The sequence below is a fragment of the Myotis myotis genome, unplaced genomic scaffold, assembly GCF_014108235.1.
Source record: "Myotis myotis isolate mMyoMyo1 unplaced genomic scaffold, mMyoMyo1.p scaffold_m19_p_16, whole genome shotgun sequence".
NCBI classification, from domain to species: domain Eukaryota; kingdom Metazoa; phylum Chordata; class Mammalia; order Chiroptera; family Vespertilionidae; genus Myotis; species Myotis myotis.
The window spans coordinates 38,942,994-39,087,172 of NW_023416320.1; the positions used below are offsets into that span (position 1 = coordinate 38,942,994).

Below are 144,179 nucleotides of genomic sequence, written 5' to 3' on the forward strand. Positions count from 1 at the left end.
GCAGCATATTATAACTTTGTTCTGCACCTTGAGTGGGTACTGAGGGTCACTCCATTGCAGTCTATGGAGAGCTGCTCAATCCATTCTCTTTTACAGCTGCCTAGGGAACCATTGTGAATGTGCTATAGTCAGTGGCACTGAAGGACATGCGGGCAGTTTCCAATCTTTTCTTCTTACTGGCAGTGCTAGAATGACTAGCCTGTGTTCCAGTCACTTTGTGTTTTCACCATTTTAACTTTCAGGTAGATTCCTTGAAGTGATTTGCTGATTGAAGGTATGTGCACATTTGCTGGGCATCACCAAATTTCCTTCCACAGAGGTGGTACTTCTTGGCTGTTCCAAGTGCAGACTGTGTTATGTTGGAGAAGCAGGGTGGGCATTGAGGATACTTCAAGTCTGTGCTTCCTTACTCTGTGGAAATAGAAGACAGGGTCATCGGTGACTAGAGAAGGAGGTAGATGTAGTTGGTGTCTTGAGGGGAGCAGGGAAGTTTTTGAACAGTTGAAGAGGGAGCTGAGCAACCAGATAGGACAGGACTGAGCAGTATTGAGGGCTCAGCCTAGACTCTGGTCTTCAACTTTCTCTGAGCATCAGTCAGGCAAATTTCTTCAGCAATAGCCCAAGTATAGGGCATTACAGAGACAAATGGTTGTATGAATCTGTGACAGAGTAAGGGTGGCAAATAGACAGGGGGCAGGGTCAATGGATTTGAACATATTGGCAAAAGAATGGACTCTAGGCTGGGTGGGGATCGAAATAAAGCTAAAAAGGATCTAAACAGGAGGGAAGGGACAGAGACCACGAGGAAGCATCAAAAATAGTTGTGGGAGTAGAGTCATGGGAAAGCTAGATGGAGGCAAAGCTATGATAGAGTGGGGTTTCAGAGTTTGGGATTTCAGGTGGAGCAGTGCCAGGTGATAACAAGATCCTGGCCAAGCCATGGGAGTTGACAGATGAATTGGAAGAGAATTGAAGTTAGGAAGATTGGGAAGCTGAGAGGCAAAGGCATTTAGAAGGGATAATGAAGTCCTCTGGGACAGGGCTGGAGTTGACCAAATTACTTGATTAATGGAGGAAATGGATGCTATTATTTCAGTTTGATAGAGCCTATTGCCTAACATATTGCTGAAGTTGATGAAATAATTGTTAAAAGAACAAATACATGAATAATACAATTGCTGTAGAAAAATCTTATCAATGTTTAGAAGATAATATGTTTTGGGGATACTAGTGATATCTATTGTTAGTATTTGGGATAATACTATTGACTTGTTCTGCGATGTTTGTCTCTGGTGGCTGACTAATAAGGGAAATTGGTGCATTTATTTTCCTGTATCTTATTGTTATTCATCTGTGAAGAAATATGTAGTAGAAAGAAATATAAAGGATAAATTAGGGAGTCAGAGTTTTGCAAAGTCCCAGTGTGTTCATTGTGTGTGACCTTGATCATCGCTCCTCCGTCTTCATCTTCAGAGATGAGGATGGTTCTGGACAATCTCTTCATTTACTTCTAGCTCTAAAATTCAGGTTTCTGTGACTATGGAATTTCAAGTAACTCAGAAAATAAAAATTCTCAATATATTCACCCATCTAGCCTGAAATGATTTTAGTTTCAAATTGTTTTGAAGGCAAATAATGAAACTCTTGAGTTGCCCTTTTGAAACTGCTTATGGAAATCATGCCAGTTTCTTGCCACAGAATGAGATTCAGAATGATAGCAACACCTCTCAAAGATTCCATGACCCTAAAACAAAGGTCATCTCTAAAAGGTAATCCTCCCCCTGGAAGCGAGGCATCTAAGAAGCCAGATCCTCTGCTCTTGATCAGGTAAATAACATGTAAGTTTCTCTTTCTACCTATTCTCTGTTTAGGAATGAAAGATATATTTTTTATTTAAGAAAAATCTTAATTTTATATAGTGCTTGGATGCATGAGACACAGCCCTTTTCTCTTCAGGAGAGTACGCATTAATAGGGACAATAAAACCATTTTGAAATGTAAGCAACCATTCTAAATCAGGCCAAATCCCATATGAGTAGTATTAGTAAAAATAGATCTCTAGGTTATTTTTAAAAGGCGTTGAGAAGTAGAGAGTAGTTGAAATAGTTCCACTTCTCATTTCTTATTTTATACCATTTTTTCCATTTTTAGCTTTCTCTGTTTTTATCTAAATAATTTGCTTGTGAATATAGAAGTTAGCTAGATTGCCAATTATTTTTATTCAATATTGATGTGCTTACAGATAAGTACAGTAGTATTACTAAAAGGCACCAATACACTGCAATTTTAAGTGTGTATAGATAGTTTTAGACTCTGCAATTCAATTATCCAAAGTGGATTTTCCACTTTCTGTGTATTAACATCTCCCCATTTTTCCTCTGCACCTTGAAATGATCTTGGATACTTCACAGTTCTTTAGCAATTAGACAAGAGAAAGAAACAAAGATAAAAATTCAATTAGCATAACTGGGTGCCTCTAACTAAGTAGCTTTGGTATTTAAAAGGGCGAGGGACTTCTTTATTGGTGCTCCCATAGTACTTTATGTGAATTTATACTTGAAACTTTATCACATTATATTGTAACTAGAGGCCCAGTGCACAGGTAGGGTCCCTCGGGCTGGCCAGCAATTGAGGCCTATCAGGGGGCCAGCCAGCCAGGGGGAGGGGCCGCTGGAGGTTGGCTGTGGGAGCGCAATGACCACCAGGGGGCACCTCCTGTGTTAAGCATCTTCCCCCTGGTGGTCAGTCGCTCCAGTCAATCCAATTGTTTGGTCATAAAGGTCGCTTAGGCTTCTATATATACAGATCCTTTGCTAGAATGTCTCCCCTTCCCTCTTTCTCCCTGCCTCCTGCTCCTCTCCTTCCTCCCTCCTTCTCTCTCACTGGAATGCAGCATCTAGGGGAGAGGAACCTTGTCCTATTCACCTTTAATTCCTTGTACTGTGTAAACACCAAATGGATAGATGTATGGAAGGAAAGAAGGAAGGAAGGAAGGGAGAGAGGGAGGGAGGAAGGAAAGAAGGAAAGAAGGAAGGAAAAAAGGGAGGGAGGGAAGGAGGGAGGGAGGGAGGGAGGGAGGGAGGAAGGAAGGAAGGAAGGAAGGAAGGAAGGAAGGAAGGAAGGAAGGAAGGGAGGGAGGATTAATGGGAGGCAGCTATAACTGAATTCTTTCACAAGATCTGGAGAATCACTCATGATTGTCTTTTAACCATGAAACACCTGCCAAGTATAGACCTCGCTTTCAATGGGTTTCTGACTCCAGTTCTGACTAATGGTTTACTTAAATGGCCTAAGAACCAGTCTCTCCAAAAGTTTTTCAAAAACTCTTACAAATTAAACTTGGCCTCTGAAAATGAAGATAATTAAATACTTGTAAAGCTCACTGCAGGCTGATGAAATGCATTCTTAGGTTGAATTCACAGGGCCTTAGTGAAGAGTCTCTCCTCTCCTTTTTCTCCCTCAAGGCCATCCACCTAAAAAGTTCACAATTAACAGGATCCTGCAGTTCTCTCTTTCACTTTAGCCATTCAGATGGAATTTAAGGAAAGATACTTAGAAACGTAATTGCAGAAAATAAAAGTATAACTCTGGACGTTAGGGAAATATTTGTGTGCTGAAATTATGAGTGGTCTAGAAAGTTAAGTGAATTTTAATGATATGAGGAATTTTTATAAAAAGATTTTCAGCAAAAAAAGGGGGGTGACACCTGCACAAAGTAGAGGGGCCGCTCAGAGGAGTCCTCTGCTATAGGTATTTGCCACTGATTACCAAGAGCACAGGTGTTGCATGCCACTGACTGTCCACCAGGAAGTGGATTATTTCAACTGCTCTGTGTGTGAGGCAGGCTGGCTTCTAGCAAAAGGGCCTTCAATCAGATGACTAAGTCTGTTTCAACAGCCCCTCCTTAACCCTAAACCCAAGAACTTTAGGAAGACTGATTATTCAGCTCAATGCAGACTCATGCACAATACTGTGCTCACCGAAAGCCACCAGGCCATCAGGAATTAATATATAATATTTGAGATGCAAATCAAGGGTGAATGTGGCCCAGCCAGTTTGGCTAAATGGTTGAGCTTTGACCTATGAACCAGGAGGTAATGGTTCCATTCTGATGCCCAGGTTGTAGGCTCCATTCCCAGTGTGGGGAGTGCAGGAGGCAGCCAATCAGTGATATCTCTCATTATTTTTTTTTTTTATTGATTTCAAAGAAGAATGGAGAGAGAGAGATAGAAACATCAATGATGAGAGAGAGTCAATGACTGGCTGCCTCCTACACCCCCCCTACTGGGGATCGAGACTGCAACCCAGGCATGTGCCCTTGACTGGAATTGAACCCAGGACCCTTCAGTCCGCAGGCCGATGCTCTATCCACTGAGCCAAACCAACTAGGGCTATCTCTCATTATTGATGTTTCTATCTCTCCCTCTCCTTTCCTCTCTGAAATCAATTTTTTTTAAAATTTTTTAAAGGGTGACCATGAAGGAGTGTGGGATCCTTCAGGGCCACTGCCCTTAATGGGGATGATCCCAGGCCAAATACACAGGATTCACTCTGAGCAAGACCTTTGACTCCATCAGCAAAAGCAAACCACTATTCAATTTTTTCTCTTCTTCCCTGGGATGCTTTTATTAAGTTGTGAGGAAACCCTGGAGCTGCCATTTGCATTTTCATTTAAATGCCTTAGACTTCAAGTCTGCATATAAGTAAAACTGACACTGTATTTAAAGAAGCTTTAGGGGAGGAAAGAAAAGCTTCAAAGCAGAACGGAACCTGGCATTGTGCCTTTTGCTCATTCTTTTCCACTAAAATGCATTCATTTTTGATGCCTTAATTTCTTGAGCCTTTTACAGTTTTTAATCTAAGCCTCCTATTTTAAGAAGCCAATGAATCTTTTGCTTTTTGTTCCCCTATAGATCTTATGACTCCCGCTAGTATCTAAAACAGTTCCAGGCAGGGGTTAGGATCATCTTCCTTAGTCCTGGGATTACATCAAATTTAAACAAGATAATTCAGAGAATTGTTTGTTTCTGTTTCCTGACAACCAAAATATCTGTAGAATTTAAATTGTATGGTGAAAGAAAGCGGCTTCAGGGCTTTTATGCAAAAATCATTTCCTCTCTCAGAGTAGAAGTTGGTTTGCAAATTAACCAGGTAGAAGCAAAATAGAGAATTGCATTGTAAGAGAGTGACTCACTGTTTTGACTTTTTAAAATATATCTTTCCTGACAGCAAAGACTGCCTTGTCATTTGATTGCTTTCTAATTAATGTTAAGCTTTCCATGATAAATATCACACTTTTGCCCACAAGAGCTATCAGTTGTGACCTCGTATTACCTGTCCTTGAAGGACATACTGGGCAATTATGACTACAGTTGCCTATGATTACAAAGACACATCTCCTTGTATTCTAACCCTAGATACAATCAGTACCACCATAAGAATACTTCCTTTCCTAAGAGAAGCAAATCAATGTTTGCTTGCTTGGAAGTAAGAATAGGTACTTGCTGATAAGTATGTGTTCCTTCCTACTTTTATTTTCAAAGAATGAACCAACCATGAAGTACCCTCAATAACTAAACCAACCTGCAATTTTCATAAACTATTTGAAATCATATGTATTGTAAGAGAGCACTGTACTCTACAAAGTAGAAGATGGACTGAGCAGATGACGTAAGTCCAAGGCACGTGGCAGGCCCAACAGAAGTACCTGCCTGAAGAAGGCATCGTGCAAACTTACAAGCATCTGACCTGAAGGAATCCAGGGGCCCATTTAGATTCTCTGAACACAAAAATGTTTGCAAGTAGCAATCAAAATTGTGTTTAAAGGACTCCAAAGTCAGATACACCAAAGGTAGGGCCTGAAAGCATCAGGAACACTCGCTGCTGACATGCCCCCAGATTTGGTCATTTGGATTCAGGGGTAGCCCAAGGTGGCCTACCCACTGTCTGTGAATCCAACAGACACATTTTATTTTTTTAACACCTTTTATATTTTTTAAATATATTTTTATTGATTTCAGAGAGGAAGGGAAAGGGAGAGAGAGATAGAAACATCAACAATGAGAGAGAATCATTGGATGGCTGCCTCCTGCACGCCCCACACTGAGGGTCGAGCCCGCAACCCGGGCATGTGCCCTGACGGGGATTTGAACCATGAACTCCTGGTTCATAGGTCAACGCTCAACCACTGGGCCACGGTGGCCAGGCCCAACAGACACATTTTAAAGTTTCATCTTGGTGTCCCCTGGATGTTATGTGGTAAGGTCTACATTTGGAATTAATCATTTCTTGATTTAACTTCCAATTAATTTTTTTCTTCCTGGTTGAATTGAGGTAGAGAAGCAATTATTCGGCAGCCTCCTAAGACCCTGGTACTTGTACACCTGTCTAGACTCTAGAGGAGCTGTCATCCTCTATGCCAGTGGTTCCCAACCTTGGCTGCACATTAGAATCACCTGGGAATCTTTTTAAAATCCTGATTTCTGGGCCTCATCCTCCAGAAATTCTGTTTCCTTGTTACTAATGTTGTGGCCCCACCCTAAACAAAGAAACAGAATTTCCGGAGGATGAGGCCCAGAAATTAGGAGTTTAAAAAGATTCCCAGGTGATTCTAATGTGCAGCCAAGGTTGAGAACCACTGCTCCATGTGAACAAAGACTGTCCATCTCTTCTTCTGGCACATTCTGGAATCTCCCAGCACAACTTGGTTATAGGCTTCTCTATAAACTGACTTTTTCTTAGGTGTTTTTTCCCACCACTCCTGATTAATTCAGCAGATATTGATCGAGTGCCTCTTCTATGCCAGGCACTGAGGAGAGCTCTCAATAGTGAAGGGTGGTACCCCTTCTTAACTCCTCCTTATCCTTCATGTGAACCGCCTCTTCCTCAGAGACGCATCCCTGACCCCCAGTCTGGGTATTTTCTTCATTGTATAGAACCTCAGCCTTTCCTTCATAGAAGGTATTTGTTCGTAAACAAACTCATTTATTATATCATTAATGCCCATATTTTCTCAGCTTAAGAACAGGAATTATGCTTGACTTTGCTCACCAATTTATAGTGCCTGGCACACAGGAAGGCTCTTTTAATTGGTGGATTGATTGGAGGGTGATGCATGGATGGATTGATGAATGACACATAGTTTCTTCCCTCCAGGAGCTCATAGCTTATTATAGGGAAATGATCAGAGGTGGGCATGGAAAACTAGTTTTGGGGTAAAGTTATCAATAGCCTTGCTCAGGTGTTGCAACATTATCGTGTAGGCAACAGGAAACCAACCAAAATACTGAAACAACAATGATCAGGCTAGTGTTTTAGGAAGCTCCCCGGGGTAGCAGGATGGAGGGCAGCCTAGGAAAGGGGAGCCCGTAGGCAGGAAGAGCAGGGAGGTGCTTCAGTGGCCCCCGTCATGGGCATGATGAGGCTTGTATAAAGGCAGCAGCTGCAGCACAGCAGGAGCGAGGGGCTGAGTCACAGTGGCTCCGCCATCCCTGTGCTTTCTGAGAAGACCCTTCACGAGGGATGCCCTCCTGAGGACGATCCCCCTCCTATAGAGAGAGCGGAGCCTGACTTGTAAAACTCTCTGACCCAGGAACATACACAGTGTGAGCCAAGGGCTGATGCAAATGGACTTGACACGTCTGACAATACGAGCGGATGACAGCTGACTATATGTCTTCCTGGCCATTTCTCAGACAGTGCCTGCAAGGTTGACACTCCAGGTTCAGTCAGACAGTTAGCCAGCTCTGGCCATATACCAGGAATGGGGACAGAAGGATTGGGAAGATGGGCGTGGCCATGGCACTGTCCAGGTAAAGCTTAGGGCAGTGATGGCGAACCTTTTGAGCTCGGCGTGTCAGCATTTTGAAAAACCCTAACTTAACTCTGGTGCCATGTCACATACAGAAATTTTTTGATATTTGCAACCATAGTAAAACAAAGACTTATATTTCTGATATTTATTTTATATATTTAAATGCCATTTAACAAAGAAAAATCAACCAAAAAAATGAGTCACGTGTCACCTCTGACATGCGTGTCATAGGTTCGCCATCACTGGCTTAGGGACTAATACGCAATCAGCAAGCAGCACATGAGCAGGGGCCCTCAGTGTGCTCCGTATCTTGCTACGAAAGACACAGAAAGCTGTGGGCACACAGCTGGTCCCAAGGGACACATGGTCCCAAAAGCAGTGACCTACGCTTCAAACCAAATAAAGAAAGGTGTTGGGGGGCGGGGGGAGTAGAAGAATGTTCCAGGCAAAGAGACCAGCATTTGCACAGACTCCTAGACAAGAGAGAGCAGGGCTCTGAGAGCCAGGAGAGGGATTCTAGAGTGGGGGGTGGGGGAGCTGAGTGGAGGCAGGAGGTGAGCAAGGGCCTGGACAGTAGACAGGATCAAGATCACAGTGCCTTGAAAGCCACGTCAGGAATGGAGCTTTACAGTGAGGGTCAGGGGAGGCTGGGCTGTGCATAGAATGCTGACTGGTTACAGTGTGGACAGAGAACACTCAGAGGAGCAGGGCAGGGGAGGAAAGATGGTTCCAAGGCTGAGGCATTAATCTGGACAAGAAATGATGGTAGCCCACACTCAGGAAATGGAAAAAGGGGTGAAAATAGTGAATAGATATGAGAGGTAACTAAGAAGTCAATTTGACAGGCTTAGGGGACTGATTGCATGAGAAGGGCGAAGACAAGAGGTATGGAGGGTGCTGGCATCACTGTGGGACAGATGGTGAATTCGGTCTGAGGGATCTTTGGGTGAAAAGTACCCATGCATGGGACAGATCTGGAACTAAGGACAGAGATTCCTGTCACCTTTGTTACTCTCTTGTTGGTCACCATTCACATGTAGCATGTCCATGACAATACAGGCTTTTGAGCCAGGGAAGACCTGGGCGCAAGTCACTTATGGGCTGTGTGAGCTTGGACATTATGATGCCAAACCTATTTCTTCATCAGAAACTGGGATAATAATATTACCTACTGCATAGGATTTGGGGAGACCTGAATGAAGTCACGCTGTAAAGCACTCAGCCTCAGTAAGTCATTAGTAATGGTGGCAGCAGTATAGGGTCATCTGCCCTGGAAATATAGATTTGAGGACCACCAGTATAGAGGTATTTGGAACCACTAGGAGGAACTGGAATGGAATGGAATGGAATGGAATGGAATGGAATATTATAATGAAATGGAATGGAGTGGAATATTAGGATAGAATGGAATATTGACTAGAATAGAATAAAATATTATAATAGAATGGAATAGGATATTAGAATGGAATAGAATGGAATAGGGTAGAATATAGAATCGAATGGAATAGAATAGAATATTAGAATGGAATGGAATGGAATATTAGAATAGAATAGAATGCATTATAAAATCCCAATATCGAACAGATACTAAAGAACACACACAGTGGCGATTGAGAAATACCCAGGAGGTAAGAGGACAAGGAAGAGATGCCGTGACATTGTGGAAACCCAGGGAAGAGAAGGTTTCAAGAAGAGACGCCATCAGTGAGTAAAATCCTGCCAATGGGTAAAGAAAGGTAAGGGCTGCAAGTGACATTGAATTCTGGGACAGGTAGGATCAGCGACCCCTGAGAAAACAGTTTAGTCGAAAGGCAGGGGCCTGGATGGCATGGCTCAGTGGTTGAGTATCGACCTATGAACCAGGAGGTCCTGGTTCGATTCCCAGTAAGGGCATGTGCCCAGGTCGCAGGCTCGATCCCCAGTGTGGGACTTGCAGGGGGCAGCTGATCAACGGTTCTCTCTCATCATTGATGCTTCTGTCTCTCTCTCTCCCTCTCCCTTCCTCTCTGAAATCAATACAGTTATATTAAAAGGAAGGGAAGGAGGGAGGGAGGGAGGGAGGGAGGGAGGGAGGGAGGGAGGGAGAGAGGGAGAGAGAGAGAGAGAGAGAGAGAGAGAGAGAGAGAGAGAGAGAGGGAGGGAGGGAGGGAGGGAGGGAGGAAGGAAGGAAGGAAGGGAGGGAGGAAGGAAGGAAGGAAGGAAGGAAGGAAGGAAGGAAGGAAGAAAAGGCAAAAGATATAGCCGGTCACTATTCAGTATGCAAACACTTTTTATTAAAACAGGGGAGGGCAGAAGAGGAAGTTAAAAGTGTTTTCTGACTATGGAAATTAGGTTTTGCCTCAGTGCTGTGGTTCGGTGTATAACAAAAGGACCTTCAGGGCCTCGGTGAGTGCCCCATTCTAGTTTTCTAGTGGGCATTGTCGGGCACTGGCAAAGGAAGGGGAAATGATCATCTGAAAGTCATTTCCTACCGAGGAGACGTCTTGAATACACCATGCAAGCATAATGTGTTTATTCTGTTTTCAAGGCTGTTTTGAAAAGGAATTAAATTCTGTGTAGTATCAGTGGCAATTTTCTGCATTGCATGCATATTCCTGTGGGAAATTCACTTTCCCATTTAGAGCATTAGAAGGTCTCTATTGAGCAGAAACTCTGACAACAGACTACATCTCTAGGCCCCATTTCAGGGTCTTGTCGATGACTTTTGTGGATTTGAAACCAGGCTTGCCTTCCCAGTGACACTAACATAGAGAGCACAGATTTGGGATTGACACTCAGATTTACTTATGCTTGTGTGGACACTCTGTGTGATCTGGGCTAGGGCCTCCCCTCAAATCTAACAAGCTTTATTCCCTTCACACACACACACACACACACACACACACACACACACACACACACACATTCTTACACAGGCACACACCATTCAAAGCCTTTCGCCTGGAAATAACATTTGACAGACAAGGGAACTGAGGCACCAAATGATTCTTTTTTAGACAAGAATGTGCAGACGACTCACTCATCAAACCTCACGCCAGAGCCAGATCCCTTCTCATTAGCCAACACTGCCTTTTTATTGTGCAAATCTTTTTTAATTATTATTTTTTAAAATTTCTTGTTTTTTAATTACAGTTGACATAACAGTAATACTATATTACTTTCAGGTATACAACACAGTGATCAGACATTTGTATAGCTTGCAAAGTAGTCACCCCAGTAAGTCTGGTGCCCATCTGACACCTTACATAGTAAATATTATTGCCTACACCCTGTGCTGTCTGTGCATCCCCGAGCCAGCACTGCATTTTAGCCAGGGCTTCCCAGCAGTCACAGTCGTCTCAGATATTCAGCATCTTCTCAATGGGATGACTTGCAGTAAAAGTGGTTCTTATTGCACAACCTCAAGTTTGACAGCGGCTGCACTAATTCCTTCTTTAACAGAGCTGTGTCTGGAGCCAGACTGGCTGGGCTCAAATTCTGGCTCTGCCACTTGCCAGCTGTGGGCAACTTGATCTCTCTGTGCCTCAGTTCCCCACTTTGTATAATGAGGACATAATCAGCTGATAGTGTAATGAGGAGGAGGGACAGCATGAATGAACATATGTCAAATATTTATCACTGTGCATGGCCCTCAACCAGGGTGTCTTTCTCCTTCCCCCCGGACAGTTAGGATGATAATTGTACCTGCATTAAAATGTGTTTGAGATGCAAGTAGGAGCTGATGCAGGTCAGTGCTTGGTTGTTACTATTAAACATCTCCCTCCACTTAGCTTATGCCCTCATCAAAGCTTGCTTGGAAAATCAATATAGCTGCTGGGTTATTTCATCAGAATTTTTGTGCATATTTTTATGAACTTCATGGTGGGTCATTTTCCCATTGATTTTCTTCCCATTTATCTCACTTTCTCCATTTTTTCAAGTGTGTTTATAACATCTCAAAGCATGAAACCCAACTCTACATGGAAAGGGGCTTGCTGGCTTGTGGTGGGTGGAAGCTGGCTGGTGGTTCTCGCTTTATGAAAACACGTGGGGCGGTGGGAAAACCTCCACAATAGTTATGGTTTCATTACTCCAACTTCCATAGCCTTTGAGAGACAAGTCCCAAAGAAAGTGCACATATGCCCTATAGTAACCTTATCAACTCAGTTCAGCCATGCCAAAGTGGGAGCTAGCTTTTATTTGTCATATTTATGAATATGTATCATGTATATCCTGTCTATATCAAAGATATTTACGTTACCTATCACATGCCATGCAGTGTTCCAATCACTCTAGGTATAAGATATTTAGTCTTGATAGTGACTTTATCATGTAGTACTAGTATTCTCATCACCCCTTTTATACATGGAGAAACTAAAGCACAAAATGAGTAAGTAGCTCATAGGAGACCAATCCAGTCATAAGAAGCAGAGCCAGGATTTAGACCAGTGATGGCGAACCTTTTGAGCTCGGCATGTCAACATTTGAAAAACCCTAACTTAACTCTGGTGCCGTGTCACATATAGAAATTTTTTTATATTTGCAACCATAGCAAAACAAAGATTTATATTTTTGATATTTATTTTATATATTTAAATGCCATCTAACAAAGAAAAATCAACCAAAAAAAATAAGTTCGCGTGCCATCACTGATTTAGACCCAGAGAGCCTGAAGCTAGAGTACTGACTTAATACGCACTCTCGTCTCCCAGAAATTAACACCTGAGACATCTCCAAAGGACACTCCAATTAGGGCCTTATTTTGCAGGTAGGGAAGAGATGTCTAGAAGAAAGAGTCTGACCTTTTGAGCAGCCTCACAAACCTAGAGACTTAGATATTGCCACTTTGCTCAGAAATGCACCACTAAAATTCAAGTGAGATGAAGCCTAGTAAAGAAAGCTGATTTCAGTGCCAATGAGTGAAAAGGGGGATTATCTTGAAAATTCCTGCCAACATTTTGAGCAATCAGTGCTGCAAAGCAAATCCAAATTCAGAGTGAGAGTGAATACAAATAAAAGAAGTCATTCTATATCTTCTCTTTAAAGTATATAATTTCTAAAAGAAAGGTGCCTTTTATGTAACATCTCTACTTCCAGGAGAAACCCTAGGTGAGTCTGGGGAGAGTATGATGGAACAGAGACACCTACTGGTGAGAGTGAGCCTCACTTCATAGATTTCCATCACTGAAGACAGTGGTTCTCACTATTATTTATATGTATTGGATATGAACGGTACGGTAGTAAGATACAGCATCTTCCCTCATAATGTTACATTTTAAAAGGAAAAAAGTGAGATGTATCGAACTATATAACAGCCCGAGCACAGGATCTCTCCTCTCCCTTATAGGAACACCAAGCTCCTTTTTAGGGTCCTACACTGGGCTTGAGTGAGGCAAATACCAGGCCAGGTGCAAGGTGCTTGGGGCCCTTCATTACTCTCATTTCAGGTCAGCAGATTTTGATTGAGCACTTACTGTCCAAGGATAGGTCGGGGAGAGGCCTCTCCCACAGGCATTCCCAGCTCAGAAGCCAGGAGCCAAGATGCCCATCCTTCTAGTCTCAGGGTGACCCTGGGCCGAGCCTTCCCATCCAGTCAGGAGGCTCCCAGTACTCAGACCCTGTCTGATCAGATTACATGAATTTGTTTCTTCTGGGGCACTCAGATGTGACTTTGTTTCCCTAGAGGTGACATTCTTCCATCAACAATTTCATGAATGCGCACTCATTTGGATTCTCTCCTACAACCATGTCAATTGATGGAGGGTGGAACTGTATTTTGAAAATTGTCCTTGTCAAGTGTTGTCTAGGAGAGAGAGTTCAGAAAGGATAAATGGTGGAAACAGATTAAGGAAAATCAAGTGAAGAAGAGGAGAAAACTTTGTAAGGAGATGGTAACATCACCCTTCTGCTTTAGCACCACTTTGGATTCTGTTCAAACCTACTAAACTTCCTCCCATAACCATGTGTAATCGAGAAGTCTCAGTGGCTTTAGAAGAAGCAGTTCTCAGTTGGCTTGTTGGGATGCAATCATCTATTTTGTTTGGTTTTGCTTCCATGTGGAATCTGGAGTTAAAGTAGGAAAATGTGCCTACCTGGAAGTGCAGGTGGATGATACAAAAGTGACTAGAGCATCCAGGGATCCACGGGGGTGAGAGAATTTAAATCATGAGAGATGTGCGCATGGGCACTGAGAATGTAGATGCAATAACTGAGATGCACCACTAAATGCACAAAAATAAATCCATGAATACTGCTGATGAAATTTTATTCATTAAACACACATTGCGTTTTGAGCTCTAAAGAAAACAGATCTCAGTCAGATCTATACTGATTGTTGGCAAGTTGTAGTCTAGCAGGAGAGATGAGACAATAAGAGGAAGCCACTGGGGGAGTGAAACAGATAAAAGCAGCTAAAACATCCTCAACTCCTTAAATTCCCTCTTCCCACACATTTTTTTCATCCCCAGAAAGAAAATGGGCAAGACAGGAGGTAGCTGAACAATTAGAAGTTTGATGCCATTGTTTAGGAATGAAAAGTTACTGGGCTAAAATTAATGGTGTGGGGAGGAGATGGGTTGGAAAAAGGAATCTTAAAAGATGAATGACTAGAACTAGGAGCTTGGATGTGGAGCTTAAGGAAGAAGAATTATATATAAGCATAGATATAGACATAGAATATTAGAACATTAGAATATTAGAGATGAAAAAACCTTTAATTCCTAGGTGAAAAAAATGAAATAAATAGAAATAGAACTAATACTAATAAAAATAGAATAGTCAAGAGGGATTTGTCTGGGTGGGGCAGAGGCTGGGTAGAGGGGAGCAAAAGGAGGAAAAGGGGGTCACCAATAATACTGTCAACAATAAATAAATTAAAAAGAGGGATTTGTTGCAGGAATGTACGGCAGGGGGTGATGTCATGAGCCTCCTTTTTCAACTCTCTATAAGGGTGGAGGGACCAAAGGATATGTAGGTGGAAATACCACCTAGGAGGCTGGAAATGCAGAACTGGTCTCAGGAAACTCTTTCTAAATCCGGAGATGTAGAATCCATGAGATCTTGTGAACCCCTGAAGCCTTGTGCAAAGAAATGCTATTAACTTGTTGATATTAGGGGTTAATTTGAAATCACTTTCACTCCCAGGTGCTTTTGTAGAAGGGTAGTTTAAGATAAAGATTTTTGTGTTATAATAGAAGTTTCTAGACATGAAAAATAAGAAAGCTAAGAAGGAAAGCATTTTCTTGTGAGTCTTTTTTGATGAGTGCTAAAGTTGAGAAATTATTTAACTGTTTAGAGAATGAAATAAACCTATCTATGGCTAAGAGAAACCAAGAACCAAAAGTTTGAATTTAGCACCAAATATACTTTCAGTGAAATGAGAGAAAGTAAATACTATAATCAGTGAGCTAAAAGCAATCATTAATATGTAAGTTCTTGCCCTTATTATAATGTTCAGATAAAAAAGACAGCCAAAAAACAGACAATATAAATAAGAGGGAATTTATTTATACTATTCTTAATGAGCATATGGCATCTTATTGAAAATAAAGAATAAATTCCAAAGTTAAAAGCCTGAGACCTCATCAATAAGTCAAGTCTATTTAAAACGTCCTTAATTGACAACCATATGCCACATGAAGAAGGCCAAGTATTAAGGTTTCAGTTCAAGTAGAATTTGTATTCTGCCAATGGTGTTGACATGAGGAGAAAAATATATTTTGTGCCATATATTTAAGTGATAAACTTTTGACAGAATGATGGTTTCTTGTACCAAAACATATTTTTCCAGTAATATCAGCACAATTAATTGAGCATAAAAGGTGAATGTGTTGTGGTATAATTTAAAACGGTCTAGAAATCAAAGATCTTTCCATTGCCTGAAAGTCTCTTGATAAGGATACATTCACATGAGTCAAGATATGACCCTCACGGTAGAATCAGGTGGGTAGACCAGGAGGCTAATGGATAGATATTTCAATGGAGAATGAGAGGGACCAGGAAGGGCGGGGCAGCAGCAGCATGTGTTATGCTGGGGAACCTTGAGCAGCCCCAAAGAGGCTGAACTTGACCTTGATAGGCAAGGAGCATAGAAGGTGCAGAGAGCAGAAGAAGTAGCTGACGAGTACGCAGGATAAATAAAACCTGCCCGGACCTGTATCCCAGGCTGGCCTGGGATGCCAATATGCAATTGGGCAATTGTGTTCTCCCTCATCATGGTTTTGCAGAGAGAAAATTAGTTATTTTCAGCCTATCTCTGTTGTGAATTTTGGTGTCCTTTGTTTCTCTGCCAAATACATGGTACTTGACAATCCCCCAACCATATCATTAGTATATGAACTTTGAAACAAAAGGATTAAGCAGCATCAAAGTTGTGTCTTTTGCAACAGAGCTAAGCCATCATCTGTTGGTGCTTTATTCTCCTGTCTGGTCACACTTTCAGAATCAAACACCTTCTGTTTACCAAATGAGAGGATGGGGCTGTGGAATGACATGGTGGGTTTTTTTATAATTATTATTATTATGTTAACTCTTTTATTTATGTAGAAGGCTTAGAATTTGTTCTCATCAGCTTACTGTCTTAGGAAATCAGTTTGAGAAACTCTAAGGGCCACAGATGGCATCTGTTGGGTTTGTATTTGCATACATAAAAATTTGATGAGAATAATATACATATTCAATGGGACTTCTTTGGGTTGAGTGCTTAGACCTAGACAAAGCCCTAGAAAATGCTTTTTGAGGAATTCTAAACCAGTGTGCAATTAATGTGGCAAAATGAATTTTGTATATTTGATGATGTTTATGGTAAATGATCCAAAACCATAACAGCGTACTCTGATACTATGAGGAAACTGATGCTTCTGTCTCTCCTGGTGCCCAAACCTTCAGCCTCCTAGAGGCCATTTAATGTGGTACAGCTGGCCAGTGGCTCATTGGATTTCTGTTTTATATGCTATCTGAATGTAATGTGTTTACTCATGCCTTCTGCCTGTTTGGGGAGGTCAAATTTTAGCATCTTGGCATATACAAAACTGGCCTGGCACTTAGAAGGCCTAGAAGTCTAAAAGACAAAACTGTGCTCACTAACTAACTCTGCAAACAACAGCTGTGGCCACCAATAAAATAGCCATTTATTAGCACAGAGAGAGCTTTGGTCACATGTAGGTCTTTTCCACCAGATTCTCAAACACAGCTAGCAATACTTATCAGCATTATCACCTCCAGAGGAGGGATGCAGATGCTTATGTGTATAAATGCCTGTGTTTGTATGTGTACATCCGTTCCACCGTAGAAGCAAGGTACTCCTATGAAAAACGTTCTCCTCTTCACATATGAATGCCTCTTCAGCACTGCATGGAAGGACAGCTCCGCCCTGTCCACTGTCTTCTTTCAGCAATAGCCACCTAGGCCATTTCCACAGAACCCAGGGCTCCAGAAAACCAAAGAAGGAAGTGATTCTATTATAGAGATCAAGAGAGATTTTTATTTTTATTTTTTTAAATATATTTTTTATTGATTTCAGAGAGGAAGGGAGAGGGAGAGGGAGAGAGATAGAAACATCAATGATGAGGGGGAATCATTGATCGGCTGCCTCCTGCACACACCCAACCAGGGATGGAGCTCACAATCCTGGGCATGTGCCCTTACTGGAAGTCAAACCGTGAACTCCTGGTTCATAGATGGACACTCAACCACTGAGACACGCCGGCTGGGTGAGAGATTTTTTTTTTTAGAAGATGATTCAAAATAGTGTATAGCATCTAGAACATAGACATGGGAGCAGACATTCCTTCCTGCCATTGAAAGGAAAGGGTGTGTAGCAGCTTTCATACCTCACCTCCCACCGTTCTCATAGCAGGTGAATATTTTACCGAGGACAGGAAATGAGCCACAGCCAAAGTCTGTGACGGGGTGACCACATGTAATTCAACCACTGATAGACTTCTACCTAAAATATAAGAATTCAAACATAATATTCAGGCTGTATATCAAAGTTATCTGAACATGGGCCATAATATCATCATTGTATTTAGATATGTAGACTGACTATGCTGCTGGTTGAATTTTGCCTTGCTGACCAGGAACCATTGTAGAAACTGTGAAAACTACTTGTTGAATATATACAATAGGATTAGCCATCATTAAATAAGCACCTATTAGGTGCTATATATATATTTAAGCTCTAAGCTTGATCTTATCAGCTCTACTGCCTGAAAAATGGATGCCTCATGGCTGGGTGAGTGACAGAACTGGGCTTGGAATCCAAACCATGGCCTACAAACTAAGGTTGTGGTTTTAAACTATGGAATTGACTATTTTAATATTAACTACTTGTCATATATGACTCTTTTTTTAAAATATATTTTATTGATTTTTTACAGAGAGGAAGGGAGAGGGATAGAGAGTTAGAAACATCGATGAGAGAGAAACATCGATCAGCTGCCTCCTGCACACCCCCCACTGGGGATGTGCCTGCAACCAGGGTACATGCCCTTGACTAGAATCGAACCCAGGACCCTTGAGTCCGCAGGCTGACGCTCTATCCACTGAGCCAAACCAGTCAGGGCATCATATATGACTCTTATGTGATAAATCAACATTTACCTAATTAAACAATTGAGTCTTCTATTTTGAGACAAATCATATAATTGAAAAGCCCACATGAGTACAGGCTGATGATTGTTTGTCAGAGGGGAGTGGGGTGGGGGGCTGGGGGAAAACATGAAGGGATTGAGAAGTACTCATTGGTAATTACTAAATAGTCATGAGGATGTAAAATACAGCATAGGGAATATCATCAATAATGTAATAGCGACATGGTGTTGGGTGGATACTGGAAATATTGGGGGGAACATTTTTATAAAGTACATATTGTCTAACCACTAAGCTGTACACCTGAAACTAATGCAGAATAATATTGAATGCCAACTGTAATTGAAAAATTAAATTAAAAAAAGAAAAATGTTGTTTCTAAGGAGCTCTTCATTGGTAGCTGTCACCAAGTTTAGGTAGGACCTGCTACCAGGGGCTGGAGTAACAGAGAGACGGGTATGCACAGTACACTCACTGGTACTTTGTATGTAATACTTGATTTATCTAGACAACAGCTTAAGAATTCCCCAGCACTTTTAAAATTTGGGTGTGTTTTTTTTAATTTGCCAACATCAGAAAACGTTCTTGTTGCTAACTTGACCATTTTAATCTGATATTTTATAGTATTTCCTTATTTATCTTTCTCCTACTCCCTGCTAGTATAAGTGATTATTTACAGCTCATGGATCCACATATTCTAACAGGTACTGGGCTGCTATTTAGAATGCAGGTATTAATTACCTACTTAACAAATCATAGCTACTTGCTTCCAACAGTAAATACAGCTATTTCTCCCAACTTAAACTGTTTTTCATGCTGACTGGGCCTATAGAACTTCCTTCTCCTTTTCAAATCATATTAGATTCACTTTGGAAGAGCATGGATGCTTTGGCTCTGAGTGTTGTTAGCTCCACCCATCATGAAAGACTGGACCCTGTATTGAATAATAGAACCTGCCCGGCCGGCTTGGCACTGTGGTTGAGAGTCGACCTATGAACCAAAAGGTCATGGTTTGATTCCCGGTCAGGGCACATGCCTGGATTGTGGCCCGATCCCCAGTAGCAGGCATGCAGGAGGCAGCCGATCAATGATTCTCTCTCATCATTGATGTTTCCATCTCTCTATCCCTCTCCCTTCCTCTCTTTCTAAAATCAATAAAAACATATTTTTAAAAAAGAATAAAGTTCTTCAACCTCTAAAATTATATACCAGTTAATAATTCTGCCCCCAAACTCTATAACTCATATGAAAATATTGGCATTTGTATAGAATTGTATAACTTCCACAACATTTTCCCGTGCATTAATAACATCATCACTACATCCTAGTCATGTAAACAAAATCGTCATGATAAGCCCGTCGTACATGGAGAAACTGGAGCTCCATGACTTGAGTCAGGTCAGGCAGTTGATCTAGTAATCAGGAAGAAGGTCAAGTCTCCTGACTCCTAATCCAGCAATCTTTGTCCCGCCAAGTTGAATCCTTTTACGGGCACATGTTTAAAGCAATGGCTGTCAACCCCAGGCTGGGAGAGGAGGTCTGTGTGGGATCAGAGACCCCTTCAGCATCACCTGTGAGGTCCTTTGTAGCTAACTACACCCACCCACCCAGACCTCTGAACAGTGTTGAAAAGCCCCACGAGGCGTAACAACAAACTCGCCCCGTCCCCCCGCCCCCACCCCATTTCCAGAGCTGAGATCCACTGGTAAAAAATCTGTGGAAGAGCCCCAGCTGGTTGGGCTCAGTGGATAGAGCGTCAGCCTGCGGACTGAAGGGTCCTGGGTTCGATTCCGGTCAAGGGCACATGCCAGGGTTGCTGGCTAGATCCCCAGTGGGAGGCACGCAGGAGGCAGCCAAACAATGATTCTCATCATTGATGTTTCTATCTTTCCCTCTCCTTCTCCCTTCCTCTCTGAAATCAATAAAAATAAAATGTTTTTTAAATCTGTGGGACAGCATCCAAAGCTGATTTTTTTGAATGGTGTGCATTTGTGTCTGAGGGCGGAGCTTATCCGTGCATGTGAATCCCTCCCAGATCTTTCGAAACCAGACTGATTCAGTGGGGCTGGGGGTGGGGTGGGGGGGACATACACACCTGAGATGCCACATTTCCAATAATCTCCCAGGTGCTGTTGGATGGAGGCCCACACTCGGATTGACAAGGCCTTAACTAAGGCGCCTTCATGACAGGCAGGAGGAACTCCAGACAGAGAATGGAGTGTGTCTGCCTGACTGTAGAGAACGTCACCTCGGACAGCCGTGACAAGCAGCACCCCCCGGTCTAGTAAACACCTCCTCAGTCCCTCATAAGCACAGAAGCTTGCTGTCAAAATGAGCCAAACTGGACTCCATTAAAGGCCCTTGTTTGTGATGCTTGGCTCTCTGCCATGAAGAATGCCTGTCATCCATGCGACAGAAGCCATCCGTGAGCTGTGGCTGGGCTGCTCACTGGCCCTGGGACAGCACTCAGCCCACCCCTGAGAGCATTTATAGAGTGAATCACCGTTTTCTTCCATCGCCGCTGGGTTTGGTTTCCATCAACGGTTCCCTCAACAGAGCGGCCGCATTTCGGCGTGTCTTCTGTTTTCTGGCATTTCTATAATGTGGTCTTAATGACGTGAACCCCACAAATACTTTTCAGAAGAGGTTTACTGCAGAGATTCATTAGAAGGAAAATAACGATTGCATTAGGGCTCTTGTTTTTTATTTTCTTTGAAGCTGCTGAGACTAGGTATGGGGATAATGGTGGGAATGAATTCTTGCAATTCTCTGTTAATGGTGATTGATGCGCTGATGAGACTGCCTAAGTGTCTGAGGAGCAAAGCCGGTTTTTAATGGCACTTTAATTTGGGAAATTTAGAAGACTTCCTTGCAGAAATTGGAAGTTGGAGTGGGTTGGAAAAATAATTCAACAAATGAGCATGCTTTCAGGCAACAGCTCATCTAAATGGCCTGTGTGATTTCAGAATGTACATTTCAGGTACAATTTTATAAAAGAGGATAGTTCTAGCAAATAATAGAGTGTGTGTGTCTCATAATGTTTTCATGTCTAATAAACTGTTGTTTAGCTCCAAGAGAGAAATATCTCCATTTCTATTTCAAAACCTGATGTTTTTATTAGAATGTCTATAATGAGGAAATATTACTTTCAGAGATGAATGATGATGCAAGGCTTACTTTGAGTTTTCTGTCTAAATGGGTAGTAATGGAGCTTTGAGAGAGCTACTCAGCCTTCCTGGTAAACTTGGCCACAAACATCAGAGACTTCTGGACACGCCATCTCCACAGCAAGTAAGGTTGAAATTCCACCTTACAAATATTTTATAACCTAAATATTCCCTCGCTCCCCTTTTTACTGCCACTGCAGTAGAAACGGCTCTCGTCTTCCATTGCACCCCTACCCCAATCAGTCCCACCATTGCAATTGGTGATCTTTCCAGAACGCAAATCTGAGCAGGCCATTCCCTTGCTTAAAATCCATCAGTGCCTTTTACTCCTTACAGCTTTCTCTTTTTTTGCTTTTTATTGATATTTTATGAGAGAAAGGAAGAAAGAGGGATAGAGCAATAGAAACTTCAATAGGAGGCATGCCCCCTACTGGGGATCGAGCCCGCAACCTGAGCATGTTCCCTGACCAGAAATTCAACCAGTGACCTCTTAGTTAATGGGTTGACACTCAACCAGTGAGCCACAGCAGCCAGGTTCCTTACAACTTTTACTCCTCAAGCTTTAGTAAGCATCGGAATCCCCTGGAGGACTTGTTAAAATACAGATTGCTGGGCCCCTCCTCGGAGTTGCTGACTCAGTAGATCAGAGTGGGGCCTGGGAATTTGCATTTCTAACAAGTTGCCACATAATACCAATGCTGCTAGTCTGGGGACCACGCTTTGAGGAACACTGGTCTTCAGAACAAAGCCCACCAAACTCTTCTTCATCAATGCATTGAGCATCCTTTAGAATTTGTCCATTGCTTACTTTCCCAGAAGTGCCCCATCCCCACTCCTCTTTGTGCCTCCACCTGCATCCAATCATATCATACTACACGACTGCTACCCATTCTTTAAGGCCTCCCTCTCAAAAAGATTTCTGCTTAGAATTCTCCTTAGAGCAAAGGAAACATTTTTCCAAGAGGAAAAGGAAGACTGTTATAGCCTCTGGGTAGAGCTGTAAATACTCTAGTGTTCAAAACATGTGAAGTGTTCAAAATCTGTGTTTTCTCCCTCAGGTTTTCATAAGTTCTCTTTTTTAAAATATATTTTTATTGATTTCAGAGAGAAAGAAAGAGGGAGAGAGAGATAGAAACATCAATGATGAGAGAGAATCACTGATCTGCTGCCTCCTGCACACCCCCCACGGGGAATGGAACCCCCACCCGGGCATGTACCCTGACCTAGAATCGAACCGTGACCTCCTGGTTCATAGATCGACACTCACCCACTGAGCCACACTAGCCAGGCTGAATTACCTTTCTCTTTTCAAGAAAAAAAAGGAATTTATTGCTTGATATAAATTATCTTTTTTAAGAACTAGAAAATTTATACGAAGAAGAAAAGGGAGGGAAGCTTATTTTGACCTAGGTCTGCACAAATCTAAGGTGTGAATTTATATGGACAAGGTGTTTTAGCAAATTATGCTTATAAATAAGCATTAAACGGAATATGCAACATTCTTAAGTTTATACTTTAATGGAGTTTTCTATTTTTTTCTGTGATGCTTTCCTTTTAACTACATGGAACAATGATGTGTGTGAATTTGAATGTATCCTTGCGTATGTTTGTGTGCACATGCATGCAAGTAATTTTTAATGGATAGTCTGCATTATTCATTCTCTTCAGGGGCTTCACATTTTATCGCACAAACCTGATACTACCCAGATCTACACATGGAATGATCATTTCCTTCACTGGTTAGATTCACTGCAGGTTCAATCACACTTAGAAAAAAAAAAAAAGTGATCTAGAATGAATACAGCACTTTTCTTTAAGAAAGTGGATCCTTCTGTGAAGGTGAAGCCCAAGCTATTACGCAGTCAAAAGCAGGCTTCTCAAAGAATAAGGTAAAAAGAGGGGAAAAAGCAATCTGCTAGTGTAATGTAAAAAAAGAAAGAATTAAGGAAAAAATTACAGACCTTAAACCTTGGAAAAGATGATGTCACTGGACTTGAAAAAATTTTGTCATCTGTCTGTTATCAAAAAATGGGCAATTTGTAATATGAATTTCTATTGTTTAAAAATCTGTTGGTGGTTAAAACTTTCAGGCTGACTTTGGGCAGCAGAAAATGACTACAAAACCTGTCCTCTTCTTTTTGGGAGATTAAAAAATATTTGGATTCTTCAATGTCCAATTTACATTGAACATCATTCTCATTTTCTCCAGTTCCTTGCACTTCTCCCTTCTTTTTTGGTTGTTCATTTATTTGAGACAGATTCGTGCGGCGCCTGCTCTGTGTGAGAATATAGTCATTGTCTCCCATAATTATAGAATTCTGTTTGAGAGGTGAAACTGTCTCCTATGAAATTATCAAATTATTATTTAAGAAGGTTGTAAGGTTTTATGGGAGGAACGGAACCTGATCAAAACTCTGGCCAACGGAAGCTGAAAGGAGGGAAGGGAGAGACAACGGCTTGGAAGGTGCTGTTAGGCGAAGCTGAGACGCCCTGCAATGCCAGTTTGTCCTCCCTCCTTCTGGACTGCGCCACTGTTAACGTGACCCCATCCCAGCAACTCCGAATCTCCAGGTTCAAACTGCAGCTCTCTGGGAGGAGGAGGCTCTGGGCCACGGAGACAAGGCTGCCAGGTCAAATGCAGACTGCCTAGTGGATTTCATATGCACAGCAAATACTTTCTTAGTATAGGTTTGTCCCATAAAAGAAATTGATTTAAATATAACTGGGCATCTAAGTCTGGCAATCCTGCAGGTGGGCAGCAGCGTACAGGCAAGAGTGCAAAGGGAGACCATGTGAATTGAGCACCTGCAAGAAGTGTCAGTGACACCTTCCATCCGTTTGGTCAACCCAGGGAATAAAGGCTTCGAGCATCCAGAGGAGGCGGGCCCCACGGGATCTGGAGCCCCAGGGAGGGCTGCAGGGGACGTGGCAGAATGTGGGCCCATGAGGACAGTGGGGTTGGGGATAGTGACTGGTGGGATGAAGGGGAATGCAGAGGGGGAAATTCAAGCCAATTCAACCACCAAGAGTGAGTGACAAGGAATAGAAGGATGAAAACTCGCTGAAAAACACATGGACGTAAAACAGTCTTTACAAGGGTCTCAAAGTGAGAATCAAGCAAACTTCACTGGGGATGGATCCAAATAGCATATAATTAACATAACCACTTATATCTGTGGTTTTGGAAAGTAACATGTGTTCATCTATATTTTCCTTTTGCTCGCCATCCTGGGTTCACTTCAGCTCAGCTCAGTGGAAGAGGCAGCATCTTAGAAGGTTGGCAGCTGTTCAGAAAAGTCCAACTTCGGGAATTCTCAGTTGGTTTGCACCATCTGCCCTCATGGCTCCTAATGACGCCATGCACGTGAATGTGCTCTTTGTAGGATGTTGAGACCAACCCCGCTAGGCACAGGGGTCACACAGAGAATAAGGAACTGCATTCTTCTTATGGCCCAACAGGAATAGATGTATGATTGGGAAGTTCTCAAATAAGTTAATTAACAATGTTAGCACTTTACAGCTTGCAAACTGCTATCATATATTTTCTCTTATTCTTGTATTAGAGATATCTAGAGAAACAGAATCAATAAAATATGTATACATATATACACATGTATACTTACATAAAATAGATAAATAGAATGACACGTGTGTGTGTGTGTGTGTGTGTGTGTGTGTGTGTGTGTGTGTGTGTACAGAGAGAGAGACAGACATTAAGGAATTGGCTATGCAATTCCTTAAGGACTGACAGGTCTGAAACCCACAGGGCAACACAGCAGGCTGGAAGTTCAGGTAAGCGTTGTTGTAATCTTTAGTCCGAAGTCCACAGAGAGGCCAGGCAGACTGCAAACTCAGGGAGGGTTTCTGTGTTGCAGTCTTGAGGCAGAAATGCTTCTTCTTTGGAAAACCTGTCTTCACTCGTAAGACCTTGAGCTATTCTGTGAAGCTCACTCGTTTTATGGAGGAAAATCTATCTGCTTTACTCAAAATCCACTGATTTAAATGTTAATCACATCTAAAAAGTACTTTCACAACTTCTGGACTGGTGTTTGATCAAGCAACTGGGCACCACAGCCTGGACAAGCTGACACAGTCCTCAATACAATGCTGCCTATCTAGTATTTATTTCCACATTATCTAGATAGGACTGCTGACTCCCAGAAAAGCTAAGTCCCATATTACAGCCACCTCCCCTCACCAGGCGCTTAGTAGACTTTCTGAATCTTTATTTCTTTATAAAGTGAGAAATGGAGTATTTCAAAGACACCGCCTGACTTGAGTGCTCTATGAATTTTTTACAGTCTTGGTATCAAGTTAAATGAAATTCTGTTCAAAAGATGCACTCCACTCATGTCCTTCCCCCCCACCCACCCCCCAGATCTCTCATTCACGCACTAAACAGGGGCGTCTAAGCTCTTAGTTGTGCTTTCTTGGGAAGAGGGGCCAAGCAGACTCCAGCGAGGAGAGCCACAGTCCCTGCCCCTCAGGAGCTGGCAGACAGGGAGCTCGTGTTCCTCCAAGCTGACCCAGCCTCTATTTCTTTGCTCTCTGGCTGCTGGAGACTCTGCAAGAACAAATTACCTAGAAAGAGGTTGCCTGATCATTAGAGTGGGTGTAAGACGAGAGGTCTCTCCATCTCTCTGTTGTTCCTTTCTTGGCAGAGTTGCTACGAATATTAAAGTTCCCTTCACCAGCCTTCTGCCAAATGGTTTGCTTCCTAAAATCGAATCCTTTCAAACACAGAAATACATCATGGGGACAGGAACAAAGTTTATTTCAGGAGATACTGAGAAAATATCAAAACACTATCTTTAGTCAGAAGAGAACCAGAACGTCTCCTCTCAAAAAAATTGTTTTTGTATGTGAGAAAGAAAAAACCAAAAGAAGAATTTGGTAAATATGTACACCTGGTTGCTTCTCTCACCTCCCTGCCTCCTCCGCCTGGCCCCCAACCAAAATGAAAGGCATTATGCAAGCTTAGGACTGACATCAACATGCGTGTGGATGACTAAGTCTTTGCAAAGTCCTCATTCAACAGCCCACAGATGTGGAAGGAGAGAATTGAACTTCTGGGTTCCTGGTACACAAAGGGCCAGAATAAGTAAAAGTCAACGGAACTTTTTAGTGACTCCTTCTTTGCATGTGTGCTGTTATGCAAATCAGCGGAGACTTCTTGAGCAGGAATCTCTTCTGTCCTGGGAGGGCCGAGGGAACATCTGAGGGCAGAAAGGACTATTGGCAAACCAGGGCCACCTGCCTTAGAGGAGGGCCCATGTGTTCAAAGAGCCCGGATGCTAGAACTTTAGTCAGAGACTGTTCTTCCTCTGGTGCAAATCACAGCATATACTTTCTGCTTTTCTGCACCCAGAAGTCTTCCGGGAAATAGCTGGAAATAGAAGATGGGTGGGTGAAACGCATGAGATCCTTACCAACTCCCCACTTCTTCCTTCAACCAATAGTTCGGCCTTTGGTGTGTAGGCTCAGAATGCCACTGTGCTTTGTCCTTTTCCTGAAAGTAGACAATTCGCCATGTTTCTAATGCTGCTTACCACAGGCCTTTTCCTTCCTGTCAACTTAAACAAGTTCTTTTCTCCTGGAAATTCCTGTCATTGTGTTTCCCCATGTTGTTTTCTATTGCTGATCAAGTTTTTTAAAATTATATTATATCCCAAGAAGATAAACCAGGAATTGCTGTATAGTGAAGAGCTTATAACTCACTCATTTTCATCTCTCAGCATGTATTTGTGAAGGGAGGGAGAGGGAAGGGAGGGAGGGAGGGAAGGAGGGATGGAGGGAGGGAGGGAAGGTTAGTGAAGAGGGATGAGAGAAAGTACCTGTGCTAACTTCAGTGCAAGGCACAGAAGTTTCCGTGTGTTTCTGTGGAGTGCTGAATGTCAGTGACTATAAAGCAGATTATCACATAGGAGGCCCAAGCTAGAACATTTTCTACATATTTTAAGGCACAAGGCAGATCAAGTTCACCCAATGCAACATCAGTCCAAATCCTTTTTAATTGAGATATAACTGATGTATAACATTGTATAAGTTTTAGGTGTCCAACAAATGATTTCATATACATATGTATTGTGAAATAATCGCCACAATAAGGTTAGTTAGCATCCATCACCTCACATAGTTACAATTTTTTCTTGTGATGAGAACTTTTAAGGTCTACTCTCTCAGCAATTTTCAAATATATAACACAGTGTTGTTAAGTCTAGTCACCATGCTGTACATCACATCCAAGGACTTGTTTATTTTATAACTGGAGGCTTGTACCCTCTGACCCCCTTCACTCATAACACACACACACACACACACACACACACACACACACGACCTCAGTCCAACTCTTAAATACTGTTGGCAAGCTAGATGGTTCTGAACTAAGGCAAATAAACTATAGTCAAATGGATTTGGCATGGAAACCACTGCTTGGGTGAGAGGATGTGTTGGAAAGTGTTGAACATATGAGCATTAAAGAGGTCTGCAATTGTATTTCAATGGGGGAGAAATACTTTGTGTTTTTTATTTCCTCCCCGTTCTGGCCAAAGGCTATTCCACGCACATCCCCAGCCATTCATACACTCACCCCAACTTCCATATAATAGGAGGCCTCGTGTGCCGGATCTGGTTGGATCCCTAACAACCTCGAAGACAGGGAGGCAAGTGGGAGGCACCTCATTTTGAGGATGTGGTAACTGAGGCCGAAGTAGGAACTGGCTGGTCCCAGCAGCCAGCGGGTGTAGAGCCATGGGTTTTACTTCCTTGTCCTGCATTCTCGCCACCAACAAACTCCCATTATCTTTCAAGGACATAGAATCAACAAGTTGGCAAATTGAGGCAAGTCTCCAACTGCTTGACTTCCTATCACACAGAGAAATCAATGCAACCAGCCTTTGGTACCTCTTAATGCAAGTGCTAGGGGCCCTGTTCTTAACTCTGTGTGATCCAGGAATGTCTGTATCTAAGCGAAGAACTAAAACCATTATCCAGGCGATTCAAAAGGGATGAAGTTTCATCCAGAAATAACGTCTGTTCCCACTAACTCAGTGCTTGGAACATGCACAGCGTGATATTTTTCAAAGCCTTCCCATCTGAGTTTCCTACGCAACAAAACTGGATGTTAGCAATTCAACCTAAGTGAAAGGACCAGGTGTGACATGTCCTGGGTTTGGTTTGCAGACATGACTGGAATTAGCAAAATGTTTTCATTTAGAAAGAGAATCACCGAGGGTTGGAGGTGAAAGGAACCTTAGAGTTGACCTAATCCAGATCGCCCAGGCGGTTGACCAGTACTATCCCACAGGTAACGGTTTGTAATTGGCACCTCCTTTGCCCTGTGCAAACACGGGTCTGTTTGCTGGAGCCCTGGAGGCCAGCTGTTGGAGGTGACAGAATTGAAAGCCCTACTCCAGCATAGTTATGATAAATGAAGCAATAGCTAAATGCCATTAAGGGTTTGCTGTACTAAAGTAAATCTCCATGTTGGGAAGTGTATCCCGTAGCTTCGAGCAAAAATCCGCATTTGTTATATTTATCGTGTTAAAAGAAACTCTGCAATAAGACAATAAACTTACATTTGGCTTATTGCATCACACATCATCCTTGGTGTATATTGAAAAATCTGCCTAGGGGGTTGTCTTTCTGGAAGAACTCCAAGTTTCACACGATATTTAAAAATAAGCCATTTCTTTACAGTTGGCAGATTGAATTTGAACACGAGTAATGCACGTCAATACCTTATGATTTCTTTAACATGAGTATAGGGGCCCTAAGGGCCTAAGGGTTTGAATGTGTGTTTGTTTGTTTGTTTGGGTACAGGGAACTTCACTGATGGTGCATGACAAGGTTGGGCTCCCTAAGCCCCTTCCCTTTTTCAGATGGAAACCATGGTCAGGAGATTCTCAGTGTGTTGGAGGGTCGATTTGGGGCAAGGACTCCCCAGAAGCTAAGGGCCTCTCTTCCTCTTTCTGGGGCTGGTAGTCCAGGGGGCTCTTATTCCTTGGAGGCCATGTGGACCATGAGGTCCACCACCCTGTTGTCACAGGAGACAACCTGGTCTTTAGTGTAGCCCAGGATGCCCTTGAGGGAGCCCTCTGATGCCTGCTTCACTACCTTCTTGGTATCATCGTATTTGGCAGCTTTCTCTAGTTAGCGGGTTAAACCACAACCAACACATTGGGGGTGGGGACACGGAAGGCCATGCCAGTGAGCGTCCCATTCAGCTCAGGGATGACCTTGCCCACAGCCTTGGCAGCACCAGTAGAAGCAGGGAAGTTGTTCTGGGAAGCCCCTCAGCCATCACACCACAACTTCCCAGAGGGGCCATCCACAGTCTTCTGGGTGATGGTGATGGCATGGATTATGGTCATGAGTCCCTCCATGATGCCAGAGTTGTCATGGATAACCTTGGCCAGGGGGGCCAAGCAGTTGGTGGTGCAGGAGGCATTGCTGACAATCTTGAGGGAGTTGTCATGCTTGTCATGGTTCATACCCATCACAAACATGGGGGCATCCACAGAAGGGGCAGAAATGATGACCCTCTTGGCTCCGCCCTTCAAGTGAGCCCCAGCCTTCTCCATGGTAGTGAAGACACCGGTGGACCCCACAACATACTCAGCACCAGCATCTCTCCATCTGATGTTGGCGGGATCTCGCTCCTGGAAGATGGAGATGGACTTCCATTGATGACAAGCTTCCTGTTTTCAGCCTTAACTGTGCCTTTGAACTTGCCAGGGGGTCCATACTGGAACATGTAGACCATGTAGTTGAGGTCAATGAAGGGGTCATTGATGGCGACAGTATCCACTTTGCCAGAGTTAAAATCAGCCCCGGTGACCAGGCGCCCAATGTGGCCAAATCCGTTCACTCTGACCTTCACCATCCTGTCTCAGGGTTGTGGCTGGCACTGTGCAGGAGCAGAGGCTGTCTGACGAACAGGGGGAGCAGAGAACCTGTTGTGTGTTTTTTCTTTAGTAATTATTTTCTTCAAGAATGTACTCCAAATCAGCCTGTGCACATGCTCAATTTTCAAGTATTGAAGGTAGCCATATTTGTTAAATTGCCATCAACTAGACCACAGACTGCATTAGTAATACAATGTTTTAGTATTTCCCCAAATCATCTACCAAAGTAAAATGACCTCCATTCTCACTCTGATTGTGGAGTCAAGGAATTCTGATGGTCCTCTTTGGACCTTCCATTTTGTTCTTTGTCCAAAAGGTTGGAAGATAACAGAATGCTTTCATGTATATTTTTACTTTTCTCCTTGCTCTTTGAAGTGATAAACATCAGTAAAATACATCTAAAATGGACAGGTGAACAGATAAGATATGGAAAATATAGACTATGGATGGTCAGTACAAGAATGCTGGCGGCCATCCCAGTATTAAGATATATTAGCAACAGTGTGACTTCCTAGAAAATACAGAGGGACTAGTTCCTTATGGTAAGAGCCTAAGAGTGGATGGCATCTGACCAATGCTTCCTAAGGAGTATTTTAGTGACTAACTATAGTAAATGTCACTTTGCCCTTGGCCTCTGAGGGTAGACATTCGAGGTGAGCATTCCCAACTTGCCTTTAATAAACCCCCTGAGTCCATTCTCTATGGGTTTGCCTAAACCTTCTTGAGGGAATTTCTAACTTGAGCCTCCAGACTCTCCTAGAGTAGGTGAGGAGAACCTTTATTGTAACTTCATTGATCCACATTTTTAAAGGAAAATCTGAAGTGTACTCAAGTAAAAAGGACTTAGTTTTGTTTGAGAAAAAAATATAAAAGAATTAATAATTAAATACTGTTCTTTAAACTAAGGAACCATAAATCTTTAATTAGCATCTGCAACACATTCTGAAATATATTATACCATAGTTTTACTTATAGCAAAAAGAAAGTTAGGAGCTGGAAGGGAAAACAATGAAAGGTACAAAGGAGGCATAAGAGGGAGAAAGGGGAAAGCTAAGAAGAATGACCTAGAAGTAGAGAACCTGGAAGGATAAAGAGAAGGGGGAGAAAGAAGAACAAGAGGAAAGAAGTTTGGAAGTCCTGATGTCAATTAGAGATAAACTAGTTTTTTCACAGTCTGATGTTGACTGAGCTGTATGGCCTCAAGATGTTCAATCATTGTCTTTTGAAATGTATACTAGATGCTGAATCTCTAAGCAGTCACTGTCAGAAGTACAAATAATAACTGAGACCAGTGACACCTCCCAAGGTCATTGACAAAGGTGGATGAAACCAGGCCAGACCTAACTAGGTAAGGAGGGTTTCCGGTTTCTTCCTCCTCCAAGAATTGAGTGCTTTAGATACACAATCTTTACTAAGCAACTAAGTGCCTCCTTCCACTGCCCTCAAACTTTGATCTCCATGCTTTGCCTTATCAACTTGGAACACTGGGTTCAGGTTAGGAAAGCCAGTTGGGCTGCCTATATCTTACATGGTTTTACAGATCCCCCACATACCTGTTCTTGGCCTTCATCTTTCAAAACCAAAGTCCTGTTCATTTCAGCCTCTAATAATAGGAGGAGCTTTCATTTATTTAGCGATGTCTGTGTGCCATGTAAACTTCACAACAACCATGAAATGACTGTGCTTGTTAGCGACAGCTTTGTAAACTGAAACACAGAGAGGTTAAATAACTTGCCCAGAGAGGTTAAATAACACAGGAAGTGATAAAGACCATGTCCAAGCCCAGGATGTCTGACTCTAAAATCCACTCAGTTGACCCTCGTCTTCCACATTATTGAGCCCTCCCTCTTCCTTCCGAATCTGACTTCGGGCTGCTGCTCCTCTGCCTATGTCTGCCCTGCACCCAGATCATCATGGACCAGACTTCAAGCTCCTCTTCGTGAAACCTTCCTGGACTGAATGAAATTGGCTCATCATCTTCCTTCCCCACATGAGGCTGCCCAGAGCTCCACACATCCCAGGATGAAGGCTTGCCTGACAAAATTCTGTCACCAGTGCTAACCACATAAGTAGGATTCATCGTAAGAGAAGCACGTGCTCAGTGCCATATTATCTGCAAGTGTAGGTCTGCATTTGTGGTTTTAGTTGTAGAATAAAACTTCTAGAAATCATGAAACCCTGCTAGCTTATAGCAATTCACTTAAGAAAACATAAACCGGGGAATTAAGAGAAAAAAATTACCAGTAACTAAGAGAGGAGAGATGATTACTCCCACAAAACTATTCCAAGGGGTGGTTATTCCCACAAATGTGCCTAAAAACAATAGGCAATGAAGGGAAGAATGGATGTTTTTAAAATCACTTAGGCCCTAGAATTTAAATGTATATGCTACATTAGTATATATAAGTGCAATGAACTCATACAAAGTGACTGTATCTGCATTAGTTAGGGAATTTCAGGTTGCAAAGATACCTTCTTGGAATATCTATGAGCAATCTGTATCCTTTAAAGAATGGTGAACCCATGTCTCCAAGAGGATTCGCTCACGTGGGCTCTCTTCTCTTTTCCAGATCTTGGCCATTGTGTCCATCCTGTTCATCGTACTCTCCACCATTGCTCTGTCTCTCAACACCCTCCCAGAGCTTCAGGAGACAGATGAATTCGGACAGGCCAGCGACAACCCCCAGTTGGCACACGTGGAGGCGGTGTGCATTGCTTGGTTTACCATGGAGTACCTCTTGCGCTTCCTCTCCTCGCCAAACAAGTGGAAGTTCTTTAAAGGCCCACTCAACGTCATTGACTTGCTGGCCATCTTGCCCTATTATGTCACCATCTTCCTCACGGAGTCCAACAAGAGCGTGCTGCAGTTCCAGAACGTGCGGCGTGTGGTCCAGATCTTCCGCATCATGCGGATCCTCAGGATCCTGAAGCTCGCCAGACACTCCACAGGCCTGCAGTCTCTGGGTTTCACCCTCAGACGGAGTTACAACGAATTGGGCTTGTTGATATTGTTTCTGGCCATGGGGATCATGATCTTCTCCAGCCTGGTGTTTTTTGCGGAGAAGGATGAAGACGCAACCAAGTTCACCAGTATCCCGGCATCCTTCTGGTGGGCCACCATCACCATGACCACTGTAGGCTATGGTGACATCTACCCAAAAACATTGCTGGGGAAGATCGTGGGCGGCCTCTGCTGCATTGCCGGGGTTCTGGTGATCGCCCTCCCCATCCCAATCATTGTGAACAATTTTTCTGAGTTTTACAAGGAGCAGAAACGCCAGGAGAAGGCAGTGAAAAGGAGAGAGGCTCTTGAGCGGGCCAAAAGGAATGGAAGCATCGTCTCTATGAACTTAAAAGACGCCTTCGCTCGAAGTATGGAGCTGATCGACGTGGCTGTGGAGAAGACAGGAGAGCCAGCCAAGACGAAGGACCCCACCGACGACAATCACCTGTCTCCCAGCCGGTGGAAGTGGGCCAGGAAAGCTCTGTCGGAAACCAGCTCCAACAAGTCTTACGAGAACAAGTACCAGGAGGTGAGCCAAAAAGACTCCCACGAGCAGCTGAACAACACGTCCGCCTCCAGCCCACAGCATCTGAGTGCGCAGAAGCTGGAGATGCTGTACAACGAGATCACCAAGACCCAGCCTCACTGTCACCCCAACGCCGACGGCCAGGAGCAGCCGGAGCGGCCCTCAGCCTACGAAGAGGAGATCGAGATGGAGGAGGTGGTGTGCCCGCAGGAGCAGCTGGCCGTGGCGCAGACCGAGGTCATCATGGACATGAAGAGCACCTCCAGCATCGACAGCTTCACCAGCTGCGCCACCGACTTCACCGAGACCGACAGGTCGCCCCTGCCACCGCCTTCCGCTTCTCACCTGCAGATGAAGTTCCCGCCCGACTTCCCGGGCACCGAGGAGCCCCAAAGAGCCAGGGCCCCCCCTTTCCTAACACTCGCCAGAGAGAAAGGCCCTGCGGCCCGGGATGCCTCCCTCGAATATGTCCCGGTCAATATAACTGGGCACCTCGAGGCCAGCGGTTCCCAAAGCGGGCTCCATGGCCCCGGGCCATCTGACAGTGCCCCCGAGAGCCCTAGGAGCTCGCTGAGGGGCAGCCACCCCCTGAAATCCAGGTCGTTCAAGGTGAATTTCAAGGAGAACAGAGGCAGTGCCCCGCAGACCCCACCCAGCACAGCCAGGCCTCTGCCGGTCACGGTGGCTGACTTTCCCATCACCACCCCGCAGCTCATCAGCACCATCCTCTTAGAAGAAACCCCCCCACAGGGAGACAGGCCCCTGCTGGGGACTGAGGTTTCCGCACATTGTCAGGGACCCGCCCGAGGGCCCAGCCCCCGGGTTCCCAAGCAGAAACTCTTTCCTTTCCCACCAAGAGAGAGGAGGAGCTTCACAGAGGTGGACACTGGGGAAGACGATGACTTCCTAGAGCTGCAAGGGCCCCGGCAGGACGCGCAGGCCGGCTCCAGCCCTAACTGCTTTGCCGATAAGCCGAGTGATGGGAGAGACCCTTTAAGGGAAGAGGCCTGTGCGGGCTCTTCCTCCCCCCAGGACACAAGTCACAACTGTAGGCAAGACATTTACCACGCTGTGGCCGACGTTAAAAAGGACAATAGTCAAGAAGGGTGCAAAATGGAAAACCACTTGTTCGCCCCAGAAACACATTCCAACCCAGGAGACACAGGTTACTGTCCCACACGTGAAACCAGCATGTGACTAGTTACAAAAGCAATAAAAAAGAGAAAACACTTGTTTCTTAAAATTCCGGTTAAAAATGCCTGTGAACTAACACATGGGACGCTCGCCTCCTCCCCCCAAAAAGTGCATAAAAATGTTATTTTTGCATGGCATGAGCAGTTTAGTTTAAGTACTGTTTAACTAAAGAGTCAAGACTGCTTTTTGTAACAAACAAACAAAAATGACTGAGGATCCGTGACCAAATAAAGAGAGCTCTGCTAGGAACCAGTGTTCTGCAATGTCTGACATTTTTGATCCTTTCATTTCAAATTGTAGATGGATTCTCAACTTGCAGCTTTTCTGTTACAATGAATTTTAGAATTTGCACATGAAAGGATGAAATGTCATTGCATGTGTTCATAAGGACGAGGAGCAAGGTGTGCTCTGAGCTTGCAAAATGCCTAACTTTGTGAATAGTGGGGCCAGGGATGCAAAAGTGTCCAGAACCTCTGGGAACAAGTGTCTGAGGCACAGGTCCTTCCTTCGCAGCTACTGAAGGGTGCAGACTTCTTGTCGCAACATTGCAACCTCTTCTTAAACCATCTCCCATATCTCGCTTTGGGTTACAAAACTCTTCTGAGTACATCTGTTTAGAGGAATACAGTATTTTTATTTCCTTGTGATATCATTCCTAGGGTGCATTTTTTCCTTTTTTTGCCCCTGCTTCATTATGGCATTTGTGGTTTTCTTTATCTATTATGAACATAGGCAAGATTTAATGACCAGATATCAAAACACTTGGACTTTAAGCTTGAAATGTTGCCCTCAATTATATGTCATGCCACAGCAAAATTACAGAAATGCATTTTTTTAAACACCTGGAAATAAGGAAAAGGTTATATCATATAGCTAAACATTTTTTTAATGGAACTCCACTTTTGGAAATCAGTTTTGTGTGTGTTGTTGGTTGTTGTTTTTTAATTGTATGTTGGCCCTCTTGAGATGCCTGTATTTTCTACTTGTACTCAAGATCTAAAGATAGAATGCAGATATGCCAAATGGGAATTCCAAAAGGTGACTGTTAACAAACAACAGAGCTATTTAAGTGGGACTGCCATCCCCCCTCATAGAGTTGGATTCAAAAAAAAGTTACCAGAGCCCTAGCCAGTTTACTCAGTGGATAGAGCATCGGCCTGCAGACTGAAGGGTCCCGGGTTCAATTCCAGCCAAGGGCACATGCCCAGGTTGCAGGCTTCATCCCCAGTGTGGGGCATGCAGGAGGCAGCCAATCAATGATTCTCTCTCATCATTGATGTTTCTATCCCTCTCTCCCTCTCCCTTCCTCTCTGAAATCAATAAAGAAATATATTTTTTTAAAAAGAAAAAGTTACCAGAAAAAGCATCCTGAGTTGATAATGGGTCACTAGTATTTCCCAGTAGGGGCGGGGGGAGGGGCACACTGCCACTTTGGGAGGGCCGCAGGTGCCAGCAGCACCCTCCAGTAACTGCAGGAAGTGGAAACACCCACCCCCATGTTTCCAATGTCTCCAAGGGATAGTCAAGCTTACCCTGGTGGAAACCACTTCCAGAATTTTCTACTGAGAACAGTGAAGTCCAGAGGAATTAAACGCTTGCTTTGGTTGCCCTGCTGGTAAAGTCCATGCTGGAACCCAGGTCGTTCGAATCCAGTTTGCTTCACAGGAAACCAAGGCTCTGGCCCAGATGTGCGGCTACCGGAAGTGTGATTCTGGATGGGCCTCAAAAACCTCCTCTTGGCCTCAGTTTTGCCCCAGTAAAAACCTAGACAAAATTATTCCTTAAACCTTCAAATTAAGATGATTCATTGGTCTCTCAGGAATGTCCAAGCTTTGCCTCCGCATAATGCGTTTGTCAGTCTGTGTGTGTGTGCACACAGGGAAATAGGAAAATTCTGGGCCAAATTTAAAGCACAACTTTTTGTTTAAAGAAAGGAAACATTCTAAATTGTTTTCTATTTTTAAAATGTAAAAAGCACTGGAAAAAGACAACCCAAATATTTAGAGTCTAACTTAAGGAATAACTTTTCGTTATTAACAGAATCTGGTCATTATATCTCAGATAATAAAACAAGTCCATCCTAGTTGAAATCCAAGCAGCCCTACTGCTAAAAAGAATTGTAAACATTTCTTTTTCACTGTGCTTAGAATTTCTTAATGGTTTTCATATTTGTTTCAAAGCATAACCTCTAAGAGTTTATGGTCCTTATTCATCGATATTTCCATTCCTCATACTTATTTTAGTGTCTAAAACTAAACGTTGGTCAGTTTTTGTAAATCTAGAGCAGTGGTTCTTAACCTTCCGGCCCTTTCAATACAGTTCCTCATGTGGTGACCCAACCATAACATGATTTTCGTGGCTACTTCAGAACTGTCATGTTGCTACTGTGATGAATCGTCATGTAAATATCTGATATGCAGGATGGTCTTAGGCGACCCCTGTGAGAGGGTCGTTCGTCCGCCAAAGGGGTCGCGACCCACAGGTTGAGAACCGCTGCTCTAGAGCGTTTGAATTCCCTACCTATAGTTTTTCAAGTCGAGCAGGTATGTCTGCTGTTAGATGAATAGCAAGTAAGTTATGCAAAGGGTTGTCTTTACATCAAACCTCATGAAGCAGTCACCTTCTAATGCCGTATTGTTGAATCTCAATTTTTAAAATGTATCTGTCTGCACAAGTGGCCTTGTCTTATCTCCCTGACAACTCGCTGAGGTCCGCCTTTCATCTGCCCGTTAGGCCTTCTCCTGAGAACCCGGCCCAGAATGCTTCATGCTAGAAATCTTGCCTGCATTAGGAATCCTAGCCAATCCCCTCTGGGAGCATTTCTTCCTAAAAACTTTGCCCCTTTAATATTTCTTTTAAGTTTTCAAGAGTTTTCCAGAACATCCTATTGAAAGCTTAACCTTCGATGCCAGGCACTTCCCAGCCAAAGGTCTCAGCTATGAAAAAAATAAAATGCTCCTCTAAAAACACTTCGACTTTGGTGTTTTACAGGGAGGCAATGCGGGAACTGAGGGCTCCCAGGATGCACTTGGGCAGCGCTTCCTCAACCTTGTCAGTGAACTGCAGCTGACACAGACGATGCCCATGAATGTCCTGAACAGTCCGGGAATGTACCGAGCACAGAGTTTTTTTAAAGTCTTATGTTTTACATTAAAAATTCGTGGAAATGCTGCATTTTGCCCCATAGCTTACGTTTCGATATAAAAGGAATGATGTTTTACACTATTTATCAACTAGGAAAATTGGTACTCATAACTTCAAATACCTCTTTTGTATCCCTTGGAAAAGGTGTCATCTCCCCAGTGTGAGAAGCACTGCCTGAATGGGGGAAGCATGGATTGGTTCCCTGAGAGGCTGAAGGGGCCTGCTGCTGGGAAAGTGTACTCCTCCGTCCCTGGATCAGTGACCAGGACAAATGTCCATGAGTAAAGACCATTTGAATGCATCGGAATGGTGCCTTTGGTTCTTGGGGCTGTTTTAACAACCAGTGCAAATTGCCACTTTATTTTAGATCAAAGACTGAGATCAACCATAAAAGGATAGAAATGGGTGCACAGATAAATGTCTTCGGTTGGATCACAACTAAAAAAGTGACCTATGGAGTGAGTCCCTGGAGTTCATCTCATAAGTCTCTAAACATTTTCACTAGAAATTTCTCCACTGGGGCACAAGCATTTAGATCAAGCATTATCCTGATGGGACTAGGTTTAGTAACAAGCAGAATATGGGCCAAGTGTCTATTCCCATTAATTTCTTGTCAAAACCATCTCACATGGAGACACAGGCTGAGGAAAGTCAACAACTCAGCTATTATCTCTTGGAGATAATTTGAATAGCAAACAAAAAGCCTTATGTGTGTAAAGTACTAGTACTTTACAGTTTCTTGTTGTTCTTACTCCTTATAACAGCCTCCTGAAATATTTATTTATTGATCAGTGAAGGACCGGAGAGGTTATTATGAATTTTGCTCAAGTTCACATAGGTCACTGGGCCGAACCACATCATCTGTCCAACATTCCAACATACCACAGTTTGATTAGGGCTTTTTTTTCTATTAATAGCTGAAATTATGTAAATAAAACTAGAGGTGCATTTCTAGTCAAGCAGTTCCTTTAAAGCAACAGTGGATCAGACCAGATGGTGATGACTGAGGATCAATGCATCTTTAGCACATATGTTTGCCACTTTAGAATTCTGCTCACAAGGTACACATCCCTGTTAGAGGAGAGAATTCATAGCTCATGATGGAACATGACATGCGCACGAGGCAGAGGGCTGAAGGAAGCACTGGATTATCTGAAACAAAAACAGGTACACTTTAGAACTGCTTCTAGTCTAATTTCAAAGGTAATCAAATTTGTGATTGCCCTGTCCATTCATCCCACAGATATTAGGTGGGCATCCCTATATTATTAACACGAGGTGAGTGCCCATATCTATAGAAGGCACTATGCTTGGTGCCAGGGTATGACCCCAGCCTCATGGAGCTTCCTGCCTGGCCCACTTAAAACCGGCCTAAGTATCACTTTGGTCACTGAAAAATGTCTCTTCTGGGTATAGAAAAATCACTCAGTTATCAAACCAGGAAAACATACGACAGGAATACGTGAAATGCTTTTCCAACGAGAAAAGCATTTCCTAAGAAATGATGGGTGGTATGAATGGAAGTCTGATCCATAATTATTTTTTCTATTTCTTAAATTTTAATTTAATGTAATTTTTTCATCACCTTCTATCCCTCTATGCCCTCTACCACCTCCACCCACCCCTCTGCTCCCCCGCCAAAATCACCACACTGTTATCCATGTCCATGAGTTCTCTAACCCACAATTATTTTTGAATCACAATTTAGATTTACACTTGAGAAAAAAAAACTTGTTAGTCTGGTTCAATGAGGTTATATGTCATCTTTCCTTATTATCTGATAAGTTGAAAAATAATTTTTGAGTTCAATATGGTGTTTGTCAAATTGCTAGTAATAGTCTATAACTAATAGCTAAAGCAAAATGTAATGCCAGTGAAAATCCATAGCAAACTTTATATTTTAATAGTGTGGTGATGGTTATGTGGTTAAAAACAAAGCAGTTGAGGGGTTTTTCTTACTTCCTATCGACATTAGGCAACATTTTAGCAATGTGCCACTATTTTCTATTTAATCCTCTAAATTTTAAATTTTAAAATTCAGTAACCAAAAATAATTTAGCTTGACTCACAGGATTTATTCTCTAGGTCCATGTGATTTTGAAAATATATTGGGTTGTTTTCCGCTGCTACTGTCCTCATTAAGGGAGGAAGGAAGAAAGGCTACAAAACCCAAGTTTAAAAACTGGAAACATGCTTATCCCCAACAAGAAAGAGGAAAGGAAGAAAAAAGAAGAAAGAGGGAAGGTTCCAACTCCAGAATCTTGGTAAACATTCTATATGGTTTAACTTAGTGCTTAGTGTAGTATAATGCTATCCTTTCGTGGGTTTAGTAACTGTTTTTCCACTTGCCTTTTGAAAACAGTCTGCCTTAATTGCATAAATCTTTATTTACCATTGCCAAAAATGCATAATCTCTTCCTTGCTAAAATGTAAAAAAGTTTAACCTATAAATATACTTACAAATAAAGGAAGAATGCAGAGGGTGGATCTCTTTAATAATAAGACAGGGTTACCAAAACATATAAAAGAAAGGAAGAAAGACTAAAAAATATGTAAGTAAATTTAACATATTGTTAAGCAGAGACATTTTTATTAGGCATATGAATATGCTTGTGTGAAATTTAGACTAGATATTTATTATTGACCTGAAATTTTACAATTGAGTCTATGATTCCAATTTTAATTTCTATCCTGAAGAAATTATTTTCTATCATCTAACAGATGCTTCCAGATTGCTGTGATAAAATATTTCCTTCAGCAAACATTTATTGTCTACCAAGTTCCAGAGATTAATTTATGTACAACTCATTCTCTCAATTTTACAGTCTAGCAGAGGTTTCATGTTTAAAGAGATTATATTCCAAAGTGAAATCCAGTTCCATAGGGTGAACTGGAAATCGTATGACAATATGTTTGAGTTTGTTGTCTGAGAATTTCTATAATCCATTTTTACCCCCATCAGACTCAAGTGATTTTATTTTAATTCCTTAACCGAGAATTTGAATGTCCACTACATAAGCTTTCTAAATATCCAGGCTTAACAGTATGGTAGCTGTCTGAAATCTAGTGACAATTTATATCAGTGTAGATTTATTTCCTTCGGCCCATTTCAGCCAAAGGAAATAAGATTCTAACAAAAATGATGTTGAAAATAATTGTTTTAATACTCCCATACCTGCCTTGTTTTGATTTTTTTTTTTTAATCCTAGCCTGTGTGCTGTGATAAAAGCCATCATAGTCTGCTGTTGATGAAAGCTTAATGCCAACCTGAGCCAAACAGTTTTTCTCACATCCACTGTGGGCAATGTTGGCAAACGATATGGCTGACTAGTGTTTCTTTTAGTTATAGTTTTGCTCTGTCTCAAACCAAAAAGGATTTGAGATAGCATACAAGACAATAAAAATACACGTTCAAAACCAAGACTCAGGGAAACAGACACGGAATAGTGGCAACGGAAAAGATTCAGCAAGAATGTCATGATCCCGCCATCCCGCTTATGATCCATGTTGAGTGCCCTCTAGTGGTCAGTCCGAGGGATGGTGGAATTCCCTATTCGCCGAGAAAGGATGCAGTAACAAGATCTTGAAAGTTCTCTACCACATTCCACCTTCCATTACGTCTGTGATGCGGCCAAAATCACATGTACACCCTAGATTTTTTTCTCAGTGATCATTTCCCAGTTCCTTATTCCAAAATATCCGATAAAACTGTTGCTACCTTCCACACAGCACTTTCAGAATATTCCTATCTGCTGCCTCCATCAAAACAAAATCACAAGTTTAGCTAAATATTGAACAGTGCCCTATTCTGTACTCTAAATATGCAATAGATGCTATTCTGACCCTTCTACCATTATTGGGGACCTAAAAGAGAACTCAAAATAGTGATTTTTTTTTTAAAAAAAAAAAGAATCATGAACCTATTGATACAAAGCTACTGGCTGATTAAGTACAAAGCCCACAGTCTCCATTCTACTTGAAGACACAAGGAGAGCCTGGAATGGCCCTGAATTGACCCTGAGAAGAAACAGATGCTCCCAGTCTCCAAGGGACACCTGAGGGTGCTGGCCAGAAATTCTATTTCAGCCGGATTCCTGCCATCTTTAAACCAAGGTGCTTCTAACATTCTTATTTGCAGTATCTGGATTAGGCTAGGATTTTAACCTGCAGATTATAACCACATCAATGTTTAATTGAAAGTAGGAGGATTTTTGTAAAGAAAACAGATACCCAGAACATAATATGGACTAATATTACCTGAATTACTTATCCAACAAAATGCTATGGCCAGAATTAACGAATATGTCTACTCTGAAAATCTCACTAAAGAACTGGCAAGATCTTCGTATTTAGTTCCAAGCCAAAGAGAGGGGGAAACCTGCAACTTATAAAACACTCGGTTTGTCAAATAAAAGCCAAGTTTCAAACTTATGCAATTTTAAAGAGGTTTGATATTAAACCATTAAAAATTCAACACTGAATGTATAAGAAAGGTTTATTGAGCAAATACAAGGTCCCATTAGCACACTGACGCATTTTTAATAAACCTGCATTTAGCTGCGTAATGACTGTGCCTGCTCCTCGCACCTTGCTTTCAAGCCGGAGGCTTTTCTGTTTTATATCATCGCTGTGTGTCTGCTTGCTTGCTTTGTTTTGTTTGAAGAAGTGAGGATAAGTGGGTGAATGTGTTTAGAGAGCACAGTTATTGGACAACTTATTATCACCACCTATTGTGCCCTGGGGCACCATGGAAACCATACGTGGAAGTGACCTGCTCTTCTCTCTTCCTTCCACCTTCTTTTCACGTGTCACCGTCCTGGTCGGGAAACAGATTCTTTATGATCAAACCTCGGATCTCGCTCATGCAGTACCCACCAGCCATCCTCACTCAGGTCTGTCTGATGATAGTGCTTCAGGTGTCAAGTCAAGGGTAGGACCAAATGAGCCATTATCAACGGTTCAATGGAAACAAACATCTCAGTCAGAGGAGGCAAATATTACGTGGTAGTTTTTTATATGGTTCATGGCCAAAACTGTCCTATCAGTTTAAACAAAACTGGAGCAAAAGATAGTAGGGATGGACAGAAGGTCATATTGAAAAACTGTACTTTGCTGTACATCCAATTGGAAATAATTCGTATTTGGATTAGAATACTTTTTAAGTTCTTTCACATAAAAAAAATATCTTTAGGTGGTCACTTAAAATTAATATTTATAATTCGCTAGAAATATAAGCTTTTTGAAGACTATTCTAAATTAAGTGAGATGGTATATAGTAAAGCACATAGCATAATACCTGAAAAATAGGAGGTATTTTTTTCTTTTTAAAAGTATTCCAAAAGAAATCATTCAACTCACATTTGTGTGCTAATTACTTAGTCTTCTATAATTTTTCTGTGTCTTCCTGAGCAGTGAAAATTTTAAACTTGTGTGTGGTTATATAAATGTAAGTTTTCACTCACTGTTACCTTACAATAGAAAGCATTTTATTTCTAAATTACATATGAATATATTTTCACCTCATGTGGCTTTAAAGAGCGTTTAACATTATTTAGACAACATGCTATGAAAATTAGGTAATGCAGGGTTGTTTTTTTACCTAACTGCCTTATATTTGTAATGTTTAACAGACAATTGTCCATTTCTTCTAGAGAAAAATCAGCTTCCTAGACTTACTAAGAATTTAGATATATTATCGACTGGAAGAGTCTTTTACACCATCTTTACTACCACAAAATTAAACATACTCAGTCATTGTGTGACTATTCCCCATACTGTCCCATCTTTATGTTTTAAATATCTGTAAACCTAAGGATATATCTCATAAAGTAATTCATAACCAAAATTGATTCCAGAGTTTCCATAATTGGCTATTTGCCAGAATAATCTATAAAATGAGGATAAAAGCTTTCAGTGTTAAAAAAAAAAACAAAACACTCTTCATCAGATGTTGTTTTTATATCATCTAAAGTGTAGATTAGCATCAGGCTTCAGCAGAGATTTTCGTTTTACTTGTTTGTAATGTTAAAATCTTGTTGACCAAGAATAGGAGGAGGCTCATTTTCTTTTCTTTTTTTTCTTTCTTTTTAAATATATTTTATTGATTTTTACAGAGAGGAAAGGAGAGGGATAGAGAGTCAGAAACATCAACGAGAGAAAAACGTCGATCAGCTGCCTCCTGCACACTCCCCACTGGGGATGTGCCCGTAACCAAGGTACATGCCCTTGACCGGAATCAAACCTGGGACCCTTGAGTCCGCAGGCCAACGCTCTATCCGCTGAGCCAAACCGGTTAGGGCTGGAGGCTCTACTTTAATTTGTGTAAAATGCCAGGTCACACACATTTAGATAGAGCCCTTATTTCCTGGGGAAGCATCCGGGCTGGGTGAAGACCCAGGACAGTCTGTAATGCAGCACAGGTAGGTTCCTTATGCTGACTAAGGGCAACTGCCCCAGCCAATCAGGGCTCACTGTGGAGCCAGGGGACGCAATGAACTCTGATATTAAGGACAGACTGGCTTTGGGAAGATTTTCCATTTCATCTGCAAAGGAGTTCCCTAGATATGCTAACCTTCCCCTTCAGAATATCCAGGGTCCATCATTGGTAAATTGAAAATGAGACTTTGATTTTAAAAAGAGTTTGGGAGGTTTTGGATGTTGTTGTTGTTGTTTTTGCTTAGGAATTTTATGAAAGCTTTCCTACCCTTTCATACAACATCTGGGGTTCCAATCAGTTTCTATGCTTTAAAAAACAATCCATGTTCTAAAACACATGCATGACAGTTTAGATCTTATTGCCATGTAGTTATAGCCTAACAAATACTGTATTCCTCCCTGATTTCTTGAAAGATCAAGTTCCTAGCTTAGTAAAAATATTCCAATGAAGCATTATGCTGCCCACCCAGCTCACTACATGTATTTATTACCTGTTTCTACGTAGTTGCGTGGAAACTCAATGTTGACTGTCCTTGTCTGCTGCATTGAAAAGCTGCCGGCGTGACTGTCTCATCTCATTACGTCAACATAGTATGTCACGTACACACAATGGTACTCAAGTGACTGCAAACTGCTTACATCCAGCCCCACAGAGGCCTGAGGCAGCACGGTCAGGCCTTTAGTTCCAATGGCTCATTGTTTGCATCATTCCGTCTGTGCATTCTTTACCCTAAGACCCTAAGTACTGACGCAGTGTTTTTAACTGTTTTTTCAGGCTTGTAATACAAAGCTCTACATCGCATCTACAGTCTAAATATGTCAAGTAATTCAGTTTAAAAAGCGTTGCCTCATAGCAAAGTGCATGGAAGTAGTGACTGGTTTTCCCAGGTAATGGCTGCGATGATTCCCCATTGCCAGTGTAGCCTGGCCTTACGAGGTTCCGTTCACCATGGTTCTGTGTTTCATACAAGGAGGGCATCGTGGTGAATGCTTACCTGCCTGGCATGAGCTTTTCTCACCAAAGGATTTACGTCGCTCAGAAGTGACCCATCTGGTGATGTCCAGTTGTCAAGAGTTATTTTCATTCTGGTCTCTGAAAACTGAACTTGGTTATAAAATTAACATATATAGACTTTTAAAGGCCAGGACAGGGAGGAGTATGGAGGTGGGGGAGGGGGGTTTAGGGTGATAAAGGGAGAATAGGAAAGAAAGAAAAAAGAAAAGCTCATAGAGAAAAGCAAATATCCAAGTTAGTTAAATGTGGAACCTGAGGTTTATAAAGTATTTTTTAAGTTGACTGGCATTGGGAAGAGCGTGTTAATGAGTGTGAATGCAGACGTGAGTGTGTTTAGGATTAAGAGGAGAAGCCTGAACCATCTGCTTTTTTGGTTAGCTAGAGTCATATATTATTAAAAACAAATACGCCTAACTCCCAAAACTCTTTAATTCAATGTTTAATGTTAGAATTATCATCTTATTGTTAAACTCAGGACAACTCTGTGAAGATGCACAAAGTAATCTTACAGTGAAGCTATACAACTATGAGTAATTACTGCACATAAAAAGCCTCGCGGAGAATAATCATGGGTGATTTCTCTATAGAACAGGTTGATCTACAACCTATTTTTATTTCTCAAGTTGTAGAGATTTCAATAGTTTCTAAGTCCCTCACATCTTCCAGATTAAAAACATGTAAGCCTGTTTTTAAAACCTAGGGAATATAGAGCCTCAGAAATTAAAAGTTAAATTAATAGTTCTTAAAATTGCTACCGATGGTAAGTAACGCAATTTCATATTTCTAAGTTACACATGGTATTAGATGTATAGGTACAGTTGCACAAAGCATTCTTCCCTTTTGTTCATGTTTGAGAGGGTGTTCCTACTACTCTATGAATGCTCTGAATGCTGCAGGGAAAAGAAGCACAATAAGTATTTTACTTTTTAAGATTTCTCAGTTGCGTTGTCCTGTCCTGACTACCCTCACAACAGCATTAGTGCTTCATCTTACACTGTGTTGAAACCCTTTCAATACAAAGCCTCAAGAGAAGCTACAGCTTATTCATAAGTACTAAGTCTTGTCTAGTCTCACTCATCTGCCTGAACATGCTTTATTTATCTCATCGTATCTGCAAACGAAGTGTTTTGATTTCAGTTCTGTAAAGAGGATACGATTTAGCCTACTCATGTTTGTTCAGCCGTCCATCCTGCACCATTAATACAATGCCCTTCCCTCCCATTTAATGGTGTCTGTATCAATGTCCCCATAGCTGCTGCATTTGAACTCCATAAAAAGAAAATGTGGTTTTTGTATTCGTAGTTTTGCTGATCAACTCAATATTTCTGCACCAGTCAGCACACTTAAATGCATGTGGTAGTCTGTACCATTGTTCAACATCAAAATACTTGTTTACTTTATGTCAAAGTGTCTATAAAATTGCTGGCATTGTTCTCCATCCCAGTCTGGTAGAATAAGCGAGATGGAAAATAAACGTGTAAATGAATCACGCGTGTCATTTCGGTTCTCTGCATGAAGCCTCTTGACGTGAAGCATGGCACACGGGCCCGCCACCCCACAGTCACGGTTGCTTGACACCGCATTACTGGTTGTTGAGCAGGGAGCTTGTGGAGGAAACGTAAGATAAAACTTCGAAGTTGGGAAAAACTGAAAATTGGATTCATTGCCATTCAAAGTACTCTGCTTTTCAAATTAACCTTTTATTTATTTAATTTTTTTTTTTTTAAAAATGTATTTTATTGATTTTTTACAGAGAGGAAGGGAGAAGGACAAAGAGTTAGAAACATCCATGAGAGAGAAACATGGATCAGCTGCCTCCTGCACATCTCCTACTGGGGATGTGCCCGCAACCCAGGTACATGCCCCTGACCAGAATCGAACCTGGGACCCTTCAGTCCACAGGCCGACGCTCTATCCACTGAGCCAAACCAGTTTCAGCTCAAATTAACCTTTTAGCCAGTTTGCAGATGTATGTCACTTGGTGTATTTTTTTTTTTAAGTTCAAAAAGGAGACTGCCAATTGAGTCTGGCTCTCCAAGGCAGGAGGTAAGCAATTAATGAGGAGAGAAGCTTATTTATTTAGCAAACTCTTACTTAGCACTTACCATGTGCCAAGTCCTACACCCCTATTTGCTCATTTAATCTTCATAATACCAGTATTATCATCACCCCCATTCTACAGAAGAGGAAATCAAGGCACAGAGAAGTTAAGTAGCGTGCCCAAGGTCACACAGCTAGTAACGCCAGGATTTGAACCTAGGCAACCTGGCTACAAGGTTTGGACACCTAACCATTTAGGTCAATGCTGTCTCTTGCTTTGCTGTGCTGCCTTTCCATCAAAGAAATGTTTTTCTCGGTTGGTATTATTAATAAAGTGCTGGGGATGCGCATTACAGTTTTTATCTTAAAGACTTTGCTTAATCGTTCAAAAGTTTCAAGGATGATATCTTTGGAGAAATTGCAACTCTCATCAGCATGCCCCTTCCCCTCAGGCCGAGGACACTTGCCTGAGTTATACTGATAAGAGATGGCTATAAATATTAAGTAAAATATCAGTGTATTTCAGCCCAATACAACTATGATTACAGAGTGCCTGGTCTCTCTATACCCAACACCTGCACTGATGACAAGGGAGGGGGGAATGTGACAGGGACAATGGGCTGACCTTGGCCTGGGTGACACTCTCCTCCATTCGCTAATCTCTGCCTTCTTAGCTCAGAGAGCACCAGGCATCTTCCCAAAGCAAGAGGGCCCCATCCCCACTTAAAAGAGGAAGAAGCACATAAAAGATGCATTTTTATGGACATAAGCAACCTGCTCACTACCCATTTAGTCACAAGACCCTTCTGCTCAAGGCTAATGCTCAAGGTCGAAAGCCATAGATAGATGGAGGATCGCCTCAAGCCTGCTGCGCCCATGCCCTCCAGACTAACTGCAGCACCCAGGAGCAGCCATTCCTGGGTCCACAGGATTCTCCCATCATCCCGGAGGGTCGGAGGGTCGGCAGCCCCTGGGATAAGCGTGATCTAGCCACAAAAGGGAACATAAATCTCCCACACAAGCTTCTCCCGTCCATCCACCACACTCCATTTCCCAAACCCTCCTTTTCTATCATTTGGAGAAGTCGCCCATTCCTAGAACTCCATCTAATCCAAGAAAAATGGAATAAAAGCAGCCTTCATCTCCTTCCCCTTGTTGACCGGGTTAAATATATTTTCATTGATTTCAGAGAAGAAGGGAGAGGGAGAGAGAGAAACATCAATGATAAGAGAGAATCATTGATTGGCTGCCTCCTGCATGCACCACACTGGGGATCGAGCTTGCAACCTGGAGGTGTGCCCGCCAGACCGGGAATGGAACTGTGACCTCTTGGTTCATGGGTTCACGCTCAACCACTGAGCCACACTGGCCCGGTGACATGGTTGAATTCAAAATTCTCACCCCTTTGGTATGGTCCCCTTTATCTCCAGCCCACCCTACTCACCCTCCACCCTTAGATCCTATGGGAGGGACTAATAGCATGGCATCTTCTCTTAACTAAAAAATATTTTTCTCCTCCCTTTCCCCTTTTCCCATATCCAACCACATGTCAACAGAGGGGTTAACAGTGTGACTCGGGCCGCTACAGAGTAGCAGAGACAGTTTTGGAGCTAAAACTGAGCACATCCTATCCCAGCCCCAGAGTCTTCATTTCTCAACCCTCATGACTCCTCCGACAGTCTTCTTAGAGCTAAAGATTATCAAGTCCCTGTGGCAAGAACTTTCGAGCTCAATTTGCAAAGTGGTCCTGATGGGGCAAAGTTTTGTACAGAAGGCTTTGCTTCCACTGGCTGGGACACCTCGACCCTCCCATGACTTTGAACTCTATCATTGCTCACATACATCCAAAGCCAGCGTGATGGCAGGAAATACCAGCATCCGGCATGAAATATCAGAACCCATCACAGTGCTCAAGGTTACAACAAGACACTGGGTTTAATTCTGGCCTCTGTAAGTCACAAACAGCCTCGATGAACTTCAAGCATCTTCAGAAAACGAGTCACAGTGACCTCTCTGGCCAAATAAAAGACAGTGGGACAGATGCAAAAGAGAGGGCTGGCCTGAGAAACAGCAATATGTTCATGGACAAATTTTTAAAAATGATAATGCCATATTGGAAGACAGGAATAGCATTCCTGCGATAACATAAATATTTTACTGAGTGATTTTTTCAAGAGTCAACAGTCAAACTTAAGTATTTGATACATATTTTCTCTGTGCTGGGCACTGTGCTAAGTATGAGGGACCCAAGACTAATAAGATGGGGGTCTCTACCCCCAAAGAGCTTGCAGTTATCACCACTGGGATAGTGAACAGCTAGGGCAAGTGTGACTGCTCCTCCCATGCCCGTCCTCACCCATGGCAACCGTCAACCATTCATCCCTTCACTGAGCACAGAAGCAGCCTCAGAACACACCACCCCAATCTGCCACCACCAGGCAGTGAGCGCTGCGAATCCCCAGATTACTGGCTGTTCCTTTATCACCAGGCAGACAAAGACCATGATGTCTGTCTGGGGATGTCTGTCGGGTGCAGTGTAATCATGACAATAATGACCGTGTCAGCTATCGGATTGGAGAGCCTGTTTTGTGCCAGACCCTGTTCTAGGACTTGATACCCACCGGTTCCTTCAATCCTGTTCTCTGAAGTGGTTCGTTAACAGAAATTTGATGTGGTCATCACTGAACACTCATTGAAAGCAAATGGGAAAAACTCCAGGCTGAGGAAATGAGGTGTCCTTCAGACGAATTTTCCAGAAGTGATGGACGCCTCACATTAGCAATAACGAGAGAGCTGGGGAGAGGCATCCTTCCAGGAAGTCTTCAGAATTGGCCGAGGGTCACGCCCCGAGGTAACGAGAGTGCAAACCTGTCCAAACGAAGGACACACCAGATGACCTCCTGGTGTCCTTTTCATTTCCGAGGTCCTATCCTTTGTGGAGCTCCAGAATCAAATGTATTCTTTTGCTAAACTCTGTGGTGAATTGTGTTCATTAAACTTTGTCTCCAAATCCACTTAGCGCCGATGACAAATTAACAACAGGCCAATTTGTAAAAACACATTTTTAAGCTTCTATTAATCACATAGCTACGTTTTGTACTGAAACACAAATATTGTTTAGAGATTTACTCTCAGAAATACCTGAAAGCAAGAGTTAGACATGAGGCAAAGGTAAAGTCCTGGAAACTCCCACAAACAAATCACTGTAACTTGTGTGAATAAATTAATTTGTGCCGAAATGCTTGATTTAGGATGGGAGTAATTTCATGAACATTGATTTATTGTAGAAATGAACTGATTCTGAAATACCAGTGATTTTACAAAAGAAAAACAATGAGTCTGGCTGCAGTGGCTCAGTGGCTGAGCGTCAACCCAAGAACCAGGAGGTCAGGGTTCCATTCCTGGTCGGGGCACATGCTCGGGTTGTGTGCTTGATCCCCAGTAGGGGGCGTGTAGGAGGCAGCCAATCAATGATTCTCTCTCATCGCTGATGTTTCTCTCTCTCTCCGTCTCCCTTCCTCTCTGAAATCAATTTAAAAAAATTTTTTTTTAAAAAAAAACAATGACTAACATGACATTTTTTCTATTTTAAAAATTCAATTTTTTCTAACTATAATTCAGGAAAATATCATTTATGTTACACCCCATTTTAGCAAGAAATTGCCTGGTAATGCTTACTATCAAGTCGTTTCCTGAAGAAGCTAGAGGTTTAAATAGGAAAATCCCATTCTATCTCTCATCTTTAAGTAATGGCATCCCAATATCAACAGGCTAACTTACTTAATTTATAAAGAGTTCTTCCAAATCAGTAAGAAAAAGAACAACCCAAGAGAAAAGTGGAAAAAGGCCTTGAAAAAAATGGTTAGCAACAACAAGAATTCCAAAAGCCTGGAAAGTACTTACCCTCATTCAAAAAGAATGCAAATTAAGACAAAAATTAAATATCATTGTTTTCTCCTATCGGGAGCAAAGATTTGTTTTAAACAACAATACAGGCAGAGTAGCCCTAACCGGTTTGGCTCAGTGGATAGAGTATTGGCCTGTGGACTTAAGGGTTTTAGGTTCGATTCCGGTCAAGGGCATGTACCTTGGTTGCAGGCACATCCCCGGTGGGAGGTGTGCAGGAGGCAGCTGATCGATGTTTCTAACTCTCCATCCCTCCCCCTTCCTCTCTGTAAAAAGTCAATAAAATATATATTTTTAAAAATACAGACAGAGTATTTGGCCATTGTATAGGAAACTGGCATTCTCCTACATGTGGAAGTGCACATTGATATAACTTTTTTGGAGGAAAATTTTTCAATGTAATGCACCTTTTAGGGATTTATCCTAAAGAAATGTCCCCATATGAGCCAAAGGATATGTGTACAAGGCTGTTCACCACAGCCTAGTGTGGACGATAAAGGGGTTTCAGGGAAAGTGGCCTCGCAGATAACCTGATATAAATTCCTACCTGGGCAGGTCATGGTGGGGAGTCATACCCCGGGTGGATAAGTTCCTTTTTTTAAATGTTTTTATTGACTTTAGAGAGAGGAAGGGAGAAGGAGAGACAGAAACATTGATGTGAGAAACACTGATCAGCTGCCTCCTGCGCGCCCCCTACTGGGGACCGAGCCGCAACTCAGGAATGTGCCCTGACTGGGATGGAACCAGTGACCTTTCTGTGCATAGGACGATGCTCAACCAACTGAGCCACACCTGCCAGGGCATAACTTCTTTAATGAAAGGTTTCTAAGCAAGCCCGGTCCGTTGTTCCTAGGCATCCAGGCTAACACGCCTTTGAAATGCCAGAAGTAATACCCCTCAAAGTCATAACCACCCCACGAGGGCACGTAATCTTTTGAACTGTCCTGTGATCCAGTCCCTGCCTTGCTGTCTCCCACCTCCGTGTAACCTTCCTGACCTTCCCTCCCTAATCCCAAATGCATAAAAGAAGCTGCAGAACTGCGCTCCTCGGAGCATCTGAGATCCCGCTTCCTGGCCATTGTCGTCAGTTTGGGCTCAGATAAACTTTATGAAAATTCCCTGCAGGTTTGGACATTTCTTACGTTGACATAACTGAGCAAAGTAAATGGTATCTGTAGCTGCCCCTGGGAAAGAGGAAGGGGCTGAGGGCTGGATTGGGGAGGAGAAGATTTTTTGCTGTACATTTTTTGCACCGTTTGGATTTTTTCTGCACAGTGGAGAGGCCGCAGCTGGGGCGCAGGGTGTTCAGGGGTAATCGAATCCGAGAAATGCACAGAGCGAAGGTGGGAGGGCAGCAGCTGGGCTCATCCGCACTTCCTTTTCTTTAATGTGATCACAGTCCCCCCTGCTACTATGGCTGTTCAGGCATGGAGAACACGGCTCAGGGGAAATATTCACAAAATAAGAAGGGAAATGAGCAGGGGAGTTAAGGGGGCCGATTCGTGCCATGCTGACCCTGAGCGGCTGGCTGTGCAGAATCCTGGCCGCTTCCTCCTCCCTGCTGGCTGCCTGCTGAGAGCTTTCTGCTCCAGATGAGCCGCTACAGGCACCTCCTGTTAGCACTTGGGGGCCTTGGAATTTCTCTTAAGCTGATTTGAAGAGACCCTGGGAAGTGCCCAGACATTGAGGCCTGGAAACACATTTTGTAAACAGCCTAAAAATTCCTTGTGGAAATGGAAGACTTGGCTCTGACTGAACAAGCCATCAACCATTATTCTCCAAAGAGCCATTTCCTCTCTGTGAGCACCGCAGCCCATTTTGGAGACTTCGTGAATGTGGCCGTGTTATAAATGGGCCACCATCAGAAGGGCCACACGGCCATTGAAGACGGAAGCAGCAGACCAGGAAATGAGGGTGTCTGGCGAAGAGGAAAGTTCATTTCGCTCCGAGAAATTGTCTTCACTGCCTTTGAGGCTGCGATATTTTTAAATGGGCCGAGCAATTTCCAAACCCAAAGCGTGATTAGTAGCTTAATCATGAACAAAGATTGAGCTGATTTAACATTTGTCATTTTATTTTTTTAAAGAAAGATATTTTTATTGCCCTAACCAGTTTGGCTCAGTGGATAGAGCATCGGCCTGCAGACTAAAAGGTCCCAGGTTCGATTCCGGCCAAGGGCATGTACCTTGGTTGCGGGCACATCCCCAGTAGGAGGGGTGCGGGAGGCAGCTGATCGATGTTTCTCTCTTATGGATGCTTCTAACTCTCTATCCTTCTCCCTTCTTCTCTGTTAAATATCAATAAAATATATTTTTTAAAAAGATATTTTTATTGATTTCAGAGAGGAAGGGAGAGGTAGAGAGAGAAAGAAATATCAGTGATGAGAGAATCATTGATCAGCTCCTCCTGCACACCCCACACTGGGGACCAAGCCCACAATCCGGGCATGTGCCCTGATGGGGAATCAAACTGTGACCTCCTGGTTCAGGAGGTTGATGCTTAACCACTGAGCCACACTGGCTGGGCTCAGCTGCCAATTTTGCAAAACATGAAAGCAATATAGGATTATAATTATAGAAAATGATCAGCAGCAATTCTCTATTTGTATTAAAGGTGGGTGGCAGTGGGGTTATTTTTTTTATGTTTTTTGAGTCAGATGTATCTTTTAGACGCTGGTGAAAATGTACGTGGGGCGTTAGAAGGGGCAAACCCAATCCTTTCTCTCTTTCCCTACCAGACACCTACCAAAGAGCACCATACTCATCAGTTCTCAAGGAACCTTAATAAACTTTGAACATGCAAATTTAAATGTTAAGCCTAATTAAACAGATATCACCACCACTTTTCATTTTGTGCGTTAATGGGGACACATACAAGCAATGAGTCTCATGAGCGGAAAAACAGAATTAGCATTTATGGTTTCTAATTAAGTTTTGGCTTCCAAATAGGATGTTTTTACTTTTCACGCAAAGTAGTGAACTTTTAAACTAGAGAAGGGAATAATAAAATTCCCAAATCATTAAAAGGAAATTAATGGGAGTGGCGCCATTTTGCCTTTCACAGCTTCTGATTATATATATATATATATATATATATATATACTTATAATTGATTTTAGAAAGGAAGGGAGAGAAAGAGAGAGATAGAAACATCAATGATGAGAGAGAATCATTGATCAGCTGCCTCCTGCACACGCCACACTGGGGATCAAGCCCACAACCAGGGCATGTGCCCTGACTGGGAACCAAACTGGGAATCAAACCATGACCTCCTGGTTCATAGGCCAATGTTCAACCACTGAGCCACTGCGGCCAGCACTTCTGATTCTTCCCAGCCTATCTAGAGTTCCGTGACCCACAGGAAACGCAAATCCATTTGTGATACAAGAATAAATAACGAATGGGAATGTGCTTTGAAAAAAGGAAATATTTCTCTCAAATATCAGTTGTTTATTATTATTGTTGTTGTTGCTGTTGTCATAATAATACCAGGCCCTTGGGATTGAAAAGAGAGTCTTCATGGACCACGGAATATTAAATGCATAAAGTTAAAAGCATTTATCATCTTCAGTTCTGCCAGGGTCAGGAATATCAGAAGTCAAAGTCTTTAAAAATTGAAGCCAAAAATGTTTCCATGTGGAATGGATGGTTTATGAAATAAAAGGCAAAAGGCACTTGGAGCAGTCGAGTTGCACCTGGCGCGTATATAGCACACCAGACAAAAATAAACCTTTATTTTCCTGCAAATCGCCTGCAACTGCTTAGTTACTACCAAGGGAAGATGTCTCCTATTTTGGTGGCCCTACAGCTTTCTCTCCTTAATTAGAGCCTCCATATTGTCTGGCCATCTGCTCTGGGTTCTACCCAGGTGGTGAGGGAAGGGGTATTTTATGATCTCATCCTTTTAGTGGGAGGATAAATTCCACATTAGTCTCATCACAGCAAAATGTCTTTTGGGAAGACACGTGGACCCTTCATGGTGCTTCCTGTGTCACAGCTAACCACTTCCACTGGCCGCAGAGGTTGTGGGGTTTTCTGTTTGACCATCTCCCGGCCAGCTAGCATGAAATCGTCATATGCAGAACAGATTCTACCTACTCTCTCAACCAATGTCCATGTGTTGTCTCCTATTGATTTGCTGCTGCATAGAAACTTTGAATTTCTCCCTATATAGCTGCCTTCTCTTATGTGGAATCAGTTTAGCTATTAGGTGCAACCTATTTGCATAGCCACCAGCCCAGACTAACCCTTTGACCCCAGCTTCTCATTTTCCACATTCAGTCCAGCACTCTGGTGCACTGTTCACAGAGATCGCCCTCAACAGTTCTCCATCCCTGCACACACATTTCTCCTCCCGTGAAGAGGTGAAGTCTACTTGTCCATCATTGAATCTGGAATGGCCTTATGGCTTGCTTTGACATTGTGCTGTTCTGGGCCTGAGCCTTCTAAGTCCTGTGAGTGTCGGCTTTTGCTCTTTTGGAGCCTACCTGCATGGAGAGAAGTCCAACATATCCCACACCAGAGAGAGGCTGTGAAGACAGGCCGTGGAGGAGACACCACATGGAAAAAGAGGCCACATGAAGAAAACCAATGGCTCAGATATGTGCGTAAGTCAGCTGACACCAAGAGAAAAGAGAGGCCCAGCCAGCCCACCAGACTCCAGTCTTTTGAGCCAGTGCTCAGGAGGTACCAGACATGAGACAGAGACTCTGTTGGGTCCTCCAGGCCAGGCTGGCTGCCCGTGTCTGCACCACGTAGAGCAGAGAAAAGCTACCCCATCAAGATGTGCCTGAGTTCCTGGCCTACAGATTTGTGAGTAATAAAGTGGTTATTGTTGTAAGCCCCTTACAACAACTTTGGGGCTGATACAGAAAAATACTGTGATGATGACTATAATAATGGCCCTGAAAAAACCATGCTACCCTGTGTCTGTGACCCCTTGCAATGTGATATAGCCCTCTCCTGTTTATGTTCCATGTGGTGGAAAGAGAGACAGAGAGAGAAAGCAAGCTTTGTCCTTTTAAGTTCAAATTGCAGATTCATGAGATAAACAAAGGATTTATTTTTTAATTCACTAAATTTGGAGATGGTTTGTTACACAGCAATAGAAAAACATCATCTTACCAACATTCCAGTTGCCATCATTATTTTATTTAGTATATCAATGCCGATGAAAGTTTCTTGGTAAAATTTTTGATATGTTGTAGTATAAAATTTCTGAGTAGAAATAAAAGCCAGTATCTACATTTCTTCCAATAATGTGCCCCTGGAGCAATTTTCTACTGAAAAAAAAAATTTCCTAGTAACCATTATAGTTATATAATGTATGTATTGATTCTTTTTGTTTTTATTGACGAGAGAGGAAAGAGAGAGAGAGAGAGAGAGAGAGAGAGAGAGAGAGAGAGAGAGAGACTGGTTTGTTGTTCCACTTATTTATGCATTTATTGGTTAATTCTTGTATGTGTTTTGACCAAGGATTGAACCCACAACCTTGGTGTATTGGGACAACTCTCTAACCAACCGAACTACCCAGCCAGGGCTATGTATTCTTTAAAAATAAAATTCTTACTCTGATGAATGCATTCAAACTTACATTTATTTCAGGAGTCTTATGAAAGGTCAATAATTGTGCTTTTTTGTGTTCTTGCTAGACAATCTTAGAATTCCAGTTTTTAGGCACTGTTATTGTTACTGGCTTAACAAAGCGGAGTCCCCAGACAGGCAGCCTCGGCATCACCTGGGAACTTGTTAGGTTTGTCCGTTAAAGGACCTCATTCCTGCCCCACAGAACTGACGCAGGGTGGAGCCAGGCAGCATGTGTTTGACAAGCCCCAGCTGATGCTGGTGCACATGAAGGTTGGAGAATCACGGCTGTAAATCGGTTGTAACAGTTTGGCTGCGTGATCACATAGTAATTGTGTTAGTGAATACTAGGTGTTACGCTTGAATAATGGAGTCGAGTTCTAATCCTATATCTTCTTACGCTTGAATTATGGAGTCGAGTCCTAGACCACCTATGTCTTTTTTAAGTCTCTCTCTCCCCGCCCACTCTGGAGTCAGCCGGTTTACCAACAAAGCCCTGCGCTGCAGTGACGGAGAATTAAACATCCCGAGGCGAGAGGTCTGCGCCAATCAGAAGTCAGCCTCGAGCCGCTCGCCCATTCCGGCGGTGTGATTGGTGGATTCCCGGCGGAAGAGCCCGTCCGTAGCTCCGCCCCCACCCGCCAGCGCCAACCAATCGTCGCCCGGCGCTCGAAGGAGCAAAACCGCGCCAGCGATTGAACATGGCGGGCCACGGAGCCGGCGGGTCCCGCGACTCCCGGGGGCGTGCGGACGGGGCGGATGCGGGACCGTCGGAGGCGGGGCTGTGGGAAACGGCGAGAGACTATGAGGAGCAGGTGGAGAGCCAGGAGCTGTTCGAGGACCAGGCGGAGGTGGGGACCCCCGCGAAAGAGAAGGACGCGGGCCTGGTGGCGGAGGCCGAGGCCGTAGCTGCTGGCTGGATGCTGGACTTCCTCTGCCTCTCTCTGTGCCGGGCCTTCCGCGACGGCCGCTCCGAGGACTTCCACCGGGCCCGGGACAGCGCCGAGGGTGAGTGTCGGGCGCGGCCGGCGGCGGCGGCCGAGGCCTGGTCTGCAGCGCTGTCCCCGGCCCCCCTGGGGGGCGGGCGAGGGCGGGGGAGCGGAGAGACCCAGGCTCTGAGCCGTTGGCGGGCATCTCGCATCCGCCTACTATCAGCTTCCCCCGTTTTTCTCTGATTCTGAATTTTTCTGAGAAAAGTGGGGGGAAAATACCTTTAAATTTGATACAGAATTAAATGTGTTAAAATTGTCAACGTGAGAAACATTCAAACCTGTAGAGCAGCGGTTCTCAACCTGTGGGTCGCGACCCCTTTGGCGGTCGAACGACCCTTTCACAGGGGTCGCCTAAGACCATCCTGCATATCAGATATTTACATGACGATTCATAACAGTAGCAACATTACAGTTCTGAAGTAGCAACGAAAATAATGTTATGGTTGGGTCACAACATGAGGAATTGTATTGAAAGGGCCAGAAGGTTGAGAACCACTGCTGTAGAGGATTTTTATGACTTTGTTTGAGCCGAACTGACCATTGCTGGGAAGCAAAATCCAAAGGGATTGGGAAAAAATGCTCTGGAAAATGGCAGGCAGTTCTGCACCTTATGTTGTACATTAGAAGCAAAGGGAAAGAAGTAATTGGTTTACGTGAAATCCATTCGTGAGCGATTAGGGAGGCGGGAGAAAGCGAGGCGGGGAAATTGCTGGGATTGGCCGAAAAGTGAAATGATAGGCACGTGCTTCTTTAATCTGCCCGGCGGGCGAGGATTGTGGTCCGCCCCGGTGCCCAGGGTGCGCCCTGAGGGTCCGGAAAAAAAGGAAAGACACCCTGACCTCCCAAAGGCACGTGGTCTTCGGTGGGAGAAGACAGTGGGCTCGATTAAAGCCAAGGTTGGCTTTTGTCAGGGACGATTGTAGCCTAGGACAAGCCTGCTTTTCGTTAGAAAGTTTCCATTTCAGACCATCCTTCGTGGTTACTTAGGTCCCTTGAGTGTGTGAGGCCGCCACACAGGCCTCCCTGGGCTTGTCATTCGCGAAATGCACAAAATCGCTCCCAGCCCGGTGTCCAGTATCTTTTGTCTTTGTTGGTGCTTTTGTTTGTTTTTCTTTCCGCTCGGGGATTCCTGTGAGGCCGAGCGCCCAGGTGACCTGGGCCTGGGTGTTTTCTGCTAACTTGGGAGCTGTCTACGCCTCATGGGCTTCGGAGTAAAAGTGAGGGCCCCTGAAAGGTGCTGCCTAGACGTGCACGCACAGCCTTTAACTGCTGAACAAAGACCCAGATCCACTGAGAAGACCAGCCTGGCTTTCTTGAACGCCAACAGAAAGATGTGTTACCCGACTGAAGGGGTCCCTTTGCCTGCGCTCACCAAAGCCCCGTGAGACAGGAACAGGAGCCCAAAGAAAGCAAGGGGTTCGTTCTAGAACAGCGGTTCTCAACCTTCCTAAGGCCGCGACCCTTTAATACAGTTCCTCATGTTGGTGTGACCCCCAACCATAAAATTATTTTTGTTGCTACTTCATAACTGTAATGTTGCTACTGTTATGAATCGTAATGTAAATATCTGATATGCAGGATGTATTTTCATTGAACATAATTAAAGCGTAGTGATTAATCACAAAAAGGATATGTAATTATATATGTGTTTTCCGATGGTCTTAGGCAACCCCTGTGAAAGGGTCGTTCGACCCCCAAAGAGGTCGTGACCCACAGGTTGAGAACCGCTGTTCTAGAAGGTGGCGCAAGCCCAGAGACGAGTGAGCTAATTTAATGCTCAGAGACCTGGCTTCTGATGGTTTCCAGGGGATGGGTTCCTTAGGGGGAAACCATTACGCATGGTGACTAAGGGAGCTAGGGTCCTGGCCTGTTTGACTGGCTGACACTAGGGTAGGGGTGGCTGACCAGCCATGGCTTGGATTGGTATGGTTTCACTGCTTTCATGGGCCTGGAGCTGAGCCACAGCTGAGGCCCACCTGTTATCTCCAGTTTGATTGAAACTCTCTGTGGTCAGTGCTTTGTTCCTAAGATTATTTGATACAGACCAGAACCTTATTGTCTTGTGGGTTCGATTCCCAGTCAAGGGCACCCACCTGGGTTGCAGGTTGGATCCCCACCCATCATTGGCCCTGTGGGAGGCAACCAATCAGTGTCTGTCTGTCTGTCTGTCTGTCTGTCTGTCTCTCTCTCTCTCTCTCTCTCTCTCTCTCTCTCTCTCTCTCCCTCTCTCCCCCCTCCCCTCCCTCCTCCCTCTTCTTCTCTCTCTCCCTTCTTCCCACTCCTTCTCCTTCTCTCTCTTCCTCTCTCTCCCTCCCTCCCTCCCTTCCCCCCCCTTCCACTCTCTCTAAAAAATCAATGGAAAAAATATCCTCCCTCCTTGGGTAAAGATTTTAAAAAAAAAAAAAAGAGCCCAGCAAGCATGGCTCAGTGGTTGAGTGTCACATGAACTGGGAGGTCACAGTTCAATTTCCGGTCAGGGCATTTATTTGATATCTGAATGCCCACCCAGGTGTTATGCTAGACAGTGAGTATATACAGTGGTGAGTAAACCATAATCCTGGACCTCAGTGAGTTCATTACCATATAGCAATGAAAAACAAATCACTGAACAACTAAAGTAAAAATGTGGAGGAAACCAAAAAAGATGAGTGTAGAATGCTATGGAAGCATATAACAAAGAAGCATTGCCCTAACCGCTTTGGCTCAATGGATAGAGCGTCGGCCTGCGGACTGAAAGTTTCGGTCCCAGGTTCGATTCCAGTCAAGGGCATGTACCTTGGTTGCAGGCACATCCCCAGTAGGAGGTGTGCAGGAAGCAGCTGAATCGATGTTTCTAACTCTCTATCCCTCTCTCTTCCTCTCTGTAAAAAGTCAATAAAAATATATTTTTTTAAAAAAGAAGCATTAAGACCTAACAGGGCCATTATACTTCACCTGGTGCTTACCTGGTATATATAAAACTCAAAAAGCAGTCCTGCAGCCACTAAGCAGATAAGACAAATACATTTCCTCAATTCTAAAATGCCTTAATATTACACTAAAATTTAAACCAAATTCATTCAATATTTACTGGACATGTACTTCTAGCCAGTATTAGGGACTAATGACTGAATGAGGAGATAGCCAACTGGTCCTTGCCCCTCAGATGGTTTTAGGCACAAATTAAAAAGTTATGCAAGTGACTAATTAAAATTTTAATGAGTCCCACAGTGGATAAGTAAAGCATAGGAGCAAAGTAACAGAAAAACCTAATCTGTCGAGAAGAAAATCAGATCCCTTCTGTATTCGCTTCCCTCCATATTCAGTTTAGTCAACTGTGGTCACTGCAGATATCCTGCATACCATTGCCCTTCTGAACAAGGAAAACCTACTATGATTGAACTTGGCTACCTGCTCTTTTCATACCTGTAACCAACACTTAACTGAAACCTTGACAGAAGTAATATAAAATATTTCCTATAACATTAGGAGTTTTAAAATATAAAATGTTTCCAGATAATGACTAGACACATTTTATAATTTGGGTCTAAATCTCCCTATTCATTAGAGTGCTACATGTGAAAGTAGTTTTAAATATTTATTATTCTACATGTGAAATACTAGCTTTATTTTACAAGTGTTTATTGTTGTAATTTTGTTTTGATACAGTGGGGCCTTGACTTACGAGTTTAATTCGTTCCGTGACGGAGCTCGTAACTCAAATTACTCGTATGTCAAATCAAAAGGTGAACGAATGAGACACGTGATGCTGGGATGATGTGGCGTTCACTGTGACGTTCGCTGCGCCAACTAGCGGTGGGGTATCTGAAGCTGGCTCGTAACCTGAATTTTAGCTCGCAACTCAAAGCAAAAAATCGGCCGAGAGACGGCTCGTATCTCGAAAAACTCATTAGTCAGGACACTCGTAAGTCAAGGCCCCACTATATTTTAAAAATTGCCTACAAATAGCCCTGGCTGTTTTGGCTCAGTGGATAGAGCATCGGCCTGCGAACTGAAGTGTCCCAGGTTCAATTCTGTCAAGGGCACATGCCTGGCTTGCGTGCTTGATCTCTAGTGAGGGACATGCAGAAGGCAGCCAGTCAATGATTCTCTCTCATCATTGATGTTTCTATCTCTCTCCCTCTCCCTTCCTCTCTGAAATAAAAATATATGTAGTTTTAAAAAATTGCCTATAAGTAAAAGTATATAGCTCTAACTTTATGGTAATTTTTGTGTGATGTTTATAACCTTTTTTCTCAATAGACCATATAGGCACTGCTGGGTCAGGGTTGTTTTTTTAGTTTTAATAAAATTCACTTTTTTTCCTTTTTCAGCTATTATTCATGGGTTATCCAGTCTAACATCTCATCAATTGAGAACTATATACATATGCCAGTTTTTGACACGAATTGCATCAGGAAAAGCCCTCGGTAAATATGTATTTTTATCTTATATTGGAAATATTTCAATCTATGTCTAAAGGTAAGACAATGAGAAACAGATGGTGAGCCATCATTTGTTTTTGAGAGTTTGCCCACATGTATTTGTCATATACATATACACACAAGCATATCTAAAGCAAGTAAAAGAGATACAGTCCCCATCTTAGAGTAGTAGCTCTCAAACTTGATACTGCTTCAGAAATATGAGAGAACTTGTTTTAAAAAAAGAAAGAAAGAATGCTGAATCCCCTTCCTCTCCATGAGTTTCTGATTCAGTGGGATGGGTGAGGGGCCCTGGAGTTATGTTTCCTGTAAGTTCCCAGGTGATTCTGATGCTGCTACTGTGGTCCCACACTTCACAGACTCTTCCTTGGAGATTTAATTTAAGTTTGTATGGTAACTTTTGAGGTGACTTTTCCTGTCATGCACACTGTTTTGTTTTTACCAGCACTATGATATTTGAAGCCTCTTACTTGAACTTGATTTCAGCAATTATCTATGTAAGCCGATTTCTAACTATAATATCTCTTGCTTGTCCCCAGAGTTCATTTTAGATTGGAATGGGCATGCCTGATTCAGATTATCAGTAACGGTTGATATTACAACACGGTCATTTAAAGGGCCTTTTGATTATAGTGAAGGTTCTGAGTGTCACATTGAGATGTTTGTATGTAATTTGCTAAGTAGTTACCAGCCACTGTGAGTCTTTGATCAGAAAAACCTGATCAAACTTCTGTTTTAAGAAAGTTTAACAGTAATAAAAATACTATCTCATTAAATATTCACATAAATCCTATGAGATAGTATTTAATGTTCCATTTGTAGGTGAGAAAAAAAGAGGCTTAAAAAGGTGAAATAATGTTTTCAGCACTATACAGGTAATAACAGCGTCTGGAATAAACTCCAAAGTCAAGTTTTTTAACCACTATACAGTGTTTTGCAACAGATTGGATATGGTAATGAGAAAAAGGAATAAAATGGTGACTCCTTAGATCAGCCGTGGGCAAACTACGGCCTGCAGGCCGGATCCGGCCGTTTGAAATGAATAAAACTAAAAAAAAAAAAAAAAGACCGTACCTTTTTCTGTAATGATGTTTACTTTGAATTTATATTAGTTCACACAAACACTCCATCCATGCTTTTGTTCCGGCCCTCTGGTCCAGTTTAAGAACCCATTGTGGCCCTCGAGTCAAAAAGTTTGCCCACCCCTGCCTTAGATTTTAAGTCTTGGTGATTGGAAGAATGTTGGTAGAGAAATAACTTTGTGAAAGATCCTATTTCAAACATCCACAAAATATATAACAAGGATTTCAAGTAGTATATGGTAAAATTAAATATAAAATAAACTAATTTCATGCTCTAGTCTAGAGGTTTGTTATAATACATAATGATTCTTTTGAATTATTTAAGAATTCTGTTACTGCCCTAGCTGGTTTGGCTCAGCGGATAGAGCATCGGCCTGGGGACTGAAGGGTCCCAGGTTCGATTCCGGTCAAGGGCATGTACTTGGGTTTCGGGCACATCCCCAGTGGGGGGCGTGCAAGAGGCAGCTGAATCGATGTTTCTAACTCTCTATCCCTCTCCCTCCCTCTCTGTAAAAAATCAATAAAATATATATTTTTTTAAAAAGAATTCTGTTACTGTGATACCTTATGTAATGTATAGTTTATTTTAGCTCTTAAAATCAGTATTTTAGTAAAGAAAAGCTTTAAATGGTAAACTAATCTAGCTTTTTCCCTTGTTAAAGTTGATTTTTAATAAGGAAATCAACTTGAAAAGTGAGATCACTTCCCTAAACTGGTATATATAAAAGCAATGCCTAAGAGATCATATACACTTGATAAATATTTAAATAAATGAATTTTAAAAATTGACGCAGTGAGGTTCTATTTAGCTTTCTAACTTATTTTTGTTATGGTTTTAAAAGATGCACAGTTTGAAACTGATGAACGAATTACACCCTTGGAATCAGCCCTGATGATTTGGGATTCAATTGAAAAGGAACATGACAAACTTCATGAAGAAATACAGAATTTAATTAAAATTCAGGTATGAGTGTTACTTTCTGTCTATAATTATTATTCTGCTAGAAAATAAAAATATATCTAAAGAAATTAAGAGTCACTCTAATAGAAGTTGGGCAGTAAACCCAGAGGAAAATTTAATGTAATCATTTTCTTTAGAAATTTGACCTTTGGTTTATAGTCTGGACATGAGCTCTGCGAGCTGGGACTTAGAGTCTGCTACATGAGTGTTTATTGCCACACTTTGGAAAATGTGCCACATCTATTTATAGTCCATCAAGCAAATTTGAAAAACTTGTGGTTTGTGCCCTCTCATTCACATATATGTATATGTATATTTTAGAAAGTGTCATTGGATAGTTCAAGGAACAATTTTTAAAAAAAAATATTTTTTTATTGATTTCAGAGAGGAAGGGACAGGGAAAGAGAGATAGAAGCATCAGTGATGAGAGAGAATCACTGATCAGCTGCCTCCTGCATTCCCCACACTGGTGATCAAGCCCACAGCCCAGGCATATGCCCCGAACGGTAATTGAACCATGACCTCCTGGTTCATAGGTCGACACTCAACCACTGAGCCGTGCTGGCCAGTGCCCTCTCAATTTTTATTCAAAGATTATAAATGTGAATAAATTAGAATATTTCATTTTTTAAAAATCAATGGATTTTTGTTATGAAGAGAACATAAAGTTTCAACTCTGTAAAATTTTAGGAGTAACCTATTAAAGAGTGATAAGCCAAAAAAGCCACTCAAAGATATAAGAGCAGGAAAAATGTGTTTTGCTAAGAGGAATTTTGTTAGATGAATAAACTTTTCTACATTTAAAATGTTTTACTGTTGAGTAGGAGAGAAAATCCCACCTTCCCAGGAATTAATTTTGATAGTATAGTGACTGTCAAGTAGAATTAAGACTTGACAAGAATGGGCAAAAAAGACTGCTTCTTTTAAGAATTTCAACCTAGGGCAAAGAGATTTGTCATGCTTTCCAAATTTTGGGAGTGCTCTAGAAGAAACAGGCCTTTGTTAATATACTAGTAAAGTTGAGTGGGTTACCATAAAATATATAGCAAACCTGTAATATATTGCTTACTATTTGCCAGGTGTACTATTCTGAGTACTTTCATATATAACTCTGTAACCTTACAACAATTCTGTGAAATAGATACTATTTTTTCTACCCTTTTACATATAAGGAAAATGAAGCAGCGCCAAGAGGTTAAATAATTTGCCCAAGTTTACAAAGCTACTTAGATAGTAATGGTGGTCCCATATCTTATCACATATGGTATCAAAAAAGGCCAGTTTATAAAATGATTATTAAAAGCATCTAGTTTCCTAGGTTTCTATTAGAGATTTTTCAGGCATCCTCTCTAGCAGATTTTATATTAACTAATGATCATAAATGCCACTGTTTCCCCACATTTTTTGTTCAAAATATTTAAGTGGATTGTAAATGTACATAACATAGCTTCTAAGTTATTAATACCTGCCTTTAATTTGGCCTGAATTCAAAAATGATAGAATGTTGCATGTTTATTAGCATACTAAAAAGCCCAGTGCACAAATTTGTGCACCAGTGGGGTCCCTCGGCCTGGCCTGCAGGGATCGGGCTGAAGCCGGCTCTCCAACATCCCCTGAGGGATCCTGGATTGCAAGAGGGCGCAGCCAGGCTAAGGGACCCCACCGGTGCACGATCGGGACTGGGGAAGGATGCGAGAGGTTGACCAGTGGGGGAGGGACTATGGGAGGGCTCCAGGGCGTGCCTGGCCCATCTCACTCAGTCTTGATCAGCTGGACCCCAACAGCAAGCTAACCTACCGTTCGGAGCGTCTGTCCTCTGGTGGTCAGTGCACATCATAGCGACTGGTCTTCCAGTCAACTATCTGCCTCCCTGGTGGTCAGTGCATGTCATAGTGAGAGGTTGAGCAGCCTTAGCATATCATTAGCATGTTACACTTTTATTGGTTGAATGGCTGACCTGTTGACCGGTGACTTAGCATATTAGGCTTTTAGTATATAGTATATGAAGTTTTTTCATGTCTTTTCAAACCACAGTTATTTTATCTTTGAAAAAGTATTTTATATAATTTATCAAATCAAAATTATTAAACTCCAAAAAATAATATTGTTAAACTACATAAAAATATTTTAAATGAAGTAGCTCAGACTTCTCTGAGTTATTTCAATATTAAACAACAATTATTTTACAAAGCAGTCTTAAGTATGTATTTGTCTTTTTTTAGGCTATAGCTGTTTGTATGGAAAGTGGCAATTTTAAGGAAGCAGAAGAAGTCTTTGAAAGAATATTTGGTGACTCAGATTCTGATACGGTAATTGTTTAAATTAGAATCAGAATTGTAGAACTGTTTATATGGCATGAGGGAAATGGGGGGAGTACATGGAAGGAGAAAGGAATGATGAACAGTATAGAACAGTGCTGTCCAGTAGAAATACAGTTCAAGTCCAATATGTGATTTTTACATTTTCTGGTAGCCACATAAAAAAGGTTAAAAGAAACAAGTGAAACTAATTTTAATAAAATTTTATTTAACCCAATATGTTAAAAAAAATACATTGTTTTTAACATCTAATCAGTATAAGAATGTATTGATGAAATATTTTGCTTTCCTTTTTTGTGCTAAGCCTTCGAAACCTGGCGTATATTTTATACTTTTGTCATACATTTTAATATATATATACACATTATTGATTTTAGAGAGAGGAAGGAAGAGGGAGAGAGATAGAAACATCAGTGATGAGAGAGACTAATTGATTGGATGCCTCCGCACTCCCCCTACTGGGGATGGAGCCCGCAACCCGGGCACATACCCTGACTTGAAATCAAACCTCAACCTCCTGATTCATAGGTCACTCAACCAGTGTCACACTGGCTGAGTTGGAGTCATACATTTTAAGGGCTTAGTAGCCATGAGCGGCTAGTGGCTACTATATTGGGCATTGCAGGATGGAAGAAGGCATTATAACTTGCCTATTTTTCTGTAAGTTTCTTATATGTTCATTAGTTGTTAAGGTCAAAGATTAAAAGCAAAGTGCTATTGGAGTAAATTAAGCTTATTCAAAGAAAAAATAGTTTTATATGTTTTCTGTAAACTTTTTATTAATAACATACCTCTAGCATAGTGCATGTAGCATAAATGTGTAAGTAGGTGTGTTTTCACAAAAGAAGCACATTTGTGTGATGAACCCCTAGACCCGTGGTCGGCAAACCGCGGCTCGAGAGCCACATGTGGCTCTTCGGCCCCTTGAGTGTGGCTCTTCCACAAAATACCACGTGGGGGCGCGCACATACAGTGCGATTGAAACTTCGTGGCCCATGCGCAGAAGTCGGTATTTTGTGGAAGAGCCACACTCAAGGGGCCAAAGAGCCACATGTGGCTCGCGAGCCACGGTTTGCCAAGCTGCAGTTTGCCGACCACTGCGCCTAGACCATGAATCAGAAGATTACCAGCACTCCCACCCTCCAGTCACTGTCCTTCCCACCTTCTCAAGGGTAACCACTGGTCTGACTTGTAACATCCAAGATCAATTTTACTTGTTTCTGAACTTGCTATACAAGTTTATATATATATATTAATATTGATCCATGGTGTTGCTTATAACAATAGTTCATTCTTGTTGCTTCATTGTAGGAATATACTATAACATTCTACTGTTGATGGGCATTTGAAGTCATTTTCAGTTTGGGGCTATTACATTCCTTTATACTCGTCTTTTGTAGGACATATACCAGGTGTCCCAAAGAAATATTTACACACTTTAATAGCTGATAACTCACCGTAATTTTCAATCTTTTTCAGGTTTAACTGATTTGAAATAATAGGTGAAGCCAGACTAAGCTTTGAACAAAGAAAATTTATCCTAAAGTGCCAGTAGACTTTTTTTATGGGGATACATAAAAGATAAAACCGGCAACAGTCAACTAATTGGAGGCACACAAATGCCAAAAGAAATAATTCTTTTTTGTTGTTTTTGTTAATCCTCATCTGAGGATTTTTTTTTTTTCCTATTGATTTTTAGAGGGGAAGGGAGGGGGAGAGACAGATAGAGAGAAACAACGATGTGAGAGAGACATATCTATTGGTTGCCTCCTGCATACCGGGCATTGAGCCTGTAACCGTAGAGGTTTGTGCCCTCGATCGCAATCAAACCTGAGACCCTTGAGTCCACAGGCCAATGCTCTAACCACTGAGCAACTGGCTAAGGTGAAATGATTCTTGATGTTTGCGATTCCACTGCTTCGCATTATCAGCAGTGCCTGAACTAGAATGGTCATCAGTTTGGAAACAGGCACAAAACAGTGTTCATTTTACAGATTCTTTTAAATTTTGTATGTTAAAAAACACTGACTTTATAATCATTCAAAGCGTATATACATTTTTTGGGACACCTTGTATGTGTTTTTATTGGTATGTACTTAGGAATAGAATTGATGGGTTACAGGATATGAACATATTCATTCAGTTTTGGTAGATGCTGCCAAATAGTTTTCCATAATAGTTATATTAATATTATGTCAGTTTCTCTAGTGCTGTGAGAGAGTGAGAGAGTGGAAGGGAGGGGGAGATACAGAGAGAAACATTGATGTAAGAGAGACACATTGATTGGTTGCCTCCCACACACACACCGACCAGGGCCAGGGATCGAGCCTGCAACCAAGGTACATGCCCTTGACTGGAATCAAACCCAGGACCCTTCAGTCCGTGGGCCAACGCTCTATTCACTGAGCAAAACTGGCTAGGGGCACATTGTGTTTTAATTTGTTTTCCTGATGACTAATGCAGGTGAGCATCTTTTCATTTACTGGCACAAATATAGAGTTGTGGGGTGATGACTTTAATCCACTGAGGGACTAAGCCAAGTTGAGAGTCAGTTATAGTTTTAGTATGGCTCCATCTGTGCCTAATTTCCTCCTGTTCCTGGGGTATAACACTCCAGATTGCAGCAGAAAGCCTGATACATTTATTGGGTTCCCTGCCCTTACTTATAAACAAGGGCTGTGACTACAGATGATGTCTTAGTTCTTAAATTTGGTAATGGACATTCAGGTTTGTAATCTTTTTAAAGTTCTTTTGTGTGTGTGTGAAATATAAGGTGTTTCTTTAAGTCAGGAAAAATAAATTGGTGGGCGATTTAAAACATGAGAATCTTAAAAATCTCTTAATTGTAGGTCTTTGAGTTTATATTTACAAAATGATCTTTTTAATTTATGACAAAATTTCTATTTATCTTATTTGATTTATGGGTTAATGTTTCTTCTCTTTTCTCTAGTCTTTACAAAGAAAATTGCTTATGGTAATCTCTCAGAAAGATACATTTCATTCTTTTTTCCAACACTTCAGCTACAGCCATATGATGGAGAAAATTAAGAGTTTTGTGAATTATGTACTTGATGAAAAATCATCAACATTTCTAATGAAGGTATGCATGTATTCAGAAAGACTGGTAGACTTAGGAGAAATTGATATAATAAAGAAGAATACTTGAAATAGAAATCCTTTAAAAGCAAATCAGAATTTTGTTTCGTGATTTTTTGTAAAAGAATGTGGCAAAATGTTACAATTAGTGAATGTAAAGGGTTTCTTGGTGGTATTTATAGTATTTTTATAACTTTTCAAAATAAGAGTTGAAATTTTTCAAAATAAAAAGTTAGAGGGAAAACTTAGAATGAGTTAAGAAATAAGCAAAAATATTTAGTTTCAATTTAAATTTTACTGAAAGTTTTTGCATATTTTTGGGAAAAGTAAAGTAACTTTTTTATCTTCAAATTTCCAAGAGAACTTTGGAGGTGTAACATATGTTCACAAGGAAAGACCTGCATAATGCTTACAAACCAAGCAGATAGCTGAAGTAGCTGCTCATGATGTCACAGCTACAGCATAGTGCCCTTGATTGGCCTGTGCATAGATATTTTGGTTATGACTATCAAAGAATTAGAAGCTTTAATTTAATGCTTTTTGTTTAAAATGGCTTAATGCATTCCTTTCTTTCTCCAACAACTTTTTTTAAGGCAGCAGCAAAAGTAGTAGAAAGTAAAAGAGCAAGAACAACAGTTTCTCAAGATAATGATGTTGACATGGAAACTCAAGCTAATTTGGAAGTACGCAAAAGGTTTGTAAATCTGTTTACATATTTTTTGTCTTCTGATGCAGTCTTTTTATGTAAAAGTGGTACTAGTGAGCCATTATTAATAAAAATATTATTGAGCCGTGGGTATATTGTCTTGCTGATGATTAACATTGGTTGATTTGGCGTATGTAGACTTATTTCACGGTTTATGCAAATCTGTTATATATGCCAAACAAAAATAGAGAATGAGAAAATACACAGTTTAAATAATGTAGTGTCATTTACCATTCTCAGAGGACATGTGCTCTGGAACAGTGTTGAGGTTAGAAACCTGAATCATCTGTGCCCCTTAGTTCTCAGATCCCACTTGCCCTATTATTTGACTGTTTGACACTACTGAGGGTTATTCTACTATTTAAGACATTGCTGCCGTAGTCGGTTTGGCTCAGTGGATGGAGCGTCGGCCTTCGGACTGAAAGGTCCCGGGTTCGATTCCGATCAGGGGCATGTGCCTTGGTTGCGGGCACATCTCCAGTGGGGAGTGTGCGGGAGGCACTGATCGATGTTTCTCTCTCATCGATGTTTCTGGCTCTCTGTCTCTCCCTTCCTCTCTGTAAAAAATCAATAAAATATATTTTTTTAAAAAAAAGACATTGCTCATACATCTTCTCTAAGGGTAAGCTAGCCCGCTTCATCTGCTGCTCCACTGAAGAAACAGTGATTTGCTCCAGTGCTGAGGGAAACCACTGTTTAGTCGTACATATTGAGAGACAAGAGTTCAGTCTCCAGAGTTATTTCTTTAGGGGTTTGCAAGGGTGACTTACACAATTGATTTTACCTTTGCTTTGGTTTTAGAAGCTAACCCTGTCAATAATATAAACCCTTCTATTATTAAAACCTTCTTTTCTATTGAATCGATGGTCCATTCCCTCTGTTCTTTCACCCTTAATTTAAGGCCAGAAGATAGTCATTCTGTGGTCTCCTTAACTACTTATTTAGAGGTGAGGATTGGTATCCAACAAGTTGGATGGACATAGCTTTGGTCACACATTAGGGCTGAGCTCAGTCATCTTATAACTAGGTAATCTCTCCTGTCCCTACTATCAGAACAGGATCTGGCTCATCTCCGCAAAGACTGTTAAAGTCTTAGTTCTTACTGACTTTTTTTTTTTTTTTTTGAAGACTCATTCTGAGAAGTATAGATTTTATTTTAAAAAAATTTAATTTGCCATTTTATTTGTTTTGTTTTTTTGTTAATCCTCACTGGAGGATATTCTTTCCATTGGTGTCGGGGTGGGGGAAAGAAAGAGAAAGAGAAACATCAAAGTAAGAGACACATCAATTGCTTGCCTCTTACATGTACCGCCACCAGGGCCAGGGATTGAACCTGCAACCCAGGTATGTGCCCTTGACAGGAAATCGAACCCAAGAACCTTCAGTGCATAGGCTGATCCTATCCAGGGGGCCACACTGGCCAGGGCCAGGTTTTATTTTTATTGACTCAATTATTGTATTTTATTTAGGAAATTAAAATTTAGTAATACTAATACCTAATACATTCTCGTGGCCCAGCCTTCCTGTCCAGTGTAATACTGCTTTAAAATAAAGATTTACCACGATTCTGGCAGATAATGAACACCTATCCTATGTGCCTTCCTTATATAATATCACCTACTTGTTTCAAATGTCTAGACACAAAGTAAATCAGTGTGTAAAACAGAATTGTTGATTTCTCATCTGCTCTCTGTAACCTGACTCCCTCACCTCACACATCCAGTTACCTCCCCAAGCGTTATGAATCCCATCTCAGAAATGTCTCTCTAACTCATCCTTTCTTATAATTTACTAGAGCATCTGCCCCCTGGTGGTCAGTGCACGTCATAGCTACCGGTCAGATGGTCACTTAGGCTTTTATATAAATATATATATATATATATATATATTTCCTAAATTATTACTTAGCCTTGTACCACACAAATCCATCCTTGACATGACTTCCAGAGTTAGCTTCCCATGAAAGCAGGTCTGTCTAAATCATTTCACAATAACCTCTGTTGGCTTTCTCTTCTTACTAGACGAGTTATAATTTATTGGCATGGCTTATAGGGCTTTACATAGCCCCTTTCTGGTTTTGCTTTTGTCTTTTTTTTTTCTTTATTCATAATATTATCCCCTCCCTGTCCACATACATGGTACTTTCTAGCAGCCAGAACTTCTCCCTCATCTTGAAATATTACAAGCTGTTTCATGCCTTGACCCTTGCTTCAGTTTTTGTGTTTTGTTTTGTTTTGTTTTAATCCTCACCCGAGGATATTTTTCCATTGATTTTTCCATTGAGTGGAAGAGAGAGGGAAAGACAGAACTAACGATGTGAGAGAAACACATTGATTGATTGCCTTCTGCAGGAGCCCCGACCACGGCCTGGGAGGAGGAGGAGCCTAGAAATGAGGTCGGGGCCCTTTACTGGAATTGAACCCGGGACCAGTCCACAGGCTGACGCTCTATCCACTGAGTCAAACTGGCTAGGGCAGCAAGGAATGTTTTTTTGTTTGTTTGTTTTTTAATTGATTTCAGAGAGAAGACAGGAGAGGGAGAGAGAGATTGAAACATCAATGATGAGAGAGAATCATTGATTGGCTGCCTCCTGCTTGCCCCCTACTGGGGTCGAGGCCGAAACCCAGGTATGTACCCTTGACCAGAATCAAACCTGGGACCCTTCCGTCCACAGGCTGACGCTCTATCCATTGAGCCAAACCAGGTAGGGCCAGTTTTTGTGTTTTTTAAAAATTTTTAAAGTATGTTTTTATTGATTTTAGGGAGAGAGAGAAACATCAATCGGCTGCCTCCTGCACACCCCTACTGGTGATCGAGCCCACAACCCACGCATGTGCCCTGCCCAGAAATTGAACCAGCAACCTCTCCATGCATGGGACGATACTCCAACTGAGCCACACCAGCCAGGGCTCTTCAGTTTTTAATTTCCTTCTTTCTAGTCTCTTCAAGGCAATCTCTTACTTGCCACTCAAGGTCTAGCTCGAAGATGACCTACAAGAAGTCTCGTTGTGCTCTCTGATAAGAGTTGTCACTTCTGTGCTCCCATAGCACTGAGTCACACCTGTGTGAAGGGACTTACCTTGTACAGTAACATATTTGTTTACCCGCCTGTATCTCTCACTAGATTAAGAATTCTTTAGAGGTTCTTAATAAGCTTTGTATCCAAGGTACCTAGTTCATTACCAGGTATACATTAGAACTTGCAGTGCACTAGACATAGGGAGCAAAACCAAAACTAGACACGAAGTAGAGATCAAGCGTCAAGCAACTAACAAAGCTATCCTGGAAGCAGATAGAATCAGAGTTGTGACTGCAAGGTCATACAAATGCTAGGAAAAAATGAAGCCCTTGTGTTACCAGTGCTGGATGAAATATTGTGCTCTGATAAAGCTTATAAACTGTTGGAGGCCATCAGAATTATAGACGTGAAACACACAGACATTACCTAACTTGTTAGTGTGCAGATGGACTTACACGCTGAAAGACTTTACATGGACAGCTTCAGGGACGGGTGAGCACTGAGCAGGGCCTTGGAGGGTGGTTTGGATTTTTACAGGTGAATGAAAGAGGAAGTATCATTTCAGGAGAGAATAGTTGCCATGAAGCCGTGGTGATGTAATGGTGGTGCTGTGTTGTGGGAGCTGATTTTAACTATCACAAAGGGGAAGGATTCATAAAAAAATCAGTCCTGGCCAGTGTTTCACAGTGGTTAGAGTATTGGCCCACACACCAAAGGGTGGTGAGTTCGATTGCTGATCAAGGACCTGGGTTGCCGGGTTGATCCCCACCTTGGTCAAGGCACATGCGGGTGGCAAACAAGCGATGTGTGTCCCTCACATCAATGTATTTCTTCCCCCCCCCTCCTCCTTCCCTTCTACTCTCTATAAAAGTCAATGGAAAAACATATCCCAGAAAATAAAATAAAGTTCAGTTAGAGAATGGTGGCAAAAATTAGTCATGTTGTAATGAAATATATAGCCCAATGTTACCAGGATTTCTTTTGCAAAGATGGTTTTTATGCACTGAAATTTTTAATAAATTGACTGCGTGAAAACTACTATTCTGTTTTGGTTTGGTTTTTCTTTTTTTTTTTTTTTTAGAGACAGAAAGAAATACTAATTTGTTATTCCATTTATTTAAGCATTCATTCGTTGATTCTTATATGTGCTCTCACTGGGGATGGATCCCACAGCCTTGGCATATCGAGACAATGCTCTAACCAACTGAGCTACCTGGCCAGGGTAGAAAGGACTGTTCTTATGAAATGTTTACTTTTATTGCATTCTTATAATTATTTTCTTCCTTTCAGTGTTAATAACAAACCATCTGCAGTAACTGAATCCTCACGGGATACAGTATCTTTAATGAGGTAAGGTAAATAGACATTATTTCTTCTTCATTTTTAAAATCTTTTTAGGAATTCATGCAGAACCTAGACAGGTCATAACAACTGCCTAGTTATTAAAAAATGGTATTATTTAAAAAATATTGCCTGTTCCTACTTACCTCAGCAGATATTCAAGACCCTGACATGTCCTGAAATTCCAAACTATAGAGACCTGCCTCTGGGACCCAGGTTGTTTCACATTGTTTCTATAGGGCCATTATTGGAATACACACATAGGGAGTACTTGAACTGAAAGCAGGTGTTTAGCAAACTCTTCCTCTGCCATAGAAATAAGAATATGATGTTGCAGCAGGAGAAGGATGGAAGTTACATTTCTGATGAGTATCCCAAATTCTGATTTTTTTAAAGCATGTTTTTATTGGTTTGGGGGGGGGGGGCGGGGGAGACAGAGAAACATCGATTAGTTGCCTCTTGTATGCACCCAGACTGGGATCAAACTGGCAATCTTTTGGTGCATGGGATAACACTCAACCGAGTCACATCAGCCAGGGCTCAAATTCCAGTTTTATGAAATTACTTGAAAAACTGTAACCTATTAGAAATGCTGTGATAGACAATGTCACATGTTCAGTGAGCAGAAAGTCTGCATGAATAATTTCAGAGATAAAAAGTCGGGATGCTGACTGAAATTGTGTTTGGAGTGGCTGACCTGGTGGGGAGGAGCTCATTGGGAATGAGAAATTGAGAGGCCAGGATGCTATATGCGTTACCTACAAGAACACTGAAATAATTAATGATAACAGCAGCAGTTAGGGATAGAGAGAGAGATCTGATGATGGGAAGTGCTTGGAAGGATAGCGGTTGACTGAAGAATAGTAGGTGGTGGGTGGTGGTGCATCTCAGTGGCACAAGTCCTCACCGGCTAAGGTCTCTGTGGAAGCAGGATCCTGAAAGTGGCATTCATTAGGAAATGAAAAGTAGAGAGATCCACCTCTGGGACCCGAGGTTCATGGAAGGCAGAAAATTAAGTCTCTACTTGAGAAGTCCACAAAGGAGAGAAAAATTGTCCCTAAGGGGGGCTACATGTTAAAGAAGGCAAAGAGGTGGGGTAACTGGTGAAGAGGCTGGAATGGCATTCCAGAGAGCACAGGAGGGAGGGAAAGGATTAGCAGGTTATATAGAGCACTTACAGGGGAGAAAGTAGAGGTTTTAGGTGGTGATATAATAGCTGTGTAAGCTTGGGTGAACTTTTTTCATTATAGTTTGCATCTTTATAAAATTGGAGTAATACTAATTTTACAGAGTTGTCAAATTCTTCCACATCCTATATTTTCAAACAGCTTACCTTTCAGAAAAATCCTTTTTGGAAGCTATAAAGACAGTCAAATGATACCTGCCATCATGTGTAAAGGAATTTTGGAATTTCTCTTTGGGGAAATGAACTTATAAGCCATAGCAAAGAATGAAAGTTAATGCTTTATGGTCTGAGGATTTTTTTTCTTGATCTATCTAATTGAAGGCCAAAAGAATCTCCATTCTGAATAGATGAGATGGAGAAAATAAGTGATGGGAGAAAGGGGAGTCTGATAATAAAAAACCTTAAGAGGCCATAGGTTAAAGTGGGACACTAAGCAAGGAGAGCATCAAAGGGAACTGGCCAAACTAGAAAAATGACCGAGAAAAAATAATACTCTTTGTGGAACCAGTCACAAGCTTTGATGTTTCATTTAGGTCTCACAAGAATCTCTTCTTATCTAAATCACAATATGGACGCCAATCACAAGATTTTAATGAGAAAGAAAAAGCAGAAACTCTTATAAGTGAGTACTCTTACTACAGTTTTAGAAGTGGAAAATTGATGTGTTCTCGAAAGCAAGCCAACCCTTTACTTCATCACCATAGTGCGCGCACACACACTTCAGACGATTGAAACACAAAGAGATTAAATGTCATGACTTCACAGAGTCGATTAGAAGTGGTGGCTAAGTTAGAAAATAGCTACTCTGACTACAGAGTTCACATACTTTTGCTAATGTGTACACTGCTTTTCTACTGTAACTTTATTTAGCAACTTTGGAATAGTTACTTATCTGAAACATACAGTCGATTCTTGTTATTCACAGTTATGTTCTTTAACTGTCTCCATGAACGTCTCCATGAACACTGAATTAGTGAATACTGAAACTATAGGAGAAGGTAGGATAGGTTCCTTGAAGCCTCTGGTCACATTTTTACCAACTAATCAGTACATAAGTTTGTTTTATGTGTTTCTGTTTAAAGACATCTTATTTAATGTATATTGTATATTCATTAACATTGAACTCATGGCCAACAGCACTAAATAGACTATCATAAAGGACAGTTACTAGTATTTATAGAATTGAGAGCTAAAATAAGTCATAGCTTTACCTTTAACTTCAGCTGGGACTGTGCACCTCAGATTTTTTGCCACTTTGCACATGTCAACCAATGACCATGAAAGCACTATGAGTGCTGACTTATTGAGTTATAAGTTGACTTATTGACTTATTGAGTTAAATTTTAATAAGTTGGCAGATTTTCAAATACAGAATCCATGAATCTGAAAATTGACTATATAGAATCTTGCTATCCTCATTGCATTCAGAATTTATTATCCTTATTAAAGACATGGCTGGATTGATTTAAGAAACAAGTAACAATAACCAAAAAATAAATCTTAAAAACAGTCCATAGTTATTTTTAATTATAATTTGATTGTATGTTCATTCTTAGTATGTAGGCATTTAACCAGTGTTTATTGAACTGACACTTCTAGACCAGCGGTTCTCAACCTGTGGGTCATGACCCCTTTGGGGGTCAAACGACTCTTTCACAGGGGTCGCCTAAGACCATCGGAAAACACATATAATTACATATTGTTTTTGTGATTAATCACTATGATTTAATTATGTTCAATTTGTAACAGTGAAATTGGGGGTCACCACAACATGAGGAACTGTATTAAAGGGTCGCAGCATTAGGAAGGTTGAGAACCACTGTTCTAGACACTGCACTAATGCAAAGATTTAAAACCTTATTGGCTGTGGTTGGTTTTCTCAGTGGTTACAGCATTGGCCCATGATTGAAGGGTCCCAGGTTTGATTCCTAGTCAAGGGCATGTACCTCAGTTGCAGGTTCATCCCTGTGCCCTGACTGGGGCATGTGCTGGAGGCAAGCAATTGATGTGTTTCTCTCATGTCGATGTCACCCTCTCTCTCCCTCCCTCTTCCCACTCCTTCTCCCCCTCTTATCCCCCTCCCTCCAACACTCTCTAAAAGTCAATGGGAAAAAAATTCCCGGCGGTGAGGATTTTTTTAAAAATACTTATTGATCCAAACCTAAATACACTAATCAATATAAAAATAACTAGAGGCCTGGTGCATGAAATTCATAATTCATGCACTTGGGGGCGGGGGGTCCCTCACCCCAGCCTGCACCCTCTCATAGTCCAGGAGCCCTCGGGGGATGTCCAACTGACAGTTTAGGCCTGCTCCCCATGGCAGTCAGACATCCCTAGCACTGCCATGGAGGCAGGAGAGGCTCCCACCACCACTGCTGAGCTGGGCTTCTGGCTGAGCGGTGCTCCCCCTGTGGGAGTGCACTGACCACTAGGGGGCAGCTCCTGCATTGAGCATCTGCCCCCTGGTGGTCAGTGCACATCATAGTGACCAGTCGTTCCGCCATTCGGTCGATTTGCATATTACCCTTTTATTATATAAAAACTAGAGGCCTGGTGCATGAAATTCGTGCGGGGGGGTGCGGGGCGGTTTCCCCTCAGCCCAGCCTGCACCTTCTCCAATCCGGGATCCCTCTCACAATCTGGGACTACTGGCTCCTAACTACTCACCTGCCTGCCTGCCTCATTGCCCCTAACTGCGCCCCCCGCTGGCCTGCTCACCCCCATCTGCCCCCCCTGCCAGCCTAGTCGCCCCCCACCGGCCTGGTCGCCCCCAACTGCCCCCCCCCCCCCCCCCGTGGGCCTGTTTGCCCCACACAGACCGCTGCTCAGTTGTTTGGTCACCCCTCACTAACCCCCCTGTCGGCCTGGTCACCCCACACATCCCGCTACTCCGTCATTTGGGCACCCCTCACTAACCCCCCTGCCGGCCTAGTCGCCCCACCCAGCCTATTTGGTCATCCATTCGGTTGCGATGGTTGCTTAGGCTTTTATATATATATACTAGAGGCCCGGTGCACAAAAATTTGTGCACTGGTGGGGGGGTATCCCTCAGCCCCACTTGTGCCCTCTCACAGTTTGGGACCCCTCGGGAGATAATGACCTGCTGGCTTAGGCCCGCTCTCGGGTGGCAGAGGGCAGGCCCAATCCCTAGGTGCCTGCCCCGCAGCCCCTGGTCGAGCTCAGAGCAGGGCCGATTGGGGAGTTGGGGCGCTGCCCCAGTCATGCACAGAGCAGGGCGGATCAGGGTTGCAATGCCACCCCCAGTCACGCTCAGGGTAGGGCCGATTGGGGGGTTGGGGTGCCGCCCCCTGTCACACTCAAGGCAGGGTCGATGGGGAGGTTGCAGCACCACCCCCTGTCACGCACAGAGCAGGGTAGATCGGGGGGTGGCGCCACCCCTGTCACATACAGAGCCGGCCAATCGGGGTTGGGGCGCTGCCCCCTGATACGCACAGAGCAGGGCCCATCAGGGGGGTTGAGGCTCCGTACCCTGTCACACACAGAGCAGGGCCGATCAGGGGGTTGGGGAGATCCCCCCTGCCATGCACAGAGCAAGGCGGATCAGGAAGTTGCAATGCCACCCTAAGTCACGCTCAGGGTAGGGCCGATTGGGGGGTTGGGGCGCCACCCCCGTCACACTCAAGGCAGGGCCGATGGGGAGGTTGCGGCTCCACCCCATCACACACAGAGCAGGGCCCATGGGGGGGTTGGGGCGCCGCACCCTGTCACACACACAGCAGGGCCGATTGGGGTTGGGGAGCTCCCTCTTATCAGGCACAGAGCAGGGCCGATCAGGGGATTGGGGCGCCTTCCCCTGTCACGAACAGAGCAGGGCGGATAGGGAGGTTGTGACCCCGCCCTCTGTCACACACAGAGCTGCAGGGCGATCAGGGGGTTTGGGCGCTGCCCCATCACGCTGCTCCAGGGGCCAGGAGGCCTCACGGCTCCGCTGATCCCAGTGCTGGGAGGCCTCGCGGCTCCGCTTGACACCGGGGCAATGAGGCCTCGCTGCTCAGCTGATTCTGGTGCTGGGAGGCCTCGCGGCTCCGCTTGCCACCAGGGCAATGAGGCCTCGCTGCTCCGCTGATCCCGGTGGTAGGAAGCCTTGTGGCTCCACTGATCCCGGGTTCAGGAGGCCCTGTGGCTCTGCTGATCCCAGGCTGGGAGGCCTCGCAGCTCCGCTGATCCCAGTGCCGGGAGGCCTCGTGGCTCCGCTGATCCTGGTGCTGGGAGGCATATTACCCTTTTACTATATAGGATAGAGGCCTGGTGCATGGGTGGGGGCCTGCTAGTTTGCCCTGAAGGGTGTCCCGGATCAGGGTGGGGGTCCCCACGGGGGTGCCTGGCCAGCCTGGGTGAGGGGATGATGGCTGTTTGCAGCCGGTCACACCCCCTTCAGGGTGGGGGTCCCCACTGGGGTGCCTGGCCAGTCTGGGTGAGGGGCTGAGGGCCGTTTTCCGGCTGGCGGGTGACTGAAGCTCCCAACCTCTCTTTTATTTCTTTTTTCTTTTTTATTCTGGGATTTATTTACCTTCTATGGCTGTCACTGGAGCTGAGAGCCGTCTTTAGCTCTGAAACCTCGGCTGCTGAAAGCAGGTTTCTGGGCTTTGTTTACCTTCTGTATTTGAAACTTTGTTGCGACTCCAGCTCAGAGATCCCGCAGGTGAAAGCAGGTTTCTGGGTTTTGTTTAGCTTCTATATTTGCAACATTGTTTCTTAGAGAGCAGCTGAGAGGCCGGCAGTGGCAGGTGGGGAACCTGGCTTCCTCGTCACTGGAGCGAGCAAGCCTCTCTGTTCGCTTCAGCTGCCTGGCTGCCGGCCGCCATCTTGGTTGCCAGTTAATTTGCATATCTCGCTGATTAGCCAATGGGAAGCGTGTGTGTGTGTGTGTATACACATCCTATCTAATAAAAGACAAAGGGTAATTGACTGTACCTTTGCTGCGCTTCCCATTGGCTAATCAGGGCGATATGCAAATTAACCGCCAACCAAGATGGCGGCCGGCAGCCATGCAGCTGAAGCGAGCAGGAGGCTTGCTTGCTCCAGTGATGGAGGAAGCCAGGGTTCCCCGCCTGCCACGGCCCGGCTCTGAGCTCCAAAAGCAACAGCTCCAAAAGCAACAAAGTTTCAATTATAGAAGCTAAACAAACCTCAGATACCTGCTTTCAGCAGGCCATAGTCTCAGAGCTGAAGCGAGCAGGACAGCAACAAAGTTTCAATTATAGAAGGTAAATAAATCCCAGAATAAAAAGAAAAAAAGGAGAGGCTGGGAGCTTCAGTCGCCGGCCAGCCTGAAAACGGCCCTCAGCCCCTCACTTAGACCAGTCAGGCACCCCAGTGGGGACCCCCACCCTGAAAGGGGTGTGGCCAGCTGAAACAGCCATCATCCCCTCACCCAGGCTGGCCAGGCACCTCAGCGGGGCCCCCACCCATGCACCAGGCCTCTATCCTATATAATCAAAGGGTAATATGCAAACTGACCCTAACAGCAGAAAGACTGGGAATGACTGGTCACTATGACACACACTGACCACAGAGGCCAAACGCTCAATGCAGGAGCTGCCCTCTGGTGGCCAATGTGCTCCCACATGGGGGAGCTCTGCTCGGCCACAAGCCAGGCTGATGGCTGCCAGTACATCGGTGGTGGTGGGAGCCTCTCCTGCCTCCTCAGCAGCGCTAAGGATGTCTGACTGCAGCTTAGGTCTGCTCCCCCTGGCAAGTGGACATCCCTCGAGGGCTGCCGGACTGCCAGAGGGATGTCTGATTGCCAGCTTAGGCCCAATCCCCCGGGGAGCAGACCTAAGCCAGCAGATGGTCATCCCCTGAGGGGTCCCAGACTGCAAGAGGGCACAGGCTGGGCTGAGGGACACACACACCCCCACCCCCCACCCCCACCCCCAGTGCACAAATTTTTGTGCACCGGGCCTCTAATATATATATGGTACCAATTTGATGGCAGGCACATAGTAGGCCTACAGTAAATATTAATTGAATAAATTAATGGCTGCTTTCATGGCCACTATTAGCTAATATCTGTATATTGCAGCTCAAAATCATTTACACCCATAGATATTATCATTATCCTCATTTTAAAGATGGTAAAGTTAAATTCAAAGAAATGTTTGCTTCATGTTTAAGTTTCAAAGTTGTTTTTCTACATCTATTGCTACAAAATGCCTAGGAATTATAATTCTAAACTAAAATAATTTGGTTCCCTTGACCTAGTTAGGTGCCTGTCTAACTACAGAAACTGCTTGGTATCAGGAAATAAGTCAGCCTTGCACATTCAGCAAGAACTATAGGGATGCTCAGGGCCCATGGTGAACTACCTCTCCTAACACACATAATTTTAGAATAATCTTAAATTCTACAAAGAACCCTGTTGAAATTTTAATTTGAGATTGCATTGTGACAATAGATAATTTTGGAGAGAATTGACACAATTATATGATATCTTCCTGTGCATGAACAAAAGATGTATTTCTGTATTTAGATTCTTATATATTTTCTTATAATGTAGGTGTACACACATATATAATAATGCTTTATGAGTTACTACATATAGGTCTTGATTATTTTTGCTAGGTTTATCCCTAAGAATGTTACATTTTTGTTACTGTTAATATTATCTTTCAGTTCTTTTAATTAGATATTTTAACTGTTGTTAATGTACAGAAATTTTATTTAGTTTTGTTTATTGAGCTAACCATTAAATAATAGTTTATTATCTACCCACCTTGCTAAACCCTTTTAAATTCTATTTTTAGATTCTTTTGGGTTTTCTGTATAAAAATTTTCTTACAATAATTAGTTCTATGTCTTTTCAGTTACATATACATTTCTTGTTTTACTAAACTATGAATAAGAAAGAAGAGATGAGGAAAGATTTACACATAAAACATTGTATCAAATACTTCTTAAATATGATCCTAAGAAATTTTAACAGATGATGAAAAGGCAGGCTCTGGGAGGTGAGATGACTTGTTTAAAGGCATGCAAAGTAATCAAGATTCAAAACACACCCACTCTGATTTTCTAGTACTTATCCTTGCACTGTGCCATGCTGTTTCAAGATTCAAAGTTGGGCCCTAACTGGTTTGACTCAGTGGATAGAGCATCGGCCTGCGGACTCAAGGGTCACAGGTTCGATTCCAGTCAAGGGCATGTACCTTGGTTGCGGGCACATCCCCAGTGGGGAGTGTGCAGGAGGCAGCTGATCGATGTTTCTCTCTCATCAATGTTTCTAACTCTCTATCCCTCTCCCTTCCTCTCTGTAAAAAATCAATAAAATATATTTAAAAAAAAAAAAAATTCAAAGTTGGGGGGGGGGAATTAAGCACAAAGAATTATTTCCCTTTAAAAATCGCTAAAAAATAAGAATTTTATTGTAATCTTTTAAAATGCAATTCCTCTTTTTCTTCTAATGTAAAACAATTTTTGATGGCAGTTTTTCTACTTTTAGGTAGAAGAAAGACAGAGAGAAGCAGACAAGCCACTGAAAGAAACAGAATGGATGTTTTAAACAATCAGCCAAAAACTTCTAAAAATGATCGATCTAGAAAAAAACAGGTATTTGTTCATTATTTCACAATAATACTTAATGGACAGTCAAGTCATAACTTGAATAATTGTGATTATTTCACATTGTTTCTTTTCAACTCTAAAAAAAATTGTGAGTGTAAAATATTTCTTTTTGGCTGTCTCTGATTTTGCTATCTTAGTATAATTGACCAATCTGCCTATTCAAAGTTCCAAGAAAATACTTCACCCACATTTTAAAAATAGTCTTGTTGGGTATTGATAATGACATTAATTAAACTTGTTGTTAAACTATCATAAAGTTAGTTCATCAGATGTAAGGTGGGGCTTAAATCTACATATGTAACTTTTTATATTCATACTAGAGGCCCGGTGCACAAAAATTTGTGCACTCGGGGGGGAAGGGGGTCCCTCAGCCCGGCCTGTGCCCTCTCGCAGTCTGGGACCCCTCGGGAGATAACGACCTGCTGGCTTAGGCCTGCTCCCGGGTGGCAGAGGGCAGGCCCAATCCCTAGGTGCAGCCCCTGGTCAGGCTCAGAGCAGGGCCGATTGGGGAGTTGGGGCGCCGCCCCGTCATGCACAGAGCAGGGCGATCGGGAGGTTGTGATGCCACCCTCAGTCACACTCAGGGTAGGGCCGATTGGGGGGTTGGGACACCGTCCCCTGTCACACTCAAGGCAGGGTCGATGGGGAGGTTGCAGCACCACCCCCTGTCACGCACAGAGCAGGGCCCATCAGGGGAGTTGGGGCTCTGTACCCTGTCACGCACAGAGCAGGGCCAATCAGGGGGTTGAGGAGCTCCCCCTGTCACACACAGAGCAGGGCTGATCAGGGGCTTGAGGAGCTCCCCACTGTCACTCACAGAGCAGGGCCCATCGGGGGTTGGGGCACCGCCCCCCGTCACACACAGAGCAGGGCCAATCAGGGGGTTGGGGCGCCGCCCTCTATCACCCACAGAGCAGGGCCGATCAGGGGGTTGGGGCGCTGCACCCTGTCACACACAGAGCAGGGCCGATCAGGGGGTTAGGGCACTGCACCCTGTCACACACAGAGCTGCAGGGCGATCAGAGGGTTTGGGTGCTGCCCCCTGTCACGCTGATCCTGGTGCCGGGAGGCATATTACCCTTTTACTATATAGAATAGAGGCCTGGTGCACGGGTGGGGGCTGGCTGGTTTGCCCTGAAGGGTGTCCTGGATCAGGGTGGGAGTCCCCACTGGGGTGCCTGGCCAGTCTGGCTGAGGGGCTGAGGGCCGTTTTCAGGCTGACGGGTGACTGAAGCTCCCAACCGCTCCTTTTTTCCTTTTTTTTTTTTTTTATTCTGGGTCAGCTTTAGCTCTGAGGCCTTGGCTGCTGAAAACAGGTTTCTGGCCTTTGTTTACCATCTGTATTTTATACAATGTTGCGGTCTGGCTGGCTGAAGCCCGGCTGAGTAAAGCAGGTTTCTGGGGTTTTCTTAGCTTCTATATTTGCAGCATAGTTGCTTAGAGTTGCAGCTGAGAGGCCGGCAAGTCAGGCAGGGAACGTTGGAGTCCTCCATCACTGAAGCAAGCAAGCCTCCCTGTTCGCATCTGCTGCCTGGCTGCCGGCCGCCATCTTGGCTGGCAGTTAATTTGCATATCCCCCTGATTAGCCAATGGGAAGGGTAGCGGTCGTACGCCAATTACCATCTTTCTCTTTTATAGGACTAGAGCAGTGGTTCTCAACCTTCCTAATGCCACAACCCTTTAATACAGTTCCTCATGTTGTGGTGACCCCCAGTTTCATTGTTACATATTGAACATAATTAAAGCGTAGTGATTAATCACAAAAACAATATGTAATTATATATGTGTTTTCCGATGGCCTTGGGCGACCCCTGTGAAAGGGTCATTCGACCCCCAAAGGGGTCGCGACCCACAGGTTGAGAACCGCTGTACTAGAGGCTTGGTGCACGGGGGGGGGGGGGGTGTCGGGGGGGGGGGGACTGTCCCCTCAGCCCAGCCCAGCCCAGCCTGCACCCTCTCCAACCCAGGACACCAGGGATCGGGCCTAAACCAGCAGTCAGACATCCCTCTCACAATCCTGGGCCGCTGGCTCCTAATCACTCACCTTGCATGCCTGCTTGGTAGCCCCTAACTGCCTCTGCATGCTGGCCTGATCACTCCCAACTGCCCCCCCTGCCAGCCTGGTTGCCCCCAACTGCCTCCCTCTGCTGGCCTGGTCACCCCTAACTACGCACCCCCCCGGTCCTGGTTGCCCCCAACTGCCCCCTCCGCTGTCCTAGTCACCCCTAACTGCCCCCCTTGCCGGCCTGGTTGCCCCCAACTTCCCCCCCTTCTGGCCTGGTCGCCCCATGCAGCCTGCTTGTTCAGTCATTTGGTTGTCCCTCACTAAACCCCCTGCCGGCCTGGTCATAGGCAGCCATCTTGTGAGGGTGTGAGAGTTAATTTGCATATTACCTCTATTATATAGGACTAGAGGCCCAGAGCACGAGATTCGTACACTGGGGGTGGGGGGTTCCCCTAGCCTGGCCTGCGCCCTCTCGCAGTCCCGGAGGCCCCTGGGGATGTCCGATTGATGGTGATCGGACATCCTTAGCACTACTGAGGAAAGGCTCCCACCACAGCTGTCAGCCCAGCTTCTGGCTGAGCAGTGCTCCCCCTGTGGGAGTGCACTGACCACCAGGGGGCTGCTCCTGCATTGAACGTCTGCCCCCTGGTGGTCAGTGCACGCCATAGCGACCGGTTGTTACACTGTTTGATCGATTTGCATATTAGCCTTTTATTAGACAGGATTTTCCTGATAGAGGTCCAATTTAAATAAGGTTCTTCTGTGCAAAAAAAAAAGAAGATACTTTTGGTATGAAAATTTTCTATTCAGAAAGTTAAGATTAGTCAGTTTTAAGACTCACTTCACTTATTTCCCTCTGAATGAATATAGTCCTGTACCATCTGTCCAGTGTCTGAAAACATTGTTTCCTGAATTGTGTCTGATTTTCTAGTTGTTTACAGCAGGTGAATAAATCTGGTCTTTGTCCTATCATTGCTGGAAATAGAAAGTGATCCTATACCTTTTTCTTACTCTTCTGTGTTAAATACGATTTTTTTTCCCTGATACTAGTAAGTTTTTTGCAAATGGTTTATATTGAGATGTTAGAGCTAGGGTCCAGTTCCAGGCTATAGGAATATCTCCTATGACTGAAGCTTATTTTGTCCTTGCCTTCTCTCCCAGTGTACATAGCAAGCAATAACTACTTTTGCTTTGCTTCCTGCACATATTGCTTATCTGTGTGAGTCCTTATTTAGTCTCATCACCTCTACTTTTGGAACTATTGCAGATTGAGGGAGGCTCTTGCTGTTGCAGACCAGGGATTGAGTGTGTGCACCTCGGGATGTGTTTCTTACTTTGGAAGTGTTCACCACAGGCAGAGATCTGTAAGCAGGGTGACTGTACCCTGTTTTCTCACATACCTTTCATCAGTTTCCACTGATATGTATCCCTTTCACCTGTTATGGTTCAGGTCAGAGGGGGTCTTCTAACTTTATCAGAGTTTGGGATTTTATTTCTTTCCTTGTTGTTGGGTGAATTCCCAAAAGAGAATGAGGAAATGCTGAACTTATGCCACCAATAGTTTTACATATTTTTGTCTTTGATTTTTTGCACTGTGAATATGATGTTCCAAAGTGTAATTATACACACACACACACTCACACACACACTCTAGAGGCCCAGTGCATGAAATTTGTGCACTTGGAGGGGCTGAGAAGTGCATATGAAGGTTTTAGCCTGGCCTGCGCCTCTTGTAGTCTGGGAGCTCTTTTGGGGATGTCCAACTGATGGCTTAGGAGCAGGCCTTAGTCATCAGACATCCTTAGTGGTGCTGCAGAGGCAGGAGAGGCTCCCGCCACCTGCTCGCCAGCCCCAGCCATAAGCCCAGCTTCTGGCTGAGCAGTGCTCCCCCTGTGGGAGCGCACTGGCCACCAGGGGGCAGCACCTGTGTTGAGTGCATATTAGCCTTTTATTATATAGGATGGATAGATAGATAGATAGATAGATAGATAGATAGATAGATATAGATAGATAGATAGATATACACACACACACACGCACACTTTTATTTTTTTTTCTTACTTTGTTTTCTCTGATCTTCCTGGACCTGTTTTGGTGTCTGTCATTAGTTTTGGGAAATTTTCAGCCATTATTACTTTAAATCTTTATTCTGTGCCTTCTCCCTTTTTTCAGTGTCCTATTATGTGTATGTTACACTTTTTGTAATTGTCCCACAGTTCTTGGCTATTCCTCTACTTATACTTATCCACCTGTTTGTATGTTGTCCACTGGAGCCTTGGCATATTGATCATAATTATTTTAAATTCCCACTCTGATAATGCCAAAATTTTTGCTATAGCTGATTCTGATGCTTTATCCCTTCAGATTGTGTTTTTCACCTTTCAGTTTTTCTTAATCATTTTTTGTTGATAGCTGGACATGTATCAAAGGAACTGGGGTAAATTGGCCTTTATTGTGAGGTTTTATATTCGTCTGGTGAAGAATTATGCTTTATTTACTATTTGCTGTAGCTATAAATGCCAGGAGCTAAAATTTTCTTGTTTTTATCTTCCTTACTGCATTTGGATTTTCCTAGAGACTTCTTCTTAGTGATGGTCCAAGGCAGCTCTTTAGTTGAGGCAGTTGTTATACAGGAGATGAGATAATGTGGTGGTAAGATGGGGGAGGGGGAAAGGAAGCATTCTGTAATTTTGTGATTGTTGTTAGTGATCCTTTATCCTTTATCCATAAGACCTTCATATGCACTTCTCAGCTTTTATTTCCCCCCTTGGGTGAAATAGGAAGGCTAGAAGGGGCTGAAGTTTGATATTTTCCTTTCCCTACATGGGAGACTAGAGAAGACTGGAATTGAGTGTTTCTACATGTCAATTTAGGCTTGGCAAATTGGTGTCTCTTGAGAGCATACTTTTGTTAATGAGAACAGAATGCTCTAAATGTATTTCAAAATGACTACTTTTTCCCTCCTCTTCACCCTGATAATCTGGTAAAACTCACAGAAGTTTGACCCCCCTAAGATTGGGACCCTAGAGTTTTTTGTTGTTGTTTTAATCCTCATTCGAGGATATTTTTCCATTGATTTTTAGTGAGAGTGGAAGAAAGAGGGAAAGACATAGAAATATCGATGTTAGGGAAACACTGATTGTTTGCCTTCGGCACGCACCCCAACTGGGCCTGGCTAGGGAGGAGCCTGCAACTGAGATAAATGCCCTGGACTGGAATCAAACCCGGGACCCTTTGGCCTGCAGGCTAGTGCTCTATCCACTGAGCCAAACTGGCTAATGCGGGACCCTAGAATTTTTTATTTGAAGCTTGTCTGTAGTGAGCCTCCATCAATTTGTTCATCACAGTTAAAAATTTCTACCAGTACTGGCACCAGCTGTGAGCTGCTCCTAGCCAGCTGTGATTTTCTGTATCCACTTTTGTGGCTTTCTAGTGTTCAGGGCACCAGTTTACGTCGAGTGACATTACTTCTCTGATGGATCTAAGAAGAGTTGTTAACTTTCTTGATTTTTTTTCTCTTCTTGTTCTGAGGTCTAAATTAATATTTTTAAGTTCTTTGCATATTGATCCAAAAATTAGACATCTCTGCCTCATACTTTTAATTGATCTTTCCCTGTAGTTTTTTGGGCAACAATTTCAAATGGAGTCGGTGTTATTTATGGATATATTTGAGAAAACAGTTTATGTCTTTGTATTCAAAACAAAATGGGATATCAACTACATAATTTTTAAAATAGCATATAGATGATATTGTCTGTCATTGTTTATTATGCCCACCTCCCCCACCACCACCCCCCAAAAAAAAAATCTGATACCACTAGTGTCTGGTTTTACTTTTAGCTCTGTCATTCTGTAGCTCTCCCATTTTAAGCATCTGAGCACTTATGTAAAATGAAACTAATATATTATTTGTCAGTTATACCTCATTAAAAAATATAAAGAATTGTTTCTCTGAATAACTTTAATTTTTTATCAAAAGGCATGGCTTTGGGAAGAAGACAAGAATCTGAGATCTGGCGTGAGGAAATACGGAGAGGGAAACTGGTCTAAAATACTATTACATTATAAATTCAACAATCGAACAAGTGTTATGTTAAAAGACAGATGGAGGACTATGAAGAAGCTAAAACTGATTTGCTCAGACAGTGATGACTGAATGTGTAAAAGTTGATGAAAGGACAATTACATATTTTGATCATCACGTTTTATTTGAAACTTGGTGGTCATTAATCTGTGTTAACATTTTTGTTTAAAGCATTTAGTATTTTTATTTAAGATCCTTTTTACTTGGATAAAATGTAAATTTGTCAAACCTTGATGCTTTCACTACCTCACCCCCAAATCCTGTACCAGTAAAAAAAGATGAAAACATAGTGAGAGAAAAAATATATTTCTGTTAACCTGTTCTGTGTTTGTCTGCTGACTTCAACTCCAGAACATACACATGAAGGTGAAGTTTGTAAATCAGTGAATAATAATGGGCCTTTCACGTAAGAGGTATTGACTTGAATTATGGCCTTGATATAGTAATTACTAAGACATTTGTTTATAGAATGATACAAAGTAATCTGGATTTTAACATACTTAAATTTTCCTTTCAGTAATTTTATATAAAAGAAAAATCTTAACTAGTAATACCCATAGGACAAGATTTGCTTCATGTCTCATTTAGGTATATATATTTGACTTTTGTTCCAATGTTAAAACTTTAACAAAGATGGTTTTAAGTAAAGCTTATTTATAATCTGGTGTCATAAATATTTTCTCTGATATTTTTGTATTTCATTTCTTATTGCATTATACATGACTTTCCCATTGTTCCTGAATTTGTTATCCTATACAGAGAGTGAACAGAAATGTGGGTGATTACTCTGTGCTTCCTGGCTTGATCTGTTTTGTTAGACTGGTTACTGTCACTGTGTTTATTGCAGACATTTTGATACGTCATTCAGTAGCTCTCCGATTTTAAGCATCTGAGCACTTATGTAAAATGGAAGTAAGTGCCAAAGCAGGCAGCATGAGCCAACGTGGACCTGTAAGTCAGCTTCCTCATTTCAGACATGCTGTAAATAAATCTAGGTCGCTAAGTAATCTTTTAAAACAGATTGCTATCAATTCTATAGTGTGGTACTTTCTTATTTAGAAAGAGCGAGGTTAGAGTTAATTAAAACAGATTTTTATCATATAACTTTTGGAAACAAAAAGGGAGAGCAAAATAAATGAATTTTTAAATTTTGTCATCTTAAATCTGAATCTTCTGAATTACTTTTTTAAATTGAAATTTTTGTTGAGATTATTGTAGATTCGCATGTAGTTGTAAGAAATAATACAAAGAGGTCCCATGTACACTTGTTCCAGGTTCCCCAAATATTTTTTTCTATACTTTTTTGTTAAAAGTATCCCAATATAAACTTTTCTAAAACTACAGTATATTACTTGGTGTAGCTTGACAGGGCAGCGCAGACCCTGTACTCAGAATTGTGGTGGTGTCTTTTGACCTGTGTGGTGGTTTAATTCAGAGATTTGCCTTTGTTTTGCCCATTCTGAATTCTCAGCCTTAAAAATATTACCTACAGCCTGCCTGGGGCTAGGGACAGCAGAGGAGGCAGGCAGCAGACAGGCTGGAAATCCTGAGAGGACGATTCATGGGATGAGGGCTTTGAAGGACTGCAGTTGAACCAGAAAATCTAGGCCATGCACATGCCCAGAACTGGACAGTCTCAGAAAACACCTGAGAGGTTTCTAGGCCTCCACCAGTGAAGTATCTTTGGGCTTCTCGTATGCTGGAGGTGAAGTGAAGGCTACAGCACAGGTGGTAAGTAGCCTGGCTAAGCATTGAATGAGCACCCCAACTTGGAGCTAATCTGCAAAGGCAGAATGTCTTGTTTTTCTTTCTGACTTGAGGCATTTAAGGAAACTAAATGAATTATTCTATGTATTCTTGGCTATTTTTTCTTTCACTCAACATATTTATATTATATGTAGCTGTAGCTTGTTCATTTTCATTTCTGTACAGTAACACATATCAGTTATTTACCTATTACGCTGTTGAGCATTTGAGTTGTGGGAATAAATAAAGACCACTCAAAAATGAGAGCAAATAGGCTGTTTGCTCCGCTTTTTTTTTTTTTTTAATTTATTGGGGTGACATTGCTTAATAAAATTATATAGGTTTCAGATGTATAATTCTATAATACATCATCTGTATATTGTAATGTGTGTTCACTGCTCCAAGTCAAGTCTTGCATCACCATCTATCCCCCCTTTACCCTTTTCTATCTCCCCAGCACCCCTTTCCCTCTGGTAATTACCATACTGTTGTCTGAGTTTTGGGTTTTTTTGCTTAACCCTTCACCTTTCACCCAACCCTCCTCCCCTCTGACAGCTGTCAGTCTGTTCTCTGTACTAATGTGTATGTTTCTATTTTGTTAGCTTATTTGTTCATTAGATTCCACATAAATGAAATTATATGGTACTTGTCTCTGACTGGCTTATTTCATTCAGCATAATGCTCTCCAGGTCCATCCATGCTGTCACAAAAGGTAAGATTTCCTTCTTTTTTTACGGCCCAGTAGTATTCCATTGTGTAAATGTATCACATGTTACTCAGAGCTTTCTATAGCAAGGGAGTCAGTCACCATCACTTGTGTTTGGCAGAGACTTGGGCAGGCAGAGTTTTATAGTGGGAAAGCTTCAGAGTGAAAAGGAGAGAGCAGGCCGGCCCTGGCTAGAGGTCACTGGCATGAGAAAGCTGGAAACTGGCCAGCTAGCAGCGGCATCCTGTGTGATTGTTTTGGAGAACATACTTGGCTTTCTCTGATTGGTTCTGAGTTGATAGTGGGGACAAAGAATAGGGGTGTTGGCAGCCATTGACAAAGTCCTGACTGTCAGCGGACTGCAGTACAGGTTTGCTTTGGCGTCCTCAACTGATTGCTGCAGAGTTTGTGGGTCTGAGTTTGTTGTCATACGAAGGTCTAATAGTGTCTGTCTATATTCAGTCTCTCAGAGTTGTTTTCAGTTATTGCTGCGATGACTTTCTGATTTACATGCAGTGTGATATTAAGCATATTAGCTCTTAAACTGAAAAGTTAGCTATGATATTGAAACCCCAGAGCAACCATTTAAAAGAATATAGATAGCTATATACCCAATTGATAAATTACAATGGAATATTAAAAATTATTCAAATCTAAAAGAGCAAAGAGGGAGGGCAAAAACAAAATCACAAGGACAAACAGAAAAAAGAAAGTATACCTGAATCTAACCACATCAGTAGTTACATTAGCCCTGGCCAGTGTTGCTCAGTTGGTTGAGCACCATCCCATGCACCAAGAGGTTGCCCGTTCTATTCCCAGTCAGGGCACATGCCAGGGTTGTGGGCTTGATCCCTAGTAGGGGGCATGCAGGAGGCAGTAGATTGATGTTTCTCTTCTCCCTCTCAAATCAATTAAAAAATAGTTAATGGTGTAAGCCAGAGGGTGGGCAAACTTTTCCTGTAAAGAGCCAGGTACGATATTTTAGGCTTTGTGGTCTGTTCCGTCTGTCAGCTCTGCTTGGGATTAGCCATGTATGTGAGTGGGCATAACTGTGTTCCCATAAAACTGTATTTACAAAAACAGCCAGCAAGATTTAGTCTAAAGTTTGCTGACTCTTGCCTTTGAGTTCTAGGCCTTAAATTTCATACATTTGTCTCTCAGGGTGAGGATTTTTTAAAAATTCACCTTGATTGGTGCTCAGTGGGACCTCTCCATCCCAAGAAGAATGGCTCTCACCTCTGATTCCACTTTCTTTTCTACACATTCTAAAGGGTATAGTCCAGCCGTGGGCAAACTACGGCCCGCGGGCCGCATCCGGCCCGTTTGAAATGAATAAAACTATTGAAAAAAAAGACCGTATCCTTTTATGTAATGATGTTTACTTTGAATTTATCTTAGTTCACACAAACACTCCATCCATGCTTTTGTTCCGGCCCTCCGGTCCAGTTTAAGAACCCATTGTGGCCCTCGAGTCAAAAAGTTTGCCCACCCCTGGTATAGTCCCTCAGTTCTGATTATTCATCAGTGGAATCCTGTTTTTCAGTCTTCAAAATCTCTGGGCTGATTTTCACACCACCTTCCTCCTGTAATGTCAGTGGGACTTGGGGGAGGAGAGAGGGTAAATGTATGTCCAGCTGTCGCCTTCACCTAGCAGTTTCATTTCTGTATCAATATGCTCTTCACCAGATTGCTTACACCTCAGAATGGCCAGGACTTCGCTTTCTAAATCAACTTGCAGTTACATGTATGAACCATCACTAGAATATCTTCAGAGGGCAGAATCAGGTTTATTTTGCATCGTGTTTGCACATACCTAGACAAGATGGCTGATTAAAATTTTCATTCCGGAGCAGAACTAAATTTATTTCTTGGGTTGCGGGCTCGATCCCCAGTGGATGGCATGCATGAGGCAGCCGATCAGTAATTCTCTCTTTTTAAGAATTTGTCCATTTCATCCACATTGTCAGCTTGTTGGCATATAGTTCATAGTAATTTTTTTTACAATCCTTCGTATTTCTATGGTGTCGGTTATTATTTTACCACTTTCATTTCTGATTTTATTAAGGTCCTCTCTGTTTCTTGATGAGTCTAACTTTTCTCTTTTAAATGATCCGGAGTTCTTTTCCCCTTCCTGAGTGTGGGTATATTTATTTTTGTTCAAGTTACTTTCCACCTGCACTTTTGAAAATCAGTCCATTAATATTAAGTAGCCCTAGGGACCATAAATCATTGCAGAGTGCCTGTGGACAGGCCCCTAACTCTAAGGTACTCATTTAAAAAGGATACCAAAGAGGTCTTAAATACTTTAATCTTTAACTTTGAAAATAAAAGTTTTGCTTCTTCATTAATCACTTGGACTACATGTTTCAGTTCTGACCTCATTACTTGGGCTTTGCAAGAATTAATAATAGTTTTGAAATGCTTGTTAATAGTTAAGTCTAGCCGATGAAATTTTTCTCAGGAATAGAAATTACAAAAATATAAGATGAAAGTAATTAATGGCTATGCATTAAAAACTAAATGTAAAAATTTGATTTTATGCATTTTAAATATGCTAAATGTTATGACATAGTTAACCTTAACTACATCATAGCTTTATTGCTGTTAGTCATCATAGTGTCAATTCCGAAGGTTGTTTTGGTGAACTTTTGTTCATTCTCTGACCAGCCCAGAAAATTTGGGTATTTTCTAATCAAACAAGTAAAGAGCTTTTTAAAATGTGAACAGTTTATTTACTGGTATAAAAATTTTAAGTAACATTGAAAATTACCCAGGTATATTTTCAAAAACCTTGCTTGACAAATGTTAGAAATGATCATAAAATGTTAATACTGAACTCTTAACCTTGAGACATAAATTTGTTTATTAATAATTTCTGAAGAATTTAATTTACCACAAAAATCACACAGATGGTTAAATGAATATTTAGTCAAGAAATTGAATACTCTCCACATTAAAATTAAATATTTTCCATCTCTATTAAGCTTGTAATTGTCATTCTGTCATTACATGGTAAGTACAGAGAAATATGTAAATCATTTGCTAGTGTATAATATTTTATACAAATGAATTTCATACAGTTTAAATCTTGAGATTCAGTTTTTCAAAGAAAATATCCTGGATTTAAGATTTGTTAAAAAAGAAAATGAAAAGGGCTGCGCTTTTACAGCACAGTCTTTGGCATAGTCTGGCTTTCCATCAAAGCCGAGTTCTGTATGAGAAGCCGGGCTTGGTTCTGTGGCCGACTTGAAGAATCACTTGGCATTCCAGATGCTTAAGCCACTTCATCTCACTGATTCTCCAATCATAACATAAGACTGATACTCTATGTGTACGAGGCCAAAGGATCTATAATAAAATCCCAGCCTTCAATAATCTATTCCTCTGCCTTCCACTCCAAACATAAGAAAATGACTATGATATGCTATAGAAAATAAGTAGTGAGTTCACTTCAACTAAATTTGACTCAAAGATGATTTTGGTCAGTTTCAGGCTTTAGCAATAATCTTAGGTTCTAATGATGGTAGAATTTTCATAATTGTTTCAGTCATTGGTGTCAAAATTTATCATGAAAAGTATATTTAAAGGAACTCATTGATCTTTTCAATTAACTAGTTCTTCAAAATAAGTATTTTTAGCAGAGCTATTGGATTATTACAAAATGCTTGCTATATCTTAAATAGCTTGTCTTGTAGAAAATTATGTGACATTTTGCTTGAAATTAGTCATTTCAGAGTTTGTATAAGAACATATAAGAAATGTATGTGAGAGTGTACATATATCTGTATACATTTTTGAAAATTACAGAAAAGGGAGGAAAAAATGCAAGATTCAAAGCATGGATACCCTAATATGACAACTTACCAACAAATGGACCATGTTGTAGTAATTCTAGTGCAAACAGATGTATTTTGTGTTGCATGGGCCACCTGTTGAATGAGAAGACTATGTGGGAGGTCAGGGACACAAAACCACAGGACACTTCAGGGTGAGTCCTCAACTGAGTGCTGTGTTTCTTGAAAATTAGCACCTAAATGATCTTTCTCCTTCAGAGTGTAGCAACGACGTGTCTCAGGATCTCGGCCACACCATTTTTGAAGGTTTATGAAGCATTAAACATGACTTGATAGTATTTAGCCTGTTTACAAACAGACTGAGATATTTACCTCGCGGTCTATATAAATATAAAACTGTGCACAGCTGGACAAGAACACTGGTCTACTCGCCGAACTTTTTTCCAAGTTCCTTGACACCGAGGGTTGCCAATTGCTTGCCAGTGGAGAATCTGATTTCTGAAACAATATTTTGAAAGTGTTAGTTACACCTAAAGCAAACTAAAAATTCTAACTTACAAAATTATATACCAGTTTAAAAAAATCATACATGGAGTTTTGAAGTACATTGTAAATTGAAATTTTTAAAAATGATTGCAAACTGAGTCTCCCTTCTTTGGGTTCTATTGAAACAAATTACCAATTACCCTCATTTGAGGTCACTGTATTTGTTACTTGACTTGAGTATATAAAGTGCCACATAAAGGAAAGCGGCTTCCTGGGTCATGTATGTTTAAATTAGAGGGGTCTGAACCAAATCATCTCTTGTAATCCTTTCCAACTCTTTGATTCCATAATGAAAAAATAATGGGAGAAGTAGAAAGAGTAAAGCCAGATTATTGAAATTATTATATTTAAAGTCACTGGAACCTCAGCCAGGGTTTAAGGTACTTTATGGGTACAAATTAAATTAGAAATTCATTTCAAGTCAAAATATGGATGAGGTATTCAGAAAAAGTAATAAGTCTAAATATTAAGTTTTTCTTTCATATGAATTCCTTACTCACTTTACTGTTCATATGGTATACTCAATAATACAGAGGCTGTTAGGCACAAGTGACTAATAAAAGAAAATTCAAGTTATTAAGCCTTAAAACATACTTTGGGAATAATGAGTAACTAGAAAGGTCCATATTTTACTTTCTAATCTGTATTTTTACCAGTTCCATCTGACATACTTAAAAACCATGATCCGTGCCCAGCACTTCTCTTAATTACAAATAGTGTTATCAGATTTAACTGATAAATGAGTTATAGGACTGGCATAGCTTTTCAAGATGGTGAAATGTGTTCAAGGGTCAATTCTTTAGGACAATCTGTAGATTTCTGTAGGGTTATGACCCCAAAAAGCTGAGCCTACCACTACTATCTCAAATCATGCTCTCATGACTACACTAAGTGGTTCTGAACCCCTGCTGTGGAAATGAACCATCTGGGCAGGGGTCAGTGAGCTACAACCCATGGGCCAAATCCAGTCCACCCCTCACTTTTCTATAGACATTTCGAAAGAGCTGATAAAATCAAAATATGAAATTCAAATTTCAGTGCCCACCAACACAGTAATATTAGAACAAAGCCCAGCTCATCAGTTTACATACTGTGTCTGGCTGCTTTTATGCTATGGTGCAGAGTTGAGTACTTGTGACAGAGACCATGTGGCCCCTACAGAAAATACTCGCTGATCCCCAACTTAGGAGATTGTTAAAAATCCACCCCTAAAGGTGCAGATTCAGGCAGGGCTCAGAAATCTGCATATTTTAACTCACCACCCTAAGAGAGGCATTTAATGGTCTTTGGATCAGTTGGGTTTTGGGTTTTGAGGAGCTGGGCCTGGACTCAGGAGTGGCCAGGAGTGGAGTCCCCTCACTCCCTGTGTTGACTCTCCAACTCACACCTGATGTGCCCTGTGCTGGTCATCTGTCATCCGAGGACAGATCTCTCCGAATGAGTAACAAGTCCTTCAACCCCTTTCCCCTGCTTACCCGTCGGAGTCCAGGCCGTCTCCGGAACAGCGCAGGCTTGCAGAGTTCATGGCTGGAGGCTGACAGTCCACACACACTGTGAACCCCTCTCGCAGGTACTGCATCCATCGCGTCAGAGGGCGGTTTTCCCTGGCGCAGTGGTGAGTCAGTGACTCGGTCTTGAACTCCATGCAGTACCTAGAGCAGAAAAAGGAACCATTTCACTCGCTCTGGAGGTGGCTTAGCCCTATAGGAAGCCTGTCGTCCGGGGACGCCTGACCGCCTGGAGCAGGCAGAGCTGCACAGGTCCCACACTGGGCAGCGTGCCCCGTGCCGGTTCTCCTTCGCTGGACTGTGACAACTGCCTTAAACCTAGGCTCTTCATCCATGACTGGATTGCCTGGGCACCATGGGTCTGCAGAAATCCGGATATCCTGTATCCTGTCTGGCCTGACCACTAAGCTGTGTATAAAAGCACATGTCAGTGGGAAAATCGCCCTTGATAAGTTTGCTGACATTTTAAGGAATTATATCAATTGAACAAGAACTTGATTGAGCCTAAGAACATGTGAGTCCCAGGGAGGCTTGTCCTTGACGCCCAGGCGAGCGCTGGTCCCTCAGACACCCCCAGGGCCCTCCCTACACCCCACCCAGCTCATCACAGTCTAGGGTAATGACGGGAGTTTTGACTTGAAGTCAAACATACAAGTTATACTGGACATCACAGATAAAAGGAAATGAGAAGCAGAGTCGTGTCTTTCTGTGACAGGCTAGTGTCACCTGATACCACGCTTGGAAAACTCACGCACTGACTAGAATGAGGGCCCCAGACATGGGCGAATGTTTCAGAGTCTTGTTCTCAAAAGCAACACAATTTTATTCTTTGGGGAAATAAAGCAGAGTAAAAACCCTGAATGTTGCCTTTTAGGTTCTAACTATGCTAAAATGGGCTAGTGGCTAGTGTTTGTCCATAGAATTATGAGCTGTAATCGGTTAGATGGAAGGTGTTTGGAGCATCTGCTTCAAAGAAGATCTCTAGCCTGGCAGGTATGGTTCAGTGGTTGAGCGTCAACCCATGAACCAGGAGGTCACGGTTCGAATCCCGGTTGGGACATGCCCAGTGGAGGACGTGCAGGAGGCAGCCAATCAATGATTTTCTCATTATTGATGTTTCTATCCCTTTCCCTTCCTCTGAAATCAATAGAAATACATATTTTTTTTTAAAGATATCTAACAACGGCGGGTGTCATTCATTAGGTACCTTAAAGTACTGAGGGAGGAAAAGTATGGTGCAGCTCCCATCGACTCCAGACAGCTCAACCCGCCACCTCTTCAATGATGTTCACTAAGTTCTCATAAGAACCCCACGTGGTAGGTATTGACAGCCTCATCTTTCAAGAAGAAAAGGCTGGGGTGACCCGCGAGCGGCAGTAGGGATTTGAACGTGCAGCCACCTGGTGTCCTACTCTGACAGCAGGAGCGTGGACTCTGAGTGAGCACGGAGGTTCCTCCCAGCCTGTGCCATGAGTCTTCCTAGAAACCCCCCGAGTTCCGGCCTGGGCCACTTGCAAGTTCCCCAAAGAGGAGGTGCTAGGGTCCATGGTCCCAGAGAGACTAAGAGGAGCAGCCTTCAAGTGATTGACCGGGATATCACCCCGTTTTTATATAGCGCATTTCTGGGGGGTCAGACCTCAGAGACAGATGCAGCTTTAAAGTCCAACAAAAACAGGGAGGGGACAAGTGCTTTCCCAACTCCGAGGTAGAGTCCTTTTTACCCAAAGGCACTGAACAAGTAACCGGAAACCCCAGCACGCCACGTGGACTTTGGTGGGCTGACGACCATACAAGTGAAAAGACAAGTTGAAAGAAAATCAAATTACCTGGCATTCTGTGTGTCTGTCGGCCACTGCGGGGAGGCAACTTGTCTTGTTCTCTCCTTGTTGAATGCAGAGGTAGTTATGAAGGCAGGGACTGGAAAACAGGAGGACAGTGAACACCTGAGGCCTGCAGTACTCAGGGCAACGCTTCCCAAACTTGGCCTCAAGCCTGTCCACAGCCCTCATTTCTCAAGCCGAAGGCCTGTGGTCAGTGTCCCCAGACCCATTCGATACAGATTTGTGGACACACACGAGTGGGGAAGGGGCTGCAGACCTTGGATAAGCAGGCTTGTCTGCAGAATAACAACACGGAAAGGGAAGGGCCAGTAGGAGCAGCCCAGAGGAAATTAAAGAACAATGCGGGCGGGGATTAACCAAGGAAAAAGTGAGATAATGAAGGGAGAGAGTATTTTTATACATGAAATGTAGAGATAAAATGGGAAAGATCAGAAGAATAAAGTAAAAGAAGGAAGGAAAGAAGACAAAGGAGTGAAAAGGGATGGAAGGAAGGAGGAAAAAAGGACGACCAGAGAGGAAATGAGAAAGGAAAAACGAAAGCAAAGGAAGGAAGTGTGAGTGCTTCCCACATCTGGTAACCACAGCCTGGAAGCTTTACTGCCAACCGCACAGCCCAGGTGTGGCTGCCAGGTGCCAGCCAGTGCAGCCTTCTCCCTGTGCCCTCTCCTCCCCCGTCACTGCTCCCCCACTCCACCCCAACCCTGACGCTCTGGGTGGGAGAAGAGAAAATGAGCCAAGAATTCTTCCCACCTCTGTTCCTTCTGTTAGCTTATTTGTGTGTTTCCTATTTCATCTCTAAGCCCAGGGCAGCACCTGCCCCTCTAGGTAGCCCCTGCAGATAACCACCGATTCCACTCTGCTGTCAACGCAAGGAAAACTGGCCCCTACACATTCAATCAGTGTGTGTGCAAGGGGTCAGTGAGAGAATGAATGAAGTCACCACATTGCCACCAAGGAGTCCTCCTTCCCCAGGGTCCTCTGCTGTACTGAGCCTTGCAGCTGAAATGCTCAACAGCCCTTCCTCCCTTTCATTTCAGAAACGGGACCAACCCAGGAAGAGTAGGTACCGGCTGATGTTGGCGTCTGGGTACCAACGTCATCATCAACATGAGCAAAACGGCACAATTGGGTATCGGGCAAAATTGATGCTTCAAGCCTACATGTTCGTTTTACCTGGCACCTTCCGGCCACAAGGTGGCAGCCCTATTCTGTTCTAGATTTTCTTAGTGAGGCGTCACTTTTAAATTCCTAGGGAATGTAAGACAAGAGTGGCCAAAACCTGGCAGCCACTTGCCCCCAAGAGCTGTAGGTATGACTGTCCCCGTGGTTGGTGCTTGCTCTCCAGCAGAAAGGTCTCTCTGTCCTGCACAAGCCCCAGAGCCCCAGCTGCATGGTGCTTCCTTGCTGCACTGACACTTAATTTTTTTTCCAAAGAGAACGCAACACGTGTTCTAAATGTGACTGTAGCTTTTAAACTTCCAAATCCACAGACAGAAAGAACAACTGAATGCACAATGTCAGGCTCCTTCTCTGTTTGTTTGAGACCAAATTCTCAGAAACAGACATCTGACGGGTTTTGGTTTTCCCACAGGCTGTTTTCATTTCTGTTCTGATGAATTTGTGTGTGTGTTTGCTAAGTGGAGAATGTTTCCTACCAGCAAACTGTAACAGTTTCAGGGTGTGTTTCTTTACTCAAAACATCTACTTGATCTTCTAATTTGTGCTGCGTACATTACCACAAAGTCCAAAGGCACAAGCACTAATGCGAGGCTCGGGAACAGAGGGGCTAGGACGTGGAGGGCAAGGCTAGGACTCCAGTTTCTAATACAAAATCCCAAGAAAAGCTTTAGCAATGATAAAAATAAAAGCTAACAAGGACGCACTGCTAAGTTTCTGGGCACAACGCGAGGCACTTTTCCCAGGTTAGCTCTTTTGCTTCTCAGCACCCTCTGAGGTCCTAATTGTTCCCATTTCGCAGATGAGATCGTGGTGCAGAGAAGGTAAGAAATGTGTTCATGGCTTGTGTTTAAACAGGGCGGTACCAGGCCCTGTCTCCAAACCACACTCCTCATCTTCGTGGTCTCTATTATAATGCAGATCACAAGTTGCACTGTCTTATAAAGCATATTTCCCAGGAAGCATTTACATTCTGCTTCACTTTCCCTCTCTGTCCCTGATCACTGTCTGTATGGGAAGTGACCTAAGGGAGGACAGGGGAGAATTTTAGCCCTTACGCTCTGAGAACCCTTGGGCCAGGGGAAGTCCAGGGGAGAGGTGGGGGCTGTGGCCCAGGAGCTGGGGTGGCTCATATTGGGCGCCGACGAACGTCTGTCGTGGGATGGCACCTTGGACGTCTAACCTCCTTGCTTAGGAAGAGCTCTCGCATTTAGTGTCATGTCACCCATCTTCACGGAGGCTTTGTAAAGAGGTGTTCTAGGCGGTTTTCTCACCACAGAACTGAGGCTGCCCTGGCTGTGTGGCTCAGTTGTTGGGCATCATCCCGTGCACCCACCAAGTGGTTGCCAGTTCAATTCCCAATCAGGGCCCATGCCCAGGTTGGGTTCTTGATCTCCAATAGGGAATATGCAGGAGGCAGCTGGCATAAATGTTTCTCTTTCTCTCCCTTCCTCTCTAAAAATCAATAAAAATTTTAAAAAATTAAAAAGATGAGGCTCACAGAAGTTAAAGGGGAAATAAATAGTAAATGACTGAGCAAGGGCCCCAGCACAGAAGGTGGCTTCTGGTTTTGTAAGACCCACTGCCATGGTCAGTGCCAAGCCCCTGGGGATAGACCCATGATAAACGGTGGCCCGTAACCCTGGACGCTGGGCCCTGTGTCCTATGTGTCCTACCCCCTCGGCCCAACTGACAGGGTGCCTCCCCGCCCAGGAGTCCTCAGCAAGCAGACCAGGAGCCAGGTGGCCTGCAGGTCTCTGAACCAGGACCGTGATCTGCCCCGCAAATCTCATTGTCATTTCTGAGGGGTGGTAAGTAATTTAGAAATTATTTTTGCCTCCAGTCCTACTTCTCCTTATGTGTGGAAGTCCGTCACTGGGTGCCCAGAACAAAGACTCAGTCAATGCCAGTTCCTCCTGCTCTGGCCTTCCTGGCAACAGCATTCGAACATAGATTCTTGGTGACCAGGCTCTGGCCAACTTCCCTGGCATCCCACCAGCCTACCATTGTTGGCTTTTACAACTTCCACTCCTAATAGCGTGGCCCCGCACATACTCCCTTTGAACATGAAAGTAAATTTGATCTGAGAATTTCATAAAGCCCTCGGACACAGTGGGGTGTCACGGCAGCAGGCTCGGAACCCCTGGCCTGTAAATTTAGGTAAAAACAGAATAGAAAGGAAATTTAGCCAACGGCACCGGCCTGGAAGCAGTTTCACATGCACATTCACCTCCCTGCAGGAGGAAAACACACATATGGAACTGTCAGTGTGTGCAATGGATACGATCGTATGGCTTTTGGGTTTGTTTTTAGGATAAACAGAGTCAAAATATGCATTGAATGAAACAGGAAAATGCAAGTAGCTACTTGATCATAAGATCATGTCGGCGATTGTGTTGTATTCACTGGCCTCACGGGGCCTTTGTATTTCTACTTAGCATTAACCAGAATCTGTAGTTGCAATTTTAACTCTAATGGTTAACAGCAAAACAATACCAAGTGTGTGGGCTGGGGGAGCACAGGATTTAGAGCCACAAGACCCAGGTTTGAATTCTGTGGCCCTTCGCCGATGCTGTCACCTCTCTGAGCTCCCATGTCCTGTGCAAACCAAGGATAATGACAGGCAGGACAGTGGCCTCCCCAAAGATGTCCCCGCCCTGACCCCCCCACACTGTGCATACGTCAGGTCCCAGGGCAATGAGGAGTTAAGGTGCTGGTCCGTCAATCCTAAAATAGGGAGAGTCTCCTGAATTGTCCAGGGAGCTGGGCCCGTGTAATCACAGGGGTCCTTAAAAGTGGAAGAAAGAGAGGGGAGTCCTAGGCAGATGCCACACTAGAGCAGAGGGGTAGAGGCGAGCTGTTGCTGTGGAGACGGAAGCACGGCCATGGGGAAAGGGACGTGGACGATGGGAAAGGCACACCTATGTAGCCCCGTGAGGCCCCATCTGGCTTCTGACTTCAGTAACCAAAGAGGATGCCTTTCAGCTGCTGGAGTCACCAAGTTTGTGGCGTTTTCATCTCTAACTTCCTGCGGCACTGACCAAGGTGAGCCAACCACACGAGGGTGGTTGTCTCCAACGTCTCCTGAGTGCCTTGCCATTCAGGGAGGCTGAGAAGTCCCCCAGTTCACCACGTCCTGCTCCCGGTGGGGTGAATAGTTCGTTCTCTCTCTCTCTCTCTCTCTCTCTCTCTCTCTCTCTCTCTCTCCCCTCCCCACCCCCCCTGCAAGAAGAACCCGACCCCACCTTCTACGTTCTGCTTTCAGATCCCCTCAGTTAAGTATCCAAGTTCATCGCTTACAAGTTGTGCTTTCCACATAACTACAGGTCACAGTCCCACTGAGCTTTCTGCCCCTAATGGCAGGGACCCCTTTCCACCAGGAAACGATCCTCCTCCCCCCCTCCCCCGACCCCCACAGAAAGCAGCACAGCTCCTGACTGGCTCGGTTGAGCCCAGCGAGCCTGGTTGGATCATTCCCGCACTGCAGAGGTAAAGGTGCATTACTGTGAGCCACTTCGTTAGTGGTAATTCAGCCGAGGTAGAAAGCACATTCCCTCTCTTACAGGATCGCTTTGGAGACTGAATCAATACTGGCTACAAACACTCTTTGCCACGCAAATGGGAGGGGTCAGTGTGCCATGTGACAAGGGCTCCTGCCCTGCGAACCCGAGGTCTGGGAGGGAGGGGAAGGACACCCACCCAGGTGACCACGCAGCAGGGCTGAGCTGCAGGTAGAGGTGAGCGCTCCCTCACCAATCTGCACGTCCATTGGTCATGCCACTCACCACCCTGAGCTCTAACTGCCTGTGATGTAGTTGTCACTCAAGTTGGCACCTCCACACCCAGCACAGCACTCAGGGAGTCTTAGTAAAACACGCAAATGAAGGCACAGGCACTGGGGTGAAACTGGGAGGCTGAAGACCCCACCCCCTTGGATTTTCACATCATCTCATTTCCCTATTGTGTTCCCCGACAGTCCATCATTTTCCAACGTGATTTCCCCGGAACACTAGTGACTTAGTGAGATGCCCCTTGGGAAAGGGGGTCATTTAGTCAAGTAAAGTGGGGGAAAATCCCCTATCACCTCCCTCTTGTGGGATGAAAATGCGTTTAGCATAATAGAGGTTCTCTGGTAGAGAAAATGGTCCGATTTACCCAATTTCCCTGATGCAGCCCCTTCAGCTACCCATCCAGCTCGAGGCAGCGGCCTGGGGGAACCATGGGCCCATGCTTGGGCCAGAGCTGTGGTCCTTGAACTTGGGTGCGCCACGCCATCCCCTGGAGGCCTCATGACAACGCAGGGCTGGGCCCGGCCCCAGTGATTGTGGGTCTGGGTGGGACCGAGGAACCTGCATTTCCAACAGCTTCCCAGGTGGGGCCGAGGTCCAGGACTACACCTTAGGAACCACCAGAGTGGAATGTTGGAAGTGTCCTGTCCTCCCTGACCAGCTTGTGGCAAGATCATCAATTCCAAGACATCCCAATAGGAAAGTCAATGTTGGAGACATTCACCATTCACAATGTGGGGTAAACCAGACCATTTTCTCTGCCAAAGAACCTCTATTGTGCTAAGTGCACTTTCATTCTACAGGAGGTAAAGGAATGGAGCGGCGGCTTTTCCTGACAGGTCTTTAAGCCGCTCACGCCCGAGAACAGCTTCCTCCTCAGCCTTTTCTGCAGAGTGATGGGCGGGATGTGGCTCGGTCCTATTTGGTTTCTGCGAGCACCAAACGCTTTCCCTGTGTGCCTCAGAGGACCATGTGCCATGGCAGGCGCCCCCCGCCCAGCCCTTCTCTTCACCCCGACCAGGGCGATCTTTGCAAATCGAGACCTGCTCACACCGGTCCCTGAAGAAAACACCCTAGTGGTTTCCCAAGGCTTTTATGATAAAGACCAGAACCCTAGCCAGGGCGCTCCCAGGCCCTGCATTGGGAGGAAAGGGGGAGAGGGTTCCTCCACTGTCCCCCACACCCAGGCCTTCCTTTGGCTTCTACAAAGGGGCCTCTTGTACTTCCCTGTGTGACATAAATGAGCCCTAGGCATTCACTCCCCCATGCAGGCTGAAACCTGATAGCTCCAAAGCCGACTGGCACCAAACTCAAAATTTTACGCATCCAATTGTTTTAAAAATAGCCAAACAAGCAGATTTTTAGCCACTTAGGCCCAGCCTGGTTTGCAGACCCTGTGAAACCACACCCGGCATCCAAAGGCCGGTGAGAAGCTAACGCCTGTGGTTATAAGACCCAAGCTGGCCTGGCCCTGGCCCTTGGCCGCTCTGTGGCCCCGAGACTCCAGCCGTGCTGCTCCGCTGACATCACTAGACACAGGCCCTGGCAGGTCCCTCCCCTTTCCTTCAGGATGGTGGTCCCACCACAGCCTCTGGGCATACGTCCCTGTCTGGCAGCCCTGCCCCAGGACCGCCCGCCCAGCTTATGTGTCCCTGCCGCTCGTGGTCACGTTTTCCCGAGATGGGGCCCGACCTCTCCAAGCCCTTCTACCTGGCTCTCTGGTTCCCCACGCTCACCCCCAATCCTCAGGGACGCCCCTCCCTTCCCACCTCCATGGCTCCCCTAACCCTCAAAGACCAGGGGAAATCAGCTTAACACACACTCTGAAGGCCCACGCCTCTCACCCACGCGATCCCTACCAGCTGGACCAAGCTACAGCTGTGACTTTACGAGATCAATTTCCCAGGATGAGCCGGTGCTCACCTCCGCCTCCCACTGGACAGTGATGTGTCTACATGACAGTGGGCTCCTGGTCACCATTTCTCGCCACTGTAACCCTGGCACCGCCAGGGCCCGCACCCGCAGACTCTCAGGGAATATCCGTGTGTGGAGTGGAAAGAGGAACACAATGGCTTAACGAGCAGGACGCCGACCTGAAATTTTCCAAGTTCCTATGAAAAACATACGCTCTCCTGGGAGTCAGTGCTTTGCTCGGGCGGGTCCCATCCAGATCCAAACATGGGCACCGGCCTCTGCCTGTTTCTTGGGGAGCTTCATGTGGCTCTGACTCCCCAAGGGGCCGACTCCTGGCCCCTCCACAACCACAATAATCTTTTCAAACTACAAATCTGATCCCATCAGCCCCAATCTAGTTGGGGCAGGTGTTTCCAAGAGAATCATTCTATCATCGTTTAGCAGAGTCTCAGGTTTCTACTATTTCCCCGTGCATGCGCGCGCTGGCGACGAACAGGAATGACAGTGAAAGGTGCAATGGACTTACTAGTATCCCTCGGGGACACTCCCTCCCCTGCGTGAAATATCGCCACCGCTTGGCTGAGTTTCTACCAACCACTGAGTCCCAGCACCAGGAGAAGGGGCCACGGCTGGGTTATAAACACACGAGGAAACAGCAGGGCTGGGGCTGGGGACATGGATGCAGCTGACCGGTAACTCCACCCAGCATTTCCTGAACTTCATCATATCTGCTCCCTGCAGACCCGCCCGGCCCAGCCCACTCGCTGCGGCGCTGGAACTTTCCCTGCCCGGCGCCTGGCCCCGCAGGGGCCCCAGCGATGGAAACCACGCAGGACGTTACCGAAGGCGCCGCCGCAGTCCTGGCCCCGCCGCGTCGAGTACTCCAGGCAGCCGGCTCTCTCCTCCAGGGCCGGGCAGGGCGCGCCGCCGTTCAGGGCTTCCTGCTGCACCAGGCGCCGCCGCACGCGGGTCCCCGGCCTGCACTGGTCCGAGCAGCCGCTCCAGGGGCTCCACTCCCCCACGATGCACGGGCGAGCTGCAAAACATGGGGGCACGGTCACCCGGGGAGCCCAGCCTGCCCAGCTGCTCCCTCCCAGCTCTGAGAGGCATCCCCCCACGGGAATGCGCGCTGGCTGAGCCAGCATCCGGAGGCGCCCTCTCAGCTGGGCCCCGTTGACCTTGACCCCCTGCCCTGATGATTAACTGATAGCCGGTGGCCTCGCAGAGGCAGTCGCAGGTTCGGGTCCGGAAGGTGGGTCGGAGCCAGGGACACACCTGAATAAAGAGACGAGGCCTACTTCCTCATACTCCCCGGGCTTAGATCAGATCTTTGCTTGGATTTTTACTTTAGTCTTGATTTTAACTGTTTCCTCCCCTGGCCAGTACTTTTTTATTGTAACAGTAACACACATGCATTACAGTCACCGTAAAGGGAAAAACAAAAGCATAAACAAGAAGTGTTACATCACCCGCCAACGGGCCCATCACCTGCCCAGGGAATTTCAGCCAATGTGTCTGCCGAAGACACAGGCTTAGGGCCACACCAGGGGACCCCTCACTTTAGGCTGCTCATCCTCACCCTCCGCGGTTCATGGACTCATGAACCATGAGAGGTGTCCAGCTTAGAGATGAGCCACCAGGGCCCGCAGAGGTCAAAGCATCGTGGTCACCAGGAAGGGGCAGAGTCAGGCCCAGAATCTGGCTGGAGCGTTAATTCCTGCCCATGACTGTGAAATCCAGGTGGTTGCACAGTTAGCTTTCCCACTGAAAGTCCTACTCTTCTATCTAATAAAGAGGGAATACGCAAATTGACCGTCATGCCGTAACAATCAAGATGGCTGCGCCCACAGCGCAGGAGGGATTCCATAACACAAGATGGCTGCACCCACATCAGAGGCCAAGCACCCGTAATGAGCCTTAACGAGCAATCAGCAGGGACCCAAGGCTGCGCACGACCCCCCCCCCCCACCTGGTGGGGCTTGACAGCCATGCCCCACACCCTGGCACCAGGCTGGGGGACCTCATGCCACACACCCCCACCTGGCAGGGCTTGATGGGGGACCTCAGGCCACGACCCCTGCCCCAGCGCTGGGCCAGAGGACCTGAGGCTGCACCCTCTGCCCATGGGGCTTGATGGGGGACCTCAAGGTGCACCCACCGCCTGGTGGGGCTTGATTGGGTTGGAGCTGGCCGGGTCTGGATCTAGCCCAATGGTCTGAGTCTCTCGCAATTTCGAGGTGCACGTGGGTGGGCGGGGACTTGACTCTGGTTCCCGTGGCGCGCCCCAGACTCTGAAAGGAGGAAGATTTTCCTATACATTTTACTCATTTTCTTTCATCTCTGACACTTCCATTATAAAGAAAGGGCAAATAGCAATATTAAAATATTTCCTCTAATTAATATCCTTTTAATGTGCACAAATTTTGTGCACGGGGTCACTGGTGAGTCTATAAAAGGACTGTATGAGGTTTAGAAATGAATTATTTCAGGACTTGAAATCAGATATAAGACAAGAACAAGAAGCTAGAACAGTGGTTCTCAACCTTGGCTGCACATTAGCATCACCTGGGAATCTTTTTAAAATCCTGATTTCTGGGCCTCATCCTCCGGAAATTCTGTTTCTTTGTTATGGGGTGGGGCCACAACATTAGTCACAAAGAAACAGAATTTCCGGAGGATGAGGCCCAGAAATCGGGATTTTAAAAAGATTCCCAGGTGATTCTAATGTGCAGCCAAGGTTGCGAACCACTGGGCTAGGAGATCTATGTACCTCTGACACCAGGTGCCAACACTCTTTCTCTGCCATGAAACATGGCTCTCTCTCCCCCTCACCCTCATACTCACGAGTCTGCAGAGACCTCACCAAGAAAGCACCCTAGCTTCTCCGAAACCTGGCTTGGACTTCCGCCAGCTTGTACTTGAAAACCCAACTTGCACACTGGAGCTTCAGGCTCTGGGAAGACATGTCCTTTGGCCGCAAGCACATAGCTACCCCTGACTCGAAAAGGGTCCCACCCAACATAAACACCTGGTAGTGACTCAAAAATTCCAAACTGGTTTAAAATCTTTTTATGAATCATCTAAAAACTCATAGCTATCACATGACTCATAGGCCAACCACCTAAAGCAGCAAGAATGAGCCACGTCAGAACTCGTCCCCAATATCCACCACACACACACACACACACACACACACACACACACACACGATCCTTGGAAACTCAGCAAAGGTCGTTTCCTGCTCCCGTCCTCTCTTGTTGGCCTCTCCCTTTTTATCTTCAGGATCGGGATGAAAACGGCCCAAAAAAACCACAAGGTATTTAAAGAGACAGCCGAGCTAGGAGCTGTGTGGAAAGGGCTTCTGCTGTCCTTCATTTTTCAATAAATCTCTTGCCACCCAAACAAATCTCTTCATCTCTGAATCTAGCTAATCCTGCCCTCATGTTTAGACTTGAACAACAGTTACTATTACACTTTTTAAAAAATATACTTGTTGCCTGCCTAGCCAGTTGGCTCAGTGGATAGAGCGTCAGCCTGCAGACCTAAGGGTCCTGGGTTTGATTCCGGTCAAGGGCACGTGCCGGGTTGCGGGCTCCATCCACAGTAGAGGGTGTGCAGGAGGCAGCCAATCCATGATTCTCATCACTGATGTGTCTATCTCTCTCTCCCTCTCCCTGCTACTCTGAAAAAAAAAAAAATATATATATATATATATTCATATTCCACTGTTTCAAATATGAACATTCGGACATGACAGAAGTGAGTAATATGGCCTTGGGTAACACGCACGCCATCCATGCGGTAGAAGATGGCACTGGGGAGAGCTGTATGGCTGAAATTGGTCTCCCAGTGTTTCTTCAGCATTTGTGTCTCATGCCCAATGTCTATTATTTTATTCAGTTTGACCCACTGAAAATCCTCAAAGCACAAAATGACTGAATCAGTCCTTGGCAAGATGCTATGGGCTGTTGTCCCGATAAAGAGAATCCGAACGCTCTGGGGCCCAGAACACCACCATCTCGGTGGCGGGGTGGTAAGACAAAAGGAAACAAGTTTCCACAGAACTACGGCGTTCACAGAGGCTGCTCCACAGAGCATGTTGAGCTGGAAGCTTCATCTGAGCTACTCATTCCTGTTCTTCACACACACACCTATTCTCGGTTAACTTGTGAACTTTTGGTGATTGGGACTGGAAGGCGTCCGAGGTCACGAGCGATCTCTGGTCAGGGAGGCCGGGGGAAGTGCGGAAACCTCTGAGATTCAGTACCGCGAGCCATATATCAGGCTGCGTGACACCATTTCCTTCGGAACTGTCCGGTGAGTGTCCTTGTCCGCCCCCTCTCAGCGTATCCGATTCACATCTGACACACAGCAAATCACAGTCGCTGGGAGTGAGACAATGGAAAGACCCAGAGTGTGAGGAGGAACCGGCCCTTCCTGGGCACCAGCCAGTCCCCCTCCTCAAGCGCTTTCTGGTTGTCAGACGTCAAAGGCCCAGGACGGAAACGTTACGCATTTCAGAGACACATCTGTGCACAAGAGAAGGGCACGTTTCATATGTCCTAACAGGGTATCCAGTCATGGCCATGTCCAGTGACCTTAAAGATGTGTCACTCATCTTCCATGAATGAATGAATGAATGAATGAATGAATGAACGAACGAACGAACAGATGGCTTTGTAAACTTCCTCAGTGGTTTGCCATTGATTTGAAATGAAATTCAAACTCCTTGCGGTTTGTGACCGGCCTGTGCCTGCCCCTCTACTCACACCTGGACCCCCCAGCCCACCCCCCACTGCCTCCGTGCCAAGCTCCAGCCACGCCAGCCTCCTGACCCCTGGAAGACACCGAACTCTTTCACACGCTGGAGCCTTCGCTCTGCCAGGAATGTTCCTCCCACACTGGGCACGGCTGGGTTCGGCTCACCCTTTGGGCCCCAGATGAATTATTTCTTCTTCAGGGAGTCCTTCTCGGCCAGCCCCCTGCACACCCCTCACAACCATTTCCTCCCAGAGCTCTGTGTGCTTTGCTTTCCGGCATCTCCAAGATTCATAATTACATATTATATGCTACGCTTGTTTATTGTTGTTGAGTTTTTCACTTCATGCCTAGTGCTTGGCACTTGGTAAGTACTCAAAAAATATTTGCGGAAGGAAGGGAGGGAGGGAGGGAGGGAGGGAGGGAGGGAGGGAGGGAGGGAGGGAGGGAGGGGAGGAAAGAAGGAAGGAGGAGGGAAGAGGGAGGAGGAAGGATTGAAAGAAGGAAGAAAGAAAGGAAAATGGAAGGAAGGGAGGGAGGAAGGGAGGGAGGGAGGGGACATGGCACTCACTGGGCAAGTCCCTCCTCCTTCCTAAGTAACACTCTCCCCTGAAACAGACTCTGCTCTGCTCACATCATTAGTTAGAAGCCAAAGCGCTGACAGAGACCCAGAGTGGGAAGGACAGGAGAGACTTCCAGAGCCCCAAGCACGGGCTTCTGAACCGGCCCAAAGCTGTGTGCGCTCTCCTGGCAGCGGTGGCTGGGGGTGGGGAGTGGGGGGGTAGGGGTGGGACTGGGGGGGAGGGGTGGGGGTGTCCCTGGAAGGATCAGTGCTTTCTTTTTTTTTTTTTTTTTTAATATATATTTTATTGATTTTTTACAGAGAGGAAGGGAGAGGGATAGAGAGTTAGAAACATCGATGAGAGAGAAACATCGATCAGCTGCCTCCTGCACACTCCCCACTGGGGATGTGCCCGCAACCCAGGTACATGCCCTTGACCGGAATCGAACCCGGGACCTTTCAGTCCGCAGGCCGACGCTCTATCCACTGAGCCAAACCGGTTAGGGCGGAGCAGTGCTTTCTGTGCCTTCAGGTTAGGGAGGTCCCGGCTTGTCCTGGCAGCCACACATTCTTTTCATCCTTCTCCATCCATTTCTCTCTCCTGCCAGCACCACGTCTTGAATGTAACAAGCTTCTTTAATTTTACTACCTGTGGTGTGAAGTGGTTTTTCCTTTTATCTGAGCCAAAATTCCCTCACTCAAGAATTTCAGAATATGGTGCAGAAAAATATGCTACCTCCTCTGTGCCCTCATGGACTTCCTGTTCAGCAGGCCCCTGCCCTCCCGCACGACCTTCAGGTTGATGACTCCAGCTTTTGGACCCAACTGTTATAGACACTCCCGCCCTCAAAATGACCACTGACCTTCGCCAGGCCCACCACAGCCTCGGAGAGTTGTGGCAGCCAGAACTAGACACACTATTCTGTCTTTAGATCCCAAAGGGTAATTTGACAAATCTTTTTCTCTGGCGCCTTTCTTTCTTTTTTCTTTTTTTAATTGATTTCAGAGAGGAAGGGAAAGGAAGGGAGAGACAGAAACATCAATAAGAGAGAATCATTGATCAGCTGCCTCCTGCACGCCCCACTGGGGATCGAGCCTGCAAACTTGGCATGCGCCCTGACCGGGAATTGAACCGTGAACTTCTGATTCATAGGTCGACGCTCAACCGCTGAGCCACACCAGCCTGGCTCTAATGCTTTTCTTGATGATGCCAAATACACACCCCCCCCTCACACACACACACACACACACCAACCACCTGAGCGGACAGCCAGCAGCCTTCACATCATAAACACAGGTTGCATTTGGACTGTTTTAATGGAAGGCCTTGCTTGTATTCTCACGTCGCTGTGTCACTGGCCCTCAGACATTCCCCCCTGTCATCTGGCCCTGCCCTGCCCGCTTGGCTCTCTGCCAACCTCGAAGCTGATGGCCACCCAGGATCAAGCGCCTTCTCCCTCACATCAAGTGCAGCCGGTCCTACTCATTCCTAAGGAAGCGTCCTTTGTACACTGGGCCCCCAGCGTGGCTTTTGCTGGCTGACGTTCTGGGGAAGCAAATGAGATCCCTTGACACACATACACCCCCCCCGCCGCCCCCCCCCCCCCATGACACAACTTCAAACCGTTGTGATCTGCCTTTATCTGTCTCCGTCTCCATGTGTACGTCCTTTTCTGTGGAACCTCAGCAGAGCTGCTCTGACGGTCAAATGAGACCACAATGTCCAACTGACTGTGTGCCCCGCGAGAAGGCTCCAATACAATGACCAATGTCGCTTTCCTCCTGCAGAAACCACGTTACCCGGCCCCTGTAGGGTTGGGGATTTTCCTTTCCACACACTGACTGGATAAGAGCTGAAATGCTAGCAAGACAATGAAATGGGCTGCCTCATTAGGAAGATGGGATTTTAGGCACCATGTAAACCCAGAAAAAAAGGGGATGCAAATTAAAAAGACAATGATGCTGTTTCTGGGTGAGTTGTTTTCTTATTCGGCGCATTTCCATATTTTCCAAATTTTGTGCAACATATATTTTGTAGTCCAGGAAGAAAATGTTTTTAAAAGGACATGTGGATACACCCCACCGGCAGTGCCTGGAAGCCACAGATTACGTCAAAACACGTGGAATGGTGGCTCACATGTTTTGACAAATGTTATCGAAGCCCCGCGATAGCCATCAGGGAACTGCAAGAGGAGCAGGACACGCTTTGTGCCCTGGAGGAACCCATGTCGACCGAGAGAGAAGGCTCGCTCCTCCACCAGGACCTGTAGGGCCTCCCCTGCAAGCACCCAGCTTCTAGTAAAGCCTCCTTTCTCAGAGGCACCTAAACATAATGCTTAAACGTGCGGGCTCTGGATCCAGAGTCCCTGGGTTCGATCCCCTTGACTTACTAGTGGTGTGATTTTGGACAAATTGCCTAACCTCTGACCTCCTGGTTCCCTGAATACCTTGTCTGTGAAAGAGACCAACACGAGGAATACAGGCAGACCTTGTTGTATTGCATTTCACTTGATTGGGCTTCATAGCCATTGGCTTTGCTTTTTTTTTTTTTAATATATTTTATTGGCTTTTTACAGAGAGGAAGAGGGAGGGATAGAGAGTTAGAAACATCGATGAGAGAGAAACATCGATCAGCTGCCTCCTGCACACTCCCCACTGGGGATGTGCCCGCAACCAAGGTACATGCCCTTGACCGGAAACGAACCTGGGACCTTTCAGTCCGCAGGCTGATTGATGCTCTATCCGCTGAGCCAAACCAGTTAGGGCTGGCTTTGCTTTTTTAATTGAAGGCAAGACCATCCACCAGCAAAAAGATCGTGACTCACTTTATTGCGGTCGTCTGGACCCAACCCGCAATATCTCCGAGGTATGCGTGTAACCCAGCGGGCATGAGACCTAAGTCAGTTAGAGCTGCGAGGTGCCCCAAGAGGGCCTGGCACAGAGCACAGGCTGGGTAAGCCTTGGCCCCCTTTACCCCCCTGACGGCATGCCCAGGGCTGCAGCCACGTCCTGCAGGCTGAACACTGGTGCCAGGCCCCGCAGAGACGCAAGCGGGGGAGCTGCACGCTGTCCCTCGGCCACTCTGGCTCCAGTAAAGCCTCAACTTTCCAAACCATCCGGGACTGTGACACCCCTCCTTGGGGTGAGTTTCAGAGCCCGTGTTTTCAAGTATGTTGCCCCATCTTCCTGCAGATATGACATCAGCAGATCTGGCCCGTTGATTTCCTGCCTTCTCGATAAATCTAGGAGAGACCGGCCCAGATGGGCTACTCAGTTTTTGTCCCCCTCCACGTGGGCTAGTGATTCCTCTTTCCTTGAGTGGCGCACCCACGATCTAATGCGGCCACTGCGTCTGTGGTCTTAGAAAGAAGCACTAGCAACCCGGCCATGAACAGAGACTGGGCTGTTCTGAGCCTGAGAGGCAAGCCTTCCCAGGAGTTTGTCCGGACAGGTAGCATCGATCTGTCCCCTCCTCTGCCTGCCCCCTCCCATCCCTGATGAGGCCAAAGGAGAATTTCTTCTCTTGGTGGGCAGGGGTGGGGGTGGAGGGGGGTGTGTGAAAAGACATCCTTGGTATTACAACCTTGCCATCACCACCATGAGCATTTCTGAGACCGTTTCAGAACACATTTGGGGGTGGGGGGCAGTTCAGTAATTCTATAGGTCCAATAGCTTATTTTTACTGAGTAAAAATAAATAACTTTCTATTTAGAAAGAGGCATTCCAGTATTTCATTTTTTAGCCACACCAACGAAAACCAAAACACACACACACACACACAGGCCGCAGCGTGTGTATCAGGATGGAAGGTCAGGAGGAGCAGAAGTGAGGCAGCTGAGCTCTGACACAGTCCGTATTCGTTCACATGCAACGCCACCCGTCAGAGCGGCTTCCGGCTGCACACAGCACCGAGTGAGAACAGACAGAGGCGGAACGCTCCCATGTGGGTGCAGAAGCGGGGCTCTGCCCTGCTGAGCCTGGGTGGGCTGGCTGGGTATGAAGACTAGCCGTGCCCTGGCCCACACAGGCCTGGCCGGTGGCAGCCTGAACTCAGGCGGCCTGGGTGCTGCTCTCCCTCCGCTGTCCCTTCCTGGAACTTGGTGACCCGAGAGCCCCCTGCAGTCTCAGCGCCCGCAGCTCTGAAGTTGTGAAATCCGAACGCAGCCTCCTACCTTCTCCAGACCCCCAGTCAGCTCCGCGGTGCCCGCCCTCTCACCCTCAGCTCTGAGGGCTCAGCAGGCTCAGGCTCGCCAAGTGGCCAACTTCCAACTGTTTCTATTTTCTCCTTCTCTTCCCCAAACACCGCAGGTGCAGAGCCTTTACTAACAAGGAGTCTTTTCGGTCCCCGGCCTTTTCCTATTAGGCTGGATGGCTTTCCAGAGATGGTATGGTCACCTGGTATTTCTGACTCCATAAGCCCCCTCTCCAAAATTATAGGCTTTTTAAAAAACATTTTTACTTGCTGGACTGAAAGCAAGGGATTTATTTTTGACCAAATACAGACTCTGAGGATTCTGCAACTGCTCACAGCGGCGTGAGTCCTCACAGGAAGCCAGGTCTCCTCAGGACACTGGCCTTGCCTTGCTCCATCCCTCTCTGTGCCCATCTCCACAGCTAACTGCTCACCGGGCCTGTCCCGTTTGCCAGGGTGGCTGCAGGGCCTTGCCCAGGGCCTGCACAAAAGGCCCACGCCCACAGGGACCTGCTGGAATGCTCCCAGAAATCCTTTCCCCTGTAGAAACCTCTCGTTCACCCTCCAGGACTCGGCTTGCCTGCCACTTCCTCTGGGAAGTCTTCCTTGAGTTCCTCTGGTCCTTCGAGTTTTTCTTCTCTAGCCTCTAGGTCCCTTATTCTGGCACCAAGTGTGTTGCACGCACATTTCCATGTGTGTTTGCCTGCTTGACTGAATGTTTAGGGGGCAGAGCCCCTGCCTTCGTCATCTTTGTGTCCTGGGCTTACTGCAGTCCGGGTCACATGCTCTGAACTACAGGAGTTCTGCATTTACCTTTAAAATGCAGGCAAAGGCCCTAGCCAGTGTGGCTCAGTGGATAGATTGTTGGCCTGCAGACTAAAGGATCCCGGGCTCCATTCGGGTCAGGGGCATGTACCTCGGTTGCAGGCTCCCGGCCTTGGTTGCGGGGGGCATTCGGGAGACAATCAATCGATGTGTCTCTCTCACATTGGTGTTTCTCTGCGTCTCTCCCTCTCCCTTCCACTCTCTCTAAAAATCAGTGGGGAAAAAATATCCCCGAGTGAGGATTAAAAACAACAAAACAAGAATGAAATGCAGGCAAAGCCGTTGAGGGAGAGCCTTGGTGAGAGGGCTGCACATGGCCAGGCTCCCTGGAGACCCCGGGACAGGACAAGGAAGCAGCTTGGGGAGGGGGGCTGCGAGGAGGGGCTGGGACAGGGCCCAGGCACTGCGTTTCCTGAAGAGCCCACTCTTCTCCTTCATTAGTAGTAAAATACCCTGGCCTCCCAGCAGGAGAGGGAAAGAGCTTATCAAAAAGATCAACAGCGGTCGGTAAATCATTAGCTTCCCATCAGGGTCAAAAACTCTTAATGGTTTTCAACTGTGTTCTTCCCGCGGCATGGGGACCATCCCTGAGAGAGGAGGCAGCGGGGGCGCCCCCCACCCCCGTTCTCCAGGGAGTGATCCGGCCCTGCAGGCCGCTCTCCCAGGGAGGTGCGAGGACCCCACCACACCGGGGCCCTGGCGCAAACCCTAACGTCTGGGCGGCTGGTGGGTGATGCGATCGGCGGGAGTGGGGCTACTTTTCTTCCCAGAGCCGCGCTCCCAGGTGCACCTTGTTCTGCCTTCACCTCTGCGTTCCTTACAGCGCGGGGACAGCCCAGCCCGGGCTGTGATGCTGTGGGGAATGCAAGGGGGGAAAAGACTGGCCCTGAAGGGAAACCAGCAAGACGGAAACCAACGGGAACCCGAGAGAGAAATCTTGATCGACTACCTAGATGACAGGCCCTCTGGGAGCCGAGGGGCCCTGCCGGTGGAGAGGCCTGTAGGCGACGCCCAGTGCACAGCTGTGCTCCGCCAAGAACTCTTTCCCTGGGCAAGCCCTCGGCCCAGAGTGGGATCATTGCACATTCCTTCCCTCGCCACCCTCACCCACCCCTCAGGTCCCGGAGGGTTCTCAGGATGGAAGCGGAGGAACCCGGGCCCAGGGGCGCTCCTCACCCCCCCCCCCCCCCCGCACCTGCCAGTGCCATCTCTCCAGGCGGGAGTCGGCCCTGCCCCTTCAAGGCGCCCGCACCTTCCATCCAGACCCTGGCGGGAGGGGCGCTTTGGGGCGGTGTGTCTATGCACGGGGCTGGAGGGACCCGGGGTGCACACAGATGGAGGGGCTGTGCGCCCTGGACGGATGGAGCTGGGCGTACTCGGATGCAGGGGCCGGGTGGAGGGCTCCAGGGTGGAGCTGGTGGAGCGGGATGGAAGGGTCTGGGGAACCCCTGGATGGAAGGAGCTGGGCGCACGTGGACGGAGAGGGCCTGGGCTGGCCGGGAGAGAGGGATGGGCCCGCCTGGATGGAAGGGGCTGGGGGCTGCGGTCCTTGCCAGGGGACCCCGTGCCCCTGGGCTGCGGGCGAGTGGCCGGCGCCCCACCGCGGCCCCGCCACCCACCTGGGCACGCCCTGTCGTAGTCGAAGCAGCAGTCCCCGGTGAGGCGGCAGGCTTGGTCGCAGAAGCAAGTCCCGTAGACCCGGTCGAGCCTCCAGCCGCGGGCGAAGCAGGCGGGGTCCCGGCCGGGGCAGCAGCGCCCCGCCTCGGCGCAGCCGGCCAGGGCCCCGGGCCACAGGCGCGCCAGCGCGCACAGCGCCAGCCACAGGGACCGCATGGCCGGCGCTCCGCGGCGCGCGGACCTCGGAGCAAGTGCCGGCCTCCGCGAGCCGCGGCCCCGAGCAGCGCGAGCGGCCCGCCCTGCCCCGCGCGGCCCTGCCCCGCGCGGCCCCCGCCCCCCGCACCGCCCCTGCCCTGCCCTGCCCTCCCCTCCCCTCCCCTCCCCGCGGGCGGGTGCTGCGGCCTCCGGGCCCAGGTGCGGCGCGGCCTCCCGAGAGCCCCGCGACGGGCTCGCAGCGCCGGCCCAGCCCGCGGGGAGCGCCTGGGAGCGCGCGGAGGAGCAGGTGCTCGGGGGCCCGGCGGCCCGGCCCCCGCTCCCGGCCCCCCGCTCCCGGCCCCCAACGCAGCGCCCAGGCGCCCGGGGACACGGCGGCGCGCGGCACTGTCCCTGTGCGGCGGGGGACGCCTGCGCTCCGTGCGCAGCCAGCGGGTCTCGGCAGTGCGCGCGGGTCACCCTGACTTGGCCCCGGGACGCCCTCGCCGTGCTTATTCCGGGACGCGGCCCCTGCGGCCTCGGGCCCTCCACATGGGGATAGGACCAGAGAAGCATCCTTTCTTGCTGCGGCCTGTGATCATGTTTTCCTGCCGAGGAAATGCCACTTGGCTTCTTTGGATGTGCCGGGAAGGAGACGCCAAATCTGAACGGAGCTCCGCTCTCTGTTCAAGCAGATTCCCCCAAGATCTGTCCATCATCTCGGAAATAACTCCCGCTTCGATAGAGCGCCGGCCTAACTTTACATACACGTTTCCCCCACCTTCCCTCCCAAATGTATGTTCTGCATCTTTTTTGGTTAACCAAACATTATCCTAGAAGTTTCATTTCAATTTATGTTCCTAAATCATTTAAACTAGTAAGGTTTTTGTGAGAAACCATGAAGTTGTAGCTATGAATCTATGAAATCTGATTCGTTTACAGACTATTTTTTTTCTTTTCTTATACAAAGACTTCTCAAAGAGGATTTTTTTTTAGTTTTTAGAAAGAAAAGTAACACATGTAGAAAACAAACTTTACTACAAAAGCAGTAACACAATACAGTAATCAAACATTAAAAACACGCAAAAAAGTTGTGAAATGGAAAAGATTTAATACAGTAAAAGAATTGTGTTTAGGAACTCCAATCACCGATCAAGTTTGGCCAACATATAATGTAATTTTTTTCCTATTTGTCTAAGGAAAATGCAGTCCTACGTCAAAAAATAAGTTCTTTCTTTGTGACTATTTACATAAATAAGTGTCAGGGCTGGAAATTCATTCCTGTTTTCCTCTTTACATTAAGTCTCTGTTACTTTTTGCAATTTAAATAAATAATTCCTACTTCTTTATCTTCTGTATTTCTAGTTCTTGGTAGTTAATACTAAATAGCTTTGTCAGCAAATTGTACCCTCTGCCTTCACCTGTATCGTAGGTTTTATTAGCAGCTTTGTACTGACTCATTCATGTAATTTATCCTTCACTGCTTCCCTGAGGCTGTCTGCTTTATGGAAGGCCTTGAGCTCAATGTATTCTGTAACACCATAAGAATCTGGGATTGTTCCAGAAAAAGTACAAAGGAAAATAATTCACTGACAAGTTCATTTTCAGGAATAAAACATGAAAGAAAGACATACAGAGAGTGGAAGATGGTTCCAGTTGAATTGAACGAGAATTGAACATAAAGTGCCAAATGCTTCCTCAAATCTTATTTTTTTCACTTTTCTGTTGTTGCTTTTATTAATCCTCACCTGAGGATATTTTTTCCATTGAGTTTTAGAGAGAATGGAAATGAGGGAGGGAATGGGGGCGGGGAGAGAGGAACATTGATGTGAGAGAGACACATCAATTGGTTGCCTCCAGAACCTGCCCCAGCTGGGAGGGAAGGGATCCAACCTGCAACCCAGTTTCGTGCCCTAGACCAGGAATCAAACCTGAGACCCTTCAGTACGAGGGGGCTGGCACTCCAACCACTGAGCAACACCGGCCAGGACTTCACTTCTTTTTTCTTATCCCCGGACAAAACCAAAACCAAAAATCAGAAACAAAAAACAAAAGGCTGGAGGTTCCGTGTTCAGAAGGTTTGAGCTCAGCTCTGAGTCATAACTTCTGACAAATCGCCTCCCTGTCTTCATCTCAAACACAAGACACTCAGCCTTTTCCGATCACTGTGAGCTGCCCTGAGAAGAGAGGCCACGTGTGCGAGCCGAGCACAGATGGCGTTACTTAGCACGAGGGCTAAGCAACTCCTAGCGCCCTAATGGCCACCCACTCCCACTCCGTAACTTACGCCGACAGCCAAGTACAAGACAAATTCGGTTTTAATTGTGTGCAAAGCAGGGGGAAGCCGGAAGTTAAAAAGGAAAAAAAAAAACCCCACCAATAAATGATTACTACCTTAATGCCAAACATAGAAGGGAGCTTGTCCCTGGAAAATCACGCTGAAAGAAACAGTCTCAAGTCCAGGCTCACACAGTCTTGAAAACCTCAGGATAAGGCGCCCCTAGTGGCCCTTGCAAAGCGAGCAGTCCCTGCCGGGACCCCGCGGAGTCGGGGGACACTGACATTTAAAGCGACGGAGTTCACATTCCTGCTGGAAACTGGGGGCAGGCACATGGAACAATCAGCCACTTTGTTTCCCACGTCGCGTAGATGTTTCCAGAACAGAAAGCACCCCACTGGTGGTGGGGGTGCAGAGAGGAAGCGGTCATGGCACTTGGATAGACACCCTGTTCTTCCCCAGCGTTGGAAGCTGCCCAGGGCGGGCGCGTCACTGCGGGGAGCGAGGCCTTCCGTCCTCCAGACTCAGAATGCGGTGATTGTGGAGGAGTCCGCACGTGTGATCCCGTTGGACCTCGCACATCACCCCCGCCCCCACCCCATTTTGTAGATGAGGACAGATGAGACATGTAGCTGATGAGTGGCAAAACCCGACTAGAATGAAAATGATTCTTTCCAAAACAGTGCCAAAGTTCTTCCCATGACTTCACGCTCGGTGGTGGTGTGAGCCGGTAATGGAAAAGAGACAAGTCAGATTGAGCACTGCCTGGAATACTGTCACTAGTGTACATGGACATGGAAATAAAAATAGTTTTGAAAACACGTTGGATACATTTAAAATACAAGAGGGATGGGGAGTGACTGAAGTCACCCAGATGCTGTCGGGAATGTATATGGAATCTCTTGAGGTTGACCAAGTGGATAGGTGGTTCTTGGGCAGGTTTTTCGGGCATTTGTCAAAGGCAGGAGACTGCCTGTGTGTTGATGACATCATATTTGTTGACTGTCAGACACCTCTGATGGTAAGCTTCACCGTTATTTGATGAAACACGAAGATAGACCGTCGCAGGACTGTCTTAGTGCGATCGGGCTGCTAGAACAAATTAGCGTAAACTGGGTGGGTTATAAACAACGGAAAAGTTTTCCTCACGTGTCTGGGGCTGGAAAGTCCGAGATCAAGGCGCCGGCAGGTTGGGTGCATGGAGAAGGCCTGGCTCCTGGCTCATAGACGGCGCCTTCTAGCTGGAACTTCTTGTGGCCAAGGCCTGGGGTCTGCCCTGGGTTCCTTTTATAAGAGCCCTCATGAGGCCTCCAGAATCCTGACCTAAGACGGCCCTTAAAGAACCCCCCTCCTAATCCCATCCTCTTGGGCATTAGGTTTCCACAAAAGAATTTGGGGGCGGGGGCACAACACAGTCAGTTCGTGGCAAGAGGGGATCTCAGCTTCTGCGGTGTTCACATATGAGAAAATGTGCATCTTAGAATGAATGGAAACTTCCATCACCCAATATTACAGGTCATCCTATGAGGCAGATGCTCTTCATTTTCTCGAGCCCCGCCCTGTCCAGGCTGAGGACCAAAGAGGGTAAAAAACCGTCCTTCCCTACGGAGACCGAGGTCGCATGGAGGTGGCCGACATGTGACAGCCACCACGTGCTGTGATGGGCGGTGGGGAGTCTGACAGTCAGACACCGGCTGGGACAACAAGAGAGGATTGGATGTGGGTTAGGAAGACTAGGACTGGGTCACCACCAGTCCCTTTCCTTTGTCCCTAGAAAGGGCAGATTTCGCCCCCGGGAACAGCTCGCATAGCTTTTGGGAAGGTCCTGCCTTGAGAGGCTGGTCCCTACTCGCTTAGTAATGCCCAGCGCGCAGACGAGAACCCAGAGGTGCTTGCTTAAGACTGGTGCGTATGTGCCTGGAGCAGTCCTTCCCCTACAGCCTGAGAGCACGCAGCGGGGGACAGCACCGAGGTGTACACTGCCCGTCTGCATCTTTCGCCCTGTCCGTGAAGTGAACGTACAGTGGACACAGAGGCGGTCAAGTGCATGCATTGATCGCCTGCAAAGTAGTCATTCCTCCGTTCTTTTTCTAACCGCCCCCCCTCAGCCCCCGGTTTTCCTTTCCGGAGGGAGCACCCTTCTCTCCTTTACGTGACAAGCAGAATCTCAGCTATAAAGTGAAGAGCCTTGAGAAGCAGCTTCAACACATTTCTCATAATCTTCTAGGTCAGGGATAGATGATAGACAAATTATGCCTATTTTTAAAATATACATATATTAAATATATTTTTATTGATTTCAGAGAGGAAGGGAGAGAGAGATAAAAACATCAATGCGCCAAAACCGGTTTGGCTCAGTGGATAGAGCGTCGGCCTGTGGACTGAAAGGTCCCAGGTTCGATTCTGGTCAAGGGCATGTACCTGGGTTGCGCGCACATCCCCAGTGGGGGATGTGCAGGAGGCAGCTGATCGATGTTTCTCTCTCATCGATGTTTCTGGCTCTCTATCTCTCTCCCTTCCTCTCTGTAAAAAATCAATAAAATATATTTAAAAATATATATATATATATTTTTTTTTTAAATTAAATCTTTATTGTTCAGATTATTACATTTGTTCCTCTTTTTTTTCCCCCCATAACTCCCCTCCTCCCAGTTCCCGCCCCACCCTCCGCCCTCACTCCCCACCCACTGTCCTCATCCATAGGTGCACGATTTTTGTCCAGTCTCTTCCCGCATCTCCCACACCCCTTTCCCCCCCAGGAATAGTCAGTCCATTCCCTTTCTATGTCCCTGATTCTATTATAATCAACAGTTTATTCTGTTCATCAGATTATTTATTCACTTGATTCTTAGATTCACTTGTTGATAGATGCATATTTGTTGTTCATAATTTGTATCTTTACCTTTTTCTTCCTCTTCCCCTTCTTAAAGGATACCTTTCAGCATTTCATATAATCCTGGTTTGGTGGTGATGAACTCCTTTAGCTTTTCCTTATCTGTGAAGCTCTTTATCTGACCTTCAATTCTGAATGATAGCTTTGCTGGATAAAGTAATCTTGGTTGTAGGTTCTTGGCATTCATCACTTTGAATATTTCTTGCCACTCCCTTCTGGCCTGCAAAGTTTCTGTTGAGAAATCAGCTGACAGTCGTATGGGTATTCCCTTGTAGGTAACTGAGTTTCTTTCTCTTGCTGTTTTTAAGATTCTCTCTTTATCTTTTGCTCTTGGCATTTTAATTATGATGTGTCTTGGTGTGGTCCTCTTTGGATTCCTTTTGTTTGGGGTTCTCCGCGCTTCTTGGACCTGTAAGTCCATTTCTTTCACCAGGTGGGGGAAGTTTTCTGTCATTATTTCTTCAAATAGGTTTTCAATATCTTGCTCTCTCTCATCTTCTGGCACCCCTATAATTCTGATGTTGGTACGCTTGAAGCTGTCCCAGAGGCTCCTTACACTATCCTCGCATTTTTGGATTCTTTTTTCATTTTGCTTTTCCGGTTGGGTGTTTTTTGCTTCCTCGCATTTCAAATCATTGACTTGATTCTTGCGCTCCTCTGGTCTGCTGTCGGGAGTCTGTATAATATTCGTTATTTCAGTCCGTGTATGCTTAATTTCTAGTTGGTTCCCCAATATAAGATCGAGGGTCTTATTAGTTTTCTTGTAGATCTCATTAAGTTTATCGACGGCTTCTAAACAGTTCTTGAGAGACCTTAAAAGTGTGGTTCTGAACTCTATATCTTCCATTGACAATTTTGTCCTGTTTCTTTGTCTCCGCATTTTGTTATGCTTCCTTGGTGCACCCCCTAGTGGTCTTTGTGCGCAGTCTTATAGTTAAATCTTGATTGTTGTAGCTAATTCCAGGGAGGGTTTGACCTCCAGGCCAAGTGGCTATGAGAATCAGCTGTGTCAGCAGTGAGAGAACTTCTGTCCCCTAGGGAGGTGCTAATCTGGCGTTTGCCTGAGGCTATCCGGCAAATGCCTGTGTGCAGGGCTTGGGCGGGGCGGGTCGCACAGGATCAACAGGGTGGGCCGGAGAGAGCAGTTATGGCGGCTCTCAGTCCTGTCCCCAGGGGCTCTGCCTCTCTGAGTCCCAGCACCCGCTGCAAAGCTCAGAGAGAAAGCTGCACTCGCTCTGACCGAAGCCAGACAGTCCCGCTTCTCCCGTTTGAGTCTGGGTCCCTAAAGACTCGCCCGGATCTGGAGCTCAGAGACTGCGACTCCCTCCCGATTGAAAACGCCAACCGCGCCCTCCGCCGCCAGCCCGCTCCGCGCACTCCACACCTCAGAATTTGACTTCAGCACTGCGCCTCCTCTGAGTGTCCGTATGCGTTTCTCTTTCCTCCTAGTTGTAGGACTTCCACTCAGGCAGCGTTCCTGTGGTTCTGGGTGATGTCCCTTCCGTTTTTTGGTTTCACTTTTGAAGTAGTTGTTCAAAGCAGCAAACTCCAGCGTTAACCTATGCCGCCATCTTGGTTCTAAAAATATATATTTTTTTAAAAAAAATCAATGGTGAGAATTATTGATTGGCTGCCTCCTGCACGCCCCCTACTGGGGATTGAGCCCTCAACCCGGGCATGTGCCCTTGACTTGAATCAAAACTGGGACCCTTCAGTCCGCAGACCGGTGCTCTAGCCACAGAGCCAAAACAACTAGGGCTAAAAATATATTTTTGTTGATTTCAGAGGGGAAGGGAGAGGGAGAGAGAGACAGAAACATTAGTGAGAGAGAATCATTGATCGGCTGCCTCCTGCATGCCCCCTACTGGGGATCAAGCCCACAACCTGGGCATGTGCCCTGATGGGGAATCGAACAAACCATGACCTGACCTCCTGGTTCATAGGTCAATACTCAACCACCGAGCCACGCCGGCCAGGCTACACGTGTTTTTCTACAGCCTGTGAGCTAAAGGGGAATTTTATTTTTAAAGATTATTTTGTATCATGTGGAAATGAAATGACTTTCAAATTTCAGTGTCCCTAAACCAAGCTTCATTGGGTCCCGGCCATGCCCATTTGTTTATGTGTTGTCGGTGGCTGTTCTCACTCTCCAAGCACGGAGTTGAGTACTTGCAACAGATAAAAACTATACAGCCTGCAGAGCCTAAAATATTTACTACCCGGCCCTTCACAGAAATGTCGATGCACCCAGCCCTAACACCGTGTGAACTAATACACATCAAACACTTTGTAAACGACACAGCATTCATCCGCACGGAAGGGGCTCGTGTCAAATGGAATTCTGAAGTTAAAGGAGGCACAGCCAGCACACCCATGCGCTGCCAGCCGTGTGTGAGACGGTGGGGCTGTGGCTCCTGCCAAGTTCAGCCTCTGCCGCTAGGAAAGGCTGCGGGGCTGGAAGCAGAGCTTAAAGAGCGAAGAGGGGAAAGTCATCTGGATGACATTAAAGAAGGCGCGTAATTTGCTCCTTTTACGGTAAAGTAACCTTCTCTGCCCCACAGCAGGGATCTTTAGAGCAAATTGTTCTTTCTTCCTACACGCAAACTCCCACTAAGTCAGCGGAGAGCACAAAGCCCTCGGAAGCGCCCGCCACACAGCGAGCCGGGGAGAAATGAGCCGCTCCGGGGCCCAGGAATGTTCCTACCGCAGTTAGTTCCAAGCAGTAAGTGGGCAGGCGCGCGCCCGCTGACGTGCCTGGCAGCCCTGTGTGGGTGGGAAGGCTGTCCACGGCTGCATATTATGACTTTGACCTTGATCTCAGACATTTGCTTGAGAGAAAACACGCTCTTTGCACGCTGAGCCTCCAGATACTCGCTTACTTACAGAAAATAATGGAGCTACCACATCGGAGGCCTGTTTGATACCAGGAACTGTATATGTGTAGTTTGTTTGATGTTTGTTAATCCTCACCCGAGGGTTTTTAGACAGAGTGGAAGGGAGGGGAGAGACAGAGAGAGAAACATGGATGTGAGAGAGACACATTGATTCGATGCCTCCCTGGTTGCCTCCCGCACCTGCCATGACTGGGGCTGGGAATGGAGCCTGCAACCCAGGTACATGCCCTTGACTGGAATCAAACCTGGGGCCCTTCAGTCCCTGGGCCTACGCTCTACCCATTGAGCCAAACCTGCTAGGGCTCAGGAACTATAGTAAATACTTTGTATCTTATTTTGTTGAAGGTTATGAGACAAGAATGACTATTTATTCTTGACAGTTAAGGAAACTGAAGTGTGATGGCATTAAATAACTTGCTCAAACTAGAGATATTCAAACCCATTCTGTGCCATTTCAAGTGTCTGTATATTTTTTTCTACTCAGAGAACTAATTACATAATAACAACTGGATTTCTATTAAAATTTTATAGGCTCTTTATGATAAATATCTTGACAAATAGCAGAGTTAGACCATTAAAAAACAAAGACATTAAACCATGTGTGATCATGTTCTGGTATCGGTTCCTTAAATTCTTTTTTTAAATTACATTAGTTAGAATTTTTTCTATGATAATAACATTAAAGATTTATTTTATTAGCAACTTTAAAATATACAACACATTACTATTAACCCTAGTCACTATGGTGTACATTCAGTTCTTTATTTACATGATTTATTTTATAACTGGAAGTTGGCAATTTTGAACATTTACCCATTGCATTCACCTTCTATCAATCTGTTTTTTTGTATCTATGAACTCAGTTTTTCTCTTTCTTTCTTTCTTTCTTTCTTTCTTTCTTTCTTTCTTTCTTTCTTCTTTTTCAATTGCAGTTGACGTACAAGTGTATATCACACATTAATTGGGCATTCGTGTACTTTATGAAACAATCACCCTAATAAGTCTAGTGCCCATCTGACATCATTGTTTTGTTTTTGTTTTTAGATTCTACATGTGAGACCATGTAGTACTTGTCTTTCTCTGCTCATTTATTTCCCTTAGGCCTGATCCCTGGTGTCCTGGGTTGGAGAGGGTGCAGGCTGGGCTGAGGGAACCCCCCCACCCCCCTCGTGCACCAAGCCTCTAGTACAGCGGTTCTCAACCTGTGGGTCGCGACCCCTTTGGGGGTCGAACAACCCTTTCACAGGGGTCGCCTAAGACCATCGGAAAACACATATATAATTACATATTGTTTTTGTGATTTATCACTCTGCTTTAATTATGTTCAATTTGTAACAATGAAATTGGGGGTCACCACAACATGAGGAACTGTTTTAAAGGGTCGCGGCATTAGGAAGGTTGAGAACCACTGCTCTAAGAGTTTGCATTTTAATCGGATATAGCAAAAGTTTAAATTCCATGCCCACGCACCACACTGCACACCTGCCTAGGTTATAACAGCCAAAAATATTTCCCACAAGCCCCTGCTTGCAGACCACGAACCACAGAGGATGCTGGACACAGTTACCATCGTGTTCAAATCCAGCGATTACCATGTCCCGGCCACTCCCCGGCAAGGATCTGACAGATTGCAGCGACCCACCCGGTTCCTCCTCCCGCCCAGAGAGCGGCTCAAGCAACGACGCCATCTGCTGGCTGGGTCCGGGAACTGCCTTCCACCAGCGGCTCTCCTCATCCCTGGTCGCTCACAGCTCTCATTTCAGCTTATTCCGTCTGAGCAAATCATTATTTCACATGTAGACACACGCATTCTCTTTCATCCCTCAATTACTTTGGTAGGCTGCCGTACAAGTACCACAAAGTAGGTGACTTAAACAACAGAAATTTTTTGGCCTCACCGTTCTGGAGGCCAAAATTCCGAAATCAAGATGTCAGAGGGTGCCCTGGCTGGTTGATGTGCCAGGGGGTCGCCGATTGGATTCCTGGTCAGGGCACATGTCTGGGTTGCAGGCTTGATCCCCAGTAGGGGGCCTGCAGGAGGCAACCAATCAATTGTTCTCTCTCTCTCTCTCTCTCTCTCTCTCTCCCCCTCTCCCTTCCTTTCTCTCTAAAATCAATAAAAACATGTTTTGTTTTGTTTTAAAAAAGATGTCAGTGGGTTGCTTCCTTCTGAGGACTGTGGGGGAAGGACCTGTCCCAGGCCCTCTCCTTGGCTTGTAGATGGCTGGCTTCGAGTTCACGGTGTGCTTCCTGTGTGCGTGTCTGTGTCCAAGTTCCCCCTTTTTTATGAGGATCAGGGCCCATACTTAACTTATTTCCGAATAAGGGCACATTCTGCGGTTCTGGGGATTAGGACTTCGACATGAACTTTGGGGAAGATACAATTCAACCCATAACAACTCCTTCCAAGTTGCTCAGATTCCTCAGGGCAATCCTTCATCCTCATCGTCTCTCCCACCCCTGCCCCTCCTCCTCCCAACCCTGCCAGCCTGTGCCTTATGCCGTGTGTGGTGGAGACACATAAGAACGGCCACGCGCAGGAAAAAGAAGGCTGCGTGCTTTGATGTGTGCCCTGACCGGGATGGAGATGTGAGCAACCCCCAAGACCACTCGGGACCTCTCCTCAGAAGGTCCTCACGCCCTCATCCTCCTTTGTTTAAACCAGTTTGTTTGCCTTTCCTGAAGCACCATCATTCAAAATAAATATTTCTACACGGCACTTCGCTGTTTCAATTACTAATATTCAAACCGTGTTGTGTACTGCCATATTTTCATTGTCAATATGAAGTATTTTAACTGCTATGGAATAAATTGGAGTAAAAGCCCTTATGAGATGATAACTAACCCCCACCTCAGTCATCGATGTGATTTCTTTCTTTCTTTCTATCTTTCTTTCTTTCTTTCTTTCTTTCTTTCTTCTTTCTTTCTTTCTTTTTGTTCTCTAAAGTATTTATCAAGTAACAGTTGTGTGCTGGCTGCTGTGGTGGATGCGAGATACAAATACAAGTGAGTCACGATGTTCGCTAGAAAGAAATATACAATCGAGGGGGCAGACAGACATCACTGATACTCTGGTCATATAAGAGCGGTATTTACAAGATGGTGTGGCTGCACAGGAGGTGGGGTGATTACTGAAGCCTTAGAGATCAGAAGTCCTCAGCCCCTATTCATCCAGGAAGAAGAAAGGATAGCAGGTTGAATGATGAGAGAGAAAGGCTGGCCTCTGGAAGAGAAGGGCATTCTATTGGATTGTGGGCAAACTGGGAAGCAGGTGGAAATTTTGATTGGGATATCAGAGGAAAGAGCCTTTGAGTAAGCTTCCATCCAGCCACTGGCCTCTGCCTACCGCTATGGATGAGTTTGAATTTGTTAAAGGCTCAGTTATGTTCAAGGGATGGAGACCACCTTTGACCTCAGCGACCCCACATGGCCCAGTGGAAATGAATGATGCATTGCTAAACTTGCTTTTAAAATGGCAACTCAAGTCTCTTCACGCACTTACAAGAGCCATAATAATCATCCAGCCAGTGAGTTGTTGACACAGTTTCATTTCCTGCAGATGCCTCTCATGAGCTGCCGTGTGACCAGTCACCCGTGGAAACGGGTAATTTTCTCATGGTAGTTCGCTTCACATCACCTCCACTTGGACCAATCCTCACATTTGGTTGGGACTGAATAATTTCAGCACTGGCCATACACTCACCGAGCTACAACCTGGGCACACTCCTAAGCAGGCTTTAGAATTTTTCTTTTGAAAGAGCAGTCGCTGGGATGATCCGACTGTATCAACATAGACCGGAAGGACCACATTTGTTGTCCCCGCGGTCGGTGGCAGCGAGATTGGCCAAGGTCTTGCCACAGAGGTCCTTCATGACCACTGGTTTCTCACCTTAATTCTCATCTATTGATATGAGGTGAGTGTATTCATGACCCAAGTTGCTCCACACAAATCTTACCCCAGACCCTGGAATGATTTCTTTTCCCCAAATTAGGGGTGCAGACCTAAGACATCTCTGAAGGCGACAGCTCAGAGTTAGAGATCAGATTCCAACCACACAGTTGTACAGTGAGGTAACTGAATGCCAGGGAGTTACAAGACTGACAAGAGGATGCAGAGTCCAAACCAGAAACCAGGTCCCCGGAAACTCGGTTTTGCTATTAGTGTTTCCCGTTTTTCAAAAATCTGTGTCAGCCCTCACCTCCCTCTCCATGCCAAGCATTTTGATCTTTAAAAAGATCAGTGGAAGGGCTTTAAACTGGAGTGAGCATGACCTGATATACATATAATATAAAACTCCCTCAAGGCAAGTAGAGAATGAATTGGAGAGAGCCCGGTGATAAATGTTTCTTGGTGTTTCCCACCATCACAAGCTGAGGCGACCCCATGTGCCTCTTGCAGCCACCTACCCTGGCCACAGCTGTGTCCTTGCTCCTGGGCACCCAATCGGCAGCTGTGACACAGGCGGCCCAAACAGAGATGGATGAGTCTACGACTCTCTATCCAGGGACTCTGATTGAGCCGTCGGGGATGGGACCCCAGGAGTCTGCATGTTTTATAAAACCCCAAGGCGATTTCAACGACCAGCCTGATTTGGGAGCCGATACTCTAAGGAATTTGAAGTAAGAGACACAGAAATAATTGTCAGCTGTGTGAATACTGCACCAGAACTGCTGTGATGTTAGGGCCTGAGACCATTTGGGGCCAAATGCCAAGCGAGTGATTAAAAGATGTTGCTTGAGGAGCAGAGGAACAAGAGAGGCAGAGAAGGAGAGAGGGACCCCATTCCTGAATTTCCAACTGCCCAAGACCTGGTGTACTTCATCTCATGTCCTCATGAGCCTAAGAGTATTAGATCTTTACAATATTCCTTGCGCACGCGTGCGTGCATGCATGCGTGCATGCGTGTGTGTGTGTGTTCAGTGGGTTCCTGGTTCTTACTATGAAACATCGAATGTGTGGGAGGTAGTCCCTACAGTCAAAATCTGTCCTAACTTTCCATTCCCACAACTCTCTATTCTCCCTCATTTCCTTCACCTCAACCCATACCCTTATCAAGGCCTTCCTCCCTTACTAGAAATTGATGACCTATTACAAGCTGGGGTGTTACTAAATGCCCGATAACAGTAGTGTGAGATCTATAAGCAGGCACATTTCCATTGGAGGATCTTGCCTGAATTCTTGTAGCACAAAAAAGAATGAATGGGTCTTGGAAAGTGTAGGGACAGAGAGAGCTGGGGCGGAGGCTACTTATGATGGACACGTTGGGGACGACATGTTCACACTTTCAATCACACCATGTGGGTCAAGGTCGGACAAGTCTGCTCAGAAAGCTCCGGTTTCAGCATTTACTCAGACCCTCTGAATTTTAACCCCCAATCACACTCACGAACAGTAACTTTAGAACTGACTTCCTCAGATAACTATGACCTGAAAAATCTCATTGTCTTACTTGGTCCAAGAATTAGCTCCTTGTCAATAAAACTAAAGTAGACAAGTAGAAGATTCTATTCAGAACTGGGTCAAATTGAGGGAAATAAGACACCCAGTTTTGATCCAAGCATCATGCTAAGCGAGAGAGTCAGGTGGACGGATAATCTGGAAGAATTTCCACCAGAATGTTAACCGAGATTAGTTTTGGAAGAAGTGATCCATACATTTTTATTTTGATGCTTGTGTTTGCTTCTCTGTATTTTTCTTTTTTTTTTTTTATATATTTTATTGAGTTTTTACAGAGAGGAAAGGAGAGAGATAGAGAGCCAGAAACATCGATGAGAGAGAAACATCGACCAGCTGCCTCCTGCACACTCCCCACTGGGGATGTGCCCGCAACCAAGGTACATGCCCTTGACCGGAATCGAACCCGGGACCTTTCAGTCCGCAGGCGGACGCTCTATCCACTGAGCCAAACCAGTTTCGGCTGTATTTTTCTTAATGTTTTGTAATGAGCATTACATTTGCAATACTATTGTATTAGGACTGTAAGAAAACCGCAAAGCATGAAACATCATTTTTCTAAAATTAAAAAAGAAGAAGCTGCAATGAACACAAGGGTGTATATATCTATGAATAAAGGCGATAGTAAGGGGTAAAGGGGGAGTCAAATATATGCTGATGGAAGATGATTAGACTTGGGGTGGTGGACACACAATGCAATATATAAACCATGTATCAGAGAAATGTGCACTTGAAACCTATATAACCTTATTAACCGATGTCACCCCAATAAATTTAATTTTTAAAAAAGGAAAGAAACTGCCCTAATTGGTATGACTCAGTGGATAGAGCGTCAGCCTGTGGACTGAAGAGTCCTGGGTTCAATTCCGGTCAAGGACACATGCCAGGGCTGCAGGCTTGATCCCCAGTAGGAGGCAGCCGATCAATGATTCTCTCTCACCATTGATGTTTCTATCTCTTTCTCCCTCTCCCTTCCTCTCTGAAATCGATAAAAATATATTTTAAAAAAGAAAAGAGAAGAAACAAGAGGGAGGGGGGAAAAAGCGGGGGAGGGAAGAAGGGAGGGAGGGAGGACAACTTCAGGAATGCTATCATTGCGGAGACCCCACAGTCAGTGCTGGTGTGTGTTTTGTCGACGTGCTGTACGGAGTGATGGTTTCCCAAACCTTGATTGTGAAAGGTGGTGGCTACATGCACCACCAAGCCCAGAAGAAAAGAGAGAAGCCATCTGCACGGGGAGAATCTGTTCTTCTAAACAGAGGATTTACTCAATAGCAAAAACACTTTGTTCCTGTTTCAAGTTTAAATTATAGCCGCAGCGGCAGAGAGAGCTCGATGAAAGGCCCCGTCAGGTCAACTTCAAAGCCTGGCTGAGACGTGGGATCGGCGGGATCCTCAGTGCAGAGCACGCCCCTCCTCACCTCCACCTCCTCCCAGACCCTCCCGCTCACTCTGCGTGTTCCCTGGGGATTCCACTGATGGAACCAAGATGGGCAGACTTCAAACGGGCTGCGTTCTGCTCTTCTTCTTTTCCTTTCTTCCCCCACTTGCTTATTTCCTTATTTACTCTGCAGAGATCCTTCTCCCCCCCCCCCCCTTTTTATCCAAGAGCCGAGGATGAAAGTCCCTAAAACCAGAAGCTGTTCAGCTGTGTGCACACAGGGTGCGATTCTGTGACTCACAAAGCCATTCCCCGGTGACAAGTGGGTGGGTTGCCCTCCCGGGGTTCCAGGCCCTCGCTGGGGGCTCCCCGAGAGCAAACTCCCCACGAGAGGAAACATTAAACCCCCTCGGCTTCCAGGATCCTTCTCATTTTATTGTTAAGATTACCTCAAGGATCCCTAGAGGACCCTCGTCTCCTTCTTTAGAAAAATGTATTTCTTTTAATAGGTTGGATACCAGGAACCCTGAGCGATGCCAGACAGGTCAGATTAAACAAGCATTGTCATCACAAGCTGCAGTTTCAATCCCAGGCCTCGTTTTCTACCTGCATTCCCCTCCTTAACCAATAACAATGATTGACAACTGTGTTCTGTTTTCAATGCACACAAAGCATTTTTACATGATCTTAGGAGAACCTTTCTACAACTGCGGGCAGGAAACAGGGCATGTGTTGTGCTATCTCCAGTTTGCAGACTCCCGGGAAGCAGAGATGAAGGGAAGTTAAGTGGCCCGCGGACAGTGGCCTCTGGACAGGACCGAGGTGCCAGTCCACGACTCTCCCACGCCTGCCACCACCCAGCTCCATCCCAAAGAGAAGACGCCCCTTCCTGGAACCTACTTGGCTGCCCACAGGCTGCGGGTTAGGGTGTGCTCGGGGAGAAGTGGGAGGCTCTCTGAAATACCTTCCCAATAAAATCGTGTGTTTTATGTTTAAGAATTATTATTTTTTTAATTTTCATATGCATATGTTGTTTTGAGCAAGTGAACCCTAATACTTAACTCACTCCAGAATACATTTCTAACACTTGCAATCTCCAAGACATAAGACATTTAAACATTTAAAGTGATATGCATATTTTTGTTGGAAAACATGATGATATGGTGGTTAGAAAACTGTCAATAGGATAGAATTCCATGGGAGAAGTGAGATGGAAATACAAGTTCAAGAAAACAAAGGAACCTTGTAAACTTTCCCACCATTAGAAAAAAGTGTTTCCATGCATTACAGGTGGGTGGCAGTGGTTATAAAATAACTGTGGTATTTGTAGTGAACATATGTAAAAAAGTAATAGAATAATATTATTCTCAAGTACCAATATTTATACAATTGAAGGTGCATTCTTTGTTTTGTGTGTGTGTGTTTTTTAATCCTCACCCATGGATATTTTTCCATTGATTTTTAGAGAATGTAGGAGAGAGAGGGAAAGACAGAGAGAAATATGGATGTGAGAGAAACACATCGATCGGTTGCCTCCTGCAAGCGCCCTGACCAGGACCCAGGCTGGGGAGGAGCCTGCAACCAAGCTACATGCCCTTGACTGGAATCGAACCCAGGACCCTTCAGTCCGCAGGCTGATGTTCTATCCAATGAACCAAACCAGCTGGGGCAAAGCTGCATTCTTTGCATCAAATTATACCACTGGCAAAATATTTTAGAGGCTAAATTTTTTTAAACATGAGAGTTACAAGGTTTTTCAACATTGTTTCAAGGGACATACAAATACTTTGAAAACTGCTGAATTAGGGCACCTGTTAGTCTCATCCAAGGGTGGAGGGAGCAGGGAAAGGTGCTCATCTTAACCAAATACTTGGTGGGAGAGAAAAACTTTCAATGAAATAATACAGGTCATCTCTAATTTAGGTATGGAAATCCTATGAAATAGGTTTCATGGAGACACAGGGCAGGAAGCAACTTGCTCCAAATCACACAGCTAGAAAATGGTGGAGCTGGGAGTTGAACCCAACTAGGTGGACGTCAGTAGAGGTGAGACAAGATTAGCGCGTGGTAGTCCTTAGCCCAATCCTTTGCCCTATTACTAGTGTCTGAAAGGTGGTTCTTGGGTCCGTTTATACTCCAGAGCCCTAGTGAGCTACTACCACAGGAAGATGAGCTGCTCTGTGCAGAACTAAAATGTTCTCTAGAGAGTAGGGAGTCTGCTGAGAGTCTTCAGAATTTACCTAGGCAGGTAGGAAGGCGTTGACAAAAAATAAGCACTCCCTAGCTGTAAAATGGGCAAGTCTCACTGAAAACCAGTATGAATTTCCACTAACAAATGGGATCCATGATGGAGGACAGGAGGGATGAGAGTTCAGCTTCAAGGTGCCAAGACCAAAAAGTCAAGGAAGTGAGCCCCTGGGGGCTGTCCATTCCCTTCACTGACATCAGGAAAATGGTTTGGACCTGCTGGGTGACTCATAGACACGTCTTCAGGTGTAACCTTAATGAAAACCAGGACACCAAGATGGGTTCACCTGGCAATTAAAAAAAAAAGCTCAGCGTTCTGTGCTATATTTTAACAGAAGAAAAGGCCAGGCTAATTATGCCGAGTCAGGCTATTCTGTAACTGGGTTCATTAAGCACAGGATGTGCCCAAACTTCTTCCTGAAAGTATGCTCAGTAGGCTTTGAAGATGTTATTGCCTCCGTGAAATGCATTAATAAACCTAAAAACAAGAATATGTTTTAACGTGAGTCATGAACACGACCTGCACCCCAGTCCCTCCAAGCCTTCCTCTCCCACCCACTGCCACCCCTTTCTTCACTTCCTATCCCTTTCTTTTACGTCTTTTTCTCTCATTAAAAAAAAAATTGCTTATAACTTTATAGCAAGAATAGAGGTCGATAGGAAAATGTTATAAACTAAAGAGCTACATACCAGGAAAAAAGGTTGGAATTTGGGAAACAAAAGTCATTTGGACCAAAGCAGAGAGCAAAAGTGGCGAAGACCAGTTTGAGAGCAAGCTGTCCGCGGGCCCGGGCAGGATTCTGTGGTTCCTGTCTGAGTGGGAAATGGGCTTGGTAAAGAGCCCCGTATCTAATGCACAGACATGAATTTCTGAAATGTCGGTCGACCTGGAACAAGCGATGTTTGACCAGGATAAATATTAGAGATAACTCTGAAACCCTCCACAACAGCTGTGTAAACGCAGCTCAGAAGGCGGGGCAGAGCAGCGAGTTTGATTGCATTTGATACCATCGCGTGTGACTCCAGTAGGCATGTCATCAAATGATGCTCTTTTCCATGAGTCCGTTTCATCCAGGGCCGGACAGATAATGACCACGGGAAAGCTGCCGAGAGATCGCTAGGCAGGGAGTTGGGAAGGGTGTCCCTGGGGAGTAGGGTTTGGAAAAGGATCTGTAAGGAAGAGACGGGCCGGCCGGTCAGGCAGGAAGGATGTGGGAGGCTCTCTCAGCTGGGGTGGGGGCGGACAACAGACACATCCTGGGGAACGAGAAGAGGTCAAGAGCGTCTGCTTGGGACAAACGAGAAAAGGAGCTCAAGGAGGTGACGGGGATGAGACCATCACAATGTCACCGCGCACAGATGCAGAGAGCGGAGCGGACGGAGGGGAGGAAAGGGAGTTGTGGCCGGGTCAGAAAGCCCGGAGAGTGAGATTGTTCTGGAAGCAGCATTTTGGCCTCAAAAGCCCAGGAGCATTGTAGTACGGAGAGTGTGAGTGGAAGCCTGCAGACAACACTGGCAAGGCCTGTCCTTTGCAGCAGGTTTTTGATGGGATTCAGCCGATGTTGGAAGCCTGTGGTACTAAGTGGGTCTACACAGGCTAAGTGCCTGCCCTTCCCATGGCTGACTCATGACAACAGGAATAAAAGAACCATTCGCAGAGCAGGGTTCCACCTGGGGTGATTTCCCCCCGCCCCCAGGGCCATGTGGCCATGTCTGGGAGCAGTTTCAGTCGTAGGGATGCTGCTACTGGCATCTAATGGGGAGAGGACAGGGATGCCGTTGACTGCACTGCAATGCTCAGGACACCCCACAGCCAAGAATCCTCCAGGCCACATGCCAGTAGTGCCACCGCTGCGACACTGTGTGGGCTGAGGCTCAATTAGAAAATGTATCCTGGTCACACTGCCAGCCCCTCAGGAGGCCCAGCCAGGGTTTAGACCCCAATTCCACAGAGCCTAAAGCCATGTTTGTTTGATGGCATGTTTCAATGTCCATGGTGGCACCAGAGTCATTACGATCTGGAAGATTGTGCCGTGGAGAAAAAGGCCTTCAACTCCCCGCTGTGTCGTTTCACTGGCATTTTGGTCTGTTCCAGAGGCTGAGAAATACTTGCCATTTTAGGTTTGATGAGGTAATAAAAATAAAGTAGCATTAAGTCCGTCTGACTTTGGCTCTCTCTCTTACGTTTTTTAGAATAAAATTTTCATTGATTTCAGAGAGGAAGGGAGAGGGAGAGATAGAAACATCAATGATGAGAGAGAATCATTGATCGGCTGCCTCCTGCATGCCCCCTACTGGCCCTAACCCGGAATCAAACCGTGACCCTCTGGTTCATTGGTCGACACTCAACCATTGGCTGGGCTGGCTCTCTCTTGTACCACACACACCGTTTCTTCCGTCACAGCTCGCCCTTTTGCTTCTGTTTCGTATCTAGCAAGGCGTCCTATCTTCCTAGGTACCCATGGCCCTTCTCTATGCCCTCTCAGCACCAGGGACATTATTGGCCCAATGCCATGCCCTGGGTAAGCATCTCACAAACGTTAGGCGTGATTCTGTCCAGCGCGTGTCGCAATGTGAGGGTGCACTGTTCCCTGACCCGTCTCCTGTGCGGACAAGGGCCTCATGTAAGGCAGGGACTGTGTCTTTCTCATCTCTGAAATCCAGCCCCTGGCGCAGGGCTGACACTCACTAATTGCTTGCGGGAAAGCAGGCCTCGAACACACGTTTGGATGGTTTAGGAGGCCTGGTTGGTGCTTTCCTGCAGCGCTTTTGTTTCTTAAAATGTTGGCACAATCCTCCCAAGCCGTGACTCTACAGAAACACCAGGTTTTGGTGGCTTCATGCCTGGCACTTCGCCACTGGTGCCAAGAGAGATGAAGAGAGTCGTGGCATTTGTCAGAAGAGAAATGGATGGAGATACAGTTTTCTCTGCATATTGACATGCTTCTGTTTTTTTTTAAATTCTTAAAATTCAAAATAATAACCTAAAGCTTAACAACTTAACTTTTTAAATGTTTCTGTAAGTGCATGACATGTATTATAATTTTATTGTAAAGTTTGTGCATGTTTATGTATTATAATTTTAAAATAAAAGTTAATTTAAGTAAAGAAGAGGAGAGAGAGAAGAGAAGAGAAAGAAGTAAGGTGTCACTCTAACCATATGACACCTCATTATTTCTAAAGGAACACTGAACTTGAGTCCGTGGTAGGGCCTCTCTCTCTCTCTCTCTCTCTCTCGATTGAGTCGTACAGTGCAAAGTACAGAAAGTGGTTTTTGTAATTCTTGGCTAGATAATCACCCTGAAAAATGGTTTGGAATGTTAGTGATTGCAAGAGATTGTTTATTCCATGACTTTCACTCTGACCAAGCCCATGTCTCTGTCTAAAGTATGTCTTATTTTTAGAGTTTATAAATCAAATGTATTGTAGGGATGGAATGCACGATGAAAAGCACTCCAACAAAAAGTCGGCCTTATTCAGCAGTCCTTACACAGGAACTAAGACTTTTCTGTACACGAGGCTCTAAATTTGGACCCTTTTTGAGATACTTAATGTGTGATTACTTTTTTAAAAATTAGAAATCTACCTATAAAGAAAAATTGACTTTTTAAAAAAAAATATGTTCTTAGTGGTTTTAGAGAGAGAGGAAGGGAGAGGGAGATAGAAACATAGGTCAGCTCCCTCCACTGTTTGGTCGGCTGCCTCCTGCACGCCCCCTATAGGGGATTGAGCTGGAAACCTGGGCATGTGCCCTGACTGGGAATCAAACTCGTGACCTCCTGGTGCATGAAACAACACTCAGCCACTGAGCCACACTAGCCAGGTGAAAATTTAGTTATTTGAACAAATATATAGCAGAAGAGACAAAACCAACACAATTCTTATTCATTGCAAGTTTTAAATATGTAAAGCCCACTGGAAACATACAAGTATTTGAAATGAGCATACATGTAAGAATAAGCAGAAAAACACTATTCATTAACACAGAATCATTGAAATAAGCCAGTCGGAGAAAGATAAATATCACATGATCTCACTCATTTGTGGAATATTGCCGGGGTTCTTGTCCCAGCATCAAGAAGGGTTCATGAATCTGGAAAAGGCGCTGTGCGTAGATGACATAGGAATCCAGAGACTAATAGAGTCCAGAGACGAGATATAATTTTGTAAGGCATTGGGGGTCAGAGGACCTTCAGCTAAAGGAACTGAAGACTCCCTCCTTGTCTAGGACCCTTGCTTTTATTAACACAATTTGTCCTAAGACAAGGTGGAGATAATACACTTCAAAGGGTAAGGTTTCAAAGGGTACAGAAGCACTGTCAGTTTGGGGAATAGCCTACGGCTGTTCAGGTGTTTGGCCAGTAGGAGGCAATAACATGTAGATTAAGATGCCCTTTAACTGTCTGGCAGCAGCAATCAGTTTCCTATTCAGGTTTGGGGAAATGCCTTCAGCCATTCCCAACAGGTGACTACATGTGTGACTCAACCCTGTTGAGTCCCCAAGTCTCATCAACCTTTTGATGAAACTTTTGAAATTATGACATGCTGGAATTGGTACCCGGCAGAATATAATGAACAACATAAACTGATGAACAAAAATAGATCCAGAGACATTGAAGCATCTAAAAGACCGTCAAACCTCAGAGGGAAGGGGGTGGGGGAGTTTAAGAGATCAATCAAAGGACTTGTATGCATGCATATAAGCATAACCAATGGACTCAGACAATAGGGGGGTGAGGGCATGTGCTGGGGGGAAGGAGCAGCCGGGCAGAGGTCAATGGGAGAAAAAGGAGACATATGTAATACTTTCAACAATAAAGAATGTAAATTAACAACAACAACAACAACATAGGATCACCTCCAGATCCGTAAAGTGTGTGCACACCCTTGGGGAATTGCTTGCCCTCTCTGTGCCCCAGTTCCTGCACCTGAGAGATGAACTAGGTGAGCCCCGTTTTCTTGGGTCCCTTGCTGGTCTCACATGACACGATTCCCTTTTTTCTCTCTTCCAGTCCTACTAACCACCTCTTAAGTTGTCCATATTTTACATATCACTGATCCTGCAGCCATTTGGAGGAATTTTGTTTTAGAGATGAGTCCCCAGTGGGAATCTTTTAAAAATTGTTTTATTTTTTAATTACAGCTTGCATTCAACACTATTTTGTATTGGTTTCAGGTGTACAGCACCATGGATGGACATTCATATAGGTCACAAAGTGTCCCCCCAATAATTCAAGTACCCACCTGGCACTACATACAGAGATTACAATATTTTGACTTTATTCCCTATGCTGTGCTTTACATTCTTGTGGGGAAGCATGGGACTTGGTTGGAATGTCTGTAAGGATTCTCCAAAAGGTCGGGGACCTCCAGGGGGACCTTGCCAAAGGTAGCAGCCCCGCCTTGACTTTTCCAAACAAGTCTGAGCCCCCGGGTGTTTTGCTGGAATCTCTACCTTTAGTCTTTAAAGACCCGACCTTGTAGAAGCATGTGCTCTCTCAAGGATACTTACCCTGCTGATCTTATCTAGAGGTTAATTTGAGTTCAAGCTGTTGTTACAATAAAAGCCTAATGAGGCAGGCAATCGAGGCTGTTTTGGTGCCTCCTGCCAACCAGCCCCGTAGCCTCTCTTTCACAGAAACATGTGTCAGAGTAATCTATTCATCCATAGCTCAGGGTCTGCTGGTCAGTCCCAGCACATTCTCATGCCTATTTTATAACTACCAATTTATACTTCTTAATCCCTTCACCTTTTTCATCAAGTTCCCCATCACCCTTCCCCTCTGGCCTCCGTCAGTTTGTTCTTCATACCTATAAGTTTGTTTCAATTGTTCAATTATTTTGTTTTTAGATTCCACATACAAATGATTTCACAGTGGGAATCCTTAAGTTAGCAGGGTAAAGGAATCAGCTCCCAGGGGAAGTCGAGCTGCTCAGAGGCGCCAGCTCTGCCGCACATGCCCGCTGATAATCGGACACTAGAAATATGATGGCAAACCTTTCCCATGTCTTTGCTGATAACATTCTGATGCCTAAAGAGCCTTTGGTCCTTGTCCCCCCTACCAGGGACCCCATCCACAGGGACCTTTAACTGCCCATGGCCATCCCACATTTTCACCTTGACCCTTAGGCTCATTGCTGCAGGTTTACTAGTATTTTCCTGCCCTGGTTTATCTCATTCAGACACCTTAAAACACCTTGTGTGGCCCTAACCGGTTTGGGTCAGTGGATAGAGTGTCAGCCCGAGGACTAAAGGGTTCCGGTTAGGTTCTAGTCAAGGGCACGTACCTCGGTTGCAGGCTAGATCCTCAGCCCTGGTCGGGGCTCATGTGGGAGGCAACCAATAGATGTGTCTTTCTCACATCGATGTTTCTCTCTCTCTCCCTTTCCCTTCCACTCTCTAAAAATCGAAGGAAAAATATCCTCGGGTGAGGGTTAACAACAACAACAAAAACACCTCAAGTGGCCTTCATATGGGCCCTTGTGACTTTATTTCTTGCAAACTTTTTATTTTAAAAAGTCTATTAGCTCACTGGTCGTTTGGAAATGAGTGCCCAACAATAACCTCAGAACATCTGGTACTAAAAATAGTCTCATTAAAAAAAACCCACAAACCTATGTGTTCCAGTTTGCCTTAATTTACTCACCTGGCAAAATGGGAAACAGTCACAACGTTTGCTTCCCCACTCCGATACACTTGGGTAAAATAAGATCTGTATGGAAAGGAGGCCCGAAAAGGCTTTGCCAGGTATGCTATCAATGCAAAGTGATATTCCGCAATGGAACTGATGCACGAACTATCTCCAAGAAATACTTTTAAATGTACGTGATGCCTCTTTGTGTCGCTGCCTGGTAACTTGAGCTTTCAGACCAAGCTAATAGGGCGGTGGGAGAGAATCCGCCCTCGCCCGCGGCCCCACCCCCTTTTCTCCTGGCGAAACATCTGGCAGCGCTCTGCAGTTCTGGATGACCTGATTTGGGGTTCATTAGTAATAATGGATGTGCTCGCTGGAATTTGTTTAAACAGTTAATCGTGTGGTGAGTGTTGAAGCCAAAAGGGATTGTTAAATGGAGCTGCCAACGTGGTGGAACTGAGATGGGCAAGAACCCGGCTTCAGATGGCTCCCCACACCCTGCCCCTCACCCGACTGGGTGCCAGGGAGCCTGTCTGTCTTGGAGGCAGTGTGGTTTCCTTGTCCTGTTCCTCTTAAGAGCTCCCTCTTGGCAGAGTGGTGAGGACAACCAAAGACATCCCTGTTTAAATGACTACAGTGACGGGGCCACACTAACAGGGAGAGCTGGGAATTAGCATTTAAGAAATTTAGAATCTAGAAATGGGGGCGGGGGGGGGGGGGAGTGTCCACGCAGGCAACTCTAAGCAAAGTGGTGAGGATTACTCTGAGGCAACTCTGGGCCCGGGGTTTTTTGACATTTGGGGGGTCAGAGATCTCTCCAAACACCTGATGAAAGCTATTGACAGATGCGTGTGGTACATGTATGACGTGCGTATGAATGTGTTCATGTGTGTTTGTGTACCTGTGTGCACTTCCACCCGGCGCACTGGGCAAGGGGTCTGCAGACCCTGGTTAAGAAGCCCTGGCAACAGCGATGGTGAAATAATGAATACCGTGTCACTTAGGAATCTTGTTAAAAATAATAGGAAAAAGAACACATCACACACAAAAATAAAACAATAAAAAAACAGAAACTCACTTTTTTCATAAGCCTCATTTAAATCATTAGATTCAATGGGCATAAAAT

At 44.7% G+C, this 144,179-nt stretch overlaps 3 protein-coding genes across 7 annotated transcripts in view; 2 read left to right on the forward strand and 1 right to left on the reverse strand.

The window, feature by feature from the left end:
* The window catches only part of KCNB2 (potassium voltage-gated channel subfamily B member 2), a 338,203-nt gene extending 302,780 nt beyond the window's left edge, over positions 1-35,423 (forward strand). Inside the window, exon 3 of the mRNA XM_036338761.1 lies at positions 33,029-35,423. Coding sequence (XP_036194654.1) covers positions 33,029-35,185 — 2,157 coding nt within the window. The 3' untranslated portion in view covers positions 35,186-35,423. The remainder of the gene's footprint in view (positions 1-33,028) is intronic.
* A 22,561-nt stretch (positions 35,424-57,984) lies between these two features.
* Positions 57,985-92,400, forward strand: TERF1 (telomeric repeat binding factor 1). Of its 4 annotated transcripts, none has more exons than XM_036338521.1 (10): positions 57,985-58,312; positions 62,610-62,705; positions 64,645-64,766; positions 66,986-67,072; positions 70,032-70,181; positions 70,771-70,871; positions 75,193-75,252; positions 76,963-77,051; positions 83,895-84,001; positions 90,001-90,771. In XM_036338521.1, exons 1-10 carry the CDS (start codon positions 58,006-58,008, stop codon positions 90,175-90,177), a joined length of 1,296 nt encoding a protein of 431 aa, XP_036194414.1. In that variant the 5' UTR covers positions 57,985-58,005; the 3' UTR covers positions 90,178-90,771. The 4 variants fall into 4 exon arrangements, with proteins under 4 accessions (XP_036194414.1, XP_036194415.1, XP_036194417.1 ...); XM_036338522.1 differs by lacking the exon at positions 90,001-90,771 and adding an exon at positions 90,953-92,400 and having other exon boundaries at positions 57,987-58,312; XM_036338524.1 differs by lacking the exons at positions 76,963-77,051; positions 90,001-90,771 and having other exon boundaries at positions 57,988-58,312; positions 83,895-83,992.
* A 2,866-nt stretch (positions 92,401-95,266) lies between these two features.
* On the reverse strand, positions 95,267-119,372 carry SBSPON (somatomedin B and thrombospondin type 1 domain containing). Of its 2 annotated transcripts, XM_036338525.1 has the most exons (5): positions 119,081-119,372; positions 107,966-108,160; positions 100,232-100,322; positions 98,373-98,549; positions 95,267-96,849 (listed from the first exon to the last, which is right to left on the reverse strand). In XM_036338525.1, exons 1-5 carry the CDS (start codon positions 119,292-119,294, stop codon positions 96,732-96,734), a joined length of 795 nt encoding a protein of 264 aa, XP_036194418.1. In that variant the 5' UTR covers positions 119,295-119,372; the 3' UTR covers positions 95,267-96,731. The 2 variants fall into 2 exon arrangements, with proteins under 2 accessions (XP_036194418.1, XP_036194419.1); XM_036338526.1 differs by lacking the exons at positions 100,232-100,322; positions 119,081-119,372 and adding an exon at positions 109,969-110,219.
* Between the last annotated feature and the right edge of the window lie 24,807 nt (positions 119,373-144,179).

Bases quoted from the DNA above. Each gene is read 5' to 3' on its own strand.
- TERF1 (XM_036338521.1), top strand. From the start codon at position 58,006: ATGGCGGGCCACGGAGCCGGCGGGTCCCGCGACTCCCGGGGGCGTGCG. The intron at 70,872-75,192 runs GTTTGTAAATCT...TCTTCCTTTCAG, and splicing joins AATTTGGAAGTACGCAAAAG to TGTTAATAACAAACCATCTG. The intron at 84,002-90,000 runs GTATTTGTTCAT...TTTTATCAAAAG, and splicing joins ATCGATCTAGAAAAAAACAG to GCATGGCTTTGGGAAGAAGA.
- SBSPON (XM_036338525.1), bottom strand. From the start codon at position 119,294: ATGCGGTCCCTGTGGCTGGCGCTGTGCGCGCTGGCGCGCCTGTGGCCC. The intron at 108,161-119,080 runs GTGGGTGGCGGG...CATGTTTTGCAG, and splicing joins CTACGACAGGGCGTGCCCAG to CTCGCCCGTGCATCGTGGGG. The intron at 100,323-107,965 runs GTAACGTCCTGC...CCTGTTTTCCAG, and splicing joins GGACTGCGGCGGCGCCTTCG to TCCCTGCCTTCATAACTACC.